The 121896-nt window shown below is 43.2% G+C and overlaps 1 protein-coding gene across 7 annotated transcripts; it reads right to left on the minus strand.

Annotated features, from left to right (window-relative positions):
• Window positions 1–26372: 26372 nt before the first annotated feature.
• On the minus strand, window positions 26373–119231 carry ep400 (E1A binding protein p400). 7 transcript variants are annotated; one of them, XM_084331059.1, is made up of 53 exons: window positions 119085–119231; window positions 116618–117950; window positions 116392–116499; window positions 116180–116264; window positions 110624–111021; window positions 107117–107404; window positions 104785–104970; window positions 104469–104609; window positions 104302–104380; window positions 104073–104110; window positions 103929–103986; window positions 103500–103583; window positions 102940–103056; window positions 102612–102790; window positions 102247–102424; window positions 102010–102146; window positions 92894–93063; window positions 90788–90962; window positions 90321–90457; window positions 87278–87464; window positions 85469–85638; window positions 83437–83606; window positions 77576–77941; window positions 76043–76207; window positions 75057–75197; window positions 71992–72059; window positions 70663–70952; window positions 70148–70350; window positions 67929–68098; window positions 65242–65438; window positions 62361–62472; window positions 60987–61268; window positions 59336–59410; window positions 59103–59237; window positions 58963–59007; window positions 58668–58821; window positions 58326–58561; window positions 57956–58129; window positions 56880–56927; window positions 56647–56783; window positions 56503–56559; window positions 52057–52135; window positions 48103–48282; window positions 37568–37613; window positions 37160–37266; window positions 36764–36965; window positions 36493–36635; window positions 36168–36386; window positions 34023–34179; window positions 29805–29950; window positions 29123–29278; window positions 28956–29033; window positions 26373–27376 (listed from the first exon to the last, which is right to left on the minus strand). In XM_084331059.1, exons 2-53 carry the CDS (start codon window positions 117917–117919, stop codon window positions 27056–27058), a joined length of 9276 nt encoding a protein of 3091 aa, XP_084187185.1. In that variant the 5' UTR covers window positions 117920–117950; window positions 119085–119231; the 3' UTR covers window positions 26373–27055. The 7 variants fall into 7 exon arrangements, with proteins under 7 accessions (XP_084187185.1, XP_084187184.1, XP_084187182.1 ...); XM_084331058.1 differs by having other exon boundaries at window positions 58326–58558; window positions 76034–76207; XM_084331056.1 differs by having other exon boundaries at window positions 76034–76207.
• Between the last annotated feature and the right edge of the window lie 2665 nt (window positions 119232–121896).

Below are 121896 nucleotides of genomic sequence, written 5' to 3' on the forward strand. Positions count from 1 at the left end.
TCCTTAACTTAGCCTTGAATTGTCCCAACGTAATGTCCGTTGAACCGTGTGTTACCAGGAGTGTGAACGGTTTGTACAGCTCCGGTAGTCCTCTCATTATCATCGCCATCATTAGCCCATCGCTTGGTGCTTCTCCGGCACTCCTCAGTGGCGTCGTGATTTGCTCCGCTCTGTTGACGTATTCGGTCACGGTTTCGGTGGTCCCCTTCCTCAGGCCCGTTAGTGCTGTGTAGAGGGCCACGACTCTGGGTATTCCTCGCCAGATGAAATGCTCTCTCAATACCGCCAGGCTTTCTCGGCCTCTGTCTTTAGTGTCGCGGAATATCAGCCCCAGGCTGGTGTCGTCGAGCATCGGCGCTAACTCACAGTACGCGCTTGCGTTCCGCTGGTCGTCCAGGGCTTGCTCTTCCGCTGTCAGTTCTCCGGTGGGGGCCCCCAGGATCGTCTCCTTCAGCCCCGCCCCGTGCATGCAGCACAGCATGCGCTCTTCCCAGAGCTCGTAGTTCTCTGCTTTTCCATTGAATATCGGCCATTTGCCTCTTCTCTTGTTTTCCATCCTCTTCGTTAATGGTATGCTTTCGCTCTTGTTGGCCTAGTGTCTAGCCACACGGTGCTCCCGGCGCTATCCTAGCCTATACTTCAGCTAAGCTTGCTACAGTACCTCCACTATTTCGCCCCGGCGTTATCTGGGCCCATAACCTGTTAACAGAATTCGGCTATAGGGCGACAATAATGTGGTCAAGAGGCATGGTTTCTATCTTGAACCTGAACTGGCGTGGTTTCTTTTTATTCACATGGAAAGAGCAGCAGTAACATACATGTTCTTCTCTCACTGAGAGACATTGGGGGAGAGAACGAAATGGGAGTATACCTTTGCTTTTATACTCGCCACAAGGTGGAGTACCTGGGTGGCTCCGCCTAGAGCGCCCTCTAGTGGGAACAGATATATATGCAACTAGACAGTCACTGGTGGAGACAATTATATATGCAGGTAAACAGTTACTAGTGTAAACAGTCATATGTACAGTTAGACAGTTACTAACAATCCTACACAGAGCCTCTGATCTCAACACTATTCTATTCTATTCTATTCTATTCTATTCTATTCTATTCTATTCTATTCTATTCTATTCTAAATAAGAACCAAAAGTGTGTTGGAGAAAAAAAAGTTTAATAATTTCATTTAATTTCGTCTGTGCAGCCTTGTTTATTATTCACTGTGTCCATGGAAACGACGATGGACACACAACACACAGCCATACTGGTATGGTTTCATTAAGCAGAAAACATAGTCCGTTTGCTTTACTGATCACTGCATAATTCATAAATGTTCAGACAAGCTGTTTTTTTTAGCTGTTTTGCAGGCTGTGACGTACAGGCGTAGAGGCAGCTCTGTATAGGAGTGTGCGCACGCAGAAACGCCTCTCTTGATTCAGCTCTTTTGCATGCTCTCTCGCCCCCTCCTCGTTTTCAATCCCCGCCGCAAATGCATATAATATCTCAGAAGATGCGTGCACAGTTTCTATGTAATCTCTAGCATAATCCTGTTTTTAGACTGAGATATTGGACTAATAAAGATATTTCAACATGTGCTCTCTCTCTCTCTCTCTCTCTCTCTCTCTCTCTCTCTCTCTCTCTCTCTCTCTCTCTCTCTGATTCCATGAGGGGTAATTTCACACACTGGCATTCCAGGAGGTCTACATATGTGCTGTTTGATGCCCAGGGAGAGAACAAGCTGTGAATACAGTGACTTAACATTGAAGAATTGTATAGAGGAGGAGATCACAACATCCCATGCTGGGTGCGTAGCTGATGACATTGGCGAGGCCTGTGCCCTGTTAATGGTCTGAAACGTCTAGCATACCCCTCCCTAAACCCACTCATATAGCACCCAATCCAGTGACAGACCATCATCAATCACCTTTCAAATGGACTCAAGAAAGAATCATCTGCCAGAGAGATCCATCATTGTTTGGGATCTATAATAATAATTTTGAGAATTCTATGGCACATAATACAATTTGTTTGGCATGCAATGCAGACTTATTTTCATTTGTTCTTAATTTAGTTTTGATGATTATTATGTCATTAAGTTTAGTCAAGGAATTTTTGCCACACTAAATATTTGGCACATCATAGGCAGGTTTTATCTTGACCTAAATTTCAGCATCAGCCCACTCAGTGATGTCAGAAGGGATTGTTTTTCTTTCCTGTGTTTTTCTTTCTGCTCTGCGGTTTGGGAGACCCACCCCCACCCCTAACCACCAGCATAACCACCATCTCTCCATCCAGCCGTCACAGAGAGGAAAGAGAACTGTTTACTTCAGCTGGGCTTTCTGGATCCTGGCGTGTGTCGGGGTAATCTATCCCCATCTTTGCAATGCCCAATTAGTCAGTTCACTGATAAAACAGAAGTGTTCTTCACGCGCCAGTCTGGATGTCCACAGCTGTGCATCATCTGTTGCAGCCAGACAGAGACCCCTGTAGTGTTAAGTCAAAGCTTTGGGCTAAACTCAAATGGACAGTTGAACTTTAGTGTACATTTTCAGAATCCAAACATTTACAAAGTAATTGGTATGCAATGTAACTCAGTGAAAGATATTTTCCACGATTTTCCATTTTAGGGGAAGCAATTGAATTATCCTTTCATTTGAATTTCAGAGTTATCGAGAGAGGAACCAGGGAATATTATTTCTGTAGTTCTAAGTATCTACATGAAAGCAACTCGTGTGACGGCACCAGCTGAGTAGACCTCATGAGATTTCAAAGCCATAGCCAGATAGATGCGTGGCAGACGGCGATTAAGCTTTTCAAATAAATTATGAAGAACACAAAATCCTCTAGAAGAGAGAGGAGGGTCAAAACGCCAGTGGAATGAAAGACAAGGGAGCAGAGGTAAAGCATGGTCAAAACAAGAAGGCCAGCTTTGATTTCAAATCCAAACAATGTCCTGCTAACGTTACCCTCTAAAACTGTGGTTGTTTTGAAATCTGTGACCTCACTGTCATTTTCATTTCCATGGACCATATTCCCAAGGTGGGACCTCATTCAACCTAAGCATGACATAAGAGCAAGATGGCAGCCTTGTGAATATGAGTCCATTGTACGTCAGCGCTTGTATTTAAGGTGTGTTCAGGTAGAATTACTTAGGAGAATTATCTCAATTGATTTGATTCCAAGAAGAGTAAATTAAACATTTGTGAACATTGCTGTCTGGCTTGGCCATGTTTAATACAATTTTGTTCAAACTCATTTCAGTTTGCAGACATTTGCCATGACAGAACTAAAGCATCTCAAGCAAGATCTATGCAAATACCAAGGAATATGAAATACCTCACCCATAGGTCTATCCTGACAGAAGTAACATGTTCCAGCTTATATGATTTCTAAATGGAGGTGATGGATTTTTTTGTGGAATGCGTTTCTATCAGCATAATTACATGCCAAGGTTCTTCCCTTCACTGGCATACAACATTTTGGGGCCTGGACATAATTCATTCTGCCATTTCTGGCATTTATTACAGTCACAACTAGGCTTGAGTCAAGACAATTATTATTCCCCTCAGATATGGCAGACATAGGAAGAAAGGAAGTATTTTTACCCTTGAAAATAACGACTGTTGAGTTGTAAGTAGGTTTCCACATAGATGATCGCTTAAGCTATTTCTGTGCTGTAAAGCCCTTGCTGAAATTCATTCATAGCCACAGGATTGCACCTACTCTCTCCACGCCACAACAAAGAGAACCTTGAGGGGAGAAACGACAGCCTTACACACCGAAGAACCTAATGACTGCCTGCATTGTTGGAATTCCGACCTAGCTTCCTGTGTCTATCCACACCTGGCCGACTGCCAATACACTCTTCTCCCATCCTTCCCTTTCCCTCCCTTTTATCAACATCATATGGAACTTTCATTGTAGAGACATAACCCCATTGGTTTCAGTCAAACCGTAGTACATTTTTCCAAATGGCTCAAAAAAGTTTTGTTTGTTATATCATACCTATAAGTCTTTATGTAACAGAATTTTGATTCTCATATTGATACTCTTTCAAAAGGACCTGGACTAAACCGCTTGAGGTACGACTACCTGCAGGTATCTGCTTTATTACACTCAGGGGACACATGGCTTGCTTGCACGATAATATAAATCAAATGATCCTTGCCGCTCCGCACCCATTCGACTATACTACCATACCACCACTGTAAAATCCTGGATAAGCATCAAATTTTAAAATTTTAAAACCTCAGACGTTATAAAAGTTCCTGCTTTGTATATAAATGCCTGCACAGATTAGCCCCTCCCCCTCTCAAGGAGTTTATCCACGAGAAACGGAACACTGGATTAGCCACTAGGTCAAACACCAGAGGGGATTGTGAGGTCCATTTTAGAAAGACCGCCTTCAGCAAAAAGATTCTATCGATAAAGGGAAGTGGAACATGGAACAGCCTTCCGGTCCCCTTAAGCCAGTGCTTCTCAAACTTTTTCTGTCAGGCCCCCCTTTGGCGGACCAAAATATATATAATATACTTTGTCTCAATGTTGTCTGTAAAGGTTTTTTTTATCCAGAGTAACTTTGTGATCCTTTTCTGTGTTTTATTAAATAATGATTTTCAGATTTTGAGAAATGGTATTTTCATGGAGAACAGTGCAGCTGCAACAGATAGCACTTTAGTGATAATTTTCTGTAATAAAAAAAAAAAAAAAAAAAAATTTTAAATAAATCTCAAGGCCCCCCTTGTCATGCCTCTGCGCCCCCCCTGGGGGGCGCGCCCCCCACTTTGAGAAACACTGCCTTAAGCCTTAAGGGAATGTACCACCCTGTCCACCTTTAGGGGCCAACTCAGGAAATGGCTGTTAGACAGCCAAATATGCACTCATTAGGGATGTTAGTGATGTTGTACTGAATGACTGAATGTCATGTTAGTGTGGTCATGTCAGTGATGTCAGTTTTTATGAATGAACGTTGTAAGGTCCGCTTTGTGTTTGTTTTATGTTAGGACTACGGGTGGAAATTAGCCCTGTGCTATTCCCGGCATATTTACGTCCTTATCATGCTGTTATGTTATGCATACACTTATGTAAATGATGTTCATTAATTTGCATTGTCCTTAATAAACAAATCTTCTAACAGTAACAGGTTTAATTGACAACTGTTATTCTACTCTATTGTGTGACAGGTTTTAAGAGGCATGTTATATATTGTATATTTTTGGTATTGTACATTGTGCTTGATTTAGCTTTGTGCCTGTGTAGCTGCTCTGGTCATGGTGACAGATGTCGTTCACTCTTGTCTCAGGTCCATGTGAGCCGCTGCGACCCTGGCACTGGCTCAGTATTGCTGGAGCTGAGCTCAGCGGACCATCTGCTAGGTTTGCGTGGATTCATGTGGAGTAAACCAGAGTGGACCTTGTTTGGACACATTCCAACACAACAGTCATGCCATTAATGTTCACCATGAAATGCAAAGGATATTCCATCCCTCCCTCAGATGGACAAAACATGTGAGGAAACGAAGCAGGTTTTGCCAGATTAAAGAGATGAGCCACAGAGACATGTTGATGCAGCAAAGATACTGTATACATATCAATGTTTTCACACAGTGCAGATTTTTTTCTTACTTTTTTGTGCAACGATAAGACTTTTATGAAAGACAATACAAACACTAAAGCTAGCCAACCTAGACATCACCAGTGACACTGTACACTACAGACCTTATACAAATGTAAAAATACCTGAATCAGGTCATGCAGTTATGGACATTTTCCAATATCAGTTTTTTTGCTGAACCCACTAGGGCTTCAGCAGGAGAGATGGTGGTTGACTGACTTGATGTCTGTGCGTCAGCAGTTTATATGTGTACCGCATAGAACCAAGTTGGTTCTGCATGGTCCAGAAGTGTGAATGCATAATGTAATAGACTCAATTACGTGGGAATAAACATGTCATTTGGTTAGCATTGTGCATTCACTGCTGGTGGGGCAGTTTTAATACAGATTTCCATAACTGTCTTATATTGTAGGTGAGGCGATAACAATGGAGAGTGAAACCAACAGAATAGTCATTCTTATACATTCTCTCATTGGACTAACTTCTAGTGAATGAATAGTGAACATAGACTATTCCCAAAATGTATTGGGGACCCACCGAAACCCTCAGCACTGTTCTCCCGACACAGACCCTGGTTCCAAGCTTACAGCCTCTTAAACTTGAGCTCATAAGGGTGAGAAATGCCTTGTGTCTGTATTTATTTATTTTTTCTTTCTTTCTTTGAAAAGAAGATATTATGATCTATGATATTATATCCAGCTGCACAAGGCAAGCTTGATCTTCTTGAGTCGGTGCAGTAAGGTTTGGTGCTTGTGACAGATACAGCGATAAAGGTGCTCAAATCAATCATTGTGGTATTCTGCTGCCGTGGTGATGGAGGTGGTGCTAATAGCTTGTTCACCTTCCTCATGCAGAATGAAGCAGGTCTGACTGCCATTAAATCTTATGGCTAATAATGGACCACCCACATACCATCTCCATATGGATGACTGACAGAGAAATTAACATTTGACCCTGGAGTGAAGATAAGAGTTCGATCTGCCTTTTAGTGTATTCCAGCAAGCACACAAAGACACAGGACGACTTCCTTTCATCTCCCAAGGACAATTCCTCGCTAAGTGTCCAAGCTATAAGCCCCAGAGCTGAATTTCTGCTGCTCAGCCAACTCAAACAGGGCTCTGCTGGAAGTGCTGAGCTGGTGCTCTCTGCATAGCACATCAGCAGAAGCACGCCATACTGGATGGGCTTGCACTGCTGCTCCTCAGACCCCAGCCAACGGTGTTCCCTTCACCTGAGTACCATTTCAAACACGATTTCCATCCAGCCTTTTGTCAAACTCACGATAGTGTGTTGTGTGTTCTCTCACAAGCTGCTGCTCACATCTTTGTTTCCAATAGAACTCGGGCATTGGCAAGCACTAGTTCCTGGGAATATATGTGTGGGAGGTGGAAGAGCACTTGGATTTCCAGGAAAAGGACCAGGGTGTATATGGGTTGCTATAGCAATATATAGGGGAGGGAGGAGAAGAATAGCGGCATTTTTGGAGGGGGGGTGAGAGGGGAGGGGTTCAGAAGAGTGCAGAACCCCCATAAATAAAGCTAATGAAATGGCGCTTGAGTCAGAAATCTCTCTGGTTGAGTCTGGAGAGAGGTGGAATGGCTGGTTGGGTCTCACCCACTGTCTGATTTATCCTCTGTGTCCCTGCGAGCACAGTGGGGAGATCCATTACCTCACCTCATCAATAACATCCCAGGGACAAGGAAAAAGGCCTGCTTTCCACACCGACAGCCACCCCAGGGACTGGCTCTATAAGGCGCACTTGGTGGGGGATGGGGAAGAGGGAGCCAACGTAATGTAGTCACACACACATAGTGAGCAGAAACCTCTCAACCGGGGGGGTTGAGAGGTTGAGAGTTTTGTAACAGCCTGTAATGCACTACATAGCTCGGCTGGGAGGTCTTCTGTATTCTGAGGTGTGATGGTATGGCTACAAAGGTATGCATGTTAATTAAAATATATAATATTTTATTGTGTTTTAGTTTTTTTTCAGTAAAAGTCGCAGCAGTATTATTATTATTATTAAGAGTTGGATGGGTTTCCCAGCAACATCTATGCTATGTGTTTGTATGTTTTGCAGATGTGTTTGTCAACAACCTCGGTGTGGGGGGGATGGGGTGGGAATGAGGGAGGGGAAGGGGAAATGAAAGGGAAAAAAAGATGGAAAATTTACAATATCTACAACTGAAAATGTTCAATACTTTTTTTCCTGTAATAAAGGGAAAAAAAATAGTTGGATGGGCATTGGATGAGAATAGATAATTTTGAACGAAAGTCAATCAATCTGTGATTATTTTTGTTGCAAATAGGGAGTTCAAAAAGACGTTACATCACAGTTTAATGTGACAAATGTTACGTGGTATGATGTGCTGTTTATATTGCCCTGTCCTATGAGACACACGCAGCACAATCACGTGTAGCACAGAGTCAGTCATGGCCATTTCTATTTTCTTTATTTTCACATTGACAAAGTGTGTCACCGTTCTGTGCCCCTGACAGGCTGCTGAAACGATAACTGTAAATGAACTCGATCAGATGACACAGGGAGATATCATCAAAGAGCGCTCGACTACAGGCTAGTGAATGGTTGACTGATGCCCTCTCACCCAGTACATATTAATGCTTTCTAATCAGTGGAACCGGGCTGGGTTTACACACGACATGCCAAGCATTATGAAGCACAAAGGCTGTGTCAACAGAACTGGTGTGCCGCTGTAAAGGAGCCCTACGAAAAGACAGAGAACACTGAGGCACAGGTGATGAAGATAATAAGGCATTGGAAGTATCTACCTGAAAATGAGGTGGAAAGTCAGTAGAGCTTATGAAGCGAGGGAGACGATAAGAGTAATGCGATAAGAATAGTGTGATAACAGCAGTTATGAATAATTGCTCTATTTTGCTCTCTCTGTCTCTCTCGCTCACTCTCACTCTCACTATCTGTGTGTGTGTGTGTGTGTGTGTGTGTGTGTGTGTGTGTGTGTGTGTGTGTGTGTGTGTGTGTGTGTGTGTGTGTGTGTGTGTGTGTGTGTGTGTGTGTGTGTGTGTGTGTGTGTGTGTGTGTGTGTGTGTGTGTGTGTGTGTGTGTGTGTGTGTCTGCGTGCCGTGCACACACATGCTTGAGGCTGGTCTCTTCTGTGCTTTGTGTGGTGAGATCACAAGGCTAGTGACAGTCTGTGTCAGGGCTGAGTAACGCACCCCGAGGGAGAGGCTTTTCTACAGCAGGACTGAAGGCAGGAGAGCCAGACAGCAAAACATGTCATAGAAAGACACAGAGTAAAAGCTCACTGTCAATCAATCTCTGTCTCCCCCTCAACTATTCCTATTCCTACCGCGCTGAAGTGTCAGCTAAGCAAATATCAGAGTACCTTGATCACACCCTTCAGGATGTGACTGCTCGTCTCTCCGCATCAAGAGGGCTCGCTCGCCCTTGAAGAATAATCTCATGATGTCACCGATCGATATTAGGTGTGACTGGGAGGAAACAACCATTCTGTCACTCCGTCTCTCCTCCAAGCTAACATAATGCAGTATGTCACATCATGTGAACCTGTCTGTAACAGTAGCCTAATGTGGAAAGCCTTTTACGAACTGTTTAACGTTTAATTTTCTAATCAGTACCCAGAACAGTCATCACTGGACAGACAGAGTGCCTGAGATTAAGTTTCAGTCTTAAAACAGTGTTGTTTTACTGTGTTACAGTGTTAACTGTTTTGTCACTTTCAAGTTCTTATAGGTCTTCTTCAGTCTTCCTGTCCATCCTTACTGTGTGACCCATCCACACCTCGTCTCTGTCCCGCTGGACCAGAGCTCTCCTCTCCTGCATTCACTGCAGCCCAACACTCCCCCGACAGGACAACGGAGGGCCGGGCTATTTTTAAGCTGCCCAGTTGCTAGACAGATCTAATGGTTCCACTCCCAGCTATAGGCCCCTCTCTCTACTATTTCCTTATGTTGTTAGGTCTCGGTGGATTAACTGTTGATACTCCCCCTGGTGACTGGTGGTTTCTGTGGATATGGAGCAGACGGGTCTCCAGGCTACAGAGACTGAGAAGTATTCACAATACAATACAGGCCTCTCTCATGGTTCAGGTGACCCTTAAACATTAGCTGGTCCTCACAGTAATGGAATGGAAATAGAGCTTCACTGTGCTGAGTGTTTTGGTGATCTGCCAGTATCTATAGTCCATCTCTGGCGACTACAAATCAGCAAAGGCCCAATGTCTGTGAGGGGGAATCATGAATTGTAACGGCACAAGGACAAAACAATTTTACTCTGCCTTTCCAAATCTGCAATTCAGAGGAACACACTGCCATAGGACGTCCGGGAGGAAGGAGGAGATATCCTATTCAGCAGCTTCTGTCTGTCTCTGCTGACTCCAAGGTCATACCGTACGCAGCTCTGCTTGGGGAGTGAGGGGAAAATAGCCCATCAAATGAGGCGGACCAAGCGCCTGCATCCTGGAAAGCGTTGATGCAGGAATACAGGGTCCTCTGAGAGTAGAGGCTGCTCTGTAAGCATCCACTACACCGCCTGAACGTTCACAGTGTTCCGTTTACACCTGGCTTGGCTCGCTCCTCTGCCCTTAACCTTTCTAATCTAGGACAAAACAATAACTCTGTATGTTTGTTCAGTTGAAACTCTCAGTGCATTTGCCATTGGAGTACAGTCCTCTGAATGCTAGAAATGTGCTTCTAAATATAGATGCAAACTGGTCCATTATAGGTTCAAATTAATCTGTGTGTGTGTGTGTGCATGCGTGCGTGCGTGCGTGCGTGCGTGCGTGCGTGCTAGAATGGAATGGAACGAAGGTCTCTCTCTATGTCCACAATCAAAGCCTAATTCCAACAGCACAAGTACTCCTGTAAAAACAGCCATTTCCCTCAGAATTACAACTCTCCAGAGGACCTCTGCTCAGAAGACAGACCCAAGTTGATTGACTTTGAAAGAAAATAGGCAATGGAAAAAGCTGAGTGATCATCATATGTGTGTAACAGAATAGGAATGTGTTCCTATACTGCCAAAGGCAGTGAGTCACATCCGACCCCAGAGATGCTCGTCAGATGTGGGAGAGTGGGAGGGAGGTGTGTGTGGGCTGGAGAAATATAATATAGAAGTAGCGTTGGTTCCAGCCTGTGAGCGCTTCCCTTGAATACCAAGAAATTAATCCATCTTCCTTGGAAAGTCCTCAAGGCCTTCCCCACTCAGAAAGCAATGTGTGAGTGAAAGAGAAGGATAGTTTCTTTGTGTGTGCGTGCATGTATTTGTGTGTGTGTGTGTGTGTGTGTGTGTGTGTGTGTGTGTGTGTGTGTGTGTGTGTGTGTGTGTGTGTGTGTGTGTGTGTGTGTGTGTGTGTGAGAGAGAGAGAGAGAGAGATAGAGAGAGAGGGGGGGGGGGGTGTACATTCTATTTGCTAGCATGCTTGTGTAATAATGGATCAAATGTTAGTTTGAAATAACCCAGTGGTCGGTCATGATATCTTCAGCTTGGACTCCTACCTCAGCCTGTGTGTAACTTGACAACACCAGCTATGGCTGTTTCCGTGTAGCCGTGCGCAGCTCTCTGCCCTCAATGACATCTGTGCTTGTTTTGAAATGACTAGAGGCACATACCATCATAACAAGTGTCGTAGATTGACTATCATGTTTCTCTCTCTCTCTCTCTCTCTCTCTCTCTCTCTCTCTCTCTCTCTCTCTCTCTCTCTCTCTCTCTCTCTCTCTCTCTCTCTCTCTCTCTCTCTCTCTCTCTCTCTCTCTCTCTCTATTTTATTTTTTACCCCTTCTCATTTTGATCCTGGTAATGATTGGTGCCCAGCCTGGTGGCAATAATGTGCCCATTCTACTGTGTTTCCTCCCAGGGGTTAGAGGTCAGGGGTGTTGGGTGATTAACACACAGGATGTGACCTTTAGTCCACTAGCTGCTCCTTGCAGCATTAATCTCCTCCAGCTAGCATTCAGCTCTGATAATGGCATGTTAATTAATGACACTCTTTTGAGGGGAGCTGGCAACCACTGGGCACTGTGTGGCTGGTTAACCCCTCGTACTCTCACAAATCAAAACACTACTCAGAAAACAAACAAAAAAATTTAAATCTGAAATCTGATTGATAAAAGAGATTTACTCAAGGCCTGTACCCCCCCCCCCCCCCCCCAAATGAACTGGCACAGTATCAATTGTCTCATGATTAAGAGCTCCATTTCAATTCAGTATTTGTTGTGACACACTTGCAGTTAAGAGTCTACTCAACTGTAAAAATGCTCTTTGTGTCACAGGTCAGGAGCAGCTAAGGATCTATATGCAACATACCAGCATACCTGTGAGTGCATGTTTTAGCAGGCAAAATGTCAGACCATTCTATCTTGCCGTCTTGTCTCGTGTCTCACCCGCTCCCTCAAACATACAGTACACACACACACACACACACACACACACACACACACACACACACACACACACACACACACACACACACACACACACACACACACACACACACTCAAACATACAGTACACACACACATACACACACACATGATACACCCAGAGGACCCTCACGGTCCCTGTTTATCCATATTTAATCAAATATTTACATTCTCTTGTTCACAATCCTCTGTTGACGTAGAAAAGAGAGACAACAGGCTCTGCCGTGGCTGGGTGTGAATGTTGTGTGCATTGGATGAGTCATGGACCAATGCTGAGGAGCAGCAAAGGCCAGAGGTGTCACTCTGCAACACTGACAGTATTTATGGAGCTGTATGTTCTGGAGGAGGCACAGCCCATCCCCCATCTCTTCTCTCCTCTCCTCCCCTCTCCTCCTCCCTCTTCCTCTGTCGGTGGCGTCTGGCTGTGGCCTGTGTGTAACCATGATCACAGCCCTGCCTGTCTGGATGTACCATTATTGAAGAAATAAATCACCCCTCCCCCTCCACCCTCCCCCCTCCTTTTCTTCCCTGCCCCACCTTCCCTTTCTGTTCTTCCCTCACATGGAGGAGAGGAGAGGAGGCCCCTGGCCCACATACTGGACCCCCTTGCCTCATGACATAGCACAGTGTGTGTGTGTGTGTGTGTGTGTGTGTGTGTGTGTGTGTGTGTGTGTGTGTGTGTGTGTGTGTGTGTGTGTGTGTGTGTGTGTGTGTGTGTGTGTGTGTGTGTGTGTGTGTGTGTGTGTGTGTGTGTGTGTGTGTGTGTGTGTGTGTATGTGTGTGTGTGTGAGCGTGCATGTGCATGTGTGTGCTTGCATGTGTGTGCAATGCATGTGTGCACGTGTGTGTGTGTGTGCGTGTGTGTGTGAATGTGCATGCGTATGTGAGTTTGAGTAAGTGATTTATGTGTCTTGTCCAGACTCAGTGGGAAAGGAGAGTTGAACCCCCCCCCACCCACACACACACACAAACACACACGCGTGCGCGCAGGCACGCACGCACACACACACACACACACACACACACACACACACACACACACACACACACACACACACACACACACACACACACGCACACACACATGCTCTCCAACAAAGCTCTCTGCAATGTGTGTGAGAGGTTTTAGGGGAGGTTCCCCTGAGAGGCAAATAGAATTAAGGAGAAACTATGCTATAGCTCACCAGCTGACAGCGAGAATACACACCCAACCACACAGCATTCTCCTTCCACAGGGTGGAATATGTGTGAGTAGTGCTGCTCATAGAACATCCAAAAAAGTTATTCTTTAATTGCACACAGCACCAGAGTACATTTCTAAAACAAATAGATAAATTATTTTGGTAGCCAAGGGAATTTAATGACTTGAGTGTTAAAATAGTGGACGAGGTGTAGTAGACATTTCTAGATCGAAAAGCCTATGATGGTGGTTTTCAAAAGTGGGTCCAGTGGTCCTTGGAGGGGTTCCAGGGGGTCCCCATTTCACAAATATTTAATGTAATTCACTAGAAGTTAGCATAGTTGATAGTTGATTAGAGATAAGAATGAATATTCTGATCGCATGTTACACTCTCTCCTCTGTTACCCTCTCACCCCCACATAATTTCACTAAATTATATCTAACAACACGTTTATTTGCAGATGGGGTTACCTCGTACAAAATCAGATGGGGGTCCATGGCTTATCACAGATATTTCTGTTGGTCCTGGACATGAAAACGTTTGAGAACCAATGACCTATATAGGATTAGTAAGGTAGTTGAAGTTACACTGTAGATAATCGTTTTTTAAACTATGGGTTTGTGTTTATGTATTTGTATTAATATTGTTTTTGAGTCCCAAGGTGAAAGCTGAAAGTACCCAGTCTGAGTAAAGGTGAAAGCTGAAAGTACCCAGTCTGAGTCCCAGACTGAAGACATCAACCACAACCCCCACAGGATACCTAGATTGTTGTTAAATACTGAACCAATATGCACGCACGCACGCACGCACGCACGCACGCACGCACGCACGCACGCACGCACGCACGCACGCACACACACACACACACACACACACACACACACACACACACACACACACACACACACACACACACACACACACACACACACACACACACACACACACACACACACACACACACACACACACACACACACACACACACACACACACACACACACACACACACACACACACACACACACACACACACACACACACACACACACACACACACACACACACACACACACACACACACACACACACACACACACACACACACACACACACAGCAATGCCTCCTCTGGCATTAATTTTCCACATTTTATTCCGACCAGTCTACTCACAGGCTTGAATCCAGCAGGACATCTCATGTTGCATATCAACACTTTAATTTTGTGCAGTGTGGGTCTTAAGTAGGTTAGAGGCAGGCATGCACAACACTCCCCTCTCGTCTCCAAGCCCTCCAGGCAGTAAGGGATTCTGTCAGAGAGGCTGCTGCTCGTTATCGACGTGCCGGCAGGCTGGAAGCACGCTCCAAAAGCAGCTCTGCAGCTATACAAACCAAAACACCAGCATAGACTGGGACCGGGCTTTCTGCTCATCCACTCCCAGTCTGTGGAATGCTCTCCCTGACCACCTGAGAGCAAAAATGGCCTAAAAACTCATCTTTTTAATAGAGCCTTTTGTTGATTTTTATCTAGTTTTAGCTCCACACATTGTATGTTCTTTTAGCAGTTTTAGCCCTTCTTATATTATATTATGTTTTTTTTTGTTCTTTTTACTCCTTAGTAGTTTTAGTCTTGCTTATTTTACATTCTCTTTTTTTTACTCTCTTGCTAGCTTTTATGTTCTTTTACAATGTAGCGCTTTGAGATTTGCTCCACAACTATAAAGCGCCCTACAAATCAAATATATTATTATTATTATTATTATTATTATTACAACGGCGGCACCGCCATGGAGTCTGTGACTGAGTCTGACACGGATCGACAGCTACAGACACAGAAATACATACTGTCAAACATAGAAACACAGTCTCAAAGCCAACAGCAAAGTTACAAGAAAAAGAAGTATTAAGCACAGAACAATTAACATTAATTCAATAATACCAGCTGAAATATGGCCTATACTGACAATGAGATCCAATGCTACATATTCTGAATGGTCGACTCTACTCTATTATGTTTGCCACTAACACTAACCAACGCTTGCAGCACACAATGTTTCAAATAGCACATTGTAAGCTGCTGATTCTTGAGAAATGCTCAAGAACATTAGCACAACTGGCCTGAAGAATCTTTATTGTAGTATGTGTCCCTACTGAATACCTCTATTCGAAGGGTCAGTAATACTTCCAGGTATTTTGAAAAGGAAAGTATAACCATAAGCTAGTTTTTCCCCCTAAGAGAAGACCCTGTCCCCTGGACTCATTCCACTATGAAGTACACACCAGCGTAGGTAGCTGTCAGCATAGGATTTGTGGATGAGGTCGGACCAGAATAACAACTCTTTAGATTACGACCACTGCTCTGCTGCAACCCCAGGTACTCAGCGCCGTAATTCACGAGTATTTGTGGCCACAGCGTGTCTATGTTTGGGTGGGTCTGTGTATATGTACTGCATGTCAGCAGAGCACCTTCCTCCCAGCTTGGACCCAATGACATTAACACAGTGTACTGGAGCAGAGCGGGGGAGGGGGGAACAGGGGGGTATACGGGTGGTGATATGGATGCTCTATGTGCTTTGCTAGGGTTCTCTGAGTTCTCCTGCAAGAGCCCCTGGTGGTGAAGTCCTATTATCTCCCTGCAGCCTCCCCATCACACACACCTGTTTCCCATCACGGTCTGGACATTCCGGGCATCGCCCAGCATTCCACAAAAAGATCTATCGTCTACCGAGCGCCCAAATAGATCCAGTTGCTGTAGAAATAAACAGCAGGGAGGAAGCCTGCCTGGCTCCCCTGCTTTGCAGGGTGTAATGTGGAGAGGATGGGGGCACTGGGTGCAGCAGCTACTGAATCTGTACTGGACAAACAATGACTGATTAATTCCCATTATGTCAACCATTCACAGACCCCTAAGCAACCACCTCCTCAGTTCAGGTCAATGCGTGTAAATAGGTTGGTTAGGTATAATTTATACATCTTTACCATAAAATGAGCTTACAGCCCTCGAGTCCTTTGCACAAACACTCAACTGCAAATGCAGCCTGCACCTCATAACAGAGCCGGGGCACACACATGATCCGTAAACAATGACTCACCCTCCAACGAACCTCAACATATACATAGCGCATAAGCAGGCAGAGATGCCCGCCAGAGAGCAGGCCAGAAGCGCAAGCCTTTCAGCCCCCACACAGCTGAGGGATGGATAAAAGAAGAAGAGAGAGGAGTGGAATGGAGGGCTGGAGAGACATCGGTGGGGGCGGATCAGGACAAGATCAATGGGAGTGGCAGAGAGTGCAGGAGGCAGCAGGAGATCTGAAGTAGGCCAATAAATAACATCCTAGTGGGCCCCTGTTGGCTGGGCCCCTGTTGGCCTGGCCCCTTGATTACTGCCCCTCCACAATACACCTCTCATACCGGGCCCTCGCTCACCTCTCGCCTCCATTTGTTGGACATTCATCTTTCAGCATGTGTGTGAGTTTGTTTAGGGAGGGGGTGGCAGGGGCTTGTGAAGGCAGGGGATTGGTGAGAGGGAGGGGAGGAGAGGAGGGAAGGTTTACTATGTTTTGTACATGTTCTCCTTTCTAATATGTACCCATCCCCCCTAAACACTGTTCTAGTGTGCAGCCTCCATGCCCTCCGAGCCACACGGCTGCACAGTGCTGCTCCAGTGGTGAGTGGAGTGAGTGGGCTGGTTTAAACATTAAACCACACAGCCAACATAAAGGGCTCGTATTCTCTAAGGTCTGCCTGCCATGCAGTAGCAGCCTTATCCATTCTGCTAGTGTGACAACTGGCGCCTAGGAGGCAATTGTACTTCTTGTCACAGACTCACACAGAACACATACACTATTCACATAAATACATGAGCGCAGGCACACACACACGCACGCACGCACGCACGCACGCACGCACGCACGCACGCACGCACACACACACACACACACACACACACACACACACACACACACACACACACACACACACACACACACACACACACACACACACACACACACACACACACACACACACACACACACACACACACACACACACACACACACACACACACACACACACACACACACACACACACACACACACACACACACACACACACACACACACACACACACACACACACACATTTAGAATCTTTATTTATGTCCACATAAAGACAATGTTTAAAGGACACAAATATTATCAGTGCACTTGTACATTGTGGGTTATTCTGATACAGTCGTGCCCAAATTGACAATGGCAACCAAAGTTACACACACACATGGATGATGAACCTGACAATCTACACACAGTTCATGGGTACAGATAGCAGCGTCTTCTCCAAATTGCCCGGCTGCCAATAATTGCTGACACTGAGCAATATCTTGCTAATTGCTTGGCTCTTCTCTTCGGAAGACCGGCCATCTGAAGGCCTCTAACACCCAACTTATGGACATGACCCAGGCTTCCAAATATGAAGACTAAAAGTTTACAGTTGTAGCCGAGTTGTGATATGGTATGGTCTAACAGTTGATATTTTAACATTTTGGTTGTAAAGGCTTCCTCTAGACTGTAGTCAAACGTGCAGCCAACTTCTAGGATGAGAACATCTCTGTTATTCTCATTAACGATAACAACATCGGGGGTGTTTGCTGAAATATCAGAGAACAATGAATTGTCCCTACACAGATTGAGCATTATGGCTTCACACTGGTGTGCTTATACAGCTTATATGTTGCAGGTGACGCGAGTGTGGAACTGACACTGTCTGCAATCAGATCCACGATCCTATCATGCCTACAAATGTAGAGCCCTTTGTATGCATGACAGCCATTGAGTATGTGAGACATGGTTTCTGTTCATGACCATGGTGTATGCAGTGTGGGCTATGACTGCCAGGGAACCAGATGGAAAGGTTGAGCATTGATGGTAAAACCTGTAGCCTAGCTTTTAAAGTAAAACACACACACACCCCTACACACACACACACACACCTACACACACACACACACGCACGCACGCACACACACACACACACACACACACACACACACACACACACACACACACACACACACACACACACACACACACACACACACACACACACACACACACACACACACACACACACACACACACACACACACACACACACACACACACATTTTAATACTTTATTTGGTTCCACAAATTATATTACATAAACAGGGAATCAAATGTATCGGGGCCAAGCAGCACTGAACACTTAAGGGTACACATAGCACCTCCTTCTCCACGTGGCTAAGCTGCCAATAATAGCTGAGACAGAGCAATATTTGGCAATTTGTTTGGCTTTTCTTTTAGACATTGCAGCAATTCTCAGACCGGTCATGGTGCATTTGTATACATGGCCAAGACTTCCGAACACAAGTACACTATATCTACACCTATACCCAAGGTCAGCCATCACACTGAGCAGTGGTTGGTATTTGATATACTTGTCCCGGAAGGCCTGGTCCATGTACAGATCAAAGGTACAGCCTACTTCTATGACCAGCACCTCCCTGTGGCTGGTGTCAACAAAAACAACATCCGGTGTATTTGGTATGTTAGCAAAGACATCGTTGGTAAGGCCAAACCACTCTGGTTTCACTCTGGCATGTTTGTACATTGCTGCACTAGATGATGATATGTTCCGTACCGCATCAGACACAATGTCCACAATACGGTCATGACGAGCGATGTACAGGTGTTTGTATGCATTACATCCATTTGTTATGTGTGCAATGGATTCTAGGTGTTGTGAATCCTGATGGTTTAAACAGAATGGACTGTGAGTTTGAGGATACCAAGTGGACAGATTTTATTTAGTGGGTAATACCTGCAGTCTTGCTTTGATGGTACATTTTAAAACATCCTCACCAACAGCGGCTTCTTAAACACTGAGTGTGAGACCGAGTGGTCAGCAAACTCCAAACAAGCTAGCTTTCCCTGTAATCTGAGTCCACACCAGTGCTGCCTGATCTCAGACTGCTTCATGCTAAGCAGAACCCTCCTTGCAAAGTCTCTGTGCAGTTCGACAGTCTCCTCCTGCGGTGTTGTGATGTTGACATACACACACACACATGCGCGCGCGCGCGCACACACACGCGCACACACACACACAGGGGCGGAACTAGCACATTTGGCGCCCTAGGCGAGGTTCACCGGTTCACCACTCCCCCCCCCCCCCCAAAATCAAAACATCGCTGCGCTACCAACCGGTTAACCCTTTTCACTGCAACAATACACAGAAGGTTAACCCTTTCACGACCGTCGGTTGTGTGATAGTAAAGGGTTAACCCTCCGTCGTGTGGCAGTGAAAGGGTTAACAGTTATACAGTAAAGTACTGCACCTTTATTTTTTACAAGCAAGAACAAGAGCTAAGAATAAATGTAAAGTGCACACTAAAGAATTAAAACAAATAAACAACTTAGCTAACACACACTAATAATAATAACAATAACAAACAATAAAAGAATGTGCAAATTTGCTTTCAAAGAAAATTAAGAAGAAATGTAAAGTGCACACTAAAGAATTAAAACAAACAACTTAGCTAACAATCAATAATAATAATAATAATAATAATAGCAATAACAAACAATTAAATAACGTGCAAATTTGCTTTAAAAGAAAATGATGTATTGTAAAATATGTTACACATATATAATCAAAATATAATATGCTAAATAAACAAACAAATAAATAAAAATTACAAATTCACTTTGTCTAAAGAACTATTTACATTCCACTCCCTATCATCACACTTCAAGGTTAGCCTGTAGCTCCTACTGGTTTCCATTTACAGTGCAATCCTTCTGGCCTTCCTCGCTGCAAAGTCATCAATCACATCAAATTTTCCAACTCCTGAGCCAGCTCCTTCCCATCCAAATCAGATTGCCCTCCATGGTTTAAGGTGTGTACAAGTGCCTCTGCTTGCTTTATCAGCTCTTGGTGTGACGGATCATACTGGTCTGCGTTGTGTTTGATGTTAAATGTTAATGTCCCGAGGGGGAGTCGAACAGGGGGCTCCCGCGTCCGTGGGCGACGACACAGGCCGCTGCACTAAGAAGTGAATTCACTCCTAACTACCGTACCTATGCGTCTGTTAACCCTGTTATGGGGAAGTGAGTTTAATTTACCAGCCCGCACTGCCACAGTCACTCGTCAACACACCTGTTTCCGTGACTGTGGACATACCCACGGGCTTCCCCGTTACATTGGCACGTTTCTCGTCTTCTTCTTTTCTTCTCTTTTTATACTGGATGGCCGGATGGCTTTTGCCTCTACATAGTTCTCTAACATTAGTCTTTCTTTCCTCAACGCTCAATTCTATAAACACTTGACCGATACCCATCAATGCACAGCGCTCTAGCATGTTCTGACTGTGAACACCTAAAAAAATTTATTATTTTATTTTGGCACCCCCCTCTGGGTGGCGCTCTAGGCAACCGCCTATATCGCCTGTAGGAAGCTCCGCCCACACACACACGCACACACACACACACACATGTGTTTTATTCTTCCCAGTAAGCACACAACACACAGTAATGGTGTCTTTCTCAAACACTATAATGTTTTATTATTTGTTTTATTAGAATCCCCATTAGCTGCCAATTTAATGATAACTCGTCTCTCCTGGGGCCCATTATAAGGTTCAGTAGGAACTATCAGGGGAACTACAGGCATGTAGTTGATAGAGAATAGATGTGTTTCCACATGGTACTGTATGATTATCTCATACAGTAAGTAAATATCTCAGCCAGTGATGCTGACATGGCATGCGGATTGAAGAGCCGATTAAGATGTGATTTATGCTTCAACCCAGGACACTGGATGTATTCTATTACAGTGGGTGATTTAATTTGACATGCTCCAACAAGAGATGCACTATAGCCGGGGAAGTGCAATTCAGGTCAGGAGACTTGGCTTTCAACCCTTTGCCTCAGTAAATAAATGATACAAGGTCTAAAAACAGCTCACGACCACATAGGAAGATCACAGGAAGGCTCTCTGGCTCTGAGACCAGCCACGGCAGGCAGATCTGGGCTGCACACCTCAGGTTATATCACAGAGACATGGGGAGACGTGGTCATAGCCATTCACTTTCTGACTGCCGTCACACCAGCACCAGAGAGCAACAGAGCGTAGGCAGGAGAAGCTGAGAGAGGATACAGTGTGTGTCAGATATATATATATATATAGAGAGAGAGAGAGAGAGAGAGAGAGAGAGAGAGTTCAGAGAATGAAATAGAGGAGAGGGAAAAGGAGAGAGATAGGGGGTGGGTGGGCAGAGTTACTGGAGATCTCTGTGGTATGTTTTCATGACACCTCCTATCGGTATGTTGGGGAAAGTGGAGCGTGTCGGCTGCTCCGGTGCTCTCATCCAATCTCGCAGGCAGAGCCATTACCGAGACACATCCACCCCCCTGCCTGGAATTCACTGGATTCAGGCAGATGACCTGTCTATGACTCATCATTCAGAGTTAATAGGTCAATCCTGTATTGCCCAAGAGCTTCTGTAGCCACAGGAGAGCAGCAGAGCATAGAGAGACATCTAAAAACTATGCAACGCTGTCATTGAAGGACTATGGAACAACTAGTAATCATTACTGTAGTCATGAGTCTACCCCAGGGAGCAAGCCAATGTTGGGTCAACATTAGCTATTTTGATGGCATGGTTGTTAAAATATGTGACATAGGTAACAGCAGGTCAATATTGGCGTCAGATTACCAACCAAACCATTGTTGGCCCAACGGTGTCTTGATACCTGGGACCCTGTTTACTACAGTGTTTCTCAAACACTGTTTATTTGATATATTTGTGGCAGCGTGTAACATACATTTCCCTGATGCAGTAACACATTAACAATGTGTATTTTCTCCCATTCACATAAGTCCTTCACGCTGCTCGATCTGCATCCTGCCTGCCATCCCTAAAAACAACTAAAGTGTGGGAAACACTATCTAATGTCATGCAGACCAGTATGTGAACCATATTACACCTTGCAGGCGTGCATGGTTGGCTGTATCGGTATTGCTACTGTGCACTACATGAGCCATTGTTCCACCTACCCTGTGATATGCACACAGGGAAAAAGGGTCATTGTGGGTTGCCATGACAACCTTTCAGTATGGATGTAGGTCTGGTTCTTTTCCAGTAGAGATAATCTGCATCATTAGCAGGAAACCCCAGGGGCTGTGTGATCAGAGCTTGGCCACAACATTAGTGAGCGTGGAGAGAATGATAGACAGCGTTTGCCCTTATTGTCAGGGGCACGGTGGGGCTGAGCCAAGACAAGCCTCCAGGGGCTGCTTCACACCTGGGTGCTTTTCTTCCTGGAGTGTGGAGCCTTCCTCTGACGCAACTGTGCTCAGCTTGGATCTGAGGCAAACAACAAAGCCCCCTGGCTGCGCTGATCTCTGCACAAGTTGTCAATGTCAACACACAAAGGTTGTATCGCTCCCATTCGAAAAGGCTGTTATTCATGAAGGCCTCTCGATACGCTCAGGGTCCCTCGTTCATGGCTCTCTGTGAAAACGAGGGAAAGAACACGACAGCAAGAGAGCAGCCTGCCTTGCACATTTGACACCATTCAGAGGCTTTAAAGAGCCTCCTGAGGTAAAGACTTGATAGGAGGGCTGCGTCTGAGCAGACAAGATGAACTTGACTCTGAAAAGCCTCACAGCGCTACCCTGCACCGCCTCATCTGCATCGCCAACGCATGCAGGAGACACTGTCAGTGGAAATAAAGATGTCAAAATGCAAGTCTACACTCCAAAGTACTGCCATGGGGGCTTCCCCTGCGTTGAAGGGTTGTAAACCCCGTTTCATTTTCACCAGTTAGTGGATCACAGAGCTCGGGTTGTAACTCAGTTTTACAAGGACAGGAGATTCACGTGTTTACACTTTTATGCTTGTGTGCGAGAATGGTGCATTTAGACCATCTGTTTATTGTATGACATTCAAATAAAAGGTGGTTGGTCTAAAACTCTAATAATAGGATGTAGATACAAAGTTGCCTACATCTAATTTTCCTGCAACTCTCATGGGTCTAACACACCACACACGCAGTGGTGGAAAGTAATTTAAGTATTTTCATTCAAGTACTGTACTTAAGTCAAGTTGAGGTATTTTTACTTTACTTTATTACTTTATAAATATTGTACTTTTTTTACTAGTTTATCTGAACCCTTCAGTTACTAGTTACTTTGAAGAAAAAGCATAGAAAACATGGAAGAACTGAAATTTGAAGCCTTCAAGGGGGCGTAAACAAAGCCAGCATAACTAGACCACATACCACTTGAACATAACCTTTAGAGGTCAATGGTTTGAGGGTTGAACGCCCAAGCACTGGAATACACAAATATCATGTAGAATGTGTACTTTACTTCTACTTTTGATACTTAAGTACAACCAATAGGAAATACTTCTCTATTTTTACTTAAAATTGAGGACTTTTACCAGAGTACTATTTTATCTTAGTATTAAGCTACCGTGTACTTCCACCACTGCACACAGAGAGAGAGAGAGAGAGAGAGAGAGAAGAGAAGAGAAGAGAAGAGAAGAGAAGAGAAGAGAAGAGAAGAGAAGAGAAGAGAAGAGAAGAGAAGAGAAGAGAAGAGAAGAGAAGAGAAGAGAAGAGAAGAGAAGAGAAGAGAAGAGAAGAGAAGAGAAGAGAAGAGAAGAGAAGAGAAGAGAAGGGGAGAGGGAGAGGGAGAGGGAGAGGGAGAGGGAGAGGGAGAGGGAGAGGGAGAGGGAGAGGGAGAGGGAGAGGAGAGGAGAGGAGAGGAGAGGAGAGAGAGAGAGAGAGAGAGAGAGAGAGAGAGAGAGAGAGATGGTGAGTCTTTGACCATTGTATGCGTTAGGTAAAGTGCTGTAATTCATCTACTGTCCTTAACCCTGTCATGCCAGCTCCTGTGTTCTGACATCGGCCAGCACAGCCCCTCCCCTTGCTGTAATAAATGCACTGGGCCATTATGGCTGTCAGAGGGTTTCCTGTGTGCGCACTGTTACAGGCCTTTATATGGTATCATAAAATCCATCATCAGCTCTATCCAGAATTTCCATACATCTGTTCATCTTCCTCTCCCACTCGTAGTACAGTATCTGCACCTCCTTCACAATAAAAAAGCCACTCTCTCCAAATGGTTACTGCGAGGCGTTAATAATAAAATGGGAGGTTGTGTAGAGGAGCGAGGTCCAGGCTTGTCAGCCCATCTGCTTGTCTTTCGGTCCTCTTCTTCCACCTCACCTAGCTTGTCAGTCGTTCCGTCGAGAATGCAGACTGCTCACCGAATGCCAAAGGAGATGAGAGATGGAGGGGGATGCAATAATTCAGTGGTCTGTGGACTGTAAAATCATGGGTACCACCGACCTTTATAATATACATCTATGCCACTGACTCCCTGAGAGGGGGGTGTGGGATAGTACTGGTGCCACAGTGCCCCCTAGTGGCATTAATACAATAAAATACCATTTTAACAAGCGATCCACAAATCTATTAGAATGCATATTTTTACTCACTTTCATGCTGTGCTTTAAATTCCAACTTGAGGCAGGGGTTATGTAATGGGCACGGTCAGGAATAGAATGCTCTAATCTAGAATGTGCTGCGTGGATGTAGACCTGCAGGGTAAAGCCCCAGCTTGCCCTTGTTGTGTCCGAATGCATTTTGCTCTGCTCAGACATATCTGCTTGTGTCAGCAGGAAGCCGGTGGGGGGAACATATACAGTGCTAAGAGGGGCTATCTAGTCTCCTGTGCCGTCCTCAGAGCACCTTGAGGATAGATACCTTAACCCTTCCACTACCACACTACAGATGGTTAATAGTCTGTAGTGTGGCAGTGAAAAGGTTAACCTTCTGTAGTGTGGCAGTGAAAGGGTTAACCTTCTGTATTGTTGCAGTGAAAGGGTTATCCCTTTGGTAGTGAAATGGTTAAACTGTGGGTGGGTTCAAGACTTTTCTTCTTCTCACAGATTACATTACATAATGAGGTTAAAGGAGTACTTTGAGGTTTTGAATTTCAGTAGATTTTTCTTCACTCGACACTTGTCTCACTAAAGGAAAAATTGTTTACACACATGACCTTGTTTCCCAGAAATGGCATGCTAGTTTTATTAGCATTCCTCATTGTAACCAAGGGGCACAGCGAGCAAGTGTCACGTGAAGAAAAACAATCAACTGAAATATATATATTTTTAAAGTACTCCTAATTCCTGTGACCGGTGTTTTAACCCTTTCACTACCACACTACCAAATGGTTAACCCTTTCACTGCAACAATACAGGTTAACCCTTTCACTGCCACACGACAAAGGGTTAACCCTTTCACAACCGGTTAATAGTCTGTAGTGTGGTAGTGAAAGGTTAACCTTCTGTAGTGTTAACATGGTTAACACATTTAAAGGACACAAGGTGATTTTAACATATGGGTTCCAAATCATTCTTAAAAAATTATCATAATTTTTAAGCATTAGTCATTTTTATTTGGGGAATTTTCAAGGGGATCCCATTTTTTATTATCAGGTCTCTACCTCAAGGCTGATAAAAGCTGTCTAAAATACATTCAGTTGTGCTCTTGCTAGACTGCATAAAAACCATAACCGACATCTAAGAAGGGAGATCCCCCCTTGAATGGCCCTTCTAAGGGTTCTCTCCTCCACACTGCCTGTGGAGCATTTTTCCCCATCGTGTGGGGTATGTCTGGGAGTGCTTGCATTCTTTCATTTATTTGCATTTATTTTAAATTTGTTGGACCTTATGGTGTTCTTGTTCTGTTCTTGACTTATTGTTATGTTTTCTTCTTGACTTGTTTAAAGAAAACATGTACGGCCCATGGGGACATTAACGTGTGTTGTCGGGCCTTATAAATAAATTTGATTGGATGATAACAAGGTATAACATCCACAATTTGTCGCTATATTTCTTTCCTCTTTAGTTAATGAGTCATTCTGATGCAGTCTGCCTCCAGTGTTTTTTGTTCTGACAATCTGTAAATACTAGAAGCTGCCTTGCATTAACGGTACCTGAGAAAGTGTGCCTCACTTTCCAATCTAAAAATACTAGCAATAAATTAATTGTTCCCAATACAACATATTAGTCACAAAAGGATTTGACCAAAGAGAAAAAAACAAAGAGATAAAATAGTGTATAAAAAACAAAACACTTTATTACAATTAGGCTGAAAAAATCCAATGAAAACACAACTACTTTACAAGTACAAATGTTGTTTTTTTCCATTGTTATTTACAAGTTTCTTTTCTTTAACATCCATAAAAAAAATTAAAAGAAATTCAACAATTTTACGAGAAAACAGAAAATACTAAAGTACATGTTTACAGTGTATTTGTTACAATAAAAAAAAAAGATTACTATAGGGACGTGCATGATTTTCCATTCAATATCTATAAACAAGGGAATTACAGACATCATAAAAGGGACTATGTATGAATACACTTATTCTAATACAGTTGATTTCCCAAAAGTAGCTATGCATTACTCATAGGCCCCAGCAACAGGATGTCCATGGAGTAATAACAATATATTAATTGATATGAAGGCATGAATATCGTCTCTGTAGGGCAGTAATGCATGTGGGGAAAATCTGACACTTAGATTCGAGTAAGACAGGATAATCTTCAAGAAACATTCGTCATTTCCTCAGATGAGCAGAAATCAGAAGTAACATCACTGACCCAGTACAGCTCTCTCTCTATACAGTCACATCTGCACTGCATTAGATGGTGAGACTCTCCAGAGTTCCTGTGAGCGTACGTTACTGTATTGATGGAAACGTTGGCTGCTTAGCCACTCTAAAACAGTGCCCCCTAGCTGCTCCCCCCACTGGGCTTGGCGGGGGCTTTGGCCCTCATGCCACCCTGGCGAGCTTGTCCCTTGGTGGGCTGCTGGGGCAGCGGAGGCTGCTGTACAGGAGACTCCGCGGTAGGGGGTGCGGTGGGCTGCTGGGCTGGGCTGTGGGGAGGAGGGCTCTGGATTTGGGGCGAAGCGGCTGCAGTCACCACTTGCTGTTGGATGATCTTCTGCTGGACCACCTGGGCTGTGGCCGTCCCGGCGGGGATCATCTGGACCTGGGCTGGAGCTGATGTTGCAGCCTGGGTCAGAGCCACAGTCTGGGGCTGGGCCTGGATCTGACACAGGACACAGATTCTCACTTCCATTCCACTTTAACTTCATTGCATTCCAGATGGTTCATACTAGAACAGTGGCCGTTGGGAACTGGGCCGGTTGCTTTGCAGCGTTCTCCAGAGCCGTTCATCCAATCTACTTCACACTCAACACTAGTGGTGGGGGAAAATATCGTTACGTAGTAGTATCGCGATACTTTGCGTGGCGATACTGTATCGATACAAGGACGCCAAGTATCGATATTTTATTATTAAAAAAATAAAATTAGTATTTTGTTTTTGTATAAGGAAGTTGCATTGTTAATTTCAATACCTGTAATAGTACAGTAGTCCACACACACACGTGCATTCAGTTAAGTTGGAATATGACTAATACAAACAGTTTGTCAGGTACATGCAACACAGATTACATTGTTGACATCTGTCTGCTTAAGAAAATCCCATTTGCTGCAATAAAAATGATTGAAGTGAGATGAACAGACTGAAGTAAACATGATAAAACATGTTGACAAAGTTTTACGTTGCAGTTGAAAAAAGGTAAAAAAAATCACAATATATCGCAATATTAATATCGCAATACTCAGCATATCGCAATATATTTCGTATCATGACTTAAGTATCGTGATAATATCGTATCGTGAGGCCTCTGGTGATTCCCACCCCTACTCAACACTGCACTTTCTTGGGTCCTTGGCAATACACACCCACAAGGTGTGAAGTCGATCGGATGAAAGGTTTGAGATGTACAGACAGAGAGATTCCTTCCATTTGTCAGATTAGTGTAGGTTGCCGTTCAGAACTAAATTAGGTGACCCATTAGCCAAATGGCACCAAATTTGTCATAGTAATTCAGACATCATATCTACACATGTCCTTCAAATCAGATTAGATTCAAACTTAGATTCCAACCAGAGTGCAAATGTAACAGTAAAGTGCAATAACAATATACAGGTGATTAAAGTAGATATAAAATATATAAATGAGTACTACTGAGAAATAGTGCTAATTACATGTATGTAGTGTTATAGTATTATAATGTACAGTGATACAGGTATAAAGAACGTGGTTGCAATAGTACAAAGTACAAGCAATAGTACAAAGTGTTCAGGAGATGGGAAATGTTTTGTAATATAAGCCCTGCCCACAGCATTGGAGCTTTGAGGGCCAGCTATAGCAAAACTGTATGGAATATCAAATCTGAACTTTTTCCGGCTTGGTTCAGAGATGCTCAGTACCAAATTTGGTGTTGATTGCGCAAAATTAGTAGGAGAAAAAAAAAAAAAAAAAAAAGATTTGGACAAAATGGACACAAATGGGCGTGGCTTCCATGGTTAGATTTGCTTGGACCCACAGAATCCAGGAAAAGGGTATTTTGTTTCTGAGAGTTACGGTAAAAAACGTAAAGTTTGTTGCTATAGCGCCATCTGGCCAAATATGGCACTACACTCCGCTGGGTGCTCAGCAATACACCCATGCGTGTCCGGACAGGACAGACAGGCGGACATGCATGCATGCAGAGAATCCTTCCTTTATAGTCAAGATAGTTAGATTAGAATCCAGTAATGCTGTGGCCAATAGTTACCTGCTGAGGTGAAGTCACTATCTGTTGGATGTTAGCTACCGTAGGCTGCTGCTGTACTATCTGTGGGAGCTTAGCCACCTGATAAGAAAGTCAACAGGAAAACCACACGATAAGCATACAGATTACTTTTGCAGATGATGTTTATTTAGAAATAATGAAGGGTGTACCTGGATTTGCTGGGCTCCAGTGGGTTTCTGGGCCTGGGCGATGGAGGTAGTGAAGAACTGGGTCTTGATGCCCGGCTGCAGCTGTGTGGTGGCAGCATAGGTCACTTTCTGTTGGGTGGGCTGGGCCGCCTGCACTGTCACCTGCTGGGCACCCATCTGACGGACACAACACAGCCAGGGTCAGAGACTCATCGTAGGATTTTCTCCACAAACCAATTTCATCCAAGACTTACTCAACAAATCTATAAATCGACAAATTATTTCTAACATGTCGAATTCTTTTTAAATAATGATCTATTATGATGGCAGAGAGTTGCAAATAGATTTCAGTAATAAGATAGATAGATAGATAGATAGATACTTTATTCATCCCATTGGGGAAATTCAGGGTATCTCACATAACTCACACAATAGACGTATACAGACAATGACAGTTTCTCAGTCAGTCGTTCACAGTTATGTCTGCATCATGAATTAAAAAGTAAGCATGTGATAAAAATTCAAGTAAATCATATCTACCAATAATAATAATAAAAAGATAAGATAAAAACAGGTGTATAAAAACAGGTGTATAAACCAACATGAAAATCATTAGAAATGGACAAATCAATGAAGGACTAGTTGGTAAAGACACTAATGACTGATTATTTCGTTTCCTGTAGGAGGAAACCCAAGCAGTTACCTTCTGCTGAACAGTGGCCTGTCCTTGCTGTGGCTGCGCTGCTTTCTGCTGCGCTGCAGCCACTGCCTGGGCCGCCGCCTGCTGCTTCTTCAGCTGGAGCAGCTGCTGGACCTGCTGGACCTGCATCTGTGGGAAGGCCGGCCCACCTGGAAGAGAAGACACAGAGACAACAGCTCAGAGGGGCTGAGAAACAACACAAACTGAACATCTGGAAGAGAAGACAGAGACAACAGCTCAGAGGGGCTGAGAAACAACACAAACTGAACATCTGTGGGAAGACCGGCCCACCTGGAAGAGAAGACACAGAGACAACAGCTCAGAGGGGCTGAGAAACAACACAAACTGAACATCTGGAAGAGAAGACACAGAGACAACAGCTCAGAGGGGCTGAGAAACAACACACACTGAACATCTGTGGGAAGGCCGGCCCACCTGGAAGAGAAGACACAGAGACAACAGCTCAGAGGGGCTAAGAAACAACACACACTGAACATCTGCAAACTAAAAGTTCACACACAACTGTGACTATACAAGGTTAAAATAGTCTTAACCTCTTAACTTGCAACGGCCAGAGAATGGTCCGTCATGCCCGTGCGCGAAAGTCTCGGCACTTTGCGAGCGTCTCCCGGCTCGGGGCTGCATTTCTCGCCGAACTATCGGTAATCTAAATTACCGTTCGAAAGATCTATTTATTGCCGTTTAAACGCCACCTCACTCGACCAAATCCGTGCCTCGTTCTCGAGTTACTGGACGATATGTCAGGCGAGCGTCTTTTTACACGCCGCGCGTCAGATGACCACCCCGGACTCCAGACACTCCAGAACTACCAATCATCCGCTGATGGCGAAAATGATTGGGGGGGGGGGGGCGCAGCGGACGAGAAGTGAATCACACTTCAGAATGAACGGCCGTGGGCGGCTGGGTGGCGCAGCGGACATTGCGCTCGTCACCAACGCAAGAGACACCGGTCTCGAATCCGGCTGTCAGCGTTGCCTCCGGCTTGGGCCGGCCGTCATACTGACTCAATTGGCAGAGTCAGCGGGAGGGAAGTCGATGGGTGGTAATCTGGTCGTTGTAAACAGCGACTCCTACAGGTCGGTCAGGGCGCCTGCACAGCAAAGACAGGAGATGGCGGGGGCCAATTAACCTAGGGGAATCTGAGTCGGCGGCACAAGTGATTCACAGTGCGCTGTCGATCTGTGAATGGAGAAATAACTTAAGACACATTATCTCTTCTTGCCTTGCTTTCACTACCACACTACAGACTGTTAACCCCTTTCACCCCCTATTCATAATTCATGCAAGTACTCAATCTGGGAAAACATTACTCGTGCCCATCCGTGCCGGGTATATCCGTCTCTGTGATGCTCAGATCGAGGTGGGCATGGATCAGAGGAAGCTGACCGGCTGGCTGGACGCCATGACGGAGACCACGGTGTCGGTGCAGATCCCATGTTTCCGTGTGAAAGACAGCTTCAGTTAGAGTTAGAGGTGGTCTAGGTCTGGTTATACTGATCCGATACCAGTGCATACATTTAAAAAATAAAATAAAAATTATATTGTATAGATTATAAAAAAAAATTATTTTCTTTTTTACAGCTACTGTTTTATATATACTGTTTTTTAGTAATAACTAGAAAGTAATGGTATTTATTCAACAACAGGTGATTGTATAGATTAGTATCATTAATTGACAACAAAGCTCAATGAGTTCACCCACGGAAAGGTTGTTGGCACATTGGTTCCGCACGGAGGTTACACGTTGTTGCACTTCCTCCTATCCAGTCGGCTCCGTTTAGGTTAGCTACTGTAGTAGCAGAGGCTCTGTTGTGATTTTTAATGCAAAAAAAATATTCAACATTCTCTTTTGAGACTCCACCTCAGACTCTTATCATTTGGCACTAAAAGCTAAACATTGTCACCGGTATGGCTGTCTGCATTATGTCATTAATTGTGTGCGAGAGGTCGATCAGTGACCACGTTAGCGTGAGCTAGGTTAGCCACTAGTTGATGATGAATAGTTTTTTTTTCTGTCTTTGTTTACAGATAAATCAAAAACACACATGTGTGGACTTTCAAAAGGAAAAGAAAAATAATCACAAATCACAAATGTACATATTCAAAGTAAGCTCACACACAAAATCCAAACTCAATGACCGAAAAAAGGAATAGGCTGAAGCACATGCTTATTTTTGCCTATCCTTTACAATTCTTAAAAATTAAATATACTTTAATATAAGAAAGAAACATTTAAAATATGCTGCAAGATATAATTTTTTTTCTTTTTCTTTAAGAGAAAAAAGAAGATTTTTTTTTGATGTTTACTCAAAACTGTACTCCTGAATAATTTTATCCTTCAGTTAACGCGAGCTAGATGGAAATACAAACAATGTAACGTTACTGGTGAAAAAGTGATTTACCTTGGAATACTCCTTTGCCAACTTGCTGTACTTTGCTTGCAGGTCTGCAGCTGGATTATGAATAGTCCCAACTTTAGCCAAGGTAACGTTAAATAGCTCTTCAGCTAATGCTAATAACAGAGCTCCCCGTCACACTGCTCTACTCGGGACGATGGCATTAAGAAAAGTTATAATTATTTTGTCTTGTCTTGTTTTAGTCAACAATATCAACATACATGAAGAGAAATTTCGTCCTGGTTTTTGTAAATTACATTTTTGTGTCCTCAGTTGTGGTCAACGATATTTAACACATTGAGTGCCACAGACGCGGTTTGTCGTTAGTTCATGCCGACCTTTGAGTGCCCCCGACTCTATATAGCGTTTGTTTGTCGTTTTTTTTTTTTTTTTTTTATTATTATTGGCGATTTTAATTCATATTTCATCAATCAAGCCTCGGGTTAGTGCTGCAGAGTCTCTCTGAGCTCAATTGGGAAGATACCGCCCCCTATCGTCTCTCCCTGTGTAACTGCACCCCATTACTTTACACTGACATAGGGGGGTGGCCAGTTTTTTTTTTTTTTTTATCTACTTTTTTCTCCCATTTTCTATTTTTCTCCCATCCCAATTTCATATCGTCCAATTCTACCCTCCCCTGTCTCGAACGCTGTTAGGCCATGCCTCCCACAAGCCGGCTGCAATGTGGACGAAGCCTTACATCACGTGTCCCCTCCGGTACTCGAGGAAGCAGCCGTTGCATCTTTTCACCTGCACAGCGCGATCTCTCAGCGGTGGGGGTCTGCGTGGGAGGGACACGGGGGGTGGCCAGTTTCCTCATTTTACTTTTCCCTCAAGCCAACTGAAGAATCCATTGTGCTCGCCGGCCCGGAAAACACGTGGATTATGTATTTACAGTACCCAACACTGTAATCAATAAGCGTGATCGATATTTGGAATGGCAATCAGGAATTGGAATAATCTTTTTGGATAACATCTGATCTCAGGTAAGGAATCTATTTTACCAGTCTTAGGATAATCAGAGCTATTTTCACCTATATATAAGCGTTTGCCCTATGTGTGTGTGTGTGTGTGTGTGTGTGTGTGTGTGTGTGTGTGGCTGTGATCGCTGATGAGGAAATGAGAGAATCGATTTTTCAGCCCGCCTCTATAGCGTGCATAAGTACACATATACTATCGATAATCTAGCGTTTATTTGAAAACGATTCATAAATAGGCAGAAAAATTACAACGTGTTTGTGTATGCGAGAATATTCCAGTAAATGCCGTTCATCACGGAATCTATATATTTTTCTTGAAAACGAGGGCTTTTCAATATGCTATAAAACGGAAATTAACTGATTAAAAAACAATCCGTTTCGACAATGTTGACTGCAAACAAGTCATTGATAAGCGACAGGCAGATTAGACACATATTTAATTAGCCATAATTTAAGACGGAGATTATGCGTTCACAACGCTATCATTGAAGTGGGTGGTGGCATTTAACCATGTTAATGGCCGGTATTGAAAGTGTTAATTAACTATTTAGTCACGTTAGCGTCACATGGTCTTTAATAACGTGACGTCACATCTCGTTGTCGTCATGAAAAAAACCTTTGTTGACGAACATCTTTCGTCATCATTTTAGTTGACAAAATTAACACTGCTGCGTAGCACACAGCGGTGAAGGAGGCAATTTCCACCCTACATTGTAACACGATTTGTGTCTAGAAAAGCACCATATAAATGCAATTATCATTCATTCATCCATTCATTCAAATGTACACTTGAGAAACTATCAGGCCAGATTGTGTTGACCCACCTGTCTTCTGGGCCTGGCCTATAGCCACGCTGATGCCTCCCACAGTGACTGGCAGGGTGGTGACACCAGCAGAGGAGACCACGGGAGGCTTGGTGAGGGTCACCTGGGCCGTCTGCCCTGCCTGGGCCTGGACCTGTCCCTGGGTGGGCACTCGGGTCTGAGAATGGAAAATAATAATTACTACTTTGAAAGGCTCAACAACCTTAAACCCATATACATCCTCCATGCGAGACTCCCGAGTAGGGTTGGGCACCGAAAACCGGTTCTAATAGGAACCGGTTCCTAACTTCCGGTTCTGGAACCGGAAGTAACATATTTGCATTTCGATTCTTAATTTCGATTCTAAAAAAAAAGTTAATTAATACCCTAGTTACAGTACAGCAACCAAATTAAACTGTATCAAGTCAACTGACAATGTGAATACCGGTAGTATGAAAAAAAAATTAAGATTTTTCAAAAAATTAAATTAAAAAATCTCCTGCAAAATAAGCTGTGACCAGTTTTGACCTGCACCTCAAAGAATCGGAATCGAGAATCATTTAGAACAGGAATAGAAATGGAGAATCGGAACCGGAATCGTTCAAATCCAAACGATGCCCAACCCTACTCCAGAGTAATCAATCATGCCCCCATCAGTGGCGGCCGGTACATTCTTCTCCATGGGGGGCGCTATACCAAACATTTTGCAAACATGTATCACGCATTGGCGAATATTTAATTAGGTACAACTATCACCATTGCCATCAATCAATATATGATCACAGTCAGTCAAATGCAGCCACGCTTCCAATATGCCCTACACAATCAGAGAGAGTGAGAGGAGAGAGAGAGAGAGAGATATCGCAACTCTACCTTGTTAAGTTGAAACGCACAGTGGTCCAGCAGGCAGAAGGGCTTGATAAAGTATATCCACTCCACTGTCCAGACTGTGTTGATGTCCATCCATGTGCACACTGCATCTATATATAGCTTCTTGTTAGCCTTAGCTTAGGCAACAAGTACTGTGTGAGTGACGAGCTGTGTCTTTGCCCATTTCTGCGTCGAACAGCCTGCAAACTACCTGGCGTTCCTATCGCCCTGCTCTAAGACAAACTCTAACCTTAACCAACTTTGAAAGAGTGCCTAAGCTTAACCGTCGAAAGAACTTGCCGGCACGCTCTAAGACAAAGTGTGACTGCATCACAACAACACAACAGCTAGCACCGAGTAACTATCTACTAACCAGAAACTGACGTCGGCCAATCAGAGAGAGCGTCTCCGCGAAATGCGGCTACGGAAAAAACTGGCATCGGCCAATCCGAGAGCGTCTACGAGAAATGCGGCTACGGAAATTATAGACGCTGCTTGCTTTGATCGCTTTAAAACGCGCCCGGCCTCCATCATAATACATCAAATTTCAACGCACAGCGCGTTACGCACTGATTGGCTGCGACGGATACAGCGATGAAACCAGTGCACGGCGTGCACGCCCACTGTAAGCGCTATTGCGTCTAGCCCGAGAGAAATGCGGCTACGGGTTGCCCGAGAGAAATGCGGCTACGGAACGTATTCTCTATCAGACAGTCACTTCCTGTTCATGGAAACAATTATTTATATTTGATATATTAACGTTATATTGTGCATTGGAAACACAAACACTTAAAATGAGTAAATATTATTCATTTTAAACATGTTTATATTATTTATAGGGCTATAAAAAAATAAATGTCTTCTTCTCTCTTTTAACAGGGAGGGCGGCGCTCTAGCGCCCCCATTGATGGGCCGCCACTGGCACCCATTAATTTAGATTGATACTTGAAGGTATCTATTTATCATAGTCATGATTTCCTAATGTACATAGATGACAATTCTACCGTGTGTGTGTGTGCGTGTGTGTGCGCATGCTCCTTGTGGGCATAAATGGAGGCTGGGGAGGTTCAGATTAGGGAACGTGTTTATGATGTTGTCATGTGATTTTATTATCTCTTAAATCGTATTTTGTATTGCTTAATTGTATAATGTATTTTGTATTGTGTATTTCTTGCAGGCTGAAATGAGCAGATAGCTAAATCTGGTGCAATGCATCCCCTCTCATTAATTGAGAGGAATGTATGTTATGGTCCCTGACAAACTAAACAATAAACTAGACTAAACGGTGAGACCTACCAGTCTGGCCACCTGCAGGTTGCCCACGGTGCCGGTCAGCACGGCCCCGGGTCTGGGTCCCGCCACGGCTCCCAGCTGGGCATTGGCCTGGGCTGCCTGAGTGGGCACAGCCTGCTGGGCCCCTGCTGCCTGCTGGCCCTGTGCTGCTGCCACCGCTGCTGCCACCTGCTGCTGCTGCTGAGCCAGCTGCAACTTCTGCTTATGCATCTTCAACAGCTCCTGTGTGAGCACAGCGTTTTTACACGTTACCAACCATACGCACACGTTACACCTCACTGACCACTGTTGCAATGTTGAGTAGCTCAAACAACTGTAGCGGGGGTACCTGGGGTTTGCCCACAGCCTTGATCTGTGGGGAGGCCGCCTGCTGTTGTTGTTGCTGCTGCTGTTGTTGGAGCTGCTGCTGTCGGAGCATGTGGAGGTGGGCCTGGGTGAGCGGCTTGCCTTGTTGCAGCTGCATGCCTGTGGCTAAGGAGGGACAGGAGATCAGGATCCACATGTACAATGATCAGTTTAACTAGTAATGTTGTATGGTCATGTGACCTGCACACGTCTCCTCGATATTGACAGACATAACCGTGTGTACTGTAAAGTACCTGGTGTGACCTGAGAGACCAATGAGCGAGTCTGTGACTGCACCGGGCTCAGGGTGGTGGAAACCACAGCCGACGCGGTCACTGGGGTAACGGCCCGAACACCCTGACCTGTAGCTATGGCAACCACCTCCGCAGGAGTGGCAGCAGCCGGAAGAGCCCTCTGCTGAGCGTGGACCACCTGGGCCCCGACTGCTCCAGCAGGCTGGAGGATCAATAACAACAACATTAACAGAGAATCTAACACCTCCAATGATCACTCTATTTTTAAAAGGGTATAATGGTTGTATATTTCAATACATTCCAATATTGAAGCTATTTGCATCATACATTTCCTTTTAATCAGAGGGAGGCTGAGTTGAGACAGAGCAGCAGTGGTAATAAATGAATATTACTCACAGACAGAGTGCCTGGTATGACTGGAGCTGCCAGGCGTTTGGTGGCCTGGAAGGGACTTGGAGGAACTCCAGCTACTGTGTTCACAATCACGTTCCCCGCTACGGTGGCTGGAAGGGACAAAAAGGAAAGGAATTGTTAGTCTACTATAAATAAACACAACGTTTATCTTCTGTTAACTTGGTTTATTTGATCAACTTGCAAACACCAATACAGAGCCATTAACGAACAGTGGACCTCATGCTCGTGGTCGACACAGACTAACTGCGCATGCGTTTCACAGCCTCAAGAGGGCAACCTAGACTACCGTATTGCCAGTAGTATAGACGCAAAGAGATTACATGTTAACATAAACTACTGGAGCACCAATAGAATTGTGTGACACAACATATGTGTGCCGTACAAACTCACCAGCTTGCATGGTTGTACCCACAGCAGCACTCTTTATGGCTCCAGCCTGAAACACACATGAAAATCACTCATGAGAGCCTTGAGTAGAATAGAAGTAGAATGTAGTATTTCTATTCTATTCGAATCAACCTGATGGCTTTCCTCAGATCAGAGTATATAAGTGGTATTGATGCCACGGTCAGGACATTTCCCCACCGGTTAATAAACTCGGGACAAGGGGCGCCCCGGTGGTGCACCACGTTAACCCCTTAAGCCTGAGCGGTGCGATACCGGTCCAAAATTAATATCACGTCATAAATAGATTTATACAATGTAGCCAAGAGTAAAGACCCTAACCCTATCAAAACAGCAGTCAAAGTGTACATTTACAGCACTACGTTTGTTTATAAATGATTTAAGTGTTATTAGCAAAATATGAGTGTATAAATATCTCGGCGCATCCAGGCTGAAACCTGATGAATTAGACGAGAGGAAATTACATATTTCATAAAATAAAAATATTTCAGAAATTTCACAAAACTACACTACCCAGCTCACGCCAGCCGCTTTGGAAGCTGGAGCTGCTCGACGTGAAAATTACTTTTGAGCGTAATTTTTGTGAATATATCTCACGAGTTGAACAAACCTGAACGCTATTGCCATAAAATAACGTAGTTTGTTTCTTTACCTTTCTGTGAACGTCTAGAAAGAAAACGTGTTGCAATCTGAGCGGAGAAATGGACATTATAAAAAAGTAACTGTACAGTAGATTTCATTCACGGTTTTTGCTGCCCTATCAGGAGCGCCTGGTGGTACTAAATCCAGATTTAACTCTGCCATTGGAAAGAGGAGATTTGGCCCGATCCATAGATGTATGACGTGGCCATAATAATGTCATTTATAGGCCTGGTATTCTATATTCATATTTCAAATTACATATGTCTGGATGGCAAAATTCAGTACTGCATCTACAAAAAACCCTGTAAATCATCTGCCCTTTATTAATTTGCTTAGATTTTTTTGTACACTTGATCTCAAGAAGGTGCTGAATTTTTTACATCTGGTCAATGTTATCATGGTGTTATTCACCGTCAAAGATAAAAAATAAATAAAAAAAGATTTGATATTCTCCTTTGGTTCATTACAATTTACTTAAGCCTAGTAACAGACACAATATTTCTGACACTGGGAATACATTCCCTGAGGTCCATAGATGTCCCTAGATACCAAGACCATGTAAATGAACTTGTAGAAGTGGCGCAATCTGGGGCGCTCTAGTAGCACACCATGTATCGCGCTGCGTCGCGAATCGGCCGTCCCGGGTTCGCTTCCCACTCACGGTGACTTCCATTTGTCGCATGTCTTCCCCGCCTCTTCTCCCGTTCATCCTCTCCTCATCTGTCGGTCATGTCTGACCATGAAAAGCGATAAAAGCTAAATAATTAATCTTAAAAAAAAAAAAGAAGTGGAGCAATCTTCCATTTACTTAGGTATGTACTTTTAGGCGAATTTTCTGAAAATATGGCTCAGGCTTAAAAGGTTAAGATGCTGCGTAATCGCAACGTCCTGGGTTTGAATCCGGCCCAGGACATGTGTTGCATGTCCTCCCCCATCTCTTCACCTGATTTCTCTCAATCAATAAAGCACAAAATGCCCTAAAAATATATATAATTTTTTTTTATAAATAAACTCAACACCGGAGTTACTGGTAACACCAGACATTTTACAAGATAAAATATTCATCGATCAATATGGGTATACTCAGAGTTAATTATATGGTTATAAATGGTAAATGGCTGCATTTACATAACGCTTTTATCCAAAGCGCTTTACAATTTGTTCCTCATATTTCACCCACACACAGACGGCAGAGGCAATCATGCAAGGTGCCAACCTGCTCATCGGGAGCAGTTAGTGGTTAAGGGTCTTGCTCAAGGACACTTTGACACACTGCCCGGGAGGAGTGGGAATCGAACCGGGAACCTCCGGATTACCAGATGACTGCTCTACCCCCCGAGCCACTGTCATCCCCAGTGGGGGTATTGTTTACACTGCCTATTTTTTTTACTTTTCTACTGTAATTATTTAATATAATTACCTGTATTATGTCTTCTACTATTACCATGTACCTGTACCCCCCCCCCATGCTGCTATGATGCCTGCATTTCCCCAAGGGGATCAATAAAGGAATATCTTATTAGAGAGCTTACTTTTATGAGCTTTATTACCAATCACCTGGTGTACTTCACCTGCTTGCCATGTTTGAGGCGCTCGCTGCACCTGCTCGCCATGTTTGAGGCGCTCGCTGTACCTGCTCGCCATGTTTGAGGCGCTCGCTGCACCTGCTCGCCATGTTTGAGGCACTCGCTGCACCTGCTCGCTGGTGCCGGCTGATCAACGTGGAGGCGGTATCTACTAAGCCTACGCTCTCAAAGTCTTCCAGCTCTCTGCTATGTTTGTGTTTGCTGTCGCTATCTTTTCAACATGTTGATTAATCTGTCCCTCTGGATTATTATCCACTGCTCCTTCAGTGCTAACCTAGCACTAGATTCTACTCTGCTTCAGAGCTGCTATGCCTGCGCTAACTCAATTACCGGGCTCCCCAGCTCCGCTTGACCACGGTGACGTCTTCCATGATCCACCCAAATACATTCCCCACGGATCTGGACAGAACTTTTCTGATCTACAAAGACATAGCTGAGATCAACGATAAGTTAACGGCTGAGATGAAGGGAAACTACAAAGAACACAAGACGGATCTCAACGATATAACGGCTGAGCTTAAGCGAATCAATGAAGAACAAAAAGCTAAAATATTCGAGATGGAATATCAAACTCGCAAGCTGAATATTCGTATAGTCGGACTGGACGAGTCGGTGAGCTGCACACATCCTGAAGCGTTTGCGACAGAATTACAGAAAATCCTGGGACCAACTATCCTTCCTATGGTACCTGAGGTGGATCAATGTTACAGATTGGGGACCCGATCCAACGAGAATAACGGCAGACCTAGAGTGATCATGGTTGTCCTACGTCAAGTCAGAATAAAAGAAATGATCATTCGGGAGACGCGCAGGATGAAAGGCAATCTGAAATACAAGGATGTGCCAATATACTTCTTTGAAGATTATTGTCGGGAAGTGGTGGCCTTGCGGGCCAAGTACAAGACGGTGATGTCTCAACTCTATTTGGGGAAACACACTCCCACATTGATGTACCCTGCAAGACTTCGTATCGTCGATAAACAAGGAGAAAGGGTTTTCCTCAACTCGCCTGAAGAGGCTGACGAATATATGGCAGCACAACGTGCAGGATAGTTTATATACATCCTTGTAATCTTTGTTAGGCATGGACACCATATCGTATAAACTTTAATGAACCGCTGATTTGGGACAGAGAGACCTACGAGCTCTGAGTTATTGAATGTTTTCGCCGTTGGACTTTTATTATTGCGGACATATTGGACTTAAAATTGGAACGATACAGAGAAGATGAGCATGACGAAAGGATGACACGCAAATTCATGAAGCGGTCCTTATTTTAATAGTATGGATTTCGAACAACATTCTGGCACTGTAAAAACGACATATTGGAATAATCTAAAACATTTAAAACATTCTTTGATATATGGAACATTCTGGAATAACAGCAATATGTGGCCAGACATACAGCCAGAAGACCTTCGGGGGAATAACATTCTTCACAACGGATCATCGCCCACCCCTGGCCAGGGGAAATGCTGCATATACGTATTTAAAAACTGCTTTTTATTAATTGGAAATACTTCCACTACTTCTCCACTTTATACTCTAGGTGTTTAAGCATAGCAAAGCTCTTTCAAGATCTAAGTAAATGTTCTCTTTTTTTCTTTTCTCTAATTTTTTGAGGATCTCTCTTCAGTTCAATACCTCTCTTATTATTCTTGGGTTGCTATAACTTACACAAGTTCTTCTAAAATGTAAGTGATTATGGTATGATAATTGAAGCTTATTTTTAGTCTTTATTTTTATTTTTATTTAATTTTCATTTTTATTTAACAGGAGAGTGGCCAAGCCACAGTTGACATTCTACTTATGGTAGAATTTAGAATGTTAGATCATATGGTATACATAGGAAAGTTAAGGATAAATGGCTCATTCTGGGCTAACCGGTGGTGTAAGGGAGGGAGTTATACGCGAAGGTTGTGTCTTAGGAACACAGCCTTGTACGGCTCACTGAGGGAGGGGGATTTAGGGGTGTATTTGTATACATGTATGTTTTTAAGCTCGGCTCTCAACGGGACCTCAATAGTTGGATGTATATCCATTGTGAATTCGTACTCCAGAAGCATTACCAACAATTACACAACAACATGTATAGATTATGGCTAGTTTGAATATAATGATCTGGAATACTGGGGGAATAAATAATCAACATAAACGCAAAAGCGTGCTCACACGGATGAAAAACAAACCGGTTGATGTGGCTCTTCTAAGCGAAACGCACATTTTAGTGGAAGACAAAGCTACGCTAGCGGAAAACATATATCATAACATTAGTCACTCTTCCTTTGGAACGAGATCCCGTGGAGTTGCTATAGTCGTGAAACGGAAGTTGAATATTGAATTGAAGGAAGTATGGTCTGATACAGATGGTCGGATAACCATAGCTAAAATTGTATACAGGAATAGGAAAATAGCGTTGGTAGCGGCATATGCCCCAAATCTGTACGAGGCTAATTTCTACACTACACTTACCAGAACAATGTTAAACCTTCCTGAATACTCATTTATAATTGGCGCAGATTTTAATGCCATTTGGGATCCCGGGATGGATAAATCTTATCCCACCTTTTCAACGACCAGAAAAATTCATCTAATGCGTTAAAGGATTGGGCTAAGAATACAGGTGTAAATGACCTATGGCGATCACTCAACCCTACGACCCGAAGGTACTCTTGTCGATCTGCAAGACATAAACACACTTTCCAGAATAGATTATGTTTTTGCATCCCCTAGACTATTTGATAACTATGACGTGGAAATGGTACTCAATCAGATCACTGTTATTTACTCCTAAAAATATAATTTGGTATACTGTCATCCCGAGCCCCAAGATGGCGATTTAACTCGATATTGCTGACAAACAAGGAATTCATTACACAATTCAAAGAAGCTCTTTCTGTATTTCTATTGGAGAATGCGAAATCGGCACCGGACCCCAGAATATTATGGATGTCGGTAAAGGGATTGATCAAGGATTTTACCGGGAACTTTTCCTCCAAAATACGCAAGAATAGTTGTTCAAAACTGGCAGAGCTGGAAATGCTTTACTCTACGTTATTTTCCTCTTTACAATACAACTACTCGGTTCGACTGGAAACTCAAATTAATGTGTTAAAAAAAGAGATTAATGCCATTTATAAACAACAATCTGAAGTTCAAATACGTAGCACAAGACAACAGCATTACCGGTAATTTCATGTTCTAAACCAAGTCACCTACTAGCTATGCAGTTAAGAGCCAACACAAAATTTGCAGATATAACTACCATTAAGGCACAGCAAGGACTTGTTACAGACCCTAAAAAAATCAACGAGACATTCAAAGAGTTCTACTCCAACTTGTACAAATCAGAAATGGCCTTCGATCAAAACAAAATGGACATATATCTTACGTACTTTTCGGACTATAAGCCGCGGCTTTTCCCCCCATTTTTCGACCCTGCGGCTTATATAACGGTGCGGCTTATATGTGACTCGACGTGACCAAACCCGAAAATGTAAAAATCAAAATATAGCTTTTTTGACTGCATTGAAATGTTATTTATCTGTTCCCTTATTTGCTAAACTTAATACAACTTGTAAATGAGTTAATTCTTGTTATTTGTCCGACAGTATTGTGTCCCAATGCTAATTACATATGGTAATTAAACATTAAAACACCTGCGGCTTATAGTCCAATGCGGCTTATATATGTACACATCATTCAATTTAGCTGCTGCGGCTTATAGTCAGGTGCGGCTTATAGTGCGAAAAGTACGGTAATAAAATTAACCTTCCTAAACTATCAGAGGATGACGCTAAACAGTTAGAAACACCCATCACACTAGATGAACTTAGGGAGGCCATATCTGAAATGCAAAGTGGTAGGGCTCCTGGAAGAGACGGTATCCCACCAGAAATGTACCTCTCATGTTGGGATGTAATTGGACCCCTATTACTTAATATGATTCTATATTGAATCAAGGAGGGGAACTTCCATAAGAACGACAATATTGCACTCATAACAGTCCTCCTTAAAAAAGACAAAGACCCCACCGATTGCGGTAGTTATAGACCCTTAAGCCTCCTCGGAACCGATATCAAGCTGTACTCCAAGGTATTAGCCATCAGACTTCAAAAGCATATGACGTCTTTAGTTCATCCTGACCAAACTGGCTTCATAAGAGGCCGCTTGATCACGGATAATATAAGTCGGTTACTACATGTGCTAGATGCCAGCAAGGATGACACCACACCTAAGGCGATGCTGTCCCTGAATGCGATGAAAGCCTTTGATAGGTTGGAATGGTCTTATCTATGGGCAGTATTAGAAAGGATGGGGTTAGGAAAAGGATTCATTGATATGATTAAAGTATTATACAAAGACCCATCGGCCATGATTACAACAGGTATAATCACCTCCGAAATCTTTACGGTATCGCGCTCTTCCAGACAGGGTTGCCCTCTTAGTCCCGGACTATTCGCTTTATCATTAGAGCCTTTAGCACAATATATAAGACAATCCCAATCCATAGAACCAATCGCAATTAAGGGCACACAACATCATATTAGTTTATATGCGGACGACGTAATATTGTTCATGCAAAACCCTAACACCTCAATGCCTCATCTTCTCAAGTTGATTGATGACTTTGGCAATCTATCGGGATTTAGGATAAATTGGCCAAAGTCGGCTTTCCTTCCACTTAATGCCCCTGCAAAGAATATACTCCTTCCAGAAGAAATACCAATGGTTAAACACTTCAGATGTTTAGGAATTGAGGTATTCCCTACTATAAGCCAAACGGTGAAGTACAATTACACAAAAATCCAAGATAAGATCAAATATGACTTTGACAGGTGGTCGAAACTTAAAAACTCAGTACAGGCACGAGTATCAATAGTTAAGATGGATGTTTTACCTAGAATCAACTTCATTAGCTCAATGTTACCGTTACCCCCTCCTGATGGTTACTGGAAAAAATTACACTCCACCGCATATACATTTATTTGGAATAACAAACCTCCACGAATAAAAAGATCCACCGCACAGAGAAACAAAGCCGACGGAGGTTTGGCATTTCCAGACTTTTACCACTATTTTAAAGCGTACTCTTTAAGACCACTGACAACCTGGTTTGACTCCCAAGCATCTGTATCCTGAAGAAAATATAGTAGCACCACATAGACTGCAGGACATAGTATACACCAGTGGTTCTCAAACTTTTTACACCAAGTACCACCTGAGAACGTAGCTGGCTCTCCAAGTACCACCATATGACCGGCGTTAAAATACAGTCTATTCAGCTATGCGCAGTTCACGCAGGAGGCAAATGTATTCCTAATACCATTATGTATTGTTAACTTTTGTCAGACACAGCCACAATGTACAAAGGGATGGCACTAGAACTAGCAAACGCTTCCACACAACTCATACAATGCAAGGGGCATTGAGAACATAATAACTAACATTCTCACATAGCAAGTGAGAAAATTAAGAACTGTATTTCAGCAAATGTACTTAATTCTCTCTCTCTCTGTCTGTCTGTCTGTCTGTCTGTCTGTCTGTCTGTCTGTCTGTCTGTCTGTCTGTCTGTCTGTCTGTCTGTCTGTCTGTCTGTCTCTCTCTCTCACACAGCAAGCGATTGTCCATCATTCTCTCACACATTCTGGTGCAGGCATTTTTGAATTTTTACCCTTTAAATGCCAGTTTCTGTGATGGCATCACAAATTATTGTTAAAAAAAACACACAAAGTAAAATATTTTCAATATATCAAATGCAAAGTACATTTTTCTGGGGGGGATTGTTACAGGCTAGGCACGTGTCAATGATTAGCAGCAACACAGATTTTGATGGATTTTTTGTAATGTCAGATTTTTTTATCTGACATTACAAAAAATCTAAAAATAAATGGTTATGATCAGGGCTGAAGTTGAATTAAAGATTTATGACTGTTTAGACTGCATTACTCTCTGTCACAGTGATCTCTTGGTTGTTCCATACTTAGGTTATCTAACTATCGCGCCACCGCAACCAGAAACACTGGCCTGGCCTGCTTCTAAGTTCAGTGGCCTGACTGCAAAAAAAAATTACTGGATGTTTACTGTTAATGCATCACAATGGATTCAACCGGAAAAAATTTTCCGGAAGGTATGGGTTCTTACCTATCTCGATGTGATTTATCTAGAAATATCTACAGCAAGAATTTTAGGTGTCAGTGAAACCAACATTGCAATCTGGTTAGAAGTGGTGGAGAGAATAAAAGCTAGCATATGAAGTGCAGTGCCTGGTTAGAAACGAAAGAAAATGGATGGATTATCCAAGTGGGGGTCCGGGGGGGGGGGGGGGGGGGGTGAGCGAGCAAGAGCATATGTATGTAGGGTATTAGATAGCAAGTATTAGGTATATATCTCGTAAACTATATTTATAATGATTCAAATGGTGATTTCATTGGATGTTTACTGTTAACACTTTAATCGCCGATGACGTGTATAGACGTCATTCCTAGCCATGCTCATTCTGCCGAAGACGCCGTAACTCGTCTTTGATATCAATAATTCAAAAATCTGTGATCGAAATCATATTTCTCCTCCGGAGACATGAGATGTACTGGTGAGCTCCACTCAACTGTCTAACGGTTCAAGAGCGCCATCCGGTGGCAGATCGGCCAAGAGGGAGGGGCGCGCCAAACAGGAAGTGCTCATCCATAATCCGTCCGGGCACTCGCGATCGGTAGCCTGACTCCATCTCAACACACTGGATGATCAATCGCTCGTCCTAACTCAATAAACAACGTTATTTGGACGTATATAGTATTATACAACCTGGAAATGGTTCATCAGGATCAACATCCCATAATCGAAAACTGTCTACTCCACGCCGATCGTCCAACGGCGCGAGGAACATACGGTAAGATCCAGCGTTATTTTCTAACGTATTCCATATAAACTGCTCTGATGACCATATGACCCACACTAGACGAATGGTATAACGTTGCCCACGGAATTATAAACGCCCCCTCGCCCATCCGGTCAATATCAGATGATACGTAGTAACTTCTAGAACCACGTCCAGTTGAAATTTTTTATCTCGTGCCGATTGCTATCAAACTGTATTTCATCATCAATATAATGCATTTGGAGCTATAAATCAAGTTCTGGAGAAAGCTGCAGAAAACGATAAAAACATACTTTTTTTTTTATCCACTTTTTCTCCCATTTTCTATATTTTTCTCCCATCCCAATTTTCGTATCATCCAATTCAACCCTCCCCTGTCACGGACGCTGTTTCTTGCCTCCCACAAGCCGGCTGCAATGTGGACTAAGATAAGTCATACATAGCACAAGTCGCCTCCGGTACCTGAGGTAACAGCAGTCGCATCTTTTCACCTGCGCAGCTCGATCTCTCAGTGGCGAGGAGTAACGCGTGGGAGGCTCACGCTGCCCCCGACACTTCCTGATTCTACTGCGCAGGCGCACCAACCGACCTGTAGGAGTCGCTGTCCACAACGCCCGATCCCCACCCATCAGTTTCCCACCCCCTAATGTGTATTAGTACGGACGACCAGCTAAACTGAAAGCAAATGTGGAGCGCTGGGCTCGAACTGACGAGCCCAGCGTTTCCAGCATTTCGTGGCGAGCACCTTGCCCACTACGCCACGTAGCCGCCCACGATAAAAACACTTATACTTTAGACCATATTTTAGTATGAATATGTGAATGAAAAAGTTTAACGTTGCTACACCCTGAACAATGGATATAGGACATTGAATGGGCCATAATAATGGCAATTTAGCAATAGAATTAAAAAAGTTATAGCCCTGCAAAGAAGGGGAACTTCTCCATAGACAAATAGAGCTGGCTAGGGATGGTAAATTATGAATTTAACCCATGGCGATCAAAGTGTTAATGCTTGTGAGTCCAATTTGTTGTTATGTTTATGTTTATGTTTAAAAAAAAATAAAAACTTTTCTGAAGACTGACACTATTCCCTCTATCTGGTTCTTCTCATATCTCCACCTTCCTCCTGCTGGTAAAACCAAGCGCACCGCTAACCCTGACAACGACTCAGACACTTCCAGTTTCTAATTGTAGTGTCCGTTGTATTGAATAAGTATTGATACCACGCTTAGTATTTTACAAATGAAACTTTTTTTAAACTTATTTGATGAACGTGGGCGGCGATACGCAAAACTAAACACGTTTTTTTTTACCAAAACGGCAGTGGGTAGGAAATGTAATCACTGTATGCCCAAACACCGTGTAATAATGGTAACCATGGCAACCCTAATTAGTGGATGTTTTGATTCTTACCAGGACGGCTGTGTTGGGCACAGCAGCAACCCCAGCCACTGCAGCAGCTTGAGGGACTCCTGGTACTTGAGCCTGGCCTGCAGCTTGGGCCTGGGGTTGGCCAGGGGCAGCCTGGGCCTGGGGAGCTCCAGCCTGCTGCTGCTGGGCCAACTGCTGAGCTCTCTGCTGCTCTGCTAGGGCCTGACCACACACACACACACACACACACACACACAAAGACTTAGGTCGCATTCACACCAGAGCTGTTTGGTCTGCCTTAAACGCACCAGAGTTTGTTTCCTCCGATAGTCCGCTTGGTTTGGGGTGGTGTGAAAGCTCAGTCGAACTCTGGTCCGCCTGAAAACGTAGGTCTCGGTTTACTTCCAAGTGAACCCTGGTGCGTACTTTTGTGGTGTGAATGCTCATCGGACCAAACGCAAGACCAAATATAGGAAGTGACCCGATAAACTGTGCATCTTGGGGAGAAGGAAACAAAACGAACACTGCAGCGCTGTCCCGCCTGCTCTACTTCACTGTGAAACAGAGAGAGAGAGTCCCTGCCGTCAGTGGAGTGTGCTGTGTGCGCGCGCGTGTGAGAGACGCGAGTGGAGGCTTTTGTTAAAGGGGACATGCAGCATTGCTATTCCTTGAACTATTTGAGCAACTTTACACAATGCCTGTGAGTCTATGGAACACATCTGTACGTTTTTTTTCAAAAAAATTAATTGTTTTATATTTCTAATCAAGTACTCAAAAGCATAATCCCTTTGGAATTCAGGCTGTTATTGGATGGGCTCCGTCCATAAGCGCTTTGAGTGACAGTCACCCACACAGTCTGCAACTGGCACAGAGAGAGATTGAGGGGGAGACTAATTAATTTCGCCACGGGGGGGCATAATCCCACGGGACAATGCATTGGTAACTTGTTTCAAATGACAATATATACCTCTGTGATTATTATTGCACGGATCGGAATACGGGCGTGCGCGTGGGAGCATGCGCAAAGATATTTTGACAGTGATAAGCTAGTGCTCCCGACTGCGAGGGAGAGAGAGAGATAGAGAGGGAGAGAGAGAGATAGAGGGACACACGGAGCATTTACACACAACCTGTGTAAATGCTCCGTGTGTGTGTGAGAGAAGACCCATCCCCGTGGCGCACGCACATTTTTACACTCGGTCCTGCACGGTCCCTCTCTCTCGCGCTTGCTCGCTCTCTGCCTCACTGTCAAAACCTGTTTGAGGAAGTGTCGGGTTACACTATGCGCTACAACCATAGAGGGGGCGTTACTGCAAATCAGTACCTTATTCACGTCAGCAATACTGTCAAATCAGACCGGCTTAGTTGAGGAGGAAGATCTCGTGAACTTGAGACTAGACTGATGAGTCAATATGATAATTAACGACACAGACCACATTGATATAATCCCGAATTGCTAGGAAACAATGCTTAACACTGGAAAAGACCATTTATAATGTATGGGACCTTTAACTAGGACCCAGTGAAGTCACAGACGGACACCGGAAGAAAGGGCAAAGGAAACGTTTTTTTTTTTCTCCAATCATCTGACTTGGGTCTCTTCCATCTCTTCTCTCCAGGAGAGCAGAAATCCCACAACCTTATAAATGTGATGTTGCTGCATGTTTGTGTTTAGCAGATTTCACTCCTGAAGGGGAGGGATTTCCACTCTCTAGTGTGTCCAATAGACAAGTGTCCTTTTCGATGCGTTCAAAATGTGGTGTGTGTATGTGTGTGAGCTGGGCTGCTCCTGAGAATAATGTGGTGTGTGTATGTGTGTGCGCTGTAGAGCTGTCCCCGAAGCCTGTTTTTGGGATTCTATATATATCCAATAGACGAGCGCCCTTTTCGATCGTGTGACATTGTTCAGAAAGTTTGGTGCGCTTGACAAATTGCAGTGTGAAAGCAAACTGAACCAAATGAAGAATGCAACAATGTTGCAACTTCACCCCCCGAATCGCACTGAGTCCACCAAACTATATGTGAAAGCGACCCAAGTACGTCTGCGTAAAAACGTTCAATTTCACCAAAAACCTTTTGCAGTAATGTGGCAATTAGGACAATCATCTGTTAGACCAGGGGTTCCCAAACTTTTCAGGCCGGGACCCAGAAAATAAGGCGTCAGAGAGCCGCGGCCCAATGCACAGCGTCAGGCTTTTTTCTTTTTTTTTTGCCAGGCGACCGATTTTTTAAGCCAAATATCACTTCAATCCTATTAAGTTAGTTCAAGTTAGTTATTCATTTATATGTGCTATTTATGAGAGGGCTAACTTGTTGCAAAATAATAATGATAATAATAATAGCCTCATTAAAATACTATTGTTGCTTCGGTTGTTTTCAGCGTTTTATGTGCATAATCTGTTATTTAGTTTGAAATGTTCGTTGAAATAAGTCGATTTTCGTTTTTGTTTATTTATTAAGTTAATATAAAACCATATAGTCACATTTTAGAATACAATAGAATAGAATTTTAGAATACAACTAGAAACACTGTCCTGGCCTGTTTCTAAGTTCAGTGGCCTGACAAAAAAAAAAAAAAAAAAAATCATCTCGCGGCCCTCCCGTGGCTGCTCGCGGCCCACCTTTGGGTCGCGACCCCGACTTTGGGAACCACTGTGTTAGACCAGCGGTTCCCAAACTTTTTTGGCCGCGCACCCCCTGTCACCTGCCGACCTAGCTCGCGCACCCCCCAATGCAAACATAAAAAATAATAAATAAATAAGTCCCGAGACTCCGTGCTGCTGCTGACTTTAAATCAAATAGTTGTCTGTGGGCAGTCAGCCGACATTAATAAACAACAGTGTGTTATAATCACATTTTTATGAGCTAACGAATTCCGTTATATTGGACATTTGTATTAATTATATCAAGCGAATAACTGAGAAATTTGGCAGAGAGACGACAACATTATCGTGAAATATAAACATTGCGTGATGACTATTATATCTCCGCCTCCCAACGAAGAGCCGCAGAGCCAGCGGCGCTCTCATCCCGGTCTGGGGAAGCTCAGCAGAATTGCCAATGGCTGAATTGGAGTATTGCACTGTGCGCGCACAACTGTCTGCTCTGCGGCTGCATGCTTCTCGCAAATCTAGCTCTCGCTGCCAAACCAAATGAATCTCGACATCGCTTCACCAATAGTCGTTATCAGAACACTACACACATATCATAATTATAGAACACACATCGTTGTCATTATTACCCTGTTTTCTTGGTGGAGAGCCACCGGGCTGTTGCGTCTGTGCTCCAGCTGTCATCACCACTCTCCACTCTAAAACGCTGCTCTCCGCTTCTCTCCAATTCCTCCTGTCCTCTTTCATACTTTTATTGACTTTAGATTCACCTGACAGTTTCCCTGTTTTTAGCCAGCTCTGCATGTTGTAAGTGCCACAATCCCGCGCTGGTCCCGCGCTTTTGGCAGGAAGTTATTAATGCACTGGCTCGCGCTCGCTACTGTCATCGGCCCGCTGTTAAGCCCGCATATAGGAGACCTGAGGAGACAGACTCCATGCAGAGCGGAGCGCATCAGCACAGACGAAGCGCACCTCGCCTGAGACATTGTTTATTATTATTATTATTATTATTATTATTATTATTATTATTATTATTATTATTATTAAAACGTACGTTTTTTATTAAAACGTTTCTTGAATTTCATGATTTACACAGTGAAAATCCCCATTTGAAATAATGTATATTAGTTATATATTTATTAGTAAAATAACGCCATTAGCCTTTTCATGTCACGCACCACCTAGAGGTAGCTCGCGCACCACAGTTTGGGAACCACTGTGTTAGACAATAATGTGTAACTAATGTCTGGGGAGATTTTCCCCACACAAGCTGCAGTTAATGCCATGGCAATACCTGACTGCCACACTAACTGTCTGTCACAGCAGCACCTGCTCTCGCAAAACAACATTCGCCTGCCGCCATTCACGCTCTCCTGACACCCACCTTCTTCTCCTTGGCAATCCTCTCAGCACGCTGAGACGCCACCTGAATGGGAGGGAGAGGCTTGTCGTAGCTGATCCCACTGTGGACAACAAATACAGATGGTTTTACACTTCAGTTCAGTACACATTTAGCTGATGCTTTTATCCAAAGCACTAACAAATTGGGTACACCTCTGGAAGTAAAGGGTAAGTGAGAGTGTTCATTTAGTAGTGCCAAATTTGAGTGCTTCACTTTAAGTGCATGGTAGTATAGACATAGTAGCATAGTAGTAGTTAATAGTATAGGCATAATAGCATAGTACATAGTAGTATATAGACATAGTAGCATTATGCATAGTAAATAGTAGTATCGACATAGTAGTATATAGACATAGTAGCATAGTAGGTAGTAGGGCTGTCCCCGACTAAGGATTTGGATGGTCGGTTAGGTTGCTTCTGAGTGGGGGGAGTCACTCTGTGAGCCAAATGCAGCAGACTTCTGTAGTTAAAAAAAATTCAAGGGGTAGAAAAAGTATGCTTGTATTATTATTAGGGCTGTCAGTTTATCGCGTTAATTAGATTAATTAATTACACAGCAAATTATCGCGTTATGAAAATTAACTAAATGAAAATTAACTAAATGAATTACAATATATATATATTTTTTTATAATATAATTTTTTTATCTCATTCATTCCATAAGAACGTAGAATACACATTTACAGACTTTTTTAATATGGTCCATTTGCATGTTCTTGGTATCTGATTCTAGGGACATCTATGGATCTCAGGGAATGTATTCCCAGTGTCAGAAATACTGTGTCTGTTACTAGGCTTGAGTAAAAAAAAAAAATCTTTATCTCTTGTAGCACTTTGAGATTTTTACAAATGTAAAGTGCAGTACAAATTGAATTTATTATTATTATTAATTGTAATGAACCAAATGAGAATATCAATACATTTTTCTTTATCTTTGACTGTGAATAACACCATGCTCAAATTGACCAGACCTGAAAAATCTAAGCAAATGAATAGATGGAAGATGATTAAACAGAAGGTTTTGTAGATACAGTACTGAATTCTGCCATCCGGACACATGCAATTTGAAATATGATTATAGAATATAGAATATCAGGCATACAATGGTTATGCGATTCAAATGCGATTAATTAGATTAATTAATTACAAATCCTGTAATTAATTAGATAAAAAAAAATTATCGCCTGACAGCACTAATTATTATACATTTGTCATAGCAGAGGGCCTAATTAGTTTGAGCTACCATAAGTTACCTAGAAAACATTTTGATGAGCCTAGAACTAGGTTATGTCATATTGTAGGGCCTACAATGTAGACTGTTTAACAAAAATAAAATAGATTTCCGTTTATACAGTATGTATGAACCATTAATGGGCAATTGTCAAATGTCTCTGTATAAATCACGTTTGTGACTAAGCCATAGAGATGCTGTGTTTACTAGCTTTCAGCACGGCAGTTTAGGCTATTATTAGGCATTTCAATTTATTTTCTATTCTTGCGAATAGCATTGTGGACATTTTCTAATGCTTGTATAAGGAACTGTAGTCACGAGAGCCAGCATAGCCCATCCAACGAACGTTGGCATCAACGGCACGACCACAGCACCGACAGGAGCCACCGCAGCACGCAACGCCAGCCACCACAACCATCTGCAATCGCAGCGAGGATCCCCACTGATCACCGCCAGCTAGCCAGCTCCAACTAGAACTACAGCTCGCCAGCTACACAAGGCAACGTCAGCCGAGTTCCCGCTATGCAAAATGTGCCAGTCAGCCAACGCCAATCAACAAAGATCCCCACTGGAACTGCCGATGGTTATGATAACTAACTAGTTGCAGTGAGGATCTTTATTGACCAAGGCCTAACAAAAATAATGGTTGGTTTCAGGTTGCCGACCGACCCTGCCGATTTAGGTGCGACCCAATATATTTTATGAGTTTAAAAAAAAAATTATATATTAAAAAAAAAAAAAATCATTTTTTTTTTTTTCTTTTTTTTAGAATAAAGTTTCATAGAAATCTTAGTCAAACATTTAGTATTATGGATATTAAACATGCTGGCAGAGTACATGCATCCATGTTGTTGTGAACATTTTAACCCTTTCACTGCCACACGACAGCCGGTTAACCCTTTCACTGTGACAATACAGAAGGTTAGCCCTTTACTATCACACAACCGACGGCGATGCTCCATCATTAGCATCATTAGCTCCGCATCCGCGGAGCTAATGATGCTAATGATGGAGCATCGCCGTCGGTTGTGTGATAGTAAAGGGCTAACCTTCTGTCGTGTGGCAGTGAAAGGGTTAATTAAATAAAGAAATTCCCTATCCATAGTCGCCGTGGGAAAGAATAAAATAAAAAAAAAAGAAAAGAAAATTCCCTACCTACCCATGGCCAAACTGACAACCAACCTGAAACCAACTATTATTTTTGTTAGGCCCAACGCCAGCTAGCCAGCACACGCTGCCAGAGTAAACTCGGCCAACGTTAGCCCACACAGCTAGCCGGCACACGCTGCCAGAGTAAACTCGGCCAACGTTAGCCCACACAGCTAGCCAGCACACGCTGCCAGAGTAAACTCGGCCAACGTTAGCCCACACAGCTAGCCAGCACACGCTGCCAGAGTAAACTCGGCCAACGTTAGCCCACACAGCTAGCCAGCACACGCTGCCAGAGTAAACTCGGCCAACGTTAGCCCACACAGCTAGCCGGCACACGCTGCCAGAGTAAACTCGGCCAACGTTAGCCCACACAGCTAGCCGGCACACGCTGCCAGAGTAAACTCGGCCAACGTTAGCCCACACAGCTAGCCAGCACACGCTGCCAGAGTAAACTCGGCCAACGTTAGCCCACACAGCTAGCCAGCACACGCTGCCAGAGTAAACTCGGCCAACGTTAGCCCACACAGCTAGCCGGCACACGCTGCCAGAGTAAACTCGGCCAACGTTAGCCCACACAGCTAGCCGGCACACGCTGCCAGAGTAAACTCGGCCAACGTTAGCCCACACAGCTAGCCAGCACACGCTGCCAGAGTAAACTCGGCCAACGTTAGCCCACACAGCTAGCCGGCACACGCTGCCAGAGTAAACTCGGCCAACGTTAGCCCACACAGCTAGCCGGCACACGCTGCTAGAGTAAACTCGGCCAACGTTAGCCCACACAGCTAGCCGGCACACGCTGCTAGAGTAAACTCGGCCAACGTTAGCCCACACAGCTAGCCGGCACACGCTGCTAGAGTAAACTCGGCTAACGTTAGCCCACACAGCTAGCGAACCACAACTCTAGCCAAAGCCAGCCAGCCAACGCCAATCAACAAAGATCCTCACAGCGACTGCCGATGGTTAGGCCTAACAAAAATAATAGTTGGTTTCAGGTTGGTTGTCAGTTTGGCCATGGGTAGGTAGGGATTTTTTTTTTTTTTTTTATATTCTTTCCCACGGCGACTATGGACAGGGAATTTCTTTATTTAATTAACCCTTTCACTGCCACACGACAGAAGGTTAGCCCTTTACTATCACACAACCGACGGCGATGCTCCATCATTAGCATCATTAGCTCCGCGGATGCGGAGCTAATGATGCTAATGATGGAGCATCGCCGTCGGTTGTGTGATAGTAAAGGGCTAACCTTCTGTATTGTCACAGTGAAAGGGTTAACCGGCTGTCGTGTGGCAGTGAAAGGGTTAAAATGTTCACAACAACATGGATGCATGTACTCTGCCAGCATGTTTAATATCCATAATACTAAATGTTTGACTAAGATTTCTATGAAACTTTATTCTTAAAAAAAAAAAAAAAAAAAATGATTCTTTTTTTTAATATATATATATTTTTTTAAACTCATAAAATATATTGGGTCGCACCTAAATCGGCAGGGTCGGTCGGCAACCTGAAACCAACCATTATTTTTGTTAGGCCTAGCCCACACAGCTAGCGAACCACAACTCTAGCCAAAGCCAGCCAGCCAATCAACAAAGATCCTCACCGCGACTGCCGATGGCCACGACAACCAACGCTGCTGCGCGCCACAGCAGCCCCCATCAGCACTGCAGTCGTGCCACCGATGCCAACACTCGCCGGACGAGCCATGCCAGCTCCCGTCCCAACTACAGTTTGTTGTTCTTCATTCCAGAAGGTTGCTTCCGGTAAACTAGCGCAACGTCACCACTGACAGCAGCGCTGTGCTCCAATAGGAAGGCATTCGCATGCATAAATGAATAAATAAAATAAAATAAAAAAGTACTGTTTTCCCCCAAACGCAGTATAGTATCATTTCAAACACTCTAGTACCGCGGTACTATACCAATACCGGTATACCGTGCAACCCTAGTAGACAGTAAGGTTTGTTTTTTTAATAAAAAATTTATTCAGTACACTTCATTTTTACACGAGTCACAGGAAATGGTTGAGAAGTCGAAGCCGCGTTACCTTTCTGCCAGGACAGAGGCGTGTTTGGGATTCTTTTGGAATGGATTCATCCCCAAACTGTGAAAAACAAAGCAGCAAGTGAGTAACTCACATTTATTTTAATGATTGAAAACAGGGAGGGATACAGGTAGGACCAGTGCTTACAGCGGTTTGATGGGGAGGCTCCTCTTGCTGGCGATGATCTTCATGAGCTCAAAGCGGCTGTTGTAGAGCTGGATGTGAGTGGCGTTGTCGTCCTGAGTGTAGATCTGACACGTCCTCAAAGGACGGCTGTTCTTAGACTGGGTACAGGACAGACACACACACACACAGACACAGACAGGTCAAGCAGAGGAAGTCAACACTAACAACACATGGATATGAATGAGATACTGTACCTTGTAGATGCTCTTGGTTTTCTTCTTTGGGTTGGCCTCATACACCAACTACAATGGGTAAGAAAGATGGGTACCTTGTTCATTACCTTGATAAAGTCAGGCCCAGAGTGTGACGTTGTGTTCATTATCTTGATAAAGTCAGACCCTGAATGTGACTGTGTTCATTACCTTGATAACTACAGACCCCGAATGTGACGTTGTGTTCATTACCTTGATAACTACAGACCCTGAATGTGACTGTGTTCATTACCTTGATAACTACAGACCCTGAATGTGACGTTGTGTTCATTACCTTGATAACTACAGACCCCGAATGTGACTGTGTTCATTACCTTGATAACTACAGACCCTGAATGTGACTGTGTTCATTACCTTGATAACTACAGACCCTGAATGTGACGTTGTGTTCATTACCTTGATAACTACAGACCCTGAATGTGACTGTGTTCATTACCTTGATAACTACAGACCCTGAATGTGACTTTGTGTTCATTACCTTGATAACTACAGACCCTGAATGTGACTGTGTTCATTACCTTGATAACTACAGACCCTGAATGTGACGTTGTGTTCATTACCTTGATAACTACAGACCCTGAATGTGACTGTGTTCATTACCTTGATAACTACAGACCCTGAATGTGACGTTGTGTTCATTACTTTGATAACTACAGACCCTGAATGTGACGTTGTGTTCATTACTTTGATAACTACAGACCCTGAATGTGACGTTGTGTTCATTACCTTGATAACTACAGACCCTGAATGTGACGTTGTGTTCATTACTTTGATAACTACAGACCCTGAATGTGACGTTGTGTTCATTACCTTGATAACTACAGACCCTGAATGTGAAGTTGTGTTCATTACCTTGATAACTACAGACCCTGAATGTGACGTTGTGTTCATTACCTTGATAACTACAGACCCTGAATGTGACTTTGTGTTCATTACCTTGATAACTACATACCCTGAATGTGACGTTGTGTTCATTACCTTGATAACTACAGACCCTGAATGTGACTGTGTTCATTACCTTGATAACTACAGACCCTGAATGTGACTGTGTTCATTACCTTGCCCTCCTCTCTGGGAATGATGACGTTCTCATAGCGGCTGCGGCACTGTTTGGGCGAGCGGTAGATGCGGCTGCAGGAGTTAACCACGTCGCTCACCAGGTCCCAGTTGGGAGTGTGGGCAGGAGACACGATGGTCAGGTTCAGAGGCAGCTCCAAAAGCTGCTTCACAGCCTGACAATGAGACAAACAACATACATTATGTTGTATGATATATTGCATGTTGACAGCACTTGAATTCATTGCAGTTATGGAAGGAACCACATGTAATTTAAACCGGTTGGACTGCAAAAAACGAATTCTCTCATTCTGACAATCCAATCCAATTTCCTGTAATCAGGGCTTTGGGCATGAGGACTAGAGCCAGTACCTGAAGCAGAGCCCAGTCCTCACTGATGAGCCACTCTGGGTTGTCCTGGCCAGCCTCCATGGCAGGCTTAACCAACGAGGGGAGGGGCTTGGCGAAGGGCGCCTGCTGCTTGAGGGAGAAGTTCTTCTTCTGGTCCTTGCCCTCACGGCGAACCTTCAGCATGCTGGCCTTCTCGAAGAGGGAGCGCGGAGGAATGACTGTCTCCCCGTGACCCTTCTTTTTCTTCCTGGCTGCTGCTGGAAACAAGAGGTGGTCAGCGTGCAGATCCAACACATGCCTGTAGAGACCGTCTATGACACACAAAGCAGGAGAGGGACTCTCACGACACAGCTCTCTTCTCACCGGATGGGTCCAACTTCAGCCTCTTTTGCTCCTTGCGGACATAGATGGGGGGCAGTCTGGACTCCGGCATGGGTGTGGTGTCATACATCAGACACATGACAGAGTCAATGTAGATGTCATTGTCATCCTGTGGTGGGGTGGGTGGAGTCCAGAGCTGCAGAAGAAAACACCCACAGGTTAAGATTAAAGTCAGAATACAGTGTATGCTACTATGATTCGAGTCCACAGTCATTGACATACTGTAGACAAAATATGTGAGATGTAAATATGTATTTGCACCATGCATGCATCTTACCGGCATTATTTCAGTATGGCCGTCCTCTGCATCAAATACATACTCCTGTTGAAATGGGAACGGAGAATATTATATATCACCTAAAAGGCAAAAACAACATTTTCTGATTTTGAGCAGCCGTGGTGTGAATGGCAGCCCACCATGTTGTAAGCATCTTCTCTGGTGTAGGTGAAGAGATCTTCCTCCCCCTCCACCATCAGCCTATCCTCTTCCTCAGTCTTCAGCCTCTGCAGCTGCTGCAGCTCCCAGCCTCTCTTAGCACACTGCAGTCGCTCCTGAGAAATATATATAAATACATATACCAGTGAGTCTGATGCATCAAAGGACCAATTGTAATGTCAAGAGGTTTTGTTGGGACTTAAATGTTCGTTACCTTGAACGCGCTTTCGTCATCACTGACATGGAGGTACTCAAGGTAATGCAGGGCATACCTTTCAATGGGTGTGAGCTGATGGTGAGGGAAAGGGGTATTAGTGAAGATGACATTAGCAAAGAGAGCATCAATCCATCCCTCTCTTCATACATACATCCTTCCATCTAGGTTACATTTGATAGCGCTCTGGTTTGCGACTTCAAATGCTCATTTCACACACAACAGCTAAAATGCATTAGTAGCCTACACAATTGTAAGAAAAAAGTCAAATCATGGCTCCTCGACAATGTTAAAAACTTGATTTTTTTTCTCTTCTTTTTCTATTTTTCTCCCATCCCAATTCCACTGTGCCAATTCTCCCCTCCCCTGTCTTGAATGTTGCTCGCATATGCCCCCCACTGGTCGGTTGTAGGGAGGATAGAAGCCTTGCATTACGTGTCCCCTCCGATACACAAGGAGGCAGCCTGTCACATCTTTTCACCTGCCAGCGCGGACTCTCATTGGCGAGGTGTAACGTGTGGGAGGCTCACACTACCCCCGCCATTTCCTGTCTCTGCTGTGCAGGCGTCCCCCAACCGACCTGTAGGAGTCGCTGTCCACAACGTCCAGATTACCACCCATCGACTTCCACCAGCTAACTCTGCCAATTGAGTTAGTATGACGGCTGGCCCAAGCCGGAGGCAACGCCGACAGCCGGAGTCGAACCCGGTGTCTCTTGCGTTGGTGACGAGCGCAATGTCCGCTGCGCCACACAGCCGCCTCTTAAAAACTAGATTTTAAAATGTATGAAATAATTTTTTTTATCAATTTGACATGCATAACTCATGATGATGAGATTGAAACCGGGAAACACATTTGTGTGCTACATAATTTCAAGCAGGCGTTTTAGGTGTAAATGGGTTATGTAGGGGGGGACATGTGGGGTCCACCACCGTTTCAATATTGGTTAGGATTTGGAATATTTTCTAGTGCGTGCCAGGCATTACACTTGCCCTCATTAAATGTTATTTCTACATTTCCATGTCCCAAAACTGCTTTATCCCAAAGTAGATGATGCAGTGTTACTGCCCTGGTGTATGGGTCCAGGGCAGCCAGTTGATGTACTGTGAGATTTTTTGTTTTTTTTGTTTTTTGCATCTTCTCACATTGAATATTATTTCAATTAGACATAAAACATGTAGCCTATTATTATTATTATTATTATTATTATTATTATTATTATTATTATTATTATTATTATTATTATTATTATTATTATTATTATGATTATTCTATCAAGTGGTCAGCATTTGTTCTATCCCACCTGTCATGCGACAACTAATAGCTAGATGAAGAAATATTCCCTCAGGTTGGTGGTGCATGGATTGTGGCATGTGGCAGCGCTCCACTTGTGAAAATAGTTGATATTACCTACAAGCTAACCCCCACAGAATGAACCACATCATCAAAACATCACACCCTGTCCTGAAATGCCGGGCAGTCCCTTTCATACTGACGCTGGGGCAAACCCACCCCGGCCATTTCACTATATCTGACCCCCACATTCCATGTTCGTACCATTCAGAAGGAATGGAAATAATGGGGTATGATTCCCGGCTTGAACAGGCAGAGTGAAATTGGCTAAAGAGACACAAAAATATGTTTCAGTCACCTGGTCCATGACAGCAACAAGCTCTTCTATCTGCGCAGGTTCTTCTTTAGTCTGCATCTCCTTCTCCACGTCCTCTTCCGTCACCTCTCTGCCCTTCTCCTCCTGCTGCTCCTGCTCCTCTGGGGGGCTGTCCAGGTTAATGCTGTGCAGGGCCTGGATGTAGGGTCGAGCCACTCGGGGGGAGATGGCCTCAGAGGGGGACGGGTCCTGGTGCAGCACCACAAACTCCTCCACCTTCTCCCCCGAGCCTGCCTCCACTTCAAACAGATCGTGGATCGTCCGCTACACAAATACCAAACACACAAAGTAGAAATGTGCGGATCTTTACCAAATGAAGGGAAGATAGGCATGTTGTGGCTTTTCCCCCAGGAAAGGGAAAAGAGGTATGATGTGAATCTTAACACATTCGGGCCATTGGGATGAGTCTAATAAATCTCTAGAGGACCGGCAAATGTAAACAGACGTGGGGCTGTTTGTAGAGCTAAATCTATACTTTATAGTATTGCTATCTGTCCATTCTCATTGTCAATTGGGACCATAAACCGTCCCTTCAAAATGGATTAAAGAAATAATTTTTTTCATCAATACGTTCTCATTTTATAGCGCCGTGAATATAAGCGTTATAGGGCATTTGGTCTAGTATATTTCCTGGAAGGCGAGATAAAGGGCTAATAGTTACTAACGTTATATCCAATGGCATTTCCGTTATACAGATGCTACAGTTAAAACTCAAACTGCATATGATCGGCACGATCCTCAAGCATGTATGCATGAAAGGGGGGGGCGGGGGACGTCGTTTCTTATTATTGATTACCAATAACCGTGTTCGTCTAAGTAGCCACATAGGCCGATCGTATCATAACAAGGCTCGATGGGGCTGTAATTTACGTGAAAAAGATCTTACCATGAGCCGGTTGGATCCCCCCGAGCATTTCCCCGTTATCGATCGCCATCTGGTAGATCGATATGTCCATTGGCTGATGATAAATCCCCTTATTGCATAGTGAAATCCGCAATCCAAAACGTAATCCAAGCTACATGCTGCACATCCAGAATCCAGCTAACTGAAAACTCCATTGAAAGTAAAAAAAAAAATAATGCTCCGTTCAGCCACAGGGCACACTGCATTATTGCGATAGCGCCCCTAAGAGGATCTGGCCGGTATTGCACTCTCGAATTCAAAGAGTAGGGTACATCTGCAGTGCCGCTCTGCGACCTTGAATAGGTTATTAAAATGGAATAAAAGCCAAAACAACTTGCCACGGATATATCCGTGCTTCTGTCCACAACGGGTGGAATCGAAACACGTATATATCCGTTGTTCGTCCCCATTGTGTTAAGAGCAGAGGTATTGCTACTGTGAGTTGACATTACCTGTGTGAGGAAGGCCAGGGTGTAGTCAGTGCCCTGGGCAGCCACTTCTCTGATCAGATCCTTGGTGCCGTTCTTCAGCAGCTTCTCTTCAATGGAGTTCCCACTCTCCAGCCTAGAGGAGACACCAGCAACAGTTACCTCACCAAAGCAATTGTCCTAGCTCAAACCCGCCCTCTTTTCTTGATCCTCCAATCACAACTGTCACAAAGTTTGACTGGGGGAAGTGACAGTTGCGATTGGAGGATCAATAAAAGAGGGCAGGGCTCGAGATAGGTCAATAAGGGAGAGGAAAATAAATGGACACAATGTGGACGTTGGTGGATTGAGTCGTTAACAGCCCTGCTCTCAACTGAAAGATCCAATTCTGTGATCGGATGTTTATGACAAAAAACCCATCTATAGTCTATAGTTATTTTTTTTTTTTATAAATTTTTTTTCTCACTTTTTCTAAAACAAACAACATTGACGACCACAATAATTACAATACTGACAAGGCAACAAAAATAACAAATATCAAACGGATCCATAACCCGACAAAACAAAAACTAAATATAAATAGGTTTATATTAATTATCTATTTTATTTAGTCTGTATTTAACCAGGTTTGTCCCATTAACACTTTCAGAGCCCTTGCTTAACCTTGATTTACCCGTTGAATGCCACCATCCACTTCAATGTTAGCGTTAAAAACGCCTAATCTATGTTTTAAATTATGGCTATGTGTCTAATCTGCCCGTCGCTTTATCAATGACTCGTTTTCAGTCAACATTGTCAAAGCGGATTGTTTTTTTATCGGTTCATTTTCGTTTTATAGCATTTTGAAAAGCCCTCGTTTAAGGAAAATATAAAGATTCCATGATAAAAGACATTTACTGGAATATTCTAGAATACACAAAAACGTTGTAATTTTTCGGCCTATTTATGAATAGTTTTCAAATAAACGCTAGATTATCGATAGTATGTGTGTACGTATGCACGCTATAGACGCGAGCTGAAAAATAGATACTCTTATTTCCTCATCAGCGATCGCGCACACACAGACACATCACACATAGCGCAACCGCTGAGATCTCAGCAAATACAACTGATTATCCCAAGACTGGTAAAATAGATTCCTTACCTCAGATCAGATGTTCTCCAAAAAGATTATTCCAATTCCTGATCGCAATTCCAAATATCGATCACGCTTATTGATTGATTATTGGCTGCTGTGAATATATATTCCAGGCTGATTCCCGTCCCGTCCCATGTTGATCAGACTTCTTGCCAGCACAAGGAGCCAGCTGGCTCTGCCTCTACATATCTACAGATCCCAGGTCAGTCTAAGCGACTGACCTGCAGTTACACAAGGATAGACGATAGGGGGCGCTTTTTTCCATTCAGAGCTCCTGTAGGGGCTGGTGTACCAACGGGAGACTCGGTTGATTAAATATGATTTCAGATCGCTAATAAAACAATATTGGTCGTCGTGGGCACTCAGTGGGGGGGCTAAGAAAACGAGATATGTCGTCCGTGGCACTGAAAGGGTTAAGATCCAGGATCTCTTTTACAAGGGAGACCTGGCCATGAATAGCAGGAACACAAAGTTAACATTACAAAATGTTCAGATAAAACATTTGCGCACAGAGGGGAATTGGAAGAATACGCCTTTATGAGAATTAGAGACATAAGTTTTATTAATATAGGGCCACACGGCCGGGAAACGGTGCTGAATACTGGGAAAGGGCATTTATGAGATAGTACCCCTTTAAATTTAAAATGTTGTACTCTTTTATTTTTTATAATTTGTTATTTCTGTATTATTATTGTTTCTGTTATCTCCCTGTGAAGTTCTGTGTATTGTTATTGTGGTTATTGTGTTGTCTTGTTTTCATGTAAGTAATAATAAAAAAGATTAAAAAAAAAACATGTGCGCACAGAAAACCTGGTTACAATAGGCTTTCACCATAGCCTTAAATACATTCAGGGTTACCAAGTTTTAAATTTGTGACTCTGCACTGTCTAACCCGCCTTGTTAAGAAGAAGAGACAACGGACATGGACGCAGTACTTTGTTGGCGGTGTGAAAATATGCAGAGAAACATTAAATATCTTTGGAACCGTTTGTGTTAAATTGTATCTAAATTGGGGCGATTATCTTCTCTCCGTCAAAATTTTAAGTGTATCTCTCCGTTGCATACAGGCTGGCTGGCAGTGTGCAGAAGGCACAGAATATTGAAATTTGTTTTCTCTAACAAACGCATCAGCATATCCGCTATATCTATTTCTATATTTCCTATAGATTCGCCATCTACTCCAGTGCGCTCCGCAGATTGGGCCCTCAGACAGATATGCGATGTTCGCACGTAATGGAGGTAAGAGAGTCGTGTGTGGAGAGAGCTATATGATGGAGGGGCCTTTTGTGTGCGATTGTGTGTGTGTGGGGGGATTTGTACAAGTGATGGCTTATTTTGAAGGTATGAACCTGTACTTCCGTCTCATGTAAAAACAACTTTTTTGAAGATGGCTCAACGAGACCATAAAATCTGTGCCTGGTCACATTAAGATCAGATTGAAGATTGTTCCAAGCAGTAGGTGAAGAAAACCTCAAAGCTTTCTTTCCCATTTCTGTTCCGACTTTTGGAACAACAAGGTGCAGAAAGTCCTTTGAACGTAGATTGTAATTTAAAAGAGACGATAAGTAAATCAAAACCATACCAAGACTGGCCCTGTAAATCAGAACAAACCAATGACTGAGCCCACGTGTACATAAGGAAGGCCAGTCCACCTTTAAATATAATACACAATGGTGAGCAAGAGATCCAGTTTCTAATAAACCTCAGAGCCGCATGATACACGCTATCCAGCATGTGGAGACAGTGAGCATATATATACTATGTTACCTGTATATATGAATATCCTTAGAGCGTCCGATCTTGTCACACCACTCCTGGGTGCGGGCGTCCATGCTGGGGTTGAGGTCAGTGTCATAGAAGATGATGGTGTCTGCGTCAAACACGGGCCCCACTGCGGCACAGCAGCGGTTGGTCAGGATGCTGCAGAACATCTGCCTGGTCCTGTTGAATCTCTTCATATTCTCCTGATGGGACAGAAGGACACGGTCAAGGTCAGAGACAAAGAGACTAGAGAAAAAGATGTTAACTTTCATTCAGTCATTATTCTTTAAGCCTCTGAGACACATTGAGCTCCGAGACACATTGAGCAGTATACACCGAGATTACAACAGGATAACAAATAAGTTATCCTGTTAAAAAAAGAGAAAAGAAAAAGAAAGCACAAAATAATATAAGCTAATAAGACAATATTTATGTGACAATTGTGCATTTGTAAAATGTTCTTAAAAACCCAACAACATCCAGCTCTGCTCACTGACAAACTAGAACAATTTAACAAGATGCAAAGACCCTAAGCATAAGTATTTCTGATTTGATTTGGCAGCTCAGACAAAGGAAATAAGAAAAAGGAAATAATTTTCCGCGGGAAACCAGGTACCAGGCTCAGGCTGAACGATATATACAATTTATATTGATATTAATAGCCGATATGAATGATGATAATGAGCCCGCTAAGTAGGGCTGGGCGATATAACGATAAATATCGCGATATATTTTAATAATCGATATCGAGAGAAAAAAAAAAAAAAAAAAAAAAAAATTTAATATTTTTTTTGACCTGCAACAGGGCAGTTTTAAAACCAGAGACAGTGGACAGACTTGTCTTTCTTGCCTGCAACTTAAAGTAATGGCTTTGCTTGTCCAAATGACAATACTGACCAAATTGAGATTTATTTTTCTCTTGTCCATTTATTTCCAAGTTCCAAGTTTCTTTAATAGTTGTCATACAGAAGTACAGAATACTTTTATACAAAATGCTTCTTACTGTTACGCTTTTGTTTGCTTTCTAATTTAAAATACAGTTTGAAACCGTCTGTACACAGTAGGCTATGTGTGCTAGCAGAACTAGACTCCAGTCACGAGGTGGTTTGTCCACCAAAAAAGCGCCAAAAGATCGAAAATAAACTAGCAGAGCCAGAACTGTTCAACTCCCCTGGAGCCACAGCCAGCAGAGAAGCCAGTTTACTTTAGCTTTTAAACCAGCTGCAGCCTGAGAACTGGAGTGTGAGGGGATGTAACACTAAAGATGGCGGCAATGACAAAGAATTGCTGCAAAATAAACATACACCTGTTATAAAAAAAAAAAAAAAAAAAAAGTAATACTTATAACAATTCGATAATTATCGATATCGAGAAATATGATAACATTATCATATCGTTATCGCGATATGATTTTTTTCCATATCGCCCAGCCCTACCGCTAAGCAGTTTTGTCCAATATCCAAGCTAGCATCTTTGCCACAAAGTTCAGCAACTGGAATACAGGACTAATAAAGACCAATAAAGCCAATGAGCCCAGAAAGGTGAATACAGGACTAATAAAGCCAATGAGCCCAGGAAGGTGAATACAGGACTAATAAAGCCAATGAGCCCAGGAAGGTGAATACAGGACTAATAAAGCCAATGAGCCCAGGAAGGTGAATACAGGACTAATAAAGCCAATGAGCCCAGGAAGGTGAATACAGGACTAATAAAGCCAATGAGCCCAGGAAGGTGAATACAGGACTAATAAAGCCAATGAGCCCAGGAAGGTGAATACAGGACTAATAAAGCCAATGAGCCCAGGAAGGTGAATGCAGGACTAATAAAGCCAATGAGCCCAGGAAGGTGAATGCAGGACTAATAAAGCCAATGAGCCCAGGAAGGTGAATGCAGGACTAATAAAGCCAATGAGCCCAGGAAGGTGAATGCAGGACTAATAAAGACTAATAAAGCCAATGAGGTCAGAAAGGTGGACGGAGTAGTCAGTCTGAGAATCTCTTAAAAGGAACACGCCAACATTATGGGAAATGCTCTTACCATCTTCTCCGGAGTCAGACAAGAAGATACATACTAGGGATGTCCGATATTATCGGCCGATATTGGCATAAAAATGTGATATCGGGAAAATATCGGTTTTCTATTTTTTTCATTTATTTAACCTTTATTTACCCAGGCAAGCAAGTAAGAACAAATTATTATTTAATTTATTGTCAAAGTATGCATAGTGTGTTAATTACACGACAAGAGATATGTACCGGTAATGTTAATTACCTGAAATTATTCAGTTTTTGGGGGGGGGGGGGAAACCCTGCATATATCGGTATCGGTTGATATCGGTATCGGAAATTAAGAGTTGGACAATATCGGTATAGGTAAAAAAGCCAATATCGAGCATCCCTAATACATACCCATTTCCTCTCTGTGTGTTCAGTAGAAAGCCATCTGGCTGCAAGCTAGCCTAGCACAAATGTATGAAAGCGGACACAGACCACTAGCCTAGCTTAAAACTCCAGCAGAGGTGTTCTTGGCCAACAGCTAGGCTAGCTGGTCCATATCCGCGTCCATTCATTTGTGCTAAGCTAGCTCGCAGCCAGATAGATTTCTACAGAACGCACAGAGAAGAAATTGGTATCCCATATTCTTGTCTGACAAGTATGGTTGGTTAGTTTATATGTGAATGGTAGGCGTTTCACCTGTCTCTCCTCTGGAGTGAGGCTTTCGTCCACACGGACATAAGAGAGCTGCCGGTGGTCCAGGAAGGCCTCCAGGATGTCCAGCATCTTCACCATCTGGGTAAATATGAGGACACGACGCCGCTCTGACCTCAGCTTCTGGAGCAGGATGGCGAGGGCCTCCAGTTTACCTACAGAGGGAGGACCAGACACTCCATTTAAAAATTCTATACTTTAACAAATTTTTACACATTGCAGATGTATTGGATGAACCCTCAACCACTCACATCAAATGAACACTCTGACCTTTACGCCTTTGTCATTACAAGGGTCACTTTGTGTGAGGTAGTAACAAACTCAACACCCTTGCCACAATTATGTGAAATAAGCATGTATTTGAGCCCTAATTATGCAATTCCAGCCTCTTGGTAGACATCGTTAAAAATGTAGAAGATTGTTAAAGGGGACATAATGGAAAATGGGTCGTTGTATGGATCAGTCTGAAATGTTATTTATATATTATAAAATAACATTGTTATATTTCGCTTGGGGAAAAATCACTTCTGTTTGGCCAGGGTTTGAAGTCTTCCAATTAACAAACCTAAACAAGCTGTTCAGAATTATTGCCCATAGTGATGTCACAAGGGCAAGTAATGTTTGTTTTTAATCAATTAGCTGTGCTTTTGGAGCCAGGAACACTGCCTTGCTAATGTGCTACTCAGTTCGTAAAAGTGTTTTATGCTTGGGTGTGGAGTAGCCAGGCAGGGAAGGAAATCATTCATTTAAAATGTGGTGTGTGCTACACCCACCAAAAACACTGTTCAATACAAATGAAGAATGAGGTGCTGGAAAATAAATAGTTACAATTAGATTTAGACTATATATTTTGCAAAGAACTTAAGAACTTAGCCATATTTTCAGAAATGTCACCTAAAAGCACATACCTAACCCAAGTAAATGGAAGATTGCTCTGCCCTGAGGTCCATAGATGTCCCTAGATACCAAGAACATGCAAATTCACCTCGTAGAAGTGGAGCAATCTTCCATTTACTTAGCTTTTTGTTTACAAATGTATTTACTTTAATTATCCCCCCTATCTAAAGCAGTTCCTAATTCCATATAGTTCAGCTTATGATTTAAGACACACGGATCATCCTTTCTTTGTCGTGCCTCGAACCACCAAAGTTATTGGTCGACTTGCCTTTAAATATAAAGCTCCAACTGATTGGAACAAACTGCCTAGTTCACTCAGATCTCTCACTTCTTACCGGTTATTTAAGATATCTTTGTTTACTCATCTACAGACTACTTGCACTTGTTACTGATTTACTGTGTTAGGGTTTACATGTTTACAGATCAAACTGTAATTTTGTATGTACACTTATATGGGAACATATATATATCGACGATCCTCTTGGGAGGAATCAGTGTGGACTGTGGGGGTGAGCTTGGGAGAGCGTCTGTCAGTGTATAAGTGTATTTGGTTGTCCTGTGTGTTTTTTTTTATCCACTTTTTTCTCCTTATTTTTTTAAAATGTTCTCCCATCCCAATTTCGCTGTTTCCAATTCTCCCCTCCCCTGTCTTGAACGTTGCTCGCATATGCCCCCCACAGGTCGGTCGTAGGGAGGATAGAAGCCTTGCATCACATGTCCCCTCCGGTACACGAGGAGGCAGCCTGTCACATCTTTTCACCTGCCAGCGCGGACTCTCATTGGCGAGGTGTAACGTGTGGGAGGCTCACGCTACCCCCGCCATTTCCTGTCTCTGCTGTGCAGACGTCCCCCAACCGACCTGTAGGAGTCGCTGTCCACAACGCCCAGATTACCACCATTCGACTTCCACCCTCTGACTCTGCCAATTGAGCCAGTATGACGGCCAGCCCAAGCCGGAGGCAAAGCCGACAGCCGGATTCGAACCTGGTGTCTCTTGCGTTGGTGACGAGCGCAATGTCCGCTGCGCCACCCAGCCGCCCTGTGTTTTGTTTTGTTATGTATTGTATTGTATGTTTTGTATCTTATGTTAAGGACCCCCTCGAAAACGAGATAGCATATCTCAAGGGGTTTATCCTTCAAATAAATTTCAAATGTATGTATTTTTTGGCATATTTTCTGAAAATATGGCTAGGGTTTAAGAGGTTAAAGATCTGGAAATTGTCCAAATAATTTCCCATCCTTTCCAGAAGTGATCACTAGTGTCTGGCATGAGAAGCCATATGAAGGGTCCTGCTGGCCTAACCAACCTGAGTCCATCTGCATGAGCTGCATATCGGGGGAATGGAAGAGACACTGGGATGCCAGGCGGCGGATGTCAGTGCTGTGGGGGGCGGCGGCTTCCTGGAGTCTGCGGCTAATGGACTTCTGCTCCAGGCTGTAGGGGACCAGGGGATTGGTCGCATAGAGGTGAGGGGGAGGGGCTACGGCTGCCGGGACCACACACGACAACCTGAGGACATAGGAGGATAGATTTCCAGTTACTTAGAATAACTGAACACGTTAAGAGTCAACATTTTGGGAGGTATTTATATCCAATGGTTGGGAGAGTGCCTGAATCCCTATAGCCAATAACCACTATCCATAGTATTCCATTAAATCATCACTACAGACATCTTTGTAGGCAAACAACAGGGGATTGTGATCAAATGACAACAAATGAGCTTTGTTAAGGCATTGTATCACTGTAGTAGGAAACACATCACCATATAATACATAACATGTATTCCCAGTGAAAAAGACAAAAGAAATGAAAAATAGGTACCTCTGGATCAGGCTGTTGCCAGCCTCCAGGCGGTCATCATTAGAGAGCAAAGCAGACTTGAGGTGAGAAGTGGTGGCTACACAGGTCCTCTGGGACCTCAGGCAGCTCTCCCTGCCCACCCATTTCCAGCCGCCAGCACTGAGGGCAGTGTGTGCGGGTTCCGAGCCCACAGAACAGGCCTGGAGTAGGTCCGCCCCATACAACACACTGCGGCTACAGCGCCGATCGTTGGCTACAAACAGACGACTCAGACGCTCTTTAACCTGCCGGCTGTTATCCTCTGAAGATTCCTGCACAAGATAAGAGATGATGGTGTTTATTCATTTAAGCCAACTAGGATGAGTGTGGACATGATGAAATACTTCATTAGATATTAGGGGTGTAACGATGCATTGATTAATTAAGTTTTTTTTTTTTCTACTTTTTCTCCCCATTTTCAATTTTTTTCTCCCATCCCAATCTCGTATTATACAATTCTACCCTCCCCTGTCTCGAACGTTGTTAGACCATGCCTCCCACTAGTCGGCTGCAATGTGGACGAAGCCTTGCATCACGTGTCCCCTCCGGTACACGAGGAGGCAGCCGTCGCATCTTTTCACCTGCACAGCGCGATCTCTCAGTGACGAGGAGTAACGCGTGGGAGGCTCGCGCTGCCCCTGATACTTCCTGATTCTGCTGTACAGGCGCACCAACCGACCTGTAGGAGTCGCTGTCCACAACGTCTGATCCCCACCCACCGGCTTTCCCACCCCCTAATACTGCCAATTGTATTAGTATGAACGACCAGCCAAGCCGGAAGCAACGCAGAGAGCTGGGCTCGAACCCAGCATCTCCTGCGTTAGTGGCGAGCGCCTTGCCCACTGCGCCACTTAGCCGCCCCCGAAATGCATCGATTCTAATGTAACGATTCAACTGCATCGATTTGAAAATGTTAGAATCGATAATAGAAATTTATTAAAAAAAAAAAAAGAAAAAAAAATATATAATTGTGTTTATTGTTTTTATTTACCTATAGTCCATTCATGCTGAGTGAATCAGTTCCCCCAGCCACATTTGTGTATTCAAAATTTTTGGGGGAATTAACTGATCGAAAATGTATCGAATCGAATAGTGGTCAAATGAAGAGATTTCATGATGCATTGAATCGTTGCCTGAATAATCGCAATCGAAATTAATCGTTGTGAAGTCGCATTGTTACACTCCTATTAGATATGATCAGCAACTCTATAGCTCGCTCTGTTGGTTGGTTGGTCCACAAAAGTGTCCCCACCCTCTAGCGGCCACAGTTTCCACCCTAGGAGGATGAAGCGTAAGGTCAAGTGTACTGACCTGAGTAGCAACGAGAGCCGCAGCAGGCTTGGAGGAAGGTGCTGTGGCATTTGTGGTCACACCCAGAGCTTTAGAGAGAGAAACAGAGACACAAAGTCCACAATAATATGAAGCAGTTTACAATAGCTATTAACTATAACCTAAATATGATATGGGTGATACTGAAATAAAATTTTGTGAGGCAGAAAATGTGAGCTATCATCTGATAGCAGCCAGTCATGCTACAGTGCATTCAATCTGTTACTTGCAACCCCCCGCCAAGTAATTTGGATTACATTTAGAGAATACGCTGTATAAGCAATTATGCACATTTTTTATTATTGAGTACGGTACACAGTTGTTGCTTTTTTTAAATCACCATTTTATTTATTTATTTTATTTTATTTAAACTCCACCTGCCCAGAAAAGTGCAAATATAGGAACGCAAGATTTTTGTGGAGAAAATCTAAAAGATAGCCTGCTGTATAAACAAATAAGTATTTTTTCTTTTTTTTCTCCCCTAATAAATAAAGATAAATGAGTTACTGGTATTGACAATTTTTTTTTATATATATATTATATAAATAGATAGATAAAAAGAGCATCCCTATAGTGTAGAGATAGGCAACCATGTCTTTGTGCCTCTGAGTCGATCGCTGGGATGATTTGGACAACCCAGACAAAGACATCCATAATTTTCAGTCATCCAATCACACTCGGGTTCACTGGTTTAAACTTGAATCTCAGCCAATCCCCATCTTGGCCCTCTGCCTTTTCTGTTAGGTTTTCATCTGGTCTCTGTTCAGTGATTTAGCTAGCTTAGCTGTTGGCAAAAAACACCTCTCCCGGAGTTTTAAGCTAGGCTAGCTGATCCATATCTGCTTCCATTGCAGCCAGATAGCTTTCAACTGAACGCACAGAGGAGATTTGGTATCTACCGGTATGTTCTTGTCTAAATCCAGAAAAGACGGTAAGCACATTTCCCATAATATTGGCGTGTTCCTTTAACTCATTCCCCGCCAACAACATTTATATACATTATTGGGCACCATCCTTTGAACGCCAACCACTTATATATATACGTTATTTGATCGATATTTTTATTCATTATTCATTCGGGGACCTCAGTGTTACCATAGGGAATGAGTCTGAGATCATCAAAGTGCAATACCAGCCGCATCCAGCTAGACGGCGGTATCGAGCACCCTCTGAAACCTTGTATCTTGGCCTGTGCAACGGTCAAATGTCACCGGGCTCACTTTTCTTTGTCGGGCGAATGGAGCGGTTATAACGATCGGATTGAGAAGCGTCAAATGCTCCCGATGCATGATGTGTGGTGGATTATGTTGGCGACACGATCGACACCAATACTGGGACTCGCAATCAGATAATTGGAATATTCTTTTTGGGGTACATCCTAGTGAAGGTAAGTGCTCTGTGATGATATATCAATCCTGCGTTGATCCAACCATGTCTTCACCCCAATCGCAACATGTGTGTGTAACGTTACTCCACAACGTATGCTGTTGGTGACGATCAAAGCATCAAAAAAACTACCCCCCCCCCTTTCATGCATTCATGATGAAACATAATACCTATGATATAGATTTGATTTGGGAATAATAGCGTGTACAGGCAAGAAACGGCAACGTTTATAGTAGAATTGACGTATAAGGCTATTACTCAGCCTTTCGGGAATTAGCCCAGACCACTCTAAAACCGTACTTATATTCACCACGGTATAACACGGGAACGTCTGGATGAAAACATTTATTATTTTTCACATATTGAACGATAGATATGTGATGTCAAATGGGCCATAGTATTGTATCCATAGCTATAATATAGAATATAGTTATAGCTCTACAAACAAGGTGACTCACTCCTATCTTTTAAAGTGTGGCAGTGCTAGAACTGGGCCCGTCTAATCCCCGGCGGTCAATGAGTTAAGGATGGGTAGGCTATAGGATGAGATGCCAAGAGACAGAAGATCTACCATTTCCACACAGATTTGGAAGAGGACTCTTTTCTTTCATGTGGAACTGAAAATGCATCTGCCTCATATGCAACACATCATTTGACAAGACTATTTCGTCCAAAAGTGAACTGCTGAGAATAAAAGTGGTTTTCGGTAGACATTTCGGGATTCTATATTCATATTGCATGTGTCCGGATGGCAAAATTCAGTATTGCATCTACAAAAACCCCTGTAAATCATCTTCCCTTTGTTCATTTGCTTAGATTTTTTGTACACTTGATCTCAAGAAGGTGCTGAATGAGCTCGGTTTCCACCTTTGGTCAATGTTAGCATGGTGTTATTCACCGTCAAAGTTGAAAAAAAAAACAGAATAATAAGAATTATTTATATTCTCCTTTGGTTCATTGCAATTTACTCGAGCATAGTAACAGACATAATATTTCCCTATGTCCCTAGATACCAAGAACAAGCAAATGGACCTTGTAGAAGTGGAGCAAGCTTCCATTTACTTGGGTATGTAATTTTAGGCAAATTTTATGAAAATATGGCTAGGACTTAACATGTTAAGCATAAATTGTTACTAGAGAGCAAAGGGTTGCAAAATAAATGAGAGGCATCTCTCACCCTATGTGCCTGGCTGCTCTGCTGTGAATGTGTGTGTGCGCACGGGCGTCCAGGTCTCTTGCGGTCTATTGTGTTGGTATTTAAAATAGTCACTTCCTTCAAATCAACAGTTTGTCTTGTTTCCAAAATCTTGACATTTTAAATCTACTTTTAAAAGTAGCCACAATTTGATTTGTAGACTATTTGGCTAAATACACTAATAAGGAAACTGAAGCAAGTACTACAACCAGTATTTTAGAGTTTCATAATAACATGCTTTTCTCCCAAGCTAGTCAGAATTTATACTTCATTATTCAGATTAAAATTGAAACCTATTCTATGTTCCTATTATTCTAATTAGCCAGGCTATGATAAGACTTAAGAGTGGTGGTTAATTTCACCGTCCGCTTGGCCGGCGAAGGTAGATTCTCTCCAGCCTTGGAAAAGGGCTAAGTAGATCCCATGCCCAACTAGGTGTCCCACCGCTGCTATAGTGCATGTTCACCTTGCGGTGCTGAGGAGGCGCCGGGGGGAGGGGGACCAGGCAAGGAGTTGGGGACGGCCTGCGGCACCGTCTGCATCACCATGGAGCCTTGGGGCCGGAGGATCTGTTGCCCCGGGGCAGATACTATCTGCAGGATGTTGCCTACAAACACACAACAACAACAACAACAACATACAAACATAAGACCGTTGCTCCTCTGAAATCATTAAACAGTTTGACATAAAGCCTTTTTTTTACGGTCATTTCTCTCTTCATTTGATTATATTGATGATAGTACATGGAAGCATGGAGAGTAAGGGTGATACGAGTAACTCACGATACCATACTGTGACTAAATTGGCCCTCGATAACGATAATATCACAATATATGATATCCGCAATAATCAATATATTGCAAGACATTTTATATACGATATATCAAGATATCTGTAAGAAAGAATACCCATAAATATACCCATCTTTGGTGTCCATCACAAACTGACCAGTTGTACATGAAACAATGTTCAACAAATTGCAGTGTCTCTTTAACACACACCGACCACAACGTGATTATTATTAACTATTACTTATGTCCCCAACGGAAAACTTTACCATCTGCAATCAAAATATACATCAACTCTTTTATCTTTTTTCACAACACAACAATCAAAACACAATACAATAATACAAGGGACACCACAAGACCATACTTCATCAACTCTTTTATCTACCGGTAATAAGATTGATAAGACATTTTCAGTCTGTTCACCTCATTCCATTTTTATTGCAGTTAATTATTTATTAATTTATTTTAAATATCAATACTTGGTCGACACCATAGATATACCGCAGTATACATTTGTACGTTCCCCCCCCCCCCTAATGGAGAGAATGTCATGCTGACACAATGACTCAAACTGGAGAATAAAAGAAATACTCGAGGAAGGAGGAAAAGCAGATAGATGAAAGGAGAGTATGAATGCTGGGGTGTACATTACCGAGTGTACCTTGGAGCTGCAGGGGCTGTCCGGTGGTGAGCTGTCTAAGCTGGCTGGGGGACAGAGTGAACTTGTTACCCTGGAACTGCAGGGTCACCGGTGTCTCTGGCTGGGAGATCCTGTTCTGACTGCCTGCTATGTTGGGCAGCTGGGCGATCTTCACCACATCTCCACCTTCAACGGGACAGAAGAAATAACAGCAGAGAGAAGGGAAAAAAAAGGCCAAATCATCTAGTTAAAAACAGAACAAAAGCCACCAAGGAGTTCTAGAAAAACAAAGTTGCAATACATCCATTATGATAATACAGTTAGTTTCAGGGTGAGAGAGAGAGAGAGAGAGAGAGAGAGAGAGAGAGAGAGAGAGAGAGAGAGAGAGGGAGAGAGAGGACACATGCAGAACCAGGGTGGGTTAATGGGTGGAGCGAGCACAGCTGCCCTCCACAACACAACCATTAGCAGCTCCTAGTCTTTGCCCAGCCCTGAAGGGGGGGAAACAGCATGACTTTAAAAAAAGAAAAAAAGGCTGGTCCTCAGGTGAGACAAGAGAGCCTGAAATAAATTATGTATTCAGTTAAAAGCAGTACTGATTTGCACTTAACTGCAATTTCAATAGCAACACACTAGTCACAGACAAATATAACTACAATGATTTGGCTTCAAATTACAAACCATCACTTCAGTCAAAGTGTACCCCCCCCCCCCCCTCAGTTCATTTAGATATGTGTTGTAATTTAAACGTTTTTCTGCCTACATTTCAGGCAGGGAGTGGTGTGAGGCCGGCAGCAATGTGTGGAACCATTTCTACATGCTTTGCAGCAGTGCTCACCCTCAGACTGAAAACATAAACGGAACACAAAGAAAGAAAGAAAAGAAAAGATAGGAACCAAAGCTTGGGATTTTCTTCCTGCATCTGGGCTGAAGCAAGAGACAAAAGAATATTAGTGAAATGGGGAGGAGAAAATAAAAATCAATACCAGTATTTAAGGGGAGGGAAGGGGATATAATTGGGTTAAAATTGTGTCGTGTGTGGTGTATAAAAGCAGGCTTCCGTTGTGGACATGCAGGTTTCAAGAGAGACTGAGGCATGGTGAGGCTGTGGAGATGCTGCTGATATGGCTACAGTTAAAAGCGCCTATCCGTTTGGTTGGTTGTTTGTTTGTTTGGTTGGCTGGTTGTCAGTCACTTGGATCATTTCTTATCTACGGTAGAGTCTTGGCTGCATTAAAATGAGAAATCCAAAGTATTTCTCGACCAATACTGCAGCTTCACAGCTGTAGATGCATCATTTAAAATGATAATAATGGTACATGATAGAATATCACCAAATAAGCCTTCCCACCCTCATTTATCTAATCGAATTCCAATTAACAGCTTGTGAACTTACAAAACTATGTCTTAAAGAAAAAAGGAGAAAAAAGAAGAAAAAAAAAGCCTGGACAACACATATCAGCAGTGTCCCAGGGAAAGACCTCGTCTCAGAGCAGCCCATTCTGTTGTGCCAGAAGTGGAGGGGGAGACGTTGACGGGGAGGAGGCCACTTACTAGGCAACCGTGCCTGGGCCTGGGATGTAAGAACCAGCCTCTGGGACAGTAAGCTGGGCTGGATGGCATGGCTGGGGGCTAGCGCAGGCCTGGGGACCAGTAAGCTGGGCTGGATGGCATGGCTGGGGGCTAGAGCTGGCCTGGGGACCTGTGCCATGCCAGGCTGGCCGAGTTGGGCTACTGAGCCCACCACTGCCCCAGCCAGGGTCTGGCCCAGGGCCACAGGGGCAGCCCCCACCACATGCTGCCCCAGGCTGCTGCTCCCAGAGGAGGTAACAGTGGTGTTGTTGCTGCTGCTGATGCTGCTGCTGCTGCTGCTGCTGACAGGAGCGGTAGTCTGAACTCTCGGAGTAGCCACTCCAACCGCTGTAAAGTACAAGGGAATTTGCCATGGGACTATCTGTTAGGACCGATTATTACTCAGTCTAATCATCTGCACCAATTTTATTCACCTTCTTATTTTCTTTTTTACTTGAGTTTCCCAGGACCTGTGGGCACCCAGTGTTTTTCTCTATTTCAGAAGCTGACAGGCTTCAAACTTATAGGATACCAATACAGCCTATACTTTGGGTTGAACTTGATGTATATCTGGGTTGAATCTAAAACAATTAGGGAGCGGCCAAATTGATCCATTGAAAGTATTAAAAAAATTATATTTCAACAAGTTGTTGGACAGGACTGATGACAGATCGATAGATAGAAACTTTATTGCCATTTCAACACCGTTGATTGGGATTTGTCTTGGTGCCACGTACAGTACAGACAATGTTAAAAACATACAATATAAAAACACAAGAATACAATATAAAAACACAAGAGTACAATATAAAAACACAAGAGTACAATATAAAAACACAAGAATACAATATAAAAACACAAGAGTACAATCCCCACAATAAAGTTTTACACAAACAATTAAAAAGAAAAAATGCTACAGTACCTAAAATAAATTGCTCAGTGTTCCAGTTTTAAAGTGCATATTGCCTTAAAGTGCATGTTGGCTGGTGCTAGCCCTTGTTGTGCAAAGTGCCTGTACATTTGTACTCGAGTTCAGGTGACGGACAGCCTCGGGATATGTACCGTTTTTAAAACGGGATGTCCTGCACCCGAGACTTTGGAGTCTTCTGCCAGAGGGAAGGGGGTTAAAGAGGTCGTAAGCAGGGTGAGAAGGGTCCCTGATCACCTTTTCCCCTTTCCGCCGGATTTGTGTGGCATAAATGGAGGCCACAGAGGGGAGCTCACAGCCGATGATTTTTGACGCTGTGCGTACAGTTCGTTCTAAATGTCCCCTATCATGGACGGTGGTGTTTCCGTACCACACAGTCATTGAGAAGGTAAGGACACTCTCTACAGTGGCTCTATAAAAACTGAGCATCGCCTCCCTGGACACACCAAACTTTTTAAGCTGGCGCAGGGAGTGGAGCCTCTGGTGGGCTTTGCTAATTATGAGGCTGGTGTTAACTTCCCATTTTAAATTATCACATATGGTGATGCCGAGGAATTTGAAACTGTCCACCCTCTCCACCTGCTGGCCGTTTATGTACAGAGGAGGGTGGACTGCCTCCCTGCGCCGGAAGTCAACTATAATTTCCTTTGTCTTAGAGATGTTCAAAAGCAGGTCGTTCTCCTTGCACCATACAGCAAAGCTATCAACTTCAGCTCTATAGGCCGATTCATCCCCATTCTTAATTAGTCCCACTACTGTTGTGTCATCCGCATATTAAAAAAATCGGACAGAATCAGAGTGGGAGGTACAGTCATTAGTGTATAGACAGTAGAGCAGAGGAGAGAGGACACAGCCCTGGGGGGCCCCGGTGTTCAAGGTCCTGGAACTAGAGAACAAATTACCTACTTTAACCACTTGTTCTCTGTCTGAGAGAAAATCTAGAATAAAATAGCACAGAGACTCATCAATTCCAAGCAATTTAAGTTTTTCAAATACCGTAATTTAAAAGGCACAATCGTGTTAAACGCTGAACTAAAATCAATAAACAAAATTCGTACATAAGTGGCAGAGGCCTCCAGGTGCTGCAGGATGGTGTGTAAACACATAGATACAGCATCCCCTACAGACCTGTTGGGCTGATAAGCAAACTGATACATGTCTAATTTAACAATACTAGATAAATGATCACAGACAAGCCGCTCAAACACCTTCATAATGACAGAGGTCAGAGCGACGGGCCTGTAATCATTCAGACAAGCAGCGCTAGATTTCTTGGGCACAGGTATGACTATGGCAGATTTATAGCATGCCGGGACTTTAAGTGTGCTGAGAGACCAATTAAAAAGATCTGTAAAAACAGTAGCGAGTTGGTCAGCACCATTTTTCAGGGTAAAAGTAGACACATTGTCTGGCCCTGCGGCCTTCCTAACATTTTGTTTGCGGAGTAAGGCTCTGACTTGGTGTTCCTCGACTACAAAGGGGGGGGGGGGTTACAGGACTACCCTGGGTTGATCACCTGAGTGCACATCAAATCTGCAATAAAATTCATTGAGCTTGTCAGGGAGTAGGGGGTCCCCATTCTGAGCTGACTGTTTATTCTTGTACCCAGTAATCATATGTAGACCCTGCCAAACCCCTTTTGCATCCCCAGCTTTCAATTTGTCCTCAGGACTGTCTCTGTACTTAGCCTTAGCTGTTTTCACACTTCGTTCAAATTCATACCTGGCAATTTTATAGAGATCTGCATCTCCACTTTTGAAAGCCTGATTCTTCTTAACCCAGAGACTTTTAACCTCTTTATTAAACCATGGCTTATTATTGCCATAGATACGGTAGTCATCATCTTTGATGGGATACACCTGTCTTCCGAGAAGTTGATGTATGAGGATATTGTGTCAGTGTATTCATCCAAATCATCACATGCTTCACTAAAAACAGACCAGTCAGTGAGCTCCAGACAGTCGCTGAGCATATCAGCAGCCTCAGTCGACCACTGCCTCACAGGCCGGACAGTCCTTTTAATAGTCTTTAACTGTTGATGGTACTGAGGGATTAAAAAGATCATATTATGGTCAGACTGACCGAGAGGGGAGCGCAACATTTGTCTCCGCCAAATTTTGATGGCCAGAAAGTCCAGAAAAGTTTTACTTTATGGAAATGATCAGGACACATTCCCCTCTGCTTAGCCAGTCAGTCTTTTTAGGAAAGTAAAGCTTGTTCTAAAATAAATGACCTGGTTAGCCATGGTCATTAGCTGAAGATAGCAATATTCCAGAATGATATCAGTTAGCCGTTTCTGTATATTACAATAGAAATAGAATAATAAACACAAAAATACATCATTATTCTATATCTATGGTATATAGACTGTTTCAGTGGAATTGCATTGCTATGGAACAGCTAATATCAATAGCTGGCAGGAAACCAACTGTAGTTTGATTTTGTTATCAAGCTGAAACAGTCTACCGGTATATGCAAATTTGTGTTAGTTCTAGGGATGCCCCGATCACGTTTTTGCCACCGATACCGATCTTCTATGAGCCATATCGGCCGATACCGATAGTTTTTGGTTTTGTTATAGATAAAAAAAAATTGAAAAATAATCGAACACTAACTGTAACCGTTCTGTCATGCACTTGTCCTAATATACTAACCTACACTGTAGCACCAACATTGTAACCAACATTGTTACTCAGCTGAGTTGTGCCCTTCCTGATGACTTGTCGTACAGAACTTGTAAGTCGCTTTGGATAAAAGAGTCAGCTAAATGACTAAATGCAAATGTAATGTAAATACCCATTGTTCAATTAATAAACTGTTAATTAGACAGACTGGGATCATTCTTTTGTGCAAGGCAACATCAGGTTTAACTTAAAATATTACTTTCCTAACTTAGTGAAACTAAATGTAACAAATTAACAGATATAAATGTACTGAATTGTTATTTCTTATTTGATTTATTATTATATTATAAATAAAATTAAATAAAAAATGTCACCGATACCCGATGCAGCTATTTTAGTGAATATCGGATCAAGGATAAGGATCAAAAAGGTACCACAGATATCACAAAAAAAGAAGAAAAAGCAATTTTCCTATCAAAATAAGAACAGGGAAAGATGTGGAAACAAAACGTTGTCACTTGCCAATTGACTATGGCACCGCACTACTGAACCCTTATGAATTACGGGATTGATTAAACATGCTATATTCATGACACACAGACATTTTTGTACTGTATGCAGGGCTCCAGAATGTGACCATTTAGTGATGGTCCTTGTTAAATTCATCACCTTCATTTCTAAATTGTACAGAGAGGGAGAGAGAGAGAGGGAGGGGGGGAGAGAGAGAGCCAACATAAGGCTCTCATCACAAACGCCTATCTGGACCAATTCAGCATGCTCCTTCATACTATTCATTCGGGTCCTTCTGTGCTAGAGACCTGAGACAGTAGTCCTAAAAGTATCAATCTAGATCAGCAGCAGGTGATCCTGTGAAGAAAGTGAAGACTCTTTCCCACAGTAATGGCTCATCACAGGAATGGCTCATACACAATATACGTGGCTGAGATGTTGCAAAGAAAGAAAAGTCTTATATGTATTTTTCAATACAATACATAAAACATAAGCACTTTGAACTGCAACCTCTGTATGAAAAGTGCTATACAAATAAAGTTATTATTATTATTATAAGAAAAGGAAATTATGAAATGTTAAAAATACAAATGTGTTGTGCTGAATGTTGATTTAAGTAGTGCTACTCAACGTTGTGCCGGTGCTACTAAAGATGTCCTAGTGGCTAGTCTGGAGCCCTGGTGTGCATTGTGTCTGCATGATATGATCAATCATGTGAGGAAATCCACTCATCCCACTCGTGCGACACAATATTATACACCACCAACATTTCCACTTTAACACTTTCAGTGCCCACCACGTGATAACACGCGTTATCAGCCCGACGCCTGAATGCCCACCACGACAATTAGCGTGTTATTTTTTTATTAGCGATCTGAATTCATATCTCATCAACCGAGTCTCCCGTTGGTAAACCAGCCCCATCAGGAGCTCAGATGTGAAAAAAACCACCCCCTATCGTCTCCCAGATGGTAATGCACCCTTTTGGAATGGACTCAATGAAAATGGATGAGAAAAGAAAAATCCGGAATCCACATTTTACTTCTCAGGCATGTAACCCGAGCCGATCGGATTCATTGTGGACCATCAGAACAGCGTGGAATATGTGTTTACAGTATGTAGCGTTGGATCAATAAAAGCGATCGATTTTTGGAATGGCGATCAGGAATTGGAATGATCTTTTTGGAGAACATCTGATCTGAGGTAAGGAATCTATTTTACAAGTCTTGGGATAATCAGAGTTGTATTTGCTGAGATCTCAGCGTTCGCCCTATATGTGTGTGTGTGGGCGATGGCTTTGAGGAAATCAGAGAATCGATTTTTCAGATCGCCTATATAGCGTGCATACGTACACATATACTATCGATAATCTAGCGTTTATTTGAAAACGATAAATAGGCCGAAAAATGACAACGTTCTAGAATATTCCAGTAAAGGGCGATTATCATGGAATATTTATATTTTCCTTGAAAACGAGGGCTTTTCAAAATGCTATAAAACTAAAATGAACAGATAAAAAAAACAATCCGCTTCGACAATGTTGACTGGAAAACGAGTCATTGATAAGCGACGGGCAGATTAGACACATAGCCATAATTTAAAACATAGATTAGGCGTTATTAACGCTAACATTGAAGTGGATGGTGGGCATTCAAGCACTAAATCATGCGCCCCCTGCTGGCACTGAAAGTGTTCAGGAGCAGCATAACTCCCCATATAGCCATGTGTCTAGTATCACTTGTGTTGTGTGTGGAAGGGGGCGAGGTGTGGTGAGGTCGTACCCTGAGAAGTGCTTGTAGTCGTGGTGACTGGGGACTTGCCCCTGGTCTGAGTCGGCTGGTTGGCCGTGACAGTAGCCACGGTTGTAGTGGCAGGGCGCTGGCCTGCAGTACTGGTGATGGTAAGCAGACGACCTTCTGGCTTTGTGCCGTACTGCACCGGCTGGAACAACCTGGCAGGCAGCCAAAACGAGAGTCAACTCAGCAATGTCACAATATACATGTTACAAATTGTTATGTGTACTTTCTCACATGGTGGAGGGTCTACTTACGGTTTTTTGGTGATACATTCACATTGTGGTTTGAGTGTGGTGTCACTAAGTGGTGAGTTGTGATTGACACTGTTCTTTCTTGTAATTAACATGGTTGCTTTCATGTAATTGAACACAGGTGTGGTGACGAGGCTCCACGCCCTATTAAAAAGGAAAACTCCAACATTTTGGGAAATTAGCTTATTTGGCATCTACCCTGGAGTTAGACAAGAAGATACATACCTTTTTCTTCTCTGTGCATGCAGTAAGAGTAGGAAGACACGCACTGTTAGCCTAGCTTAGCATCAGTCACTGGAAGTAGGTTCCTCCATTAGCCTAGTTCCCAACATCTTCCTACTCTTACTGCATGCACAAAGAAGAAAAAGGTATGCATCTTCTTGTCTAACTCCAGGGTTCCCAAAATGTTGGAGTGTTAAGATACATACATTTGTCTTCTCTGTGCATGCAGTAGGAGTAGGAAGACGCGCACAGTTAGCCTAGCTTTAGCCCCTTTCGTGACTTTCGGTTTGCAAGCCTGGGGCTTTTGTGACCGCAGTCACTTATTTATCCGCGGCCACCACTTCAGAAAATATCAACCAAGCGTGAATGTGTGGATCACGTTGTGCCAAAAAATATCAGATATGAATTTCAATGATACCCAGCGTACAATATGGGTTTAACACAGCTTTACGGTGGGGTCTGGAAGCTCGGAGTTGCTAATAAACAGTTTAAAACATTGTTACTCGACGAGTGGTATTTACAGACCGAACGTCCATCTCCGCCGTTGGTGTCACAGCGCATGCGCAAACCGAAAGTCACGAAAGGGGCTAATCCAGAACCTGAGCTACGGAAAGCAAACAGCAACTGGTGCCGCTATTAGGCTGCCTGGTGCGCATGCGCTGTGACACCAACGGCGGAGATGGACGTTCGGTCTGTAAATACCACTCGTCGAGTAACAATGTTTTAAACTGTTTATTAGCAACTCCGAGCTTCCAGACCCCACCGTAAAGCTGTGTTAAACCCATATTGTACGCTGGGTATCTTTGAAATTCATATCTGATATATTTTTGGCACAACGTGATCCACACATTCACGCTTGGTTGATATTTTCTGAAGTGGTGGCCGCGGATAAATAAGTGACTGCGGTCACAAAAGCCCCAGGCTTGCAAACCGAAAGTCACGAAAGGGGCTAGCCTAGCTTAGAGTCAGTCACTGGAAGTAGGTTCCTCCATTAGCCTAGTTCCCAACGTCTTCCTACTCCTACTGCATGCACAGAGAAGAAAAAGGTATGTATATTCTTGTCTAACTCCAGGGTAGATGGCAAATAAGCTAATTTCCCAAAATGTTGTTTTCCTTTAAGCAGACCAGGAGTTCGTCACTGCTGTGTGTGTGCTCTCACCATTTTTGGACCATTTGCTCTTGTCCTTTTTTGCTGCTTGTAAACTATTGCTTTTGTTGTATCCTAAACCATGGAGGCTGGAGCACCCAGCTCTCCACGTTTGTCCTTTAGAGTAGTTATTAAATAAATATTGTTATTTTTGGTAAAACGTGTTTACAACCAAGGCCTACCGGGAAAACGAGCTATATTTCCTGTGACTGTTGAGGCCTTAGGGCAAGTCATATATGCTTGGTTGTAACACAAATAATAACATCCATGTTATGTTTCAAGTCACCCTTACAAAGGGGCAAAGAGCCCAGTGCTAACATAATCATAATGTCCATATGAGAAGTGATATCCTTGTTGTTACAAGTTGAGGTTTCCAAAAAGTTAAACCAGTACAGACCTCATAGGTTTGATTTTGCACAGCTTGGGTCGAGGTGGTGGATCTGGAGCGCCGTGGATCTCCTCTATGAGCTGCCGGGTCAACTTCAGCTTGGGAAGCGCCTCCTCGGTCTGATAGCGAGTCAGTCTGTTCTCATTTTGGATCAGGTCAAATATGGACAGGTCTGCCGTCTGAGAGGAGGAAGACGTTGAAGCCCAAGACAGAGGAACACGGCATCAGATTAAAATGTCTCTACACGTGGCTAAAACTAGCTATTTAATTCAAACCTTAAAACACAACAAGGTATCAAAACTGCAGGTAAAAACAAAAGCACAGGACTTCCGGTTTTGCGACGTTCTGGTGAGCAGCCACATGAAAGAGCTCCCGGTCAAGTAAAACAATAAAAAAATGAAGATTCGAGGACAAAAGACAGAAGGAAGAATGAACACGAGGATAAATGAAAGAAAAGCAACTCCAGATGAAGTAAATACACTGATGGAAAAGACTCAACACGAGGCAATGATGCAACAGGTAGAACAAGCTAGCGGGACGCTAAATGTCAGTGCAGAGAAGCTACAGGCTAACATACAAACTAGTTTACAAGCTAACAGAGGCTAACCAGGCCACCACGCAGATTGGATTAGGAGCAATGCGGAGCATACAATGTAACACTGAAAAATCCAATGGAGGTGGCAATGAAGCGTCGGAGCTATGTAGAAATAAAGAAAATTCAGAAAAAGAAAGGAACCAGGTCCCAACAACGTGCAGGAGGCGGTGAGGGACACGGGGCGGAGAGGATGGAAGGTGCCGGGAGGGGAAGGAGAGAGGCCTACGCTGACGCAGAGGATGGAGAGGGCACGCAGGTGGACCAGAACCGAAAGATCGACCCGGAAGAGAGGGGCCTTGCGTGTTGCGGGGTCGTGGTGGGGTCTTGTGTGTTGTGGGGTCGATGTGCGGGGGGTGGGGTTATTTGTGACATGGGAGGTAACGGGCTTGGCTCGGTGGGGGGGGAGCCCCCTGCACTCTCCTCTACTGGGCCTGGCCCAATCAATTCAAGGGACCCGTGTCGCTGGGGCCCGGCTCCGTGTATAGCGGTCCTGGGATATGGGGGAGTCCTATCTCTCGGGGTGGATGGCGGGAGGGGGGGTCCCTCTTATGGGGGTCTGGGCTGCTGAACACAGCCTTAGCATAGGGATTCAAGGGACCCATGTCATTAGGGATGGGTACCGAATTCGTTACTTTTGAGGTACCGAACCGAAACACGTCGGTACTACCGAGTATCGAATCAAGTGAGAAGAAAAAAAAAAAAAAAAAAAAAAAAAAATTTTACTTTTTTTTTTTTTTTTTTTTTTTTTATAAATTTTTTCTTTTCATGTCAACGTTCACACGCACAATATATGCTTACCTAGGATTTGACTTGATTCAACAACAAAGCAGTCGGAGCAATGACAAGCCGAAAACTGTCGAAATTGTAGTTATTTGAAGTTTGGATTTTTTTTTACGACTGAGGTAGGTAAATTAAATTTCGACAGTTTTCGGCTTGTCATTGCTACCGAAAAAAGGTACCGTTGGGTACCGGTATCGATTCACAGGTACCGGTACCGGTTCAAATGTGAAAGGTACCCATCCCTACATGTCATTGTACGGTTATATGTTTGATGTTGTTTAAAGTGTTGTCTAAATGTTGTATGTCTAAGTGTCTAAGTAAAAAAAAAAAAAAAAAAAAAACAGAAGCACGGGATGAAACCATTTAGTACAGACTAGTGACTCTTTTGTCATCTAGTTCTACATGAGTTTAGCTTTTTTTTTTTTTTTTTCTTTTTTATGTACCTTCCACTGGTCATTCTGCAGGGCTCCCAGCACTAGAGACGGGGTGTTGTACTGCAGAGAAGAGCTGACGTAGGAACTGCCCGTCTCTCGGCGTGCCACCAGGTCCGGGTGGTTACACACCCGCTGGAGCTGCATCAGGACCTGCAGCACGCTGACAAAATGGCCCGTCTTCAGTGCTTCCTGGGCTCTGAGGGGAGACAGTTACCGAGAGGATACAATGATGACAAATACCCCAAAACAAAGATGGCCAGGAATCAGGAGCTCAAAGCACAGGAATTCCCACGGTAACATAAACATACTGTGTTTATAGGGGCTGTTAACACAATGGCGCCCGGCCACGGAGATGTCCGTGTTTCGAATCCAACGATTGAGGACCAACCACGGACATGTCCTTGGCAAGGTTGTTTTGGCTTTTATTCCATTGTAATAACCTACTCGATGTCACCGAGCAGCACTGCAGAAGTACTCTACTATTTGAATTCGAAAAAGGGCATTACCGGCCAGATCCTCTTAGGAGCGCTATCTCAATAATGCAGTGTTCCCTGTGGCAGAAGTTGTCTTGTTTTTTCTGGATCTCCAATGTAGTCTTCTGCTAACATGAAGCTATGCCTATAGCCTGTAGCACGGAATACGTTTTGGGACGCGGATTTCAGTGTGCAGTAAAGGAATATATGATCAGCCAATGGACATATCGATCTACCAGATGGCGATCGATAACTGGGAAATCCTTTGGGGGATCCAACCGGCCCACGGTAAGATCTTTTTCACGTAAATTACATGCTGATCAGGCCGCGTTATGATAGCCATCAACCCGATCAGCAAATGTGGCTACTGAGGCTAACGCGGTTATTGGTAATCAATAATCAGAAACGACGTCCCCCGCCCCCCCCCCCCCCCCCTTTCATGCATTCATGGTGGACCATCATACCGATCATATGCAGTTTGAGTTTTAACTGTAGCTTCTGTATATCCGAAATGCCATTGGATATAACGTTACTAGCTTAGCGGCCTGTATCTCGCCTTCCAGGAAATATACTAGACCAAATCCCTTATATTCAAGACGCTATAAAATGAGAACGTATTGATGAAAAAATTATTTCTTTAAGCCATTTTGAAGGGACGGTTTATGGTGTCAATTGACAATGAGAATGGACAGATAGCAATACTATAAAGTATAGATTTAGCTCTACAAACAGCCCCATGGACTATGCAAGTCTATTATGAAATGCTGGCCGTTTAGAGTGATATTAGACGGATCCAAATGGCCGCGAAAGTGTTAACATAAACATTGCGTTTATAGGGGCTCCCCAAGTTAACATAAACATACCGTGTTTATAGGGGCTCCCCAAGTTAACATAAACATACCGTGTTTATAGGGGCTCCCCAAGTTACTAAACATACTGTGTTTATAAGGGGCTCCCCATGTTAACATAAACACTGTTTTTATAGGGGCTCCCCAAGTTAACATAAACACTGTGTTTATAGGGGCTCCCCACGTTAACATACTGTGTTTATAGGGGCTCCCCAAGTTAACATACTGTGTTTATAAGGGGCTCCCCACGTTAACACTGTTTTTTAGGGCGGCTAGGTGGTGTAGTGGGCAAGGCGCTCGCCATCAACGCTGGAGACGCTGGGTTCGAATCCAGCTCTCGGCGTTGCTATCAGCTTGGCTGGTCGTTCATACTAACACAATTGGCAGTGTTAGGGGTGGGAAAGCTGATGGGTGGGTCCTGGGCGTTGTGGACAGCGACCCCTACAGTTCGGTCGGGGCGCCTGCACAGCGAGGGTAGGATCTGGAGGGAGGTAGTGTGACCTTCCACACGTTACACTCTCCCGGTGAGAATCTGCGCTGCCAGGCTGGCTGCCGGCTGGCTGCACATGCGTCGGAGGAAAACATGCGACAGTCTCCGGCCTCCCGGACCAACAGTAGAGGGGAGTGCGCAACAACCAGGAAGGGGGTTGGGAATTGGCATAACGACTAAAACAGTGGGATGGGAGAAAAATCGGAAAAAGGAGGGGGGGAAAGATTTATATATATAAAAAAAAAAAAAAAAAAAAAAAAAAAAATGTATAGGGGCTCCCCAAGTTAACATAAACATACTGTGTTTATAGGGGCTCCCCACGTTAACATAAACATACTATGTTTATAGGGGCTCCCCAAGTTAACAAACACTGTTTATAGGGGCTCCCCAAGTTAACAAACACTGTGTTTATAGGGGCTCCCCACGTTAACACAAACATACTGTGTTTATAGGGGCTCCCCACGTCCAGAACCATTTTTGACCGCAGCAATATGTGCAAATGTTCTACGTTATATGCGTAAATGTGCCTAAAGTCAAGACTCTACAGTGCGAGCGTTTCACTCACATTTGCGACTAAAATAGCAAACCGGAATTATTTTTTAACACATGAATGTTAGTAGGTTATAATAATAGATTATGTTCCGTCAATGCATCGATGCAGAATCGTCCACATCCGCATCGCAATGCATCTTAGAATCGAGACATTTCCACACCCCTACGAATGATTGCCTCGATGAAAAAACAACGCAGACGGCAGAGATGGCACGGACAGAGGCTGATAACGATCGACGACCAGGCTGAAACACAGATTTCTAACACTATAAAGACATATATTGTGATACTGGGCTATACAAATAAACTTGACATGAATATTCTCTTGTATAAGACCTCTGGGTGACATCCAATAGTTTCTTCCCATTGCATTAAGGTTCTGAATGGGTTCTATTGTTTATTTTCACAACTCCCATCCGTGCCCGGTTTACAGCAGCCATTTTCCCACCCTTCTAATAAGCATTCAGTTGAACTCATTGAACTATAATGGCACAAGAGGATGCAACTCAAAGCTTTATTTTACCTTGTAAAAAATATTAGAAACACTTCTAGAGTGTCTTCAAACCCCCATTCTAGTGTGAAGCCCATCCTGGTGGAGATATTACAATCAAAGCCTCTCTAAAAACCAAGGAAAACCTTGGTTAATGAAAGTACAATTAATCAAGTCCTTGTTGAAAGGAGGATCTCACCTTGGCTGCGTGAGGATGTCTTGGTACAGGCTCTTCTGCCTGCCGGAGAGGCGGCACTTAAGGATGTGCTCATATTTCTTAGGGAGCTGCTTCTCCACATCTCGCTTGGAGCGTCGCAGAATGAATGGCTGGATCATCTACAACACAAGAGAGAGAGTATTGCATTTAAGGATTTCCTATGCAATGGTCATTTTAATATTGATGTTGCTATATGGTACTAAATGTAGACAGATATGTATAGTCTATCATATGTCTTGCTGTCCCTGTGCACTGTATGCAAGGTCCCGCCGTCAGTGTACCACGTACGTTTTTGTTGTATATTTGTACCATTGTAACCTAGAGAAATCCCTGTACAGTCACTGTATTTGGCAAATAAAGTGTTTCCACATTCAGATTCATGGTTGGTGATTGGCTGAATCTGGATCCGTTTCATTAACTGTTGCACAGCCAAGCATGTTTATACTCACCCTATGCAGGCGAATAACCAGTTTGTGACAATAGTCCTGGTTCTGGTCTGTGCCTGCCTTCACAGGGAAGTCAGAGAAGGGTCTGGTGATTCCTGGCAGGAGGAAGTGTATCATGGTCCATAGCTCCTTCAGAGTGTTCTGCAGAAGGGTGTTGATGAGGAGGATCCTCTGCTCACTGGAACACACACACAAGATCCATTCCACATTTAGAGACATTGCCAGCAACATAAGTAGCTGTACTTAAAAGGATCAATAGGCGGAGGGCGGCTACGTGGCGTAGTGGGCAAGGCGCTCGCCACGAAATCTGGAGACGCTGGGCTTGCCTGTTCGAGCCCAGCGCTCCACATTTGCTTTCAGTTTAGCTGGTCGTCCGTACTAATACACATTGGCCGTATTAGGGGGTGGGAAACTGATGGGTGGGGATCGGGCGTTGTGGACAGCGACTCCTACAGGTCGGTTGATGCGCCTGCGCAGTAGAATCAGGAAGTGTCGGGGGCAGCGTGAGCCTCCCACGCGTTACTCCTCGCCACTGAGAGATCGAGCTGCGCAGGTGAAAAGATGCGACTGCTGTTACCTCAAGTACCGGAGGGGACTTGTGCTATGTATGACTTAGTCCACATTGCAGCCGGCTTGTGGGAGGCAAGAAACAGCGTTCGTGACAGGGGAGGGTTGAATTGGATGATACGAAATTGGGATGGGAGAAAATATAGAAAATGGGAGAAAAAGTGGATACAAAAAAAAAAGGATCAATAGGCGTATGCAGATTTTTGGCTACATTTTAGATTTCTTATTATATAGACAGTAATTGATAGTACTCCAAAAAAAATTATGTGTCACCGTCGTTCCAGTAAGGGGCAGGAGCTAAAGCAACGACATCCAGTCAAATTATTGGAACGAGCGAGCAGTCTATCAAACCCTCTAGTGCAGTGGTTCTCAAACTACGGGTTGCGACCCAAAGTGGGGTCGTGGGTAGGTGACGGTGGGGTCGCGCATTGGCAAGTAAAAAAGAAAAAAAAATTCTAGCAACATATTTTGGCTAAATATGCCTTGTGTATTGACAACATAGTGGTGTAATAACATTTTCTAATAAATATGCATGATCAAGTTCAACAACGTGTGCTTTTATTTTGATATTCCTTAATTCCAAGTAAAAATTACGCGATAAATATAAGATAAATATTAAGTGTGGGGTCCCCAAAAGAAATCCTAAATAAAATGGGGTCATGGTATGCTAGTGATACACACGACACATTTGTTATGCATACAGTTGCGTGCATACACAAAGGCCTGCTGCTAACACGATAGCTGCCTGCTAACTACCTAGCGGGGAATGGCTTTGGAGGCATTGAAAAGGCGATTGGGTCAATTCAGTTTTATTTCAAAATTCTGCCCAAAATCAACTGCTGCCTATTGCTCCTTTAATGAAAGAATGCAAAAGTGGTAGCTGATCAGTGTGCAGACTTGTATCTACTACTGGACTTGAGCTCCATCCAGCAGCTGCCAAAAATGTCCACTAGGGCTGCAACTAATGACAATTTTGGTAGTAGACTAATCTGTCGATAATTTTTTCCGATTAGTCGACTAATCAAAAAAATATATATTAATATATAATTATTAATATATTAATATATATAATTATATATTATTATATATTTTTTTGCACTACCTATCTTTGTGAAAGTGGCTTCTCAGCTCTGGTCCAGCTGAAGACAGAGCAGAGGAACAGATTGGACATTGAGCATGACCTCAGAGTTGCTTTGTCTACCATCACCCCAGACTTTGAGACTCTTGTCAGGACCAAACAACATCCCCAGTTATCCCATTAGTTCCCCCAAACTTACTGTCGGTCTGTTATGTTAAGCTAAGAAGTCTTCAGCTGGACCAGAGCTGAGAAGCCACTTTCACAAAGATAGGTAGTGCAAAAAAGAAATAATAATAATAATAATTTTTTATCGACTAATCGACGCAACAATTCCTCGTCGACGTTTTTTTATAATCGACATCGTCGATTATGCCGACTAATCGTTGCAGCCCTACTGTCCACTAACAACGACACTGATTAAGTAGTGCACTGACTAAAACAGAGCTATGTCCCAGGCACCTCACCTCTTGAGGGAGAAGATGGTTTCCCAGTGTTTCTCAGACATGTTCTTGATGTGCTGCACCTCGTCCAGGACCAGGTGCCTCCACCTCCTCTTCAGGAAGTGACTGTGGTCCTTCAGCAGCAGCTTGTAGGAGGTCACACACACATGGAAGCTGTTGGGCTCCCCCCACCACTGGAGAAAACACAGTAACACATCGCCAGTTACACGGTGATCAGGTGAAAACATGTGGATTCAAGGTTAAGGTGTCACTGAATCCAACGCAGGAAGCAGAGTCTTGGGGGAAGAAAGGTCAATGACAATTTGCATTATAATTGTATTATTATAATTTAATTTGAATCTCTATATATGCTTGTGTATTTGGAGTGGAGTGTTTGGGGCCCTTGTTTTTTATAATTTTATTTTTGATGGTCATGTCTTTGGGCTGGTGGGGGCCCCGGGTCCTTGGTCTAGGGGAGTCAGAGAGTCATTGAGGCTTGATGTTCTGGTTCCCTGGGATGCTGGATTGGGGGTTCTCATGGGCTGGGGGCCGTGGCTGTCGGGGTTGGGGGCTTGGATGTTTCACTCTATAGATATGTATATATATATATATTAATAATTTATTTTCCTATTGTTCCTGTCTTGTGATCCCATTGTCATGTATAATTTAATTCGTCATGTCTTATTTGTTATTATTATAGTATTGTGTCTTGTTACCGGTACATGTATATTATAAAAAAAAAAACAAAAAAACAAAAAAAAAAGAATACAAGACATTTATTAACTCATTCAGCGTTGCGGGCCTAGCCCATCTTTGTTCCGCGCTAAGAGATAGGAATGCGTGGCGGTGTTTGCAGGGCTATATCTATATTCTATATTATAGCTATGGATACAATACTATGGCTCATTTGACATCAACTATCCATCGTTCAATATGTGAAAAAGAATACATTTTTCATGTATATGTTCGCGTGTTATACCGTGGTGAATATACCGTAAGTACCGTACTTTTCGGACTATAAGCCGCGGCTTTTTCCCCCATTTTTCGACCCTGCGGCTTATATAACGGTGCGGCTTATATGTGGACGAAACCCGAAAATCAAAATATTGCTTTTTTTACTGCAGTGAAATGTTAATTATCTGTTTCCTTATTTGCTAAACTTAATACAAATGAGTTAATTCTTGTTATTTGTCCGACAGTATTGTGTCCCAATGGGAGTCATTCTCTGTAAAGGTGGGAACTTAAAGCTCAATATAAGAACGGCCATGCACCACCACCCACAGAATCGAGAAAGAGCAATCAATCTGTCAATCCTTTCCGTGTCCGGGCCGGGTGAGGTTTCCCGTGTTGAGTCAAATTAAGCCGCAGTCTCCACTCCTTACATATGGTAATTAAACATTAAAACACATGCGGCTTATAGTCCAGTGCGGCTTATATATGTACACATCATTCAATTTAGCTGCTGCGGCTTATAGTCAGGTGCGGCTTATAGTGCGAAAAGTACGGTATAGTTTCAGAGTGATCCTGGCTAATTCCAGAAAACGGCGCTATGGAGCAATACGTGAATTTTACTAAAAGCGTTGGCGTTCCTCGCCTGGACATGCTACTATTTCCAAATCAAATGTAGATAATAGGTATTATGTTTCATCATGAATGCATGAAGGGGGGGGGGGGGGGGGGGGTAATTTTTTATGCTTTGATCATTCCCAGCGGCATATGTTCTGGAGTACGTTACACATGGTCGTTGCAATTGATGTGAAATCATGGTTGGATCAAAGCAGGATTGATGTCATATAGTCCTTACCTTCACTAGGAGGTACCCCAAAAATAATATTCAAATTGTCTGATCGCGATTTCCAGTATTGGTGTCCATCGTGGTGTCCATAATCCACCACAACACATGCATCGGGGGCATTGGAAGCGTTACAATGTCATCGAGTGAACCGCTAGACTCGCCCGACCAAAAAAACTGCGCCCGGAGTGATTTAAACATAACACCGGGTGTGAAAGAAAGGTTTTGAAGGGTGGGCGATACTGCCACCTACCAGGAGGCGGCCGTTATTGCACTCTAGCGATCTCAGAGTGGTTCCCTATGGTAACCCCGAGGTCCGTGTGAGAGAAATGAATACAAATATCGAATAAAAAAAATAATGATGAAAACCCGACTATACTCGGGTCTGGCACTGAGCGGTTGGGCGAGTTAACCCGACTTTCCTTGGGTCTGGCGCTGATTGAGTTAACACCACGAAATTTCTTTTTTAGCACGCTGCTCTTCATCAGACAAGACATTGCTATTTTTGAGGGTAAGGGGTATTTTTTTGTCCAAATAAGTGTTAAATAGCTATACATTCTGACAGCCATCACTAATATAGTGTTTGGTCAGTAACATGGGTCTCCCAGTCCCTTACCTCTGCAGTAAACAGACAATTTTTTCTGGTATCCTTCCACTTTATCCAATCAGGAGAGGACCGTCGATATTTTTCACTTATTTCAAAAAATCTTGCCAAGCCAAATTAGCGTACTGCACTGGCAGACGATTTTACCTGTTTAAAGCACAAATTTGCAAACAAATTTGCTTAAAAATAGTTTTTATTTCTTATTTTTGTCAGACCGTTTGTCAGTGTGGAATTCTCTCCGATAGGATAAAGTGCATTTTCTGTTTACTGCAGAGCGGAGGGACTGAGAGACCCATGTTACTGACCAAACACACTATATCAGTGATGGCTGTCGAAATGTAGAGCTACATTATTTAACCTCCCGACGTGCCCGTGGGCGTTCCCCTCCCGACGTGCCCGTGGGCGTTCCCCTCCCGACGTGCCCGTGGGCGTTCCCCTCCCGACGTGCCCGTGGGCGTTCCCCTCCCGACGTGCCCGTGGGCGTTCCCCTCCCGACGTGCCCGTGGGCGTTCCCCTCCCGACGTGCCCGTGGGCGTTCCCCTCCCGACGTGCCCGTGGGCGTTCCCCTCCCGACGTGCCCGTGGGCGTTCCCCTCCCGACGTGCCCGTGGGCGTTCCCCTCCCGACGTGCCCGTGGGCGTTCCCCTCCCGACGTGCCCGTGGGCGTTCTTATTTAACCTCCCGACGTGCCCGTGGGCGTTCTTATTTAACCTCCCGACGTGCCCGTGGGCGTTCTTATTTAACCTCCCGACGTGCCCGTGGGCGTTCTTATTTAACCTCCCGACGTGCCCGTGGGCGTTCTTATTTAACCTCCCGACGTGCCCGTGGGCGTTCTTATTTAACCTCCCGACGTGCCCGTGGGCGTTCTTATTTAACCTCCCGACGTGCCCGCGGGCGTTCTTATTTAACCTCCCGACGTGCCCGCGGGCGTTCCCACGGCACTTTGCGAGCGTCTAGCGGCTCGGGCTGCCTTTTTCGCCGAACATATAAATTACCGTTCGAAAGATCTATTTGTTGCCATTCGAACACGCCTCACTCGACCAAATCCGTGCCTCGGTTTTTGAGTTACATGACGATATGTCAGGCAAGCGTCTTTTTACGCGCGTGCATCAGATGACCACCCTGGACTCCCGACGCTCAAGAACTGCCAATCATCCGCTGATGGGATCTAGCCATCTAGGTGAAAGTTGACAAGCGAAAACTAGAAGTGAATCACACTTCAGAATGAACGGCCGTGGATGAGGAAATAGATTTTGGAGAGCTTTTTTTTCCCTGCACGGTTTACCCGGATCTCTCTCAAAGACCCATTTCTGGTCTTGGACCTGTACTACATAAGACTTCAGGCTATGGATCCGCTGTGTTTTCCAGCTTATACCTATTATACCACTATTTTATACCTATTAATACCACTACAGAAAAATGTGAGTACACAAGTTCAACTCAAGTTCAGGCCTCTGTTACTCTATTTCATTAGCACTAAAAGTGATTTTCCTTTAACTTCAGAATGAATGTTATCTTTCAAAAAAGAGACCAGGCTCATGCATGTGCTATAAGTATAAAGCTAAGTTTTGCTAAATAAAAGTATGCAGTCCTCAAGTTGAAGTAGAAAAGATTGGCACTTTTCTGGGTGCCCGTTAACACATTGTTTGCCAAAAACGTAGATCTACGGTTCTGTCGCCCGATCGTTGAGTGCCGGAAACGTAGATCTACGTTTCTGTCACGGTATTTCTTTTATTAGCTATTGCCATTAATAATTCAGCTGGGCACCTTGTGCATACTGTTCTGAGTGTGTCTAAGCTGGCAGAGGGTCTTATACCGCCCTCTAACGCCTTCCGGCATTATTGCACCCCGTTAGAAACGGGTTAGTTTACATTTACATTAGTTTATTTTCCCTACCGAGCTGCGGCGTGGGGGCAGGTCCTAAACACTCCGGCAAAACACACGCTTGTAGGGATGGTTTGGACTACTGACCCCGCCCGCCCGTTGAAGTGCAATGCCCAACAACGTTGGAGACAGGATCGCTGTGGATAACTGGAATGGCGATGAGATTATAGGATTATTTCTTTTGCATTACTTCAGAGACCAGGTAAGGACACCATATATGAAAGCTTGCATTGATCTGATATTTATTTCTACAGCTATTGAAGCTATCTGTGTTTTATGTGTATGGCTGTTTGCCGTTGGGTCTAAATCACATTGCATGCGTGCACGACGAAGGATAATAATGATGATCTATCGTTGATTTCAGGAAGATCCGATAATGAGGCGAAAAATGACAACGTGTTTATTGAATTACACAAAAACGCTGTTTGTGTCTTTTCCCTGGAATTGCTCAGAAGCGGCCGGACTATGAACATAGTTGACATATGGAGATTGCAGCACCCTACAGACAGGGATTATTCTTTCTTTTCCCACGTCCACAAATCGTATACAAGAATAGATTATTTTCTTGTCGATGCTAAATTTATATCTAGTGTGCTGCAAACTAAATATCATAGCATCCTTATTTCAGATCATGCGCCAATCACTATGTTGGTAAAGCTGGCACTGCCACAGACGCGATACAGTTGGCGCTTCAACCCCTCTTTGCTCTCGGAGAAAGCATTTCGGGATCAAATGAGATCTCGACTCATTGAGTTTATGGAGACTAATGATACCGGTGATGTCTCCGACGCTACACTATGGGAGTCTCTTAAGGTGGTATTGAGAGGGCACATTATATCTTATGAAGCCTTTGGAAAGAGAGAAAGACGTAAGCGCCTGGCTGAGATTGAGGCACGGCTCCCCTCGCTGGAGCAGGTTTACAGACTATCACAATCCCAAATGGACTTAAATAACATTTTAAAATTGAAGTATGAATACAATTCTATTCTGGGCAAGCAGGTGAGTACCCTCCTCCTTAAACTCAGACAGAAGCACTTTGAACTAAGTGATAAACCAGACAGACTGTTGGCTAGGCAGCTGAGGGGTGTACAGGCCAGCCAGGCAATTCATAATATCAAATCTATATCGGGCAGCTTGCTGACTAACCCTAAAGACATAAATGACCGTTTTAAAGAATTTTATACTGGCCTTTATACCTCTAGATGCCATGCCCCAGACTCTGAGGTTGAGAGCTTCCTGGACAATATTGATATGCCAGTGCTTAGTGATAAGGCAAGGGATGAGCTAGATGCTGATTTCAGCCTGCAGGAAATAACAAGTGCAATAAAGTCTTTCCCTAGCGGGAAGGCCGCTGGCCCGGATGGGTATGGGGCGGAGTTTTATAAAGCTTACAGTGACATTTTGGCCCCTCTACTTCTTAGAATGATTCAACATTCTATCACTAATAATGTCTTCCCCGACACCCTTTACGAAGCAAATGTGTGCCTTTTACTCAAGAAAGGTAGGGATGGGACTGATCCAGCAGGGTTCCGGCCTATAAGTTTGTTAAATTTTGACCAAAAGACAGTTGCCAAGGTGTTGGCCACTAGGTTGGCTCAGCATGTCGGATCTCTCGTCCACTCCGACCAAACGGGATTCATTCCTGGCAGGCTTGCTTTTTCTAATATTCGGAAATTACTAAACATATTGTACTCTAACCAAAGAAAGGACACTAAGCCGGCGATCATATCACTTGACGCTGAAAAGGCATTCGACCAGATCGAATGGAAATATATGTTCAGTGTCCTCCAGCGCTTTGGTTTCGGTGACAGGTTTCGTTCTCTTATTGGAATGTTGTATGCTCATCCCAGAGCTTCCATTCTTACCAATTCTGATAGATCTGACTCCTTCCCACTCCATCGCGGCACCCGACAAGGATGTTGTATTAGTCCCTTACTGTTCAATTTAGCCCTCGAACCCCTGGCTATCAGTATCAGGAGTCATCCCAACATCACAGGAATAAAGTTGGGAAAGTATGAGAGCCGTATTTCGCTATATGCGGATGATGTGGTCCTGTATCTTGCTGATCCTGCCTCCTCCGTCCCATGACTCCTAGATTTAATCAGGCAGTTTGGTACTTTCTCTGGTTACTCCATTAACTGGGAGAAAAGTGTGTTCATGCCCATCTCAGGGAGCCTAGACTCTTCCTTTACTGACAGCTTACCCTTTAAAATAGAATATGACCACTTCACCTATCTGGGAGTAGTTATACCAAAGGATCCCAAACTCCTATTTAAACTGAACTTTGGTGAAATGGTCTCAAAATTGAAGAAAAATATGGAGAGGTGGAGAATTTTGCCAGTGTCTTTGGTGGGGCGTGTGAATGTCATAAAAATGGTGGTTCTCCCCAGGTTCCTTTACCTTTTTCAGAGCGTGCCTATTTTTTTGACTGCCTCTTTCTTTAAACAGATAGACACTATACTTCTGCCATTTGTCTGGGGCTATAAAGCACATCGTATTTCAAAAGCACACTTGCAGAAGCCAAAGCATATGGGGGGGCTGGCCCTGCTGGTATTCCAGCACTACTACTGGGCTGCTAATGCAAGGGCCATGACCTTCTGGCAAGATTACTTCATAGGTGATGCTACAGTAGCCATAGACGCCCCCAGGTGGCTAGACATGGAGGCGCATGTGAACCTAAAAAGCTCTCTTCCTGCAATGTTATTTTCTAAGTTTGATACGATTAATAAGATGGCTCTCAACAATTTTATCCTTCGGAACTCACTGAGAATATTGAGTCAAATCAAAAAGGTTTTCAAAGTACCTTCAACCTCGGCATATGCTCCAATATGTGATAACCATAATTTTCCCCCTGGTCAATCTGATATTGTTTTTTCATTATGGAAGGGAAAGGGACTGGCCACTATTAAAGATCTATATGTTGATCGTCACTTTGCCTCATTTAACGAACTTAAGTCTAAATTTAATCTTACAAGCTCACACTTCTTTCGTAACCTGCAGGTTAGAAATTATGTCCGCAGTAATATCCCAGACATTGAGACATGTCCTGCTGATTACCAGTTTTATAATCTCATGAGCCGATCACCAGTTTCAAAACACCTGATCTCTGATTTTGTTTCATATTTCTCTGTCCAATCTATGGCTTCCTCCGACCACATTAAAGATGTATGGTCCACAGAGCTTAGTATGGAAATCTCTGATGAGATGTGGGAGGAGGGACTTAGCAGGATACATAAATGTTCTATTAATGCCAGAGTCCAACTTATACAGTTTAAGGTCATTCACAGACTACATTACTCTAAAACCAAACTGCATAGAATCTATCCCTCTGTATCGCCTATCTGTGATCGTTGCATGTCCGCAGAGGGTAATCTTTCACATATGTTTTGGTTTTGTCCCAAGCTATTTAAGTACTGGGTAGACATTTTTGACTGGTATACCAAGGCGTACAAAAGAGAGATTGCCCCAGACTGCCTTCTAGCTTTACTCGGCTGTTCAGCTAACACTGCAGAATTACCTTACAATGAGCAGGAGGCCCTGATGTTTGGTATGGCTGTGGCCAAAAGAATTATCCTGAAGGAATGGAAAGACACGTCGTCTCCAAATTTTAAAAGATGGCTCACTGAGATGGTCTCCTCTCTGCAGCTGGAAAGCATTCGTCACAGTAGGTCTGAGACCTTGAACAAATTTGAAATTATATGGGGTCCCTTTTTGGAATGCTTAGCTAGAACATAAGTGCTTCTCAATGTCCTCCTGTGTATTTTCTGTACTATGTATTGGTGTTGTCAGGATAGTGGAATTTCGAGCTTCGATGCGATACCTTTTTCGATACCACAGGGAAAAAGGTTCAATCTTAAATTATAATTTTTTTTGATAGGTTTTGCTTCTGTTGCTGGTTGGTTCTCCTCAGCTTCTCTCTGGTACTGTAGGAGAGGATAGATATGGCACTTTTGAAACCCTTTGTTTATCTTTAGATCATACATTTGGAAATAACTGTTCATCTCACTTCAATCGTTTTTTGTTGCAGAGCATGGTGTTTTCTCAGGCAGACAGATGTAAACACTGGTCTGTGTTGCATGTGCCTGACGGGCTGAACTGTTTGTATTGCAGTCATGTTCCGACTTAACTGAATGCACATGTGTGTGTGTGGACTGCTGTACTATTGTGGGTATTGAAGTGAACAATGCAACTTCCTTTTTTTTTATTTTATCTTTTTTTATAAATGATTAGGTGTCGATATTTCGGGAAATTAGTATTGAAACAGTTTTGGGTATTCAGAATCGATATGTCGATTTTTCGATATTTTTGACAACACTACTATGTATGTGTGTATATATATATGTATATATATATGTATGTGTATATATGTCAGAGAATCAGCCCCTTGCGTCCTTAGTGTATAGCATATGACATGGTGTATGTTTGTTCATTGATGTGACAGTGTCTGGCAACATACTGTTTGTGTTCTTTTTATTTATTTTTTATTTTCTTTGTTTGTGATTTGTCTTGATGTGTGTTTGTGAAACTATAAAAGCTGAAAATAAAATATTATAAGAAGCGGCCGGACTATGATCATATTCAAAACGGTATAAAACGGAAATGTACTATACCCATAGCTATACTATAAAATATAGGTTTAGCTCTACAAACTACAACTACGTTTACATGGGTTTAATGGGCGGCAAGGAAGGGGGCACTCAATGTGTTAAGAGGTTAACATGTAGACCAGTTATTTTAACAAATAAACACCACTTACAGCACATTTAATAAATTAGTTGGCACATGTATAAGTGTATGTTTTTGTAAGTTTCATTGTATCTTACAGAAATGTATTGGGGGGAGGAAAGACAGTAAAAAGTACCCTTCTCTTAGACCTGCGCTCCCGTCTGTTGCCGAGATACAGGAGGATCTTGAGTCCAGGACACCAGCGCTTGAACTCCATCTCCCAGGTCAGCAACTTGCACGTCCTCACCACTATAAGGTGGGGTCCCCAGATCCCTGAGTGCAAAAAACAATAATGTATTCTCCACACATCCATTCTTAAGAAACTATGTCATTCACAGTAAAAAATGCTTCATTTATGAAATATGAGACATACCCTCTTGGCCAGCTAAGTGGGCAAGATATGCAACAGTCTGCACAGTCTTGCCCAGGCCGGTCTCATCAGCCAGGATGCCATTGAGGTGTTTCTTGTGCAGATTAGATAGCCAGTCCACACCAATTTGCTGGTACTCTCTCAGTGAGCCATGCAGAAGAAAAGGAGCTGGGCTGCGGTTCTAAGATAAAGAACACAGACATGATATCCATCAAGACTGACAACATGTGGCTCATCAGGTCCATTCATATGACAAGCATCTTCATATGTCACGCTTTGGTTTCCCCTTGAAATATACTTGTTGTATACACCTTTTCACCTCAACAGCTGTTTGTTTGTTTGTTTGTTTGTGCAAGGAGATGACTCACAGAAGAGGTGGTTCTGGCACTGCCTTTAGGCAGGATGACCTCTGTGGCGGCTGCCACTTCAGCTATGTCCCTAATGGGTTTGCCATCAGAGCCGGTGGAGCTCGCCTTGTCTGCCCCGCGGTAGTGATCCACACTCAGCAGGGAGTCAATGGCCACCGCCTCAGGGGGGCGTTCCACCTCTGAAGAACACAGAGAAACTTGTGTTAAATAGAGACACCGGGCTAATAAACAGTTCTGAAGACACACAAACGGGACATGTACCATCAATAGGACAGACGGGGTACGAAAGGAATGAGAACGTGATAATGACAATGAATTCCATGGATACCTTCAGTCTCTTCCCAGCCCTCCTCTTCATCAGTCTGCGGACTGGGCTGCGGCCACTCAAAGCTGTCAGCATAAGCTCCTGCATACATCTTCACCAAAGCATCCAGAGGGATCTCAGCTAAGGGGAGGAGAGTCAGCAATAGACTGTTTCAGGAACAGCTTGGATCCAAGTTTATCAGATATTGATATTAACAAAGACTGCAGTGGAAATAAATATGGGTCCATTTAGAATGTTTATGTTGTCAAGTTGAAACTGTCAACACAGTCAACCAAGAACACAGACAGAGAGGGATGATAGAATAATAAGAATACAGACAGAACGGGTGAAAAAATAATAAAAATACAGACAAAGGGGGACGATAGAACAATAAGAATACAGACAGAAGGGGATGAAAGAATAATAAGAATACAGACAGAAGGGGGTGATAGAATAAGAATATACAGAGGGATGATAGAATAATAAGAATACAGACAGAGAGGGACGATAGAATAATATGAATACAGACAGAAGGGGACAATAGAATAATAATGGTAGCGCAGATCATTGACAGAGTGCAGTACCATCTTTAACCAGGTCTGCCAGCTCTGCACGCTGGTCTGCTTCCACTTCCATGGCCTCCTGCTCCTCTATAGTGCGCTCCTCATCTACACGATCAGATGGACACAGTCATACAGGGGTGTGGAAAACTGGTTCACTACAGGCTCTCATGAAACATTACTTATTTATAAATGTATTTATTACCAGTTTTTACATTTTGTTTAAGGAAAATAGTTGTTTCCCTGGATATTATTGGTTAAAAAAAAGGACCTCAAAAGTATCCACAACACCTCAAAAAGCTAAGACATGGTGATGCGCTATGTTTCAGTACCATCTAGCTTTCAATAAAATGTTCATTATTCATGCATTTTCTATGAGTGGAATTCTAAAAGTGTTTATATTTCTAGGCTTCCAGGGCCATGCAAGAACTCTTAATTAATTCTGACACATACCTTCTTCATCAGCCAGAGAACAACTGTGTTTTCTTTTCCTAGACGAGATGGTTGGCTCCTGTAAAATAAGGGTGGCAAAATGTATAAAACATTTAACATGTAATTTGTCACTGTGCTAAATAAGAATAACAGTACAGCACCTACCTCTCCGTCAGCTTTTTCTCCTGTCGACTGAGCAGGTCCTGTAGCACAATAAAATGTTGATTAATGTACTGAATACTACTACTTTTTATTTGTAGAGCATTTTTCTAAGTGCTGATGGCTCAAGGTGGCCCACTGCCTTATAAAGGGACTTTATGCTTGCGTTTCCTTTAATTATTCGTTATTGTAGCTCCTAAAAATAAATGGAAATAGGTTGTTCCATGGGACTTACCCTTGCCCGATTCTTTCTGTATGCTCAGCACTTTTAGTCTTTTCTCATAGATTTCAAACTGGAGTTTAATTTCCACAACCTGAAAGAAACAATACAATCCATTACAACAGGCATATGGCGTTTATTATGGATGAGATGTCTTTGTCTTTCAGCACAAAAGAACATGCCTGCTCAATGTTGGACCAGAAGAACTCCACCTCCCGGGCGATTGTGCTGGCGATGTGACGAAGATGCATTTCCTCCTCTTTCTTGGACCTCTCCTGGCTTTTCTTCTGCTCCGCATGGTAACGGGCACAGGTTCGAACCAGCTGGGATCAAAAAAATACATCAGGAAGTTGGGCTTTTCGCAAGACACCAATACAATGTATTTGCTGTAGGGGGTGGAAGAAATAATATGGAAGAAAGAATTGTGAGGTCCCGGGTGATTCCCACCCCTAACTTGCTGTACCCCCACCCACAATGCATGAGTCTACAGCCCCATACCTTCTTGGCAGCGGCTTCTTTCCACCTCCTCTCCTGAGCAAAGTCAGCAGCCACCCATTGCATCTCTTCCAGCAGGTAGTCCCAGTGGGACTTGGGTCGTGAGGCCTCCATGAGCTTGGGAAGCCTGCTGGCTGACCACTGGCCCTCCTTCCTCAGCTCAGAGATGCGCTGGTGAACCTGGCTCTCCTGAGGGATGATGACAGAGGGAGAACATGAACAGAACCTCTCCTGAGTAGGGATGGGTATCGTTAGGATTATTTTTTTGATCCACTTTTTCTCCCATTTTCTATATTTTCTCCCATCCCAATTTCGTATCATCCAATTCAACCCTCACCTGTCACGAACGCTGTTTCTTGCCTCCCACAAGCCGGCTGCAATGTGGACTAAGTCATACATAGCACAAGTCCCCTCCGGTACTTGAGGTAACAGCAGTCGCATCTTTTCACCTGCGCAGCTCAATCTCTCAGTGGCGAGGAGTAACGCGTGGGAGGCTCACGCTGCCCCCGACACTTCCTGATTCTACTGCGCAGGCGCACCAACCGACCTGTAGGAGTCGCTGTCCACAACGCCCGATCCCCACCCATCAGTTTCCCACCCCCTAATACGACCAGCTAAACTGAAAGCAATGTGGAGCGCTGGGCTCGAACAGGCAAGCCCAGCGTCTCCGTCATTCGTGGCGAGCGCCTTGCCCACTACGCCACGTAGCCGCCCACTGGGTATCGTTAGGATTTTATCGATACTACTACTCTTATCGATACTGCTTAACGGTTCTGTACTTTATCGATACTCTTATCGGTTCTTTTAGATTATTATTATTTCAAAAATATTTATAGATTTATTATTTGAACGGCTTAAGGCCGTATCTGTACTTGATGTTTGTTTGTTGTGTTGCATATTTGAAATAAACTTCAAATCAAATCCACCCTCTTAAAAACAAAAACCTGTGTTTAACCTAGCCATCTATAAAACATCATGCTAAAACTGTGAAACAAATGACCTACTCCCCTAAAGAAAGAAATACATAGCAAACATGACTCAGTTATGCAATAGTGCTGCTGCTTTTTATTTTGTTAAAATATTTTTGTTAAGACTACAATATGACTACAACGATTTCATGACGGCTTCCTGACCTCGCATTTCCGGTGCAATGCACGGAGCGAAGGATACCTAACTTAACGTAAAATTTTCAACAACAGATTGCTGCTAATTAAACACTTCATGGAAACGGAGTAACATTAACGTTATGTCGAGCTCATACGTGTAGTGTGTATGAACTCGACATAACAATTGTTACTCCGTTTCCATGAAGTATTTAATTAAGTCCATGGAGTTTCCAGTGTTGCTGCCACCGTTGCATCGCAGATGGATGGTACACTCTGTTAGCTCCGTAGTTAATCCGCTCCTAGACTACCGATAGCAGAACCGATAATGTCGGAGCTTATCAATACTCAGTTTTTTTCTAATTTAGTACCGGTTCCCGTTTAGAACCAGGTTTCGGGGGGCATCCCTACTCCAGAGGGATGATGACAGAGGGAACAGAACATGAACAGAAACTCTCCTGAGGGAATTCATTCAAATATTTTATGTTATTTTTTAGTGATGCACCGATGTGAAAATTGTGGCCGATACCGATAACCGATATTAATATTGCTGTTCTGGCCGATACCGATATTTACCGATGTCGATATCTCTGTATAGAAAACACTTTTTTATGATAATCAAATAAAGAGCTATTTTCCAAAACGCATAATTTTTTTTACTTTTGTAACTTATTTTCAGAAATGACTGATATTTTGAAACAATTTAAGGCCAAAACATGTAAAAAGAAGAAAAAAAGGATAAACTAACTTTTTTTTTTTTTTTTAATATCGGCCCTATCTTGATATCGGACCGATACCGATGTGTAAAAAAACGGCCATATCGGCCGATATTATATCGGCGGCCGATATATCGTGCATCACTATTATTTGTATGTATCTTGTGTTTCTTATGACAAAATAATCTGTGTTTGCTTGTAAAGCACCAGATGAGAGGAAGTAGAATCAAACTATTTGCAAATGCACTATGTCCTGTTGACAATAACCCATCTAGGCAATTTGCAACACTGACTGTGCGTCTTTGTTGGTATTTATTATTATCAGCATCATCAATTAAAATGTCAATATTTCCATACATTACAAGAAGCTGATTTTCAAACAACCTCTTCCCCTGTACTTGCAACATTCCTAGTTTATGCATTTCTACTCTTAGCCAGCAAAATGTTACCTGGCTGCTGCTAAATTGATTAAATAACGCCATATAAATATCTGTGCATCTGGAGCGGTCAACTCACCAGCTTGGCCTGCTCAACCTGCTTATCCTGGGAGCCCTCCTGTGAGGTCTGCATAGTTGAGCCCTGACCAAAGCCCCCGATCTTGACCATAGAGGTGCCGTTGGTCCCGGCCAACTTGGACTGTGTGCCTGGGTTCATGTTGGGGCCTTGTGGGCGAAGAGGGCCAGCAGCATGGTGGGCCGACACAGAGAGAGGGGCAGAAGACATCGAGGACACAGACAGGGAGTTGGTCATCATTCTCTGGACAGGCTGGTTGGAGTCTGCACCAGGACGAGCCAGGGCCACCGTCTGAGGAGTAGAGGGAGAACTATCAACTAGTTGCGTGAATGAAATGACATACCAGAGCTGTAAGGCCAAAACTTCTGAAGTGATGAGGTGACTAGCTGGTCATTAAAAGACTTAGTGGAGAAATCCTCATGCTGTACAACAAATTTTCTGGAAAAGGATAGGCAGATCTATGGTCCCACCATATTCACAAATATGCTTTAGTCTATAATAAGCACTAGATTTAAAAGAGGTCGTTTTGTTGACCCCCTGCTTAAAATGTCCCATTCGTCTGATTCTGGCCATCTCCCAGGCACTATGGCAGATTTAACGGATTCTGAAAAGGGGCAGACTGACAAAAGATTGTTCCTCATACAGACCAATCGCTCGGCTTGATGTAGACAGAAACTTAAGCTCTGGCTAAAAGTTTAGAATGTATTCTTCCAGGCCTCATCTTAGTGGAGCAGACTGGCTTTATTTTAGGATGCAATTCCTGTTAACATTGTTAGGAGACTGCTGAATATTATTCAGAATGGCACAAAATGATCAAAATCAATAGTCTCTCTCGATGCAGAGAAGACTTTCGAAAGAGTTGAGTGGCCATATTTACAGAGTGTCCTTTCCAAATTTAATCCGAGAGATGATTTTATTAAGTGGATTCCCCTCATGCTTCAGTTCTCACAAATGGTTGGAAGTCCCCTACATTTTGCGCATGGCACTCGTTAGTAGAGCTGGGTATCGCCACTGATATCCCAAATCGATTCGATTCACAAGGTCCCGAATCGATTAGATTTCTGATTCAATTAGATTCCGATTCACAAGGTCACGAATCGATTCGATTTCCGATTAAATTAGATTCAATGCTATAAAATGTTAATGGTTCAAGGTACCCTCTAACATGTTGCATTGTAACATGTTGCATTGTTAAAAATATCAATGTTTACATTAAGAATTGACTCAAGCAGTTACATGAATGTACTTTTTATTGGAACATTGGCTTTTGCATAAGTCACGTCTGGGTCATGTCTCAGTAAGTGGTTTTGTAGATTTGTTGTATTTCCACAATCATTATCTATGTCAGACTGTCACTATAGCCAATGGAAATGCTATAAATAGTCACGTGGGCTGGGAGAACCAATGAAAAATGCCTATCCCGAGGCCAAACTTAATTGCCGATCCCTGGTCTAGACCCTCCCCAGACCGACAGTGGGGCAATGCGCGCAACGACCAGGAAGGGAATTGGCATAACGACTAAATTGGGGATGAAAAAAAAAAATATATATATATACACCGGTATATATATATATTTTGTTTCCCCTCACCATAGAGCCCTTTGTGGAGGTGGTAAGGAGTGATTGATATGGGTCCCCAAACGCATAACATTTCCCTTTATGCTGATGACATTGCTTTTTTTTTAAGCAACGCTGGGGGCCTGATTGCTTTTACCAACGCGTTCGTGTTTCCGCGTCTCTGATTGGCCAGGTCATGTGACATGTACGCCCAATCGTGGGACCGCAAGTTTCTACACTGGTTAAGCTTAGGCGCTCTTTCGAAGTTGGTTAAGGTTAGAGTTTGTCTTAGAGCATGGCGATAGAACGCCTGCCCTGATTCCAAACTCTAACCTTAACCAACTTCGAAAGAGTCGCCTAAGCTTAACCAGTGATAAACTAGGTGTTAGGTAGTTTGCAGGCTGTTCGACCCGGAAATAAGCGCAGAACTTGCCGTCCCACGATTGGCGCACATGTCACATGACCTGGCCAATCAGAGCGCAAAACGGGAACCTGGAAACACGAACGCGTTGGTAAAAGCATAGACGCACCCTGGGGTCTCTATTGCCATAATTGGTTAGATTATCAAAACCTATAGCCAGTTCTCAGTCTACAAGATCAATTACTCAAAGTCAGAGGCTAGCCCCCCAACACCTCCTGGACCTCAACTACTTCTGCCCCTTTTCGATAGTCACCTTCTGGGTTTGTTTACCTTGGTATAAATATCACCCCTTCCCTTTCTGGTCTTTATAAATAAAATGTTATACCTAAAGATTATCTGATGTGCTGAACTACCTCTAGGGTCAAATTTGACCCATTTAATTTAATGGGTCGGGTTAACTCGCCAGCGGTTGGGGGCCAGACCAGAGATTTCTCAGGTTTTGGTTGTTTATTCCTTTATTCGATATTTGTATTCATTATTCATCCAGGGACCTTGGTGTTACCATAGGGAATGAGTCTGAGATCGCCTAAGTGCAATACCGGCCACATCCAGCTAGACGGCGGTATCGAGCACCCTTTGTAACCTTGTATCTTGGCCTGTGTAACGGCCAAATGTCTCCAGTCTCACTTTTCCTTGTCGGGCGAATGGAGCGGTTCTCCCGTCAAATAACCTAGATCCATATGTTGTGGTGGGTTATGCCGTGGATATCGGATGTACCAGATGGCGATCAAACAATTGAAATATTATTTTTGGAATACTCCCGATCACAGGTAAGGACTATCTGACGTCAATTTTAGCTTGATCGTGCAATGCTTTTATACCAATTGCGCTGATATGCGTTTTTAGTGTTCAATACGAATGCCGTTACTGGCAATCAAATAATCAGAAACGACCCCCCCCCCTTTCATGCATTCATGATGAAACATAATACCTATGACATAGATTTGATTTGGGAATAGTAGCGTGTACAGGCAAGAAATGGAAACGTTTATAGTAGAATTGACATATAAGGCTATAACTCAGAATTTCGGGAATTACCCCAGACCGCTCTAAAACCGTACTTATATTCACCACGGTATAACACGGGAACGTATGGATGGAAAAATGTATTCTTTTTCACATATTGAACGATAGATAGGTGATGTCAAATGGGCCATAGTATTGTATCCATAGCTATAATATAGAATATAGTTATAGCTCTACAAACAAGGTGACGCACTCTTTTTAAAGCGTGGCTTGCTATAACGGGCTTCGTCTAATAGCTGGCGGCACTGAATGAGTCAAGATATGTAATAAATACCATAAATATTTTTTTGTTGGAAAAACAAAAAGGTCGCCAAAACATGAAACTAAAACCAGCAAAGATATCTGCAATTCTGCATGACTGCATTATTTTGCAGGAAGGACAATTATGGAAAATGCTATTTCACAGATTTGTCTATGAAAATCAACTAATAGACTAGTTGACTAAATCCTATAACTATTAGTCAAATAAGAATGAATTTAGTTCAATTTAGCTTCAAGTAGACCTACCGCTTGTCCTGGCTGTAGCATGGTCTGAGACTGCTGCTGCTGAGCCTGCAGGTGGAGGTGAAGACCAGGCTGCATCTGCTGCTGGAGCTGGGCCTGGAGCTGAGTGTGGGGGTTGATTGGTGCCATGACGGTGCCCGCCCCCTGCACCTTCACCTGGGCCATCTGGCCAGCAGCGTGGGTCGAACTCTCCAGCAGCAGTTGAGGCTGGTGATGAGAGAGAGTCATGGACAGGCCCGTCATGGGGAGGCCACCCTGGGGGGGCAGCCTGCCGGGCAGCTGAGGGGGAGGGGTGTGCAGGCTGGCGGCGTTCTGGACCGGAGGCCCCTTGGACGGGTCATACTGTTGGTTCTGCTTCTGCCCTGCGATCTGGACTGATTGGGGAGTTGGTGGCATTCCGCCTGGAGCAAAGTTACCAAATCATTGGAGAAACAAAAAAGGGAGGTGGGGACAATGAGAGATAAAAAAAAAAAAAAAAAAAAGGAAGAGTTAATCGTGTTCCCTGGTCTCTCCATATCCTTCCTGCTCTCAACAAAATAAATTTGTTCAAAGTGTCAAAAGATGCTTGTGCTTTTGCTTGCCCTTAAATACATACAGAACCCTATAACATAACCCTGTGGATGTATTTTTTATTTCATACGTGGTTATTTTATACTTAGATGAGGAATATAATAAATTATACAAACAACCTTTAGAGCTTAAGCTATTTTTGCCGCTCCTCAGAACCTTGGTTTAATTAACTGGATGTACTGTATGACTCAACAGCAGAATACTACCTCCTGCTGATTCAAGAGTGGATACTAATGAAAATCACACAGCGAAAATGATTACAGAAGAAATAATGAAATCGATGTGATAATCTACATGTCTCTCAAATCAAACACTACTTTGATTAATGCCAAAAACAACACTTTATTTCAAATGTTGAGAGAATGAAAGAACACTTGAAAAAGTAGTCATGCAATAACACAGAAGTTCTCAAGAGAAGCTAGGAAGAGAGTAGAAATGTTTGAAACAAAAGTGAATAAAAAGATAAATAAAATATATATATAGCTGCAGGTAGCCTATACAAGGGTGCAAGCCTTACATTGATGCTGTGATTCGTGAACTGGAAAGAACTTGTGAAGAAATTGCCATAAAATGAATGGGATAGGCAATTCATGTAAATCAGCAAAGTTTGGATGTCATCGTAATTGACATAATGATACTGAACAATTTCTGTATTGGAAACAAAGTAATCTGAGCAGGTTTTGATGTTAATATGACCATGCATGTACTTTGTACCATTTTCCAACTTTTGTTTGTTTATTAACACTTTAAGTGCCGAAAACGTGTTTAGGCGTCTTTCCTAGCCATGCTAAAGTTGCCGAGGACGCCCTAACTCGTCTTTAATATCAATATTTCAAAAATCTGTGATCGGAATCATATTTCCCCTCTGCAGCCTTCACACACAGTTCTGAGCTCCTCTCAATCCTCTAGCGGTTCAAGAGCGCCATCTGGTAACCGATCGACAGAAGCGCCAAACAGGAAGTCATGTGGATGAAGTGGTGATCACCCATATTACTTCCGGGCACTCGATATAGGTCCCGGGACTCGAGCTCGACACAATACATAGCGATCCGTTGCCAATAACTCGATAAACAACATGATTTGGACGTATATACTATTATACAACCTGGAAATGGACCGGGTATTTCGACATCCCATAATGGAAAACTGTCTACCCCACGCTGATCGCCCAACGGCCCGAGGAGACTGGGGTGAGTTTTAGCGTGTAATATTACCGTGTTCGATACTAACTGATCTGATGAACATATGACCCACATTAGATGAATGGTATAACGCTGCCCACGGAATTATAAACGCCCCCTCGCCCATCCGGTCAACATCAGATGACGTGTAGTAACTTCCAGAAGTCCGTCCAGTTGGAATTTTTTATATCGCGCCGATTGCTATCAAACTGTATTTCATCATCAATATAATGCATTTGGGGCTATAAATCACGTTCTGGAGAAAGCTGCAGAAAGAGATGAAAACATACTTATACCTTAGACCATATTTTAGTATGAATATGTGAATGAAAGTTTAACGTTGCTACACCATGAACAATACATATAGGACCTTGAATGGGCCCTAATAATGGCAATCTAGCAATAGAATTTGAAAAGTTATAGCCCTGCAAAGAAGGGGAACTTCTCCATGTTAAATAGAGCTGGCAACTGATGGTATATCATGAATTTAGCCTTAGGCAATCAAAGTGTTAATGGCGACAATGTTTTTGTTATACAACAAATGCATAAGTATGTCCCCTAAAGTTTGGTTCAAATCTGTGCTGAAATGAAAAGGCCTCAGGGGATAAACAGTTTTTAATAATCCAAGATGGCAGACCTATGAGGTAGAGTTACAATTGTTCATGAGGAAATACTTCAGTGTTCCGGTACATCTCTACTGTACAGGGTTCATGATATATGGCTGTTTGAATGTGCAACTTTCAATGTTTGTTATAGTGCCTCATGATGAGGATTGTTTGTGCCAATGTTTTTTGTGGTGGTATGTTTTCCATCATGACAAACTGCATTAAAATCGAGGCATTTTGTCAGAGTTATTAAGTGAACATAATTTACCCTTGAAATGAACGAGATTATACAGGCGATCCATGTGAATATTTAAATGGCTGCATCTCTGGCATTTTCTAACTCTGCAAATCTGAAAACGTTTTGGGGTCATTGTAATCGACAGACATTACTGAACAACTTCCTTATTGGAAGCAAAGTCATGCATGTATTTTGTGTAATTTCCACAAACTTTGTTTGTTTATAGCACCCATGTTTTTTCAACTGATTCAGCTGGATTGGACATGCAATGCATAATTATGTCCCCTAATGATATGCTGCAAGTTTGGTTCAGATTGGTGCAAGAACAAAAAGGGAAAGAACTTTTTCAAAAGATTTGAAATGATAGGAAATCCAATATGGCGACTTTATGGGTCCTTGAGGCAAAATTGTTCATCATGAGGAAATACATAAGTGTAGCAAGTTTCATATCAAGTTTCACATCTCAGGGTTTCCCATTAATTACCTAGACTGTGGCGGCGGCCCGCCACAGTTGTATAATGAACCCAAAAAAAGTTAATAAAAAAATTATAAAAAATCTTTTTTTGTACTATTTTTTTTAAATATAAAGTTTGCCAATAGGGATGCATCAGTAGTATTGGCAGTGGTAGTAGTCGTAATAGTAATCCACTATATTTTTTTATTTTCTAAAAAATAAACCAGTTCAACACAGGTAACCACTTTTGCTTAATTTCTTTGATGGCTCAAATGTATGCTCTAGTCCAGTGGTTCCCAAACCTCTCCTCGAGACACCCCAGCCGTTCCATGTATTTGTTAAATTCCACCACCAGCACACCTTGATTCAACTAAGAAAGGGCTAGTTAAGTTGAATCAGGTGTGCTGGTGGTGGAATTTAACAAATGCATTGAACGGCTGGGGTGCTTCGAGGAGAGGATTGGGAAGCACTAGTCTAGTCGATTTTGTGTTTTGAGCACAAAGTTCATCATAGATCTAGCCTCTTTATTTTGCTCTCAAAGTGCACCAGATTGATGCATTTAACTTTAAAATGTACAAAAAAAATAGTTACGGGGGGGCATGCCCCCGGACCCCCCTAGAGGGTCGGAGGTTCACCCCCCATAGTCTCTGAAAATCCTGTGGGAAACACTGCATCTACTGTATGGTTCATGAGCTACCGCTATTTGAATATGCAATTTTCAACGCTTGTTATAGTACCACTATGAGGTTTGTTTGTTCCACTTTGTGTCATCACATAACTTTTACTGGTCTATCAGTATGCCGAATTGCATAAAAAGTATATGTGGTGGAAGCTGAATAATAATAATAATAAAACCACGAATTACAATAGGGTTTAGCCCCATCGGGACTTGTACCCTAATAGTAAAACCACCAATTGCAATAGGGTTTAGCCCCATCGGGACTTGCACCCTAAATAGTGAAAATAGAAATAGGGAAAGAAGAAAAAGGAAAGATAAACAAAAAAACTGAGCAAAAACACTCACAAAAACACCAGATGGTCAAGCATGCATGAAGGGATGTCACTCTTTAAAGCGGGAACACAGGCCCCTCAGCGCCTCTGCGACAGTGAGGGTACAGGACACAGCGGCATAAGCACAGAAGTGGAGCAGAGGGAGGACGCACACTGGGGGGTCTTACAGACAGCAGGCCTGAGCAAAACTTACTGTGCAAACTAAAAGCAGCTCCTGCCTTACCTCCCTGTCCGGCCCACCACCACCTGGCCTAGAGACGACATCAACACTTGGCCCTGACCACACCCACACCGCCACACACGCTAAAAAGAAACCTGCGCCGTGAACACAACTCCTCCACATCGTCACCTCCCCCTCCTTACTTAGGCTGAGGGAAAGAAGCCAAGTGAGAACAGAATGCCATGACATAATAATAATAACAATGAAAGAGGAAATCCAACATGATAAACAAAAGGAGCATGGAATTTAAATAAGACCGAAACACTCCTGATGATGGGGATGGCGGAATGTAAAAAAGAAGAAGACTGGAATTATTTTGATTCCGTGTTGATGATGCGAGGATGGACACCGGAGAGAGAAAGAGGTTGTGAAGGAATGACGATGATGAAACCAAAATGGAAGCAAGAAAAGCTAACTAGACACGCATACCCCACAGGAAAGCCTTTTGGGGGGGGGGGGGGGGGGTAGGTGTTTTCCAGGGTTTCCCCCTTTCCATGGCCCACCTCCAAATTAGCTGAATAACCATCAGCACAGGACAAGTCCATCCAAATTAAGGACAAAGAGATGTATAAAAGATGGATGGTCAATAGTAAAAATAATAGTAAAAGAAATAAAGGAAAATCATAAGACATGGCATCTTCCCATTGAGTGGCTACTCTTCTTCAAACATGGATTATCTTCTTCCTGACAGAGAGCTGGTGCTGGTAGAGCTAAGTCTGAACTTCCTGAAGGTATCCAGCAGATGGACGCAGATCGGACTGTTGATGCTGCTTGGAAGTTTTGTTGAGAGACGATGGATGTTGGGTTTCAGGTCTTTTTTTTATGTCCTTGATATGATTGGGCTATGTCCAGCAGCAGCGAACAGAACACAGAGCAGCCTGGTAGTAGCACGCCTACCTTGCGCAGTTGGCATAAGCTGCTGGAGTGGAATGCCAGATGATCCTAAAGGACCTACAGGATGATGCTGGAAAATCAGCCCGTGGCGACCAACGTCAATCCGGGACCTCTTAGCCTGATCTGGGATTTAAAACACACAATACCCTCGTAACGCAAAACAAGCACTCGGCACACAGCAATGACCTTCTGTACACCATACAGACCACCTCTCGTTCCTCGGGTTAAGACTTCTACACAGAGCGCTAGTAGAGGATGCCAAGTATCTAAAAGCAGAAGCAATTAGAGGGGAGAAAGGAAAACAAACAAATAAACGGAAAAAAAAGCAAAGGGGAAGGAAACAAAGCAACATAAGAGAGACGGGGGGGGTGCTATCCCTGCCCTACCTGCTTGCACCATAGCCTGTTGCCTCTTAAAGGCATCCATGTCTCCTGGGTTAGTCATGGTGCCAGCAGCAGACCCAGGGTGACTCTGTAAAGACAACCTCTCAATACGTTAGCATGGGGAAAACTATGGGGCATTCAAAAGGATTAGGATAGATTACAGTTTCAATGTAATTCTATAAACAGAGTTTCAGTCACGCAAAAGCTACGGTCACCTGGAACTGCGGTGGGGAAGAGAAAGCTGCGGAAACATTGGCTGGAAGCTGTGTTGCTATGGCAACCGGTGTTACCGCCTGTCCATCCTTTCCAGTGACAACCTTCACCTGAAAGAGGAAAGGATTTGAAAAAGGCACAACATTTATGAAGATACAATTCAGTCACACCGGAATTCCCACTTGAGTGCACACGCAACACAGAAAAGAAACAAAGCAAATGCAATACCTCGTCATTAATGACCTCAGACTGTTCCTCCTCTTCATCATCATCTTCAAGGTCCAAGTCATTCTGCCTTAAGTATGTGTAGAGTGGCACACAGGGTTTCTTCTTGAAAGCCAGATAGTCCATCATGTTCCCTTGGAGGTGCTGGAGGAAGAACAGCTCGATCAGGTAGTCTTTGAACACCTCCTTGAGCCCCTCCATCTTCTTGCTGTGGTGCTCTATGCACTGCTTCCTCAACTGGGCTATTTCTGGGTTGGAGGGGGCAATTTCTTCTAACTTCTTGGGCATCTGCTTCTTCATGGTGCACATTGTCATACTGGTGGGAGTAAGGGGGGTATTGGAGATGCCTTGAGGGGGATTAGTGAGGGATGGGCTGGAAGGTAGAATGGAGGAGGGCATACTGAATGACGCTGTGGCAGCTGTTCCTACTCCGGCACCCTGTGTAGACTTATCAAATATCATAGGGCGTGCCAACTGTCCTTGAATGATACTGCTAATCTGTGGAGGTAGGTTGGAGGTGGTGATGTGGCCGGGGCTGCCCAGAGTGGGGAGAGCAGTGCCACTGGCCACGGGGCTTTGAGGCCCTAGGTGGTGGATAGTACCGCCAGTCTGAGAGTGTGGCTGGGACAACCGACGTTCCCTCACAGAGCCTGGTGCTCCTGGGGAAGTCAGCTGCACCTGGCCTGGAGTGGCTGGAGTCAGCTGGGCCAGCCCTGTACCCTCCTGGTAAACAAAGTGGCCACTTCCAGTTGGGCTTCCTAAACTGATCTGCCGCACCAACATACCAGCATCAACAAATCTTGTCGGACTTTGTCCACACACCCCCAATCCTGTTCCAGGGACCCCGGGTCGGGTCAGGGGTACTGGGCTGTGCTGAGTGGGGCTCTGGGGCTGCATGGGCTGGGGTAGAGGTGAGGTGACCTGGATGTAGGAGGAGGGGGCATGCTCAAACCTCCACTGTGGGGCTGTGTGTTGGAAGCCAGGAGAAGCTGGGTTCTGGATAGGGAGAGGGGTTAGGGTGATCTGTTGGTTACCCACATTCTGTAAAGTGATGTTCATGTTCTGCCCAGTGACAGGGCTACGACTCATGATTATCTGGTAATTGGGGGACTGGGGGGCTGAAGGGCTAGCTGCAGAGGCAAATGTGGTCACGGGAGACTGAGGGTGGTTAACTGTAGCTTGCTGTTGAGTAACAGCCATGGTGGGCTGCTGCTGCTGCTGTTGGTCCTCTGCCTCAGCCCCAGTGACAGACTTGGACCTCTGGAGTTGACGTTGCATATTCTGTGATCCACTTCCATGGTGCATTGCTAACACTTATTGTGCCTCAATACAATATCTGTGGAGTGAGAACATCACATCAGAACATGACTATCAACCAGTACACTGCAATTGTCAACTCTTTACTTGAACATAAAAGGTACTACCAACAGGTACAGATAATCTAAATAGACTTGTAAACGGCATATCAGCTGTCACATCAAACGAATTATTGTTATTATCTAACGTTCAACAAAAATCATGTAGGGATGCATTGGTTAGCCAATACTAAAATGGCACAGCCTTACCTGCAATTCCAGAACATAGCCTTAGCCGCTACAGAATATCGTATAACGTTATTCATTAATAGACAAATGTCATTTCCAACTTAAGTTAATGCTTAGTAACGTTACACTAGCTTGCTGGACACAAACATTGTTGATATAGCAGTCCGGTTAATGCGGTTATATCGCTCGCTGTTGATTGTTTACTGGTGATGGTGGCCTGGTCTAATATCTGGATGCTACCTGTCGAACAAAAGTAAACATTTCATAAAACGCTACTTAGCTACCGAACGTTACAAGTAATGTTATTTGTAACAAACTGATTGTCCATGCGTTGCTAATTAGATATATAAGGTAGCTACAGTATTTTAGTTTAGCAGCTTAATGTTAGCTCAATCTTTGTGGACGTTTCATCAGGCACCTTTCATGTTATATGCTCAGTTTCATTCCGACAGCAGCAAGCCATTCATATGTTCGTCAATAAAAGGACACTTAACATTAGCGCTAGTGTTAAAATAGATACCTTAATATATTGCAATCAAATAGCACCGAGTGTGGACAGCTAATGAGCTGATACTGTTATTTATCAAATCACAACAGTGCGGACAGACAGGCTCCAGCCCGAGCGGACCTTCATTGTTTGGTAACGTTAGCACTTCCAATGAAAGACCTAGCCTGGCTACTTTAGCAACAGTAGCCAATGACAGTACAATTCAGATTAAATTAAAGACTGGGAGATAAAAAAAAAAATACCAAGAGATGCATATTAATATCATAGTCTCGTCTGCAGTTCTAGTGTATTCCACCCCAGCAGGTACACTGCGCCTCAGTACAGTACGCGTGCTAGCGAACAGTAGCTGGTTCTGGTTAGCGGGCCAGCTCGCATGAAGAAGTACTATAACGTTATCCGCCTCAGCGAGGCCACTTACAGAGAATGGACCTTCTGTAGTACTTTCATGAATCCAAAGTCATATTTACAAAAAGATACATGCTATAACGAAAGCCAATTTGCGAAAAATAAAATATTGATATCGCTAGCGTCTATTAGCTAACGTTATGTTTTGGGCGAATTTCATTCAGAAACATGGCGGCGGCCACCTTTTGCGTGACCCGGATGCAATTCTTCTTAAAGGAAGAGGAGACCAGACCGCCGTGAGATGAACGAGACAGTCTATTAATACTAAAAATAGTAATACAAATAATAATAGTCCAGAATGTGTACAATAAATACTTTATTATAAAAAAACAAAAAAAACTCTGCACAATAAAGACGTATTCTTCTCCTTAGTCTTCTTCTTATATGTTGGCTTATTCTGCAAAATACGTAATTTTCTTCCCTTGCCTGCCCTTCTCACTTTATACAAAACCCTGTTTGAACCCCTCATCAATTACTGTAACGTCATATGGTGCAACACATACCCCAGCCATCTCAAGAAACTAGAAAGCCTACAAAAGAGGGTACTATGAGTGCTGTCATGGTCGGGTATAGAGCGCCCTCAAAGCCTCTGTTCCATCGCTTTGGTCTCCTGAGGCTCGCTGAATTTAACATTCATCAAAACGCATCAATTATGTATCAAGTTGTCAACAACATGAATCACAGACTGTCTGAGCTTGTCCCAGTCTGCCAACCACTGCACATCCACAACACAAGAAATAAGCATCTTATATCTGGCAAGAGGAGAAGGCTCAATTGTGCTAGCCTAAGCATAGCATGCAGGGGTCCACAGATCTGGAACAAGCTTGACGAAAATCTAAAAATGACTAATACCTTTAAAACCTTTAAAAAATCACTGAAAGAGGAACTGCTCAAATCATATCTCTAATTAAAATGATAACTTAGGAATAAAATTGTCTGTATTATGTATCTCTGTTATATGTCAGTTAGTAGGTAGGTGTGTAAACCTACCCACGTTGTATTGTATTGTTTTGTTTTTTGTTATTGTTTTGTTGTTTATATTCTGTTTGTATCTGTGATCAGGCTCCCTCCAAAAGCTTTAAATAGCTTACACATGCACACAATTTGTGACATTGATATCACATGAGGATACTCGCATGTAAATGTATCGTGTGTGTGTGTGTGAATAAATTCATTCATTCAGTATTTATATATTCTGTATCTTCTACTAATTTGGCAAATGTGTTTGGCAATATGAAAATGACAATATAAAAGTAATTTGATAAATTCCAACAACCACTACCAGTAGTTATAATACATTATTAAAAAAAAAAAAAACGTACACAATTGTAATAAACTGTACAAAAATGAACATGTCATACAGCACAGCTCCTAAATTGATATGAATACATTCAGCATTGGATCCAAGTTCACATTTCTACATCATTTGTAATCATTAATCAAAAACTCACACACACAAAGAAACACAAGCAACTCGCCATGCAATGTATGATGTCAGTGAAAGTAGCACACTTATCTAATGGGGAAGCATTTGAACTGGGTGACCTGGGTGAATAATATGAAAATCTCAATGGAATACAGTACATGTCATTTCTGAGGATGCTTAGTGCAGATTGAGAGCAACGCCAGTGGGATACATTGCAAAAAAAAAGAAAAGACAAGTTTAGTAAGGGATTTGATCATGTTTTAAAACTAATCAAGCTTATTATTCAAGATAATGTTGATCAAATGCTCTGGTATACTGCACTGACTTTACTTGTTTCAAGAAATTTGACTTGTTTCATGATAATGTAACTAGTTTATAGGGGACATACATACATACTTATGTATCTTTTCAACAATATGACTTCCTTGAATCTGTGGTACTTTTTAAAATGTGTATAAAAATCGAATTTGAATAATTCGTTTTTAAACACCTCTTTCTTCCGTTCTGTTAAGCAGGCTGTTTTTGGTGGGTGTGGCACACACCAGATTTTAAATGAATTATTCCTTTCCCTGTCTGGTTACCCCACACCCAAGAGTAAAACACTTTTACAAACTGAGCAGTAGATTAGGTAGACAGTGTTCCAAGATCCAAAAAGCACAGCTAATTGATTAATCAAAGCTTAATTCCATCATCATCCTATGATATTACAAACTGCTAGGGCTGTACCGAATAGTTCGAAGCTTCATTCGAATTCTAAATCAACATTACATTTTTATTTTATAATAAAAAAAAAGTTAATAATTATGTGTCTATTAGAATGAAACAGAAACCAATGGGGGGTTTCTTCACAGTTGCAGATAACGATTAGGCTACACTAATATTATAGTATATGACCCGTCATAAAAATGTAAATAAAACATTTATCATAAATTATGTAGCCTATCTGCATCCACTTGGTGCTCGGCGCTCCATCAAGACGTCACCACCACTTTCGTATCAACCGTGCCCTTATTGGATTATTTATGTTGACAAAACTGATGAGTTATATTTAATTTTTTTTAAAGACTAATTTAATCAGATTAATCACTTTATTCAAATTGAGGATTTTTTTTGAGGATATTAAAAAATTATATATATTTTTTTATGACTGTCATAAAATATGACGACAGACATTCGAAGCTTCATTCGAAAACTTCAATAGAAGCTTCGAATGTAAAAATTCGGTACAGCCCTGCAAACGGCAATAATTATGAACAAGCTTGTTTAGGCGTGTTTATCTGAAGACTTCAAACCCTGGCCAAATGGCAAAAAAGTATAATTTTCCCCCAGCACCTAAATAACTTTTCAGACTGACAAATCCATACAAAGACTAGGCAAAACCAATTTTCCATAATACGTC

This window comes from Notolepis coatsorum, assembly GCF_963971535.1.
Source record: "Notolepis coatsorum genome assembly, chromosome: 1".
In the NCBI taxonomy this organism is placed as follows: Eukaryota; Metazoa; Chordata; class Actinopteri; order Aulopiformes; family Paralepididae; genus Notolepis; species Notolepis coatsorum.

Excerpts from the sequence above, each read along its gene's own strand:
- ep400 (XM_084331056.1), bottom strand. The coding sequence starts at position 117,919 with ATGCACCATGGAAGTGGATCACAGAATATGCAACGTCAACTCCAGAGG. Across the intron at positions 76,208-77,575 it reads GGCCCAGGCACGGTTGCCTA|GTGGAGATGTGGTGAAGATC; the intron begins GTAAGTGGCCTC and ends GTCCCGTTGAAG. Across the intron at positions 29,951-34,022 it reads AGGCCAGGCCCAGAAGACAG|GTGGGCCGGCCTTCCCACAG; the intron begins GTGGGTCAACAC and ends CTTCTCTTCCAG.